Below are 121,896 nucleotides of genomic sequence, written 5' to 3'. Positions count from 1 at the left end.
GTCCTCCTCCAGTGGCTCCCATTTTAATGTACTCCTCCAGTGGCCCCCATTTTAATGTCCTCCTCCAGTTACCCCCTGGTCTAATGTCCCCTTCCAGTTACCCCTAGTTTAATGCCCTCTCGATCTGCCCCCAGTTTAATACCCCTTCCATCTTCCCCCAGATTAGTTGCCCCCAGTTTAATGTCCTCCTCCAGTGGCCCCCATTTTATGTCCTCCTCCAGTTACCCCCCACTCTAATGTCCCCCTCCAGTTGCCCCCAGTTTAATGTCACTCTTCATCTGCCAAAGTTTAACATAAAAAACACTGATACTCGCCTCTCCTCGCTTCCCTGATGCACAGTCTTAGGTCTCTGCTTCCGGAGTGTTCAGGGAGCTGCAAGTGCGATGTGAGTGACGTCAGTACATCACGTCTACAGCTATCAGAGGCAGATACAGATGAGTTGAAGCCAGGATATACCTCCTGCTGACCGTGGGGAAGGACCCAGAATCCGGGACTGTCCCGCTGAATCCAGGATGGTAGGGAGGTATGTAGTTACGATGCTGTACCATGAGTATTTGATTGAAATGAGTGTACTGAGCCATACCAAAGTGATCTGGGGTCCTACCTGGCTCAGGGTCCCAGTGGAGGATTCCCCTGCGGGCCTGTCTGAGCATGTGGCAGACCATGCTAACCCCTGATAAACTGACCTGTGGTTACCCCTGCTACACTGACCTGTAGGCAGCACTTTCTGTTTTGCTACAGGCAGATGTGACTTCCAGTTTCCTCCAAACTAGGGATGAGCAAACCAATGCAGACCCCAGGGCCCATGATGTCAGCCAGAGGTTGGAAGAGGCCTGAAGAAGACATTGGGGGATCACTGGATGCTACCACGATGCCCAGGAGAGGTGAGGCAAGATTAGTATGATTATAATTTTTATTCCCCTCCCCTGGACCTTCACTTATTATACTCTGGGGTGGGTTTGAACCTCATGAATATTCATCAATAAGAACCCTGTGAGGTTCACCCATCTCTGTTACCAACACTGACATTACAGCAGGGAAGTCCCTCCTCTGTTGCAGAAGCAGCACATAAGTGGCCTTGGAGCTCCAAAGTATACTTAGGAGGCCTGGAGCAGAGGAGGGATTTCCCATAGAGGCCCCTCTACACAGTATTATGTCCCTTAGCGGCTCCTGCACACAGTATTATGTCCCTTAGCGGCCCCTACACACAGTATTATGTCCCTTAGCAGCTCTTGCACACAGTATTATTCCCCATAGTGGCCCCTCCACACAGTATTATGTCCCTTAGCGGCTCCTGCACACAGTATTATGTCCCTTAGCAGCTCCTGCACACAGTATTATGTCCCATAGTGGCCCCTCCACACAGTATTATGTCCCTTAGCAGCTCCTGCACACAGTATTATGTCCCATAGTGGCCCCTCCACACAGTATTATGTCCCTTAGCAGCTCCTGCACACAGTATTATGTCCCTTAGCAGCTCCTGCACACAGTATTATGTCCCATAGTGGCCCCTCCACACAGTATTATGTCCCTTAGCAGCTCCTGCACACAGTATTATGCCCCAAAGTGGCCCCTCCACACAGTTTTATATCCCATTAGTGGCCCCCAGCGCCGCACCTCTAATGAGGCGACGTGAGGCACTCGCTTTGGGCGGCAGCCCGGGGGATTTTTTTTTTATTTTTCCCTCAGAACCAGCGCAAGGAGAGCTGCTGCTCTCCTTGCGCTGGTTCAGACATCTACATATCGGCGTAGGCGGCATCATCACGCCGCCTAAGCTGATACACAGACGTCCCGTAAGAGAAGAGAATGCGGCAGCGGGAGCAGCAGCACGCGGTCGGTCGGTAAGTATAATAACTCTTTTTTTGTTTTATAATAGGCCGCTGCCTGCTGGAGTATCTACTAGCAGGCAGCAGCCTATTTACCAACCCGGACCTGCTCACTGCCACCTCCGCTTCCCCTTGTACTTTAGGCTGCCGTGGGCGGTAGTGAATAGGCCCGGGCAAGGCCGCGATCCCACTGCCGCTGATATTATACTAGACCCCCGAGTATAATAATCGGAGCCCCAGGGAGGTAAGAGAACATAATAAACAATGTTACTTACCTCTCCGGGATCCGGTGTTAATCCAAGCAGGCTTTAGCAGGGTCGGACTGGCCCACCGGGGAATCCCCCGGTAGGCCCCGAGCCCCGACTGTTAAGTCCTCATTTTACATGATACATTGGTCGGGGCCCCCAATCGAGCACCTGATCCAATGCATCTGCATTTGCCTCAACACACACGGGCCCCCATTCTACATGGTGTCCTCCCGATATATAGGGAAAGTATATATCGGAGGACAGCATGTGCAGCTTCAGCATCAGATATAATGGCTGCTCGTAATCCTCTCACTGACCTGCTGCTCTCCTGTGAGGACCTGCTGTGCTGCCCGGACTTCCCTCCTCCCTCCCCCTCCTCCTCACAGTGAGTCGTCTCTCACATCGGAGCGTGTGGGGAAGACAGGAGCCGTCTGCTGCAATGCTGTACTCTTCTGGAAAATGTAAGTATATTATTTTGGTAAAATCTGTCTATTTAATATGTATATATGTGTACATTTGTTTACTGTATGTGTCTTGTATATTGTGTGAGCACTGTATGTTTGTATACAGGTATGTATACAGTATACTATAATAATGTATATGGGTGAGTCTATGTATATATGTGAGTATATATAGTATTCATATAAGTATATATATGACGTATATGATATATGAATGTATATAAATATATATTTGTGTATATATATGCTATAATAATGTATATATGGTATATGTATAAGGCCTGGTTCACATCTGCATTTGGTAATCCGTTCGGGGAGTCCACATGGGCTCCCCGCCCAGGACATGAGTTGCTCCAATTCCTGGACAACCACTTTAAAGGCTAGTTCACACGGGGAAGTTGGCAGCGGATTTTAAGGTGGAATGCGCCTCAAAATCTGTTGCCAAAAATGGCTCCCAATGACTTCAATGGGAGCCGCTCGCTTCTTTTTTCCACTAGCTAGTAGCGGAAAAAAGAAGCGAGCTGCCCTATCTTGCCGCGTCTTTTGATTGTCCGCCTCAGGCAGCAGAGAGGCTAGGTTCACCACTGGCCCCTCCACACAATAGGTCTATTAGCGGCTCCTGCACACAATATTATGTCCATTAGCGGCTCCTGCACACAGTATAATATCCCATAGTGGCCCCTCCACACAGTTTTATGTCCCATTGTGGCTCCAACGGTGTTTGTTGCAAATATTGAAACATGAAAACCAGTGTTACTTACATCTCCTGGGATCCACAACGGTCCTCTTCAATGACGTCACAGACAGTGGCGTAACTACCGCCGTAGCAGCAGAGGCAGCTGCCACAGGGCCCGGGACATTAGGGGCCCGGTGACAGCCGCTACCGCTACTATCATTATACTCGGGGGCCTATTGGACCCCCGAGTGTAATGATCTGCGGCCTGGGAGAGGTAAGAAACATAAAAAACACTGTTACTTACCTCTCCACGATCCGGCAGGGTTCGGCCTAGTCGTCTGACGTCTCATGACGTCTCACGTAATTGAAGATGGACTACTTCAGAGGCCGACAGTGTAGGAGCCGGGAGATAGGTGAGTAACAGAGGTTTTTTTGTTTTTCTCCCCCTGGGTCTCCGATTATACTCTGGGGTCTGAAAAGAGTATAATAATTGTTTATGGGTGTCCACAGTGGGACATAATACTGTGTGCAGGGGCCACTATGGGGTACAATACTGTGTGCAGGGGCCACTATGGGGATAATACTGTGTGCAGGGGCCACTATGGGGTATAATACTGTGTGGAGGAGCCACTATGGGGATAATACTGTGTGCAGGGGACACTATAGGGCATAATAGAGCGAGCAGGAATGCGTAGGAGGGGGTCGGTCGAGGTCTTGAGTGTCGGTCGGGGAGGGCCATGTCAAAAGTTCGCCACGGGGCCCCGCCATTCCTACTTACGCCACTGGTCACAGACATGGGTTACGCCAGTGTAATTATGTGTTGCAACGATGGCCTGACCACTGTCATGCCACTACAGAGTCCGAACACTTCATGTAGTCACGCTGTAGAAGTGAGAAACACTGGTTTTTATGTTCCCTCGCCCTCCCTGAGCCTCCAATTATTATAGCGAAGAGACCCCAGAGTATAATAATAGTAATATTTGTTGGGGTTCACACAACAAATACTCTTGTTGCGGCCCTGCGGCCTTACTTACTGATCCCCGCTCCTGCTCACAGCCACCTCTGCTTTCGCTTCTTCCCCTTCAGGGGGCCCCAGTGACGTTATATATGAGACACATGATACCCCCTGGAGGGCAGAAGTGGAAGCGGCTGTGAGCAGGAGCGGGGATCAGTAAGTAAATAGGGCCGGTTAAATAGATCCAGGGCTCAGTGGCAGCCGCTACAGCTACTACTGCGGTACTTATGTCACTGCCTTCACCTGATGTCTGAATTATATAGTGTCTGTCCCTTTTAGAAGATTCACAAATATTCACACATTGTCATATTAGAGAAAATAAAACTGAATAAAGACTCATGGACAGAAAATTAAATATATTCAAATTTTACAATTTTATTATCACATTTTCAGCAGATTAGTATATGTGGAAGCCAGAATATTTTCTGAAATACTTATGTAAAAATATATATCCTGTACCACAATCTATCTCATTATTTATCATATGAGATAGATAGATAGATAGATAGATAGATAGATAGATAGATAGATAGATATGAGATGGATGGATAGATAGATAGATAGATAGATAGATAGATAGATAGATAGATAGATATCAGTGATAAGGACAATACTCAGCAGCTGACACGCTGCAGAGACATCCACAATGTGTGGACTGGGGGGGGGGTGGAATGACAGGTCCCACTACCAACCTACCTGCCATTCCTAAAAAATCCAGCCCAATACTGAGCATGTACAGTAACAAAATGCTCAGCAGACAAAAGTTATCTGCTGAGAACAAATCATCCTGGACTTTTCCTCATCTCGACAACCTGAGCAGTCTGTGTGAGATGTACACCCCCTCCATCACTTTGCCGGCCATCGGCTTACAATCCTGTATCACAGTCTATCTAATTATTTATCATATGAGATAGATAGACAGACAGACAGACAGACAGACAGACAGACAGACAGATAGATAGATAGATAGTTTTTATAGGCACACAGGGGTGGGTAATTTTTTTTCTGTTTTTTTAGATACTTAGGTAGACAGACAGATATACAGGGGATTTTTTTTTTTTTTTTTAAAGATAGAGAGAGAGATAGGAGGGTACAGAATATATAGAGATACTTAGGTAGACAGACAGATATACAGGTGGGGATTTTTGTGTGTTTTTTTTTTTAGATAGATAGAGAGATAGAGAGATAGATAGATAGATAGATAGATAGATAGATAGATAGATAGATAGGAGAGTACAGAATATATAGAGATATTTAGGTAGACAGACAGATATACAGGTGGGGATTTTTGTGTGTTTTTTTTTTTAGATAGATAGGAGATAGAGAGATAGAGAGATAGATAGATAGATAGATAGATAGATAGATAGATAGATAGATAGGAGAGTACAGAATATATAGAGATATTTAGGTAGACAGACAGATATACAGGTGGGGATTTTTGTGTGTTTTTTTAAAGATAGATAGGAGATAGAGAGAGAGAGAGAGAGATAGGAGGGTACAGAATATATACAATAATATGGCTACTAACGTAGTCCTGGAGATGCACCGACTGCGCAGTCTGGCTAATAGATGTGTCCGGATCATCTTGTGCACCATCAGAAGATGATGAGCTGAAGCCGTCCAGATTCTACACGGAACACTAAGAGTTCTTCAAAGTTCCGAAAAGAAGACGATGTGCTGTTGATTATCCCTTCTCCTTCGAGCCAAGCTGGAACTAAATGGCGAATCTGGCTTCTGCAGAGTGCACAAGTCTGACTCTGTTGGACCCATTGGATTATGCAGGCTGAATGGAATACATGTGAGCAGTTTAAGTGAAGAACCTGTTGACCTCCAAAATAGTTCCCCAGACAAATGGCGCACGATTCTGGCTCCTCAACGTCCTGATGTACTGTAGACGGGACCACGTTGTAATGTGGAGAGCGACTCTGGTATGGATGAGGTCTTCTTCTCCTGTCCTGAGGTCCTGGAGTCCTGCGTCTCCTTTGGCCTGATGTTCGACTCCTCGTGCGGTGCGCAATCGGTGAGTAATCCTGCGTCTGGTCAGCAGGCTGTATGCCACTTGGCGTCAGATCTTCCTGGACGTTTCTGCCGGATCGGCGAGAAAGATGCCGTCTTGGCATATTGTGGCTTGTGGCCACCACTAGGTGTGGCCTTAGGGACACTATATTATAAAGTGTCAATTCAAATCAAGCTAAACAAGCTAATAAGCAAATAATCCAAAGTTTTGGATCAAATCCTGCGCTAGAGATGCTTATGAGAGGGCTTCTCCGTGGCAAGTGACTTCCAACACAGAATTGGAACACTATCTGCATCATTCATAATGGAATTCAGGATACCATCACCTGCTGCCCATGTATTGTGCCATCATCGGGCAATATATGATATTATCACCAACCACTTACCTTACAAGTATGGAGTACAGGTCACAGGAATGATTATAGTCCATCACCTGCTTCTCTATGCTGTGTATTGTGTTACTAGGTGTGAATACTGCTCTATGTATTACTGCAGATGCTCAGCTGGCAGCCATCTTTATTATTGCATCGTCTTCTCTGATGACAACTGTCAATATCATCTCTAATGTTTTTTTGCTTATGCAGATTGTGAGCTCCATATAGGGCACACAATGTACATTGTTTCCCTGTCAGTATGTCTTTGTAGTATGGGAGGAAATCCACGCAAACACGGGGAGAACATACAAGCTCCTTGCAGATGTTGTTCCTGGCAGGATTCGATCCCAGGACTCCAGTAACACAAGGCTGTAGTGCTAACCACTGAGCCACTGTGTTGCCCCTAATATCACCTCTAATGTTTAACAGCCAAATTTACAGGGAAACTAACAACACAATCCCCACTGCCAAAAAAGACATATTGGGCCTTATTTATCAAGACTAACAGGGAGACTGTCTTTCCTATCTATAGCACAGTCAGATCTTGGCCCACAGGAGGGCTAGTATTTTTATATTTTCAAAAACTTTTTTTTTTTAATTTTTCTTTTACTTTGTTTTCAGTCCTCCTAGGGACCATGAACTTTAGGGGGTCTGATCGTTCATACAATACAATACAAATGTATTGAAGTGGATAGTAAAGCCATAGAAGTGTTATTCCTTATGCAAATTAGGAACTTGGATCACTGGGAGCATTACCTTCAATCCTTGAGCAACCCCATATCTTTTGGAAACATGCCCCTGATTCAGTTAATGCTGCCCCCCGGCCCTCCAACATGGCCAAATGGCATGCATGAGTAGTATGTACTTGCGGTCCTTGGTGTGTATGAGCATACTGTGCACACTGAGGACTACAAGCATATACTGCCCACAAATGTCACTAACTGCCCCTAAACAGCATAGAAGAGATGTAGAAGAGATTTTGATAGTGGTAGACTCCCTTTAAATTGATAGGTGTCATAAGTCTAAAGTAGTCCTGAAAAGTTCTAGAATATAGCATGTGCTAGCTATTGTATTTTCTGGATTTCCATAGACTTCAAAAAATCTGAAAAATGTATGTACAAAATTTTAAAAAGTCTGTAATAATACTTCACAAAAAATGACATTAGAACTCTTGAAATGTATGACAGCTTTAATATCTTGTGAGAAGGTGACAGGCAGAGTGCTGGAGTCCCACTAGATCAGCCCCAAGTTTCTCACCTATGTGTGGTCCTGGGCAGGTCTGGAATAGGCTTCAGCTCAAGTGTAGGTCCTGGGCTCATTACTGACCTAGAAAAGGCTGAAGAGCTTGCACTTCAGGTCAGATCCAGGGAGTGAGAGGAGGTGTCTGGGTCTATCCTGATACTCTGATTCTGGTGAGACTGCATTGTGCTCATTTGTAGCAAGCCAAATGTTTAGTTAGTTTATTGTTACTGTTTAGTTAAGGGCTCGGACAAGCAGGATTTTGTTTCATATCGGTTTGTTTTGTTTTTTTGCCTAAAGTTAAGGCTGTATTTTAATTTGCTCATTTTGTGCCTAAAGTGACGGTTTATTTATTCTCCTGTACTTTTCTAAATAAACCTGTTTTCAGCGTATATTGTGTCCCTGTCTTTGACTGGTTGGATCCGCACCATTGCTGCTACTGGGCTACCTTCCCCACAATGTATTTTAACCCCTTACTGCCACAGTAATTTTTTGCTTTTTTCTTTTACTCCCTGCCTTCCAACAACTTTTTGATTTTCCCATTTACAGAGCTGTATGAGGGCTTCATTGTTGCAGGACAAATTGTAGCATTTAATATTCTGTATGATATACTGGGAATCTGAAATACAAATTCAGAATTGGGTGGAATTAGAGAAAAACTGCATTGTGCAATTTTCTTCTGACATGTCTGTACGCTTTGGGTCGGTACGATTACAGTGATACCAAATTTATGTACTTTTTGTTATGTTTTTAACACCTTAAAAAACTCCAAAACGTTGATAAAAAAAAAAGTTCTTGGAGTTGCCATGTTCTGACACCTTTAAGGGAGCATTCACACTACGGTCAGTGTCCGACAGGTAGTGTCCGCTCCTAGTGTCCGTTCAAAATCTCGCACGGACATTAGGAGCGGACACTAGCTGTATCCGTGAAACTTGTCATTCATTTAAATGGCGATCGGGTGCGTTCTTTTGCACTCCGTGCCCTTCCTTCACTGTCCACATGTAAAGATGTCCGACTTTTCAAGCGGACAGAAAAACCCGACATGTAGGTTTTTTCTGTCCACTTGAAAAGTCGGACATCTTTACATGCGGACAGTGAAGGAAGGGCACGGAGTGCAAAAGAACGCACCCGATGCCCATTTAAATGAATGACAAGTGTCACGGACACAGCTAGTGTCCTCTCCTAATGTCCGTGCTAGATTTTGAACGGACACTAGGAGCGGACACTAGCTGTCGGACACAAACGGTAGTGTGAACACCCCCTAACTTTTTCAGATTACTGTATACAGGGCTGAATAAAGCATCTTTAGAGCGGGTTCACACTTGCGCCCACTTTGTTGGTTTCCATCTTCTGCCCGAGAAACTGGACAGGAGATGGAAACGCGGCAGTCAGTGTCCGCCCATGTGCGTCTTCTGGTCTCCTGCATGTCTGACTTTGTATCCGGTTAAAAAAAACAAAAACATTTCACTGCGGAGGACAGAAAATGCTCACAGGCAGACACTCAAGTGAATGGGTTTAATAACTGACTGCCGGGTTTCCATCTCCTGTCCATTTTCTCGGACAGAAGACGGAAACCTGCAAAGCGGAGATCGGGCGCAGGTGGGAACCCGCCCTTATTTAAAAGCCAGATGTACTTTTTATTTCTATCATTTTGGGGAATGTTTGATGTTTTTTTTTTTAATCACTTTTTAGTTATATTTCTATGGGAGGCAAAATGGCAAATAAACGTCGGTTTGGCTCTTTTGATTGTTTTTCCCGCTACGGTGTTCACCATATAGGAAGATTATTTCTAAAATTTTATAGTCATTTTCAAACTCAGGGATACCCAATGACTATGTGTTTTATATTGTTTAGTTATTTTTAGATCTCATCTAGGAAAATGGTGATGATTTGGACAGATATACTAGTGCATCTCAATAAATTAGAAAATCATCAAAAAGTTTTGATTTTTTTTTTTAGTCATTCAATTGAAAAAGTGAACCCCATATATTATATTGAGTCATTACAAACAGAGTGAACTTTTCCAAGTGTTTCTTTCTGTTAATGTTGATGATTATGGCTTATAGCCAAGGAAAACCCAAAAGTCATTATCTCAGAAAATTAGAATTAGAGATGAGCGAGTACTGTTCGGATCAGCCGATCCAAACAGCACGCTCCATAGAAATGAATGGATGCACCTGGTACTTCCGCTTTGACGGCGGCCGGCCGCTTAACCCCCCGCGTGCCGGCTACGTCCATTCATTTCTATGCGAGAGTGCTGTTCGGATCAGCCGAATATCTCTAATTAGAATATTATCTAAGACCAACTGTAAAAAGATTATTTAACACAGAAATATTGACCAAATGAAAAATTTGTCCAGTCAATGCCCTCAATATTTGGCGGGGGCTCCTTTTGCATGAATGACTACATCAGTGTGGCATGGAGGTATCAGCCTAGGTTGTATGATAGTTGCCTTCAGCTTGTCTGCATTGTTGGGTTTCATCTTCCTCTTGACAATACCCCATAGATTCTCTATGGGGTTAAGGTCAGGCAAGTTTTCTGGCCTATAAAGCACAGTGATATTGTGGTTAGTAAACCAGGTCTTAGTATTTTTGGCAGTGTGAACAGGGGCCAAGTCCTATTGGAAAATGAAAATTGCATCCCAAAAAAGTATGTACAAAAAGAAAGATATTGGGCTGTTGCTTACCACATCCACAAGCGTTTTTCGAGGTGCCAAACCAATCCTCCGGACTCAGGAGGATAATTTTTAAGTTTTTTAAACTCACTCTTTATATATTTTTTTCTTTCTGTCACGTTTTCTATTGGTGTGGAAGCTGTATTTTTTTAATGTAATAAATTAAGGTGAAATTTTATACCTGAAGAGTGTTGCAAGCCATCCCTTACTACTTGTCTCATCCCAAAAAAGTTGTGGGCAGAGGGAAGCCTGAAGTGCTCTAGAATTTCCTGGCAGGCGGCTGCGCTAACTTTGGTCTTGATAAAACACAGTAGACCTACACCAGCAGATGACATGGCTCCCCAACCATCACTGATTGTGGAAACTTCACACTAGACCTTAAGCAGCTTGGATTGTGTATAACCTCTTCGCTCTTCCTCCAGACTCGGGGACCTTCCAATTGAAATGCAAAATTTACTTTCAAATGAAAAAAAAACCAACATTTGACCACTGAGCAACAGTATCTAATCTTACAGCATGTGGTACTGTGTGCAGACGCGCGTATCTAATCCTCCCCTGTGTGGTACTGTGTGTTGAGACGCGTATCTAATTCTCTGGCTTGTATTCTCTGGCATGTATCTAATCCTCCAAAGTGTGATACTGTGTGCAGACACACGTATCTAATCCTCCCGTGTGGTATTGTGTGAAGAGGCGCATATCTAATCCTGCGGCGTGTGGAACTGTGTGTAGACGCACGTATCTAATCCTACGGCATGTGGTACTGTGTGCAGACGCGCGTATCTAATCCTCTGGAGTGTGGAACTGTGTGCAGATGCGTGTACCCAATCCTTTGGCATGTGGTACTGTGTGCAGACGTGTGTATCCAATCCCCTGGTGTGTGGTACTGTGTGCAGACGCGTGAATCTAATCCTTCGGCATGTGGAACCATGTGCAGACGCAAGTATCTAATCCTTCAGTGTGTGGAACTGTGTGCAGAAGCGCATATTTAATCCTCTGGTGTGTGGGACTTTGTGCAGACGCGTGTATTTAATCCTCTGGTGTGTGGGACTGTGTGCAGATGCGTGTATCTAATTCTCTGGCGTGTGCTGATCTGTGTATCTAACCCTCTGATGCGTGTATCTCAGTTTGGATATCAGTGTTGTATTGTGCATGTTGAGTGACCGTGTGTATTGCAGTTGGAATATGAGTGAAAGACTTGCAGATTTGTATTGGCTAGAGGGGGGGGGGGCGGCATTGTGTTGGGAATGCTGTATCTCAGCAACGGTACGTCCGAGTGAGTTGGAGTCTCATCTTAAACCTTCCCAGATACCTGAAGTATCTCTGTACCAAATTTGGTGAAGATCGGTCCAGTCGTTTGGTTTCCATTAGAGAACTGACAGACAGACAGACAGACAGACAAGAATTCATTTTTATAATATAGAGAGATATAGATATATACAGTATATATATATATATTTTACCTCATTGCTGCTGGGTCTCTGCTATATAAGCAGTATAGACCTAGAGGATATGGTAGCCGCTGAGCTCCTGAAGTTTCTGGTTTCTGTTCGGGAGTCCACTTAGGGACCCCCCCCGAATGGAAACCTATACGCATTAAAAAGCAGTTACCTGGGAAACCCGCGGAACCCATAGACTGTAATGCGGTCCATGTGGTTTATGCTTGATTTCCGCACAAAACATGTGGAGAAAAAAAATGCTGCTTGCCTAAGAGGCTCCGGCTTCTTAATGATTTTGGAGTATATCATGCCAGCGGGATAATTCATTAGTCATAATAAATGTGTATTTCTAGCCCAAAGCTAATGTCAGACATTTTAGAAAAGCCGTGCAAAACTTTTTCATCCGTGGATTTTGCAATAGAGTCTCCAGGACAAATGTGAACGTAGCCTTACAGAGTCGATTATGTTATATCTTTTCTGAGGTCAAACAATTGAGGAAAACGTAAAACAATGGCCTGTGTCCATACACCATAGATATAAAAATCCAATAACAACAAGAAAATAACAAAGCGACACGTGATTCAGAATGTCTATTTAACTTTGGTTGTGGAGGTAAAATACTGTTACAGCAAAAACGAATTCTTCGTGAAAATACAGTAGTAACACCAAGTAGAAAAAAATAATACTAGTAATACCTTCATAATAAATAATAAAAAAAATAATAAAAACCCTACTATATATAACATATAGCTATGAGTCCTAACAGTATATATATCACAAGAATTCATTTTTATAATATAGAGAGATATAGCACTGAGCCTCTACAGTATGTATGTAACATATAGATCTGAGTCCTACAGTATATATGTAACATATAGCTCTGAGTCCTACAGTATATATGTAACATATAGCTCTGAGTCCTACAGTATATGTGTAACATATAGCTCTGAGTCCTACAGTATATATGTAACATATAGCTCTGAGTCCTACAGTATATATGTAACATATAGCTCTGAGTCCTACAGTATATATGTAACATATAGCTCTGAGCCCTACAGTATATATATATAACATATAGCTCTGAGCCTACAGTATATATGGCATATAGCTCTGAGTCCTACAGTATATATGTAACATATAGCTCTGAGTCCTACAGTATATATGTAACATATAGCTCTGAGTACTACAGTATATATGTAACATATAGCTCTGAGCCTACAGTATATATGGCATATAGCTCTGAGTCCTACAGTATATATGTAACATATAGCTCTGAGTACTACAGTATATATGTAACATATAGCTCTGAGCCCTACAGTATTTATAACATATAGCTCTGAGCCTACAGTATATATGGCATATAGCTCTGAGTTCTACAGTATATATGTAACATATAGCTCTGAGCCCTACAGTATATATGTAACATATAGCTCTGAGTCCTACAGTATATATGTAACATATAGCACTGAGTCCTACAGTATATATGACATCTAGCTCTGAGCCCTACAGTATATATGTAACATATAGCTCTGAGTCCTACAGTATATATAACATCTAGCTCTGAGCCCTACAGTATATATCACATATAACTCTGAGTCCTACAGTATATATGTAACATATAGCTCTGAGTCCTACAGTATATATGTAACATATAGCTCTGCGTCCTACAGTATATATGATATATAGCTCTGAGCCCTACAGTATATATGTAACATGTAGCTCTGAGTCCTACAGTATATATGACATATAGCTCTGAGTCCTACAGTATATATGATATATAGCTCTGAGCCCTACAGTATATATGTAACATATAGCTCTGAGTCCTACAGTATATATGTAACATATAGCTCTGCGTCCTACAGTATATATGATATATAGCTCTGAGCCCTACAGTATATATGTAACATATAGCTCTGAGTCCTACAGTATATATAACATCTAGCTCTGAGCCCTACAGTATATATCACATATAGCTCTGAGTCCTACAGTATATATGTAACATATAAATCAAATCAAATCAAAAAAGCTTTATTGGCACGTCCGAATAGATATTTGGCATTGCCAAAGCTAGTAAAGTGTGGGGGGGGGGGGGAGTTGGACTCGGGTGGGTGAGTGGTGGGGGTGGGGTGGGTGGTTTGGGGTATAACAGTCCATGGAGTTTCATCTTCCTCTTCGTTGGTGACTGCTATATGGGGAGGTGGGGGTGGGAGGGGTGGGGGTGGGGCGGGTGTTGGGATAAATATAACAGTCCGTGGAGTCTCATCTTCCTCTTAGTTGGTGACCGCTATATGGGGGGGGCGGGTGTATTGGGATAAATATAACAGTCCGTGGAGTCTCATCTTCCTCTTGTTTGGTGACAGCTGGACACGTATTGGGCAGCGATCTCCACAGTGGCCTCTTCTTCTCCCAGTAGGATGTAGAGTTTCTATGTAGAGTCCTACAGTATATATATAACATATAGCTCTGAGTCCTACAGTATATATGACATATAGCTCTGAGTCCTACAGTATATATGTAACATATAGCTCTGAGTCCTACAGTATATATGTAACATATAGTTCTGAGTCCTACAGTATATATGTAACATATAGCTCTGAACCCTACAGTATTTATAACATATAGCTCTGAGCACTACAGTATATATGGCATATAGCTCTGAGTTCTACAGTATATATGTAACATATAGCACTGAGTCCTACAGTATATATGACATCTAGCTCTGAGCCCTACAGTATATATGTAACATATAGCTCTGAGTCCTACAGTATATATGTAACATATAGCTCTGAGTCCTACAGTATATATGTAACATATAGCTCTGAGTCTTACAGTATATATATATATATATATATATATATATATATATATATATATAACTTATAGCTCTGAGTCCTACAGTATATATGTAACATATAGCTCTGAGTCCTACAGTATATATATATATATATATATATATATATATAACATATAGCTCTGAGTCCTACAGTATATATGTAACATATAGCTCTGAGTCCTACAGTATATATATATATATATATATATATATAACATATAGCTGAGTCCTACAGTATATATATAACATATAGCTCTGAGTCCTACAGTATATATGACATATAGCTCTGAGCCCTACAGTATATATATAACATATAGCTCTGAGCCCTACAGTATATATGTAACATATAGCTCTGAGTCCTACAGTATATATATAACATATAGCTCTGAGCCCTACAGTATATATGTAACATATAGCTCTGAGTCCTACAGTATATATATATATATATATAACATATAGCTCTGAGTCCTACAGTATATATGTAACATATAGCTCTGAGTCCTACAGTATATATATATATATATATATATATATATATATATATATATAACATATAGCTCTGAGTCCTACAGTATATATGTAACATATAGCTCTGAGTCCTACAGTATATATATATATATATATATATATATATAACATATAGCTGAGTCCTACAGTATATATATAACATATAGCTCTGAGTCCTACAGTATATATATAACATATAGCTCTGAGCCCTACAGTATATATGTAACATATAGCTCTGAGTCCTACAGTATATATATATAACATATAGCTCTGAGTCCTAAAGTATATATGTAACATATAGCTCTGAGTCCTACAGTATATATATAACATCTAGCTCTGAGTCCTACAGTATATAGAGTATATATGTAACATCTAGCTCTGAGTCCTACAGTATATATCACATATAGCTCTGAGTCCTACAGTATATAGAGTATATATGACATCTAGCTCTGAGCCCTACAGTATACAGTATATATACATCTAGCTCTGAGCCTCCACATAATGACTGGGATAGGTAGGATTGCCGTGTGAAGGGCTTTCTAGGGTTAAAATGAATCAGCAGAGAAAGCGCGCGGGCGGCTGACGAGAACCAGAGAAGTGAGCGGGCGCCGAGAGTGTATGCAAATGAGGTGTGTAGTAGGAGCAGGCGCTGTGCATGCTGGGCTGTGATCATGGTGGTGTACGGACAGGAAGGAGGCTGGGAAGCTGCCGGGAGCCACAGATCTCCGTAGGTCTGCTGGAGGACACCACCTGGGATGGCAGCTCGGTGGCGGTGAGGAGGCGGAGGACGAGGTCACCTGGGAGGAGGAGACGCTGCCACATATAAGCCGGAGCAGAGAGCCGCCTGCTTCTCAGCCTCCCTCCCGCCTCAGCACTTTGGATCACACAGGTCCCCGGAGCGCTGACGATCCTGCCCGCTGCTGCGTTGGAGCTTCTCAGGGAAGCCACCAGGAAGGAGAGGACAGTTGCCTGGAAACCCTGGGAGATGGTGACATATGAAGTGTGTTGGAAGGACCATGGTTGAGAGGACCAGCAAATTCTTGCTGATCTTGGCTGGCTCAGTCTTCTTCATGCTGATCTTGTACCAGTATGTGGGGCCAGGGATTAATTTGGGACCTCCAAGCAGATACTACCAGGAGGACATGGACCTTTTCCCTACCCCAGATCCTCACTATGTTAAGAAGTACTTTTTCCCAGTGAGGGATCTGGATCGCTCCTTGACCTTTGATATGAAAGGGGACGATGTGATTGTCTTTCTGCACATCCAGAAGACCGGGGGCACCACTTTTGGGCGACACCTGGTGCAGAACGTCAGGTTGGAGGTGCCCTGTGACTGTAGACCTGGCCAGAAGAAGTGTACCTGCTACAGACCCAACAGGAAGGAGACCTGGTTATTTTCCCGTTTCTCCACTGGTTGGAGCTGTGGACTGCATGCGGACTGGACGGAGCTCACCAACTGCGTGCCAGGGGTACTGGACAAAAAGGAGACCTCTATGAAGAACATAAGGTGGGTACATCGCTAGGCACTCAGGGCTTCTTGTGTTTCGGGCTCTGACGACCTATGGAACTGGAAGTTCTAGCAAGATAACCTACAACGCAGGGCAATCATTCATTGACAGAATATCAACTTGACTTCTTCTGATCTGTTTAGGCCAAAATATAGTGAGACCCCTGCTTTGAGAAGACCACCCTTTCAGCCAAACCGTATTTTTGCAACAGATCTTCAGTTCTCCCATATATTCTGCCCTCTTGGCGCTTTTTTTGAGAAGAGCACCTCCTTAGTAGAATACTTTTTAACGCATTTAGATCTTCTTCCTACATTACTTTAGAGGTGGTCATTTTTTTCGTCCATAGAACGGGGGTGCCCAATCCCCGTCTTGCAGGTTTTGTGAGTAGTAAGTTGTCTATGTGCAGCAACCTCCCCACTCACAGTGGCCGTGAGACTGAGACCAATGGCACCGTTTCTTGAGATTACTGGGTCCCTCACCTATGTAATATTATTGTCTATCCTGTGGATATGCCGTAAATATCTAAGGTGGTTCGATGTCATAGGTAGCTTCTTTTTGGAAATCTTGACTTCTTGGTAGTGTAGACCAAACACGTGAATGAGATGGTTCACGTGTCAAATTGATGTCTATGGAGATGATCTTGGTTTGTTGTACCACAACGACAATACCCGTGTCTCGCACTGTGTCCCTCTCCCCAGTAGTAGACCTATGATGGTCCTACAACATCCACTTTTTAACCCTTTATTTTCACAAAACCTCCCAACAACCATTCTAGAAAATCCAAGACAACATCTGAGAACAGTAAGGTTACCCAAGAGCCACCACGGGCCCCCGATGAGACATCTCCTTATGTACGAACGTCTTTATTCCTATGACGTTACTCTTGGATCGCCCTAGGCCAGATCTCTTAGATATAATGAATTACTCCGGTTATTACGACTGAGATCATGACCATTGTTTAGTTGAATAATAACACATGACCCTGAAGGTCTCGGCTGATGTTTTCTGCTCTGTCAACTTCTTCACAATGTGCAAATTCCTTACCTTGAAATATTTCTGTTATGTGCATCAGAAAAACTCCAGGCTTCAGCTCGGCTCCTCGGCTAAGGTATTCCTACGGCCCCTTGGAGGTCACAAGAAAATGACCCTTCCTTCCTTGCCTTCTCCTGGCTTTGAACGTTCTATGGAAACAATGTTGGACCCTATGTGCTGAATCTATAGGCGCCAGCAAATCCCTTTTTCCCTACACGATTGCAGCCTAGAACTAATTGTCCTCTGTGTCTTTTACGGGGTTAAACTATCCTCTGCGGTTTTATGCAGCATTAGATAATTGGATAAGTATATTTTACAGAGGTTATTCATTCAGGCATATCTGGGACAAAGTGTCTTCCAGATATGGAGCGTTCATTGATTTCTATAGAATGTTCTTTGCTGATGAAAGGTAGAAAGGAAAAAACTTATTAAAGCAAAAGCTTTTAAAGTAGGAGGCCATAAATCACGGAGGGAGAGCCTCTAATGAGAAGTGGGGGAGGGGCGGTCATGGAGTGGTAGGGCTTGGGCCGAAATTTGGCATAGTCTTAAAATGGAGTTATAAGATTGTTGTGGCAAATTTTTATGTCCATAAAATGCTTCCGAATAGTAAAGGGGCCCATGCTCAGTTTTGTAACCCATAGTCTCGTCCCAGTGTACGTATAAATAAATGGGTCCATGTGCTATGTTCCAAAAAACTGTTGGCACATGGGTAAAATAATCTGGTTGTCTGCATGGAGCCGGAGATCTTGAATTGGTCCATGTTGCAGCACCCAAGCCACAAACTTAGAATGGGATACAAGGCTAAACCAGCCCCGTGGCACCCTCATTCTAAGTATCGGTGGGGTCCCAGTCCTCGGATGCAAGTGATATCGTATCCTAGTAGTGGTGTGCTGTAAAGATGTCAGATGGCAGGGTTTTTTTTGACTGTATACGGGGGATATAGCTAGATATATTTTGTTATAGTCAGAAGAGGACCAATAAATGTATACCTGTATAAATGTATAGTGTCGCAGGCTGAAGGTTATGGGATTCTTTGGAGCGTAAAGCGAGTATAACACTGTCGGACGGGTGATAGGATATTCTTTATGGTGGAGTTTCTCATAAAAGGTTATGGATATGTTACAGGATACAATTGTATAGATTTTCTTTTCCTTTTGTACAAACGTATCCTGCTATATGGGTGGGGCGGATGTGAACAGAATCTTACCTGTATCATCATGTGACCTTCAGGAGGAGATATGTATTATACCGTATATAGTCTTCTATTACTATTATATTGATCTTTAGCTATAGACTTTAAAGCTCTTGCCCTAGGGGATAGAGTGACGCTCGCATGTCAGAAAAGTTTAGCAAGGGCTGGGATCCCCACCCGACCCCGTAATAACTTGTTCTTGCTGCTAGAAGATCTGTCATTAAAATACCCTTTAATACCTGTCTAATACGGATGTATTATATTGGGATATAGGGTTGTGGTTGATTATATAATCTATGTATCTATATATAATTACATATATTGTCCCCTGTCTAAGCCTATTGCATGCCAAGGAGAGACTCGGCACCAGGGTTGTTTGTAGCTGCTCCTCTTACCCGAGTTAATAGGGTAATTGGGGCTGACGACTATTGTCTGACAATCCTCCAGCCACGGGTAACGTTTACATCTGGCCCTGAACAAAGCTAATAAATACTGTATATAACGGATCAGAGAAGGATCTACTAGACCCTAGACCGAAGGAATCCTAGGTCCAGGTGATTCTACACCGAAGGGCTCCTACGTCCAGGTGATTCTAGACTGAAGGACTCCTAGGTCCGGGTGATTCTAGACTGAAGGACTCCTAGGTCCGGGTGATTCTAGACTGAAGGACTCCTAGGTCCGGGTGATTCTAGACTGAAGGACTCCTAGGTCCGGGTGATTCTAGACTGAAGGACTCCTAGGTCCGGGTGATTCTAGACCGAAGGACTCCTAGGTCCGGGTGATTCTAGACCGAAGGACTCCTAGGTCCGGGTGATTCTAGACCGAAGGACTCCTAGGTCCGGGTGATTCTAGACCGAAGGACTCCTAGGTCCGGGTGATTCTAGACCGAAGGACTCCTAGGTCCGGGTGATTCTAGACTGAAGGACTCCTAGGTCCGGGTGATTCTAGAATGAAGGACTCCTAGGTCCGGGTGATTCTGGACTGAAGGACTCCTAGGTTTAGGTGTTTCTATGACTTTCCATGTGGCGCTACGCCCTGGAGCCTTGTGTTGGAGGTTGGAGGTCTGAGCTGCCTCTCCCATTCACTTGTAAATTGTAATTAATTCAAATGGAAAACTTCGCCTAATTAAAAGCTAACGATAAACAAACTCCATGTCTGCTGAGCCTTATCACCTCCAATGGAGGAATGTTTAGGTTTCAAAGAGAGAAATGCAAAATTTAGACCCCCCTCCAACTTCTCTATAGACAAGTAAAGGGATTTGTTTTTTTTTGTGTACAGACATGTTTAACCACTTCTTGGCTACCTTGCTAGATAGTTGATGTTTCCCCATACTTTGATGGATTCTCATCTCCGTTGACAGAGTAACCACTTTTTTTTTTCTCCTGATGCAAAAGTTGGACAATGTTTTTGTTAATGCAGCCATGTAAAGTGTTGATCGGTCAGTGTCAGATGGCTGCAATAAAGCCAGATATTACAGTCTGAGTTCTTGCTGCAATATTTGGCCTTGGAGATTCTACAGAATCTAATTTAGACCTTTTTATGGTGGTCTCCGTCCTTTTTCCACCGATGTCTGCATAAGCCTATTAAAATCCATTGGTGCACATGCAGTCCATATCTTAAACCGACATCTCCAAATTTATTTATTTTTTTCCTGTAGATTGTGAGCCCCATATAGGGATCACAATGTGCGTTTTTTTTTCCAATCAGTATGTCTTTGTAGTATGGAAGGAAATCCATGCAAACACGAGGAGAACATACAAACTCCTTGCAGATGTTGTGCTTGGCGGGATTTGAACCCACGACTCCAGCGCTGCAGTGCTAACCACTGAGCCACCATGTTGCCCCGAGACATCTCCAAACTTGGATGTGTGAATAAGGCCATATTAAGATGTCAGTTTTTGATATACATGTGCTGTCCCTGTTTAGCATAGGCACCAGGTGGATCCGTTTTTTATTTCTATTCAGTGGACATTTTATTCAGTTTATTAACTCTATTTTGGGGCGGTTTGCGCATGTTTCACCCGTATGTTGAACCGACATGGCAAAAAATAACAGGCCTGTGCGCTATCTTCGGAAATCCGCGACAGGACATGTCTATAAAAAAGTAGACTTGTGAATGAGGCCTTGGGTTGGCATTATAGATACCAGTGACTTGAATAGGGGCACTGAATTCCCCAAATTTTACTGCCTGGGGCTGAATATAATAACTGAATTTTGCAATAAGTGTATTTTTTCAGTGAACTGGCTAATTCCCAATCCACTTCTCCTCTGGCCGGTGTCCAGCCTGATGTGTTGTGCATTGTGTGTCGAGCAGTCGGTGTGCACATACATATTGCACAGCAGGGCTCCGCTGCGGAGGAAATCTGCAGCAAGCCCTTGGTCGGGCTGATGTATATAGCAGGATGAGAGCCGTCCCCAGTGCTGATTCATTAGCCGGGCTGTAATAACAGAATAAGCGTCTGTCCCTGGAGGATGCAGCACAAAACTGCAAGCATGAAATAGCAGCTTTCTCCAGAGCGGGGAAGGCTAAATATATTACGCCGAAAGAGATCAGCGAGGTATCTGTGAGCGGCAGATAAGTTCCTGCCTACCTCTAATAGTACTGACAAAAGGCCCGTTTATCCCCAGTGATTATTGGTCCTGGGCTAACGATAACGAGCATCGCTTATTATGCTAATGAGATAAGGATGTCGTTTATATTCTGGACCAGCTGCCGCCAGTATGATGCCGCTTGGTTCACATGTTGGCAGTCGCTCTTTGTAGCCGGGCCTTTATCTTTTAATAATCATTTTTATTTCATTGCAAAGTTCTATAAAATACATGTAGGGGTAGGTTACAGGTCAAAAACATGTAGTCGGGGGGTTAGGACCACTGCTGAAATAGGATAGTCCCCTCTATTGGGTGGAAGATAATGGGATATGTCAAAATGTACTATATATGGGGGAACTTTGACCTCTGATGATGGAAATTTCCAAAACGGCGCGGTCTATTAAAGCTGCATTGAAGCGTCACTATGCCTAAAGCCACCGTGCGGCGTCCGATAGGACAACAAATTCACCTAGAGAATGATAATGGCTTTAAAAATGGAACCGTATGATGTCATTCTATAATGTCTATACTTGAAAGTCCAACCTATTCAGAAAAGTTAACAAAGTTTGAGCAGTTATCGCTTCCCTTCATTTTACTCGGCTGAATATGTTATGAATGGGGAGAGGGGAGAAAGCTGCGTCTAGACCCAGGTGAGGGGAAGAGTCTGCAGACCTTCATACATATTTGATGTTTGGCTACTTCCACCTATATCTCCAGTTTTGTCCAATGTCTATCTTTAGTGCTAGTTTGAGTAAAAAAAATTTAAGGGATCTGGGGAGGGAGAAAAGTCTGTCCATTGGCCATACTGATACAATGGCTATGAGCCATGGCCAGTAATAGGGCAAATGAGATTAGTTTTCTGAAATCCCAGAAACCCCTTTAACTTAGGAATGTTTATTGTTGGCTTCTGGCTATCCCATGTGGTTGGAATTCCTCTTTAAGCATTTCCTCCATTTTGATGAAATGTTAAAAAATCTCCAGTCATTTGGAAAACTTTTCCTGAAACTACCTGTGTTTTTCCTTCTCGTTCTTCAGTGAGTTTTCTTACCTATCCTGAGCTGTAAAGACAGGACTGTACATTCAGATTTGTGCGGCGAGGGGTTACCGTATTGTTTTCAGTTCATTCATCATCCGTAGATTGCTGGCGTTGGTCCCAGTAAGCTACTATGTGAGTACCACGTAAATTCCGACTACAGCTACCATAAACTGGCAGCTTTGTACAGACGTCTATGACTCTCCAACATCATTGAGCAATATATATACCAGGACTAGCTCTGACAGGAATTAAGAGGCTGCTAGACATCATTTTACCCACTTTAATGGCGTAATAAAAGCGGAGGGTTTCCAAAGGAATTCGCTATAGAAATGGAATTATTGTACCGGTATCAGAAGTTCTAGTTTTGTCTTGTATGTGGGAGTAGATGGGCAAGTGTCTCGCCGACACCCGAGAGTCTTGACAACCTGATTGTAAACCGACCATAGCATTGAGTAATGGTTGACCACTTCTTGACTACCAATATACTGTATATTGGATTTTACTTGGTGGCCAGTATTTAATATTAGCCCATATGTAGGATTTAATATTTGTTTTACTGGAGGAAAAAAGAATGGGTTTTCCAGGAATTGACCAAGCTTTACCAAATATGGCTGCCATGTTGACCACCACATGAGTTGCTACTTTTTCCCATTATTTATTTATTATGCTTACTTATATAGCGCCATCATATTCCGCAGAACTTTACAGATCTCGTCAGTCACTGTCCCATATAGGGCTCACAATCTACATTCCCTATCAGTATGTCTTTGGTGTGTGGGAGGAAACCCACGCAAACATGGAGTGGGGAGAACATACAAACTCCTTGCAGATGTTGCCCTTGGCAGGATTTGAACCTAGGACTCCAGCGCTGCAAGGCTGCAGTGCTAACCACTGAGCCACCCTGCTGCCCATATTTTTGGATTTCCAATATGACTGTGGTAAAGGCTAGGGCTACATGGCGACTTGTCACATACAGTGGTGTCACCTCGCGACGTACGACAATCACAAATTGCATGAGACTTTTCCACCTTTAGACTTCAATGGAAGTTGCATGTGTCTGAGAATTGTATACGACATGTCTACAGCTTTAAAAAAGTTGCATGAAAATGAGTCATGGACAAGTCGCATGATAGTTTTATTGGCGTGAGGGCTGGTTCACACCTGCGCCCCGGTCTCCGCTTCAGCCAATCTGGCCGGTTTCTGTTTTCTGCCCTGTGACACCTGTGTGTGTCTTCTGCCTGTCCGCAACGAAACTTGTTTTTTTTTCTGGACACAAAGTCCTGCATGTCCGACTTTGTGTCAGGTTAAAAAAAAAATGGTTTGGCTGCAGAGAGGCAGAAGACGTTCACGGGCAGTCACTTTGCAAACCCATTCTAGCAAATGGGTTTGAAAACTGACCGCCGGGTTTCTGGTCCCTTGTCCAGTTTCTCGGGCAGAAGACGGAAACCCGCCGGAAGCCGGATTGGCTGAAGCGGAGACCGGGCGCAGGTGTGAACCCACCCTGACTTGTGTAGCCGTAGCCTAACTGAAGAAGCCGTAATGGCGACCCTAATTTTTGTCCTGCAGCTTTTCTAGAAAGTAATAGGACTAAAAAAAAAAAATACTTTCTAATTTTTGAAAAATTATTCTGGGTAAAAATTCTAACTGGTCTGTAGAAGGTAAAATGCATATTTCATATAAAACCGACACTCTGTATGTATAATGACACCGGTTGACAGCTGGAGCACACGCGTAACAATCCTGTTAATAAAGCGACATTGTGCGCCGTCTACAAAATTAACATTTCAAAGAGAAAATCCAGAATTGCAAAAACTTTTCAAGGGAAAGTCTGGTGATTATTCTGGTCTGGTGAAGACGGCTGCTAAAATCCTACAAGGTTCACGACTAGACCTTGCCATTTATTTACCGTAGAGGAGAAGCCACATTATGTCCCATTAAGCGATGTAATCATCATTTGCGACCGATCGTATTTTCGTGTTTTTTGGGATTGCAATTGTACTCTTTATCCGCGGTCTGTTGACTCGGCCTCCCTATAGTGCCGCCTTCATTATGTGCAGAATTGTTCTTTGTCTGTGATTACCGCGATACCACCTCACAGCGTGCCGGTCGTTGTGAGCTCATCTATTGTAAACTCCTAATGGATTGTTTACATTTACATACAAGAGCCACCTAGCGTGTGCGTCGTTTTGAGATGGCGCTCTCCTTCTCTCTCTGTTAGTACTCCACTACAATACAATTCCATTTATTTTGTTTCCACTTGTCGACTCGCCTGCCTATATGCGCGTCATGTAAATGTCAAGACTCGTAAGAATTGTGTAATCTCCATTCAGTCGTTGACACTTTAATGTCAGGCTACGCCTACCCCGTGCGTTTCCCCCCCCTCGCCTTTTCAGCTGACTTTATTATTCCTTATTATGATTGATTTACTGCATTTTCTTCTCTGTACAAATAAGAATTGTAGGTTTGTGGGGTTTTTGTGTTTTTACATTGTTTCTTTTAACTGGTTTTAGATGATCTGTTCATAGGTTTTCCCGTTGCTATGATTTCTATAGTATCCTGGTAGGCTGTTAGAAAACACGTTTTTTTATACTGGGCGACTTCCCTCATAAATCAAGGCTTAAAGCAGCAAATGCCAGACACATATCTATAAGTGTGGTTGAATCCGCTGTGACCTCCTGCAGCGGGCCGACACATGGGGTCTTGCACTAGGTTCACGATACCAATGGCTCTTTATTGTAGAGCAATGGAGAGGCAAAACGCTAAAATAGCATTAACCTCAGTGGACCCCATTGGGGTCTGTTGGGTGTCCATCATTTTTAAAACTGAAAACAGCGCAGAAAAGTCCTCCATGCAGGACTTTTGCTCTACCGATTTTCGGCAAACACTGCGACAGTCTCCAACCTGCCGCAGTTGTGAATGCAGCCTTTACCTTAAAGAGGACCTTTCATTATCTCCACCAACTTGAGTTCATTTCATCCTGTGAGAGGCGCCTCTCCACTGCATTTTTCTCCTTATTTTGTGTCGTCCCCCCCCACACACACACACACCGTTCCTGGGCAATTGGTACAGTTAGTTTTGGTATCTGATAAGCCAACCAGACTCTCTAATGTCAGGAGGACGGTGTCAGGCAGGAACAGGCTAGGGGTGTGAATTTGAGCTCTGACATTGGCTGCCTCTGTTTGGAGTTTAGCCACTCCCCTTTGCCTCCTCCTGCCTGACGCCACCCACTTGACATTAGAGAATCTAGTTAGCATATCGGACATCAAAACTAACTGCTCGGGAAAAGGTGGTGAAAGGTCCCCCTTAAAGAATATTCTCTTTCCGAATTGTAAATATATTGCCCTCTATCATCTGGGTTCCCCTACATATAGCGTAAGGTTACAGTGTGATAGACTTCTCATGGCAACATTAATTTCAATGTTGGTGAATGGAGGCTATTCACATGATCATGTTGTCACGGATTGTCAAAATATAGGTCATGTCCCATTTTTGTCGGTGTACGGTTTGCACTTCTTTTGTGAGAATCCAGCTTCACTCTGCCGCAAGAATAAGAACCAAGTTTATGAATTACTGCATTTTTTTTTTTTTTTTTTTTTTTTTAAATTATTTTGCGAAGCCACAAGGCCATAAAAATCCTAAATAAGAATGTGATACTTGGTAAAACTGCAGGCAAAGGTTCAGCCATCTTTGCATTCGGGTCCTAACCTCAGATCGTTTCCATCATGGATTTTGCAAATCCGTGACACGTGACCATGTTGCGTGTGGATTTTGCTGCACATTTCACTGTGTGACTGAAATGACCAGTTCAGACAGATTGAAATTTACCACATTGTCACAAAGAATTGAGGACTTGTCTCCGCGTCTCGTAGACGTGACCGATTACACTCACAGTCATGGTGATTAAACCGTAATTGTGCGAGGAATATACACGTACCCTGTTTGCATATTGTGTCCATTGTACCATGTATGACAGGAACCAATGGCCAGGAACTAATGCCTTTATGTCCTGACCACAAAATTGTTACCATTTCCATGGAACGTTCATATTAGTTTTTGAGTGACTGGTTTTCTGCTTATTACGCACCACAGGCCGGATGTTAATATGGCTGCTCCCTTAGGACACCAGTAAAGGTCTATGATCACTACCTACAGCAGAGGAGCTTCTCTGGGGATCCCTTTTGCGTGAGAAAAGCACCAAAAACAAATGTTTTGCTCCAGACGTGAACACCTGAGTACACCAAATAATAGTAATTGAGTTGATAATGAATCCTACTCCACTCGAGGGTGCTTAATCACATAATGGCGTAATGTGCCGCGCAGAGAGCACAATGCGAGCGGAACAATCCATGGCCTCAATTTGGGGATAATTTGGGATTCAGCTGTTGCTTTCGAACAAGATATTTGGTAGATGCGTCTACATTGTCTGATCTGTAGCTATTGAATTTTTTTGACTTTTTAATGTCGCTTCATAGGTTGAAACAAATCTCTTCATAATGTACCATTTTTGATGGTATGATGTCCTGTGTAAATTAAGGTAAAATTGCAGAAATTTAGTATTGATTAAAAAATTGCTTGCAGCCATTATGGTGGACAGGTGAAGCTTCCTCAATATTGTCGTGTTACTGGATGATGTTACATTGCCGGTGATCCTTAGGGTAAGCTCACACAGGGTTTTTTGGACCGGAACCTGAGGCGGAGGCCACCTCAGGTTCTGGTCCAAAATACAGGTAGCTGTGACTGGATGCTGGTGCAGTGCACTCCACTCCGGATTAGGCCCAAATGAATGGGCCTAGTGGGCAAGGAGTGTCTTCAGGCAGATGTCGCGAGGCGAATCCTCCTGAAAGAATGAGCATCTCGCTTCTTTTTATTCGGGGCATCTCGCTTCGGTTTATTCCGGCTCCCTGAGAAAAGAACTGACCGGTTCCCATTGATTTCAGTGGTAGCCGTCTTTTTGGTCAGGATTTTGAGGCGGATACGGCTGACCAGAAAAACCCCTTGTGAACTTACCCTTAAAGGGATGTTCCAGGACACTGATACCGATGTCCTAGTCTTAGGATCGGTCATCACTATTCGATCCATGGCAGATCCAGTCTGTACGTTGCCAACAATGAAATAGAACTGAGCTGCAAACAAGCCATGTGACTACTGGGAGTGGAAGAGGTGTATACCCATGCCACAGCGACTGCAAACAGCTGATCAATAGTTGTCAGTTGTCAGTGAAGGATCTCCATTGACCTGATATTGATGACAGATGTCCTGGGAAAACCTTTTAAGACTCGGCCTCCTTCTCTGACTCCTTCATAAATGGCGGACTGCCATGGTCAGACAGAAGCAGAAAAGATCCTCTATAAAAGTCCTATAAAAGTAAATATGCGACAAACTATACCTCAAATTAATTCTACAATAACGATAATTGTAGAATATAATTACGGTAAAAATGTTTTTGATTTTGATTTCTCAGTAACTCCCCCCCCCCCCCCAACTCTGACTACGACTACATCTCCACAGTCCTGCTTTTAACTGGTATCTTCCAATGTAATGGGTAGTTCTGTCCGCTCTATTATATTCTCCCAAAATAGTTTATTGAATGATTGTAACATGATCGATTGTTACTAGCTATAACCTTGAGGTCTTTGCTGACCAGCGCCCGCACAATAGCTCAGCTGACTTGAAGCTTAGAAATGTATGTGAATGAGGATCGTGTATGTTCAAGTGCACTAAACATGGAAATCCACAATCCAGCACATTACTCATATCCATGTACATTGCACTTGAGTTTATACAATCCAGCACCAGATTACTCAGACCGGTGCACCGCGTGATATTTATTGCCACTTGTAACTCTGATTCATACTCCTTGACATCCGGCTGCCTTAGAAGTGCATTGATTTTGCATATAAGAAAGTGAAGTGTCGCAACACATGGTGTACATTTGCATTGTCTCCTGCTGTAGCTAGTAGAGGGACGTTTAGCAATTACCGGCACGGCCTATAGACAGCGCTATCCTGTTTTTACACCATTGCTAGCCCTTATTATAGGGCGAATTCGGTGTTAGTCTTGATGGGAGATTTACTGATCTGAATGCTCTACTTTTATAAAGAGATTTAGATATTTTGGAGCAAACTTTCTAAATACTGTTGAAGTTTACTGGGTTTTCTGGCCCCAAATTGAATTTATTAATCTACGTCAATATTTAGATTCTGTTATCAAATGTCTTGGACGTTTCTCTCTGGGAATCTGCCGAATCATCGCTGTCATTGTGCGTTGTCCTCCCATAAACAAGCTACTTCATGTTCAGGGACACTCGGTGCTGCCAAAATTCCCAATGACTACGGTAACTTTAGGTAGATATTTAGAGCGTGTACTACGTGTGTTGTCTTTATTGATATGTACGAGTGTATTATCTGGACGCCAATCTAATTCTATGTCCCCGTTCCATTAATCCCAACTACCATCATGGCAGATTTGGAGGCTATATGATGTAATTTCATGCCTGGCTATTACTATGTATTGTTTGACATGCAGTAGATTATCATTGGCTCTATTATTAATCTTATACGAGGCAGACTGGATTATCTGATTTCGTAATGGTGCATTTTCTTGGCGTAGACATCCTGGATAGTGTGTGTATTTCCTAAACAGTAACTTGTCCTTGATGGAATAAATACAAGGACATCAGATTAGTTAATATGAAGCCGACGTGGAATGTAATGGGTAGGGCTACACTTTACCACTGTGTTGCTGAGAATTTATGGGCGCCTGGGATTGCTTAATAACATTTGAGAGTAGTTTAAAAAAAAAAACTGCAAAAAAACATTTGCTTTAAAAAAAAAAAAAAAAAAAAAAAAAAAAAAGGGCAATTTCATCAGGTCTTCTCCATATATCGTTATAAAAAGATATTTTTATGGGGGGGGGGGGGGAGTAAAGTTAGTGACCCTGTTTGGGTGCTCCCTCTATTAGCCATAGCAGAGAGGTGCTGTAGATAGTGGCGGCCTCTTTTCAGGACACTTTTCTGCTGCAGCTGGTGGTTGTCACTGGGGGAAGGGGTTTGCCTGCTCTACCAGATGGGAATACCCTTATAATGATGGTTTTATACATTCTGTCTGTCATCTTGCCAAATAAAATAAAGTATATTAGCAGACTGTAGTACTAATAAAAATAAATAAATAAAAAAAATTATATATATATAATCTAATATATATATATATATATATATATATATATATATAGTGCATAGTACTTTCTCCTACTTTTACACTTTTTTAATGACATGTTTTTCTTCATTACCAACCTAATGCATACGTTTGCTTCCATTTTACGCCGCTGACAGATCCGCCACAAAAACTGAGTATCTTGGGGCAACACGGTGGCTCAGTGGTTAGCCTTGCAGCCCTGGAGTCCTGGGTTCGAATCCTGCCAGGAACAACATCTGCAAGGAGTTTGTATGTTCTCCCCATGTTTGTGTGGATTTCCTCTCATTCTACAAAGACATACTGAAAGGAAAAAAAATTATTTACGTTGTGATTCCTGTATGGGGCTCACAATCTACATAAAAAAAACCTCAGTATCTTAATGGGATTGTCCAAGATTTGGAACAACCGCTGAGGTTTGTGTAAAGGATTTGGTGAAGCGGGAAGAGAGACCCACCAAAAAATGTGTGAGGCACTCCTAACCTGAGACCTACACCCGCCAATACCCACATGTCCATCGTCCACCTGCCACCGAACGAGGTGACCCCAAGCACTATTGTACCCACAAACCATCCACCCACTTCACTCCACGACTGCCCCCACCCCCTCCCTCACCCCTAACTACTCTCTTTGCTTTGGCAATGCCAAATGTATATTCGGACGTGTCAATAAAGCTTTTTTTTAATTTGATTTGATTTGACCTCAGTGGTAAGGAGTCACTAATGTGAGTGATGTCATCGTTCCATCTCCAGTGATTGGTCATGTGATCCTTGCAGCCCTGGCATGTGACAATGGGATTGGATAGGCTTGGACAATGGAGCGCCAGGGTTAGGAGTATAATCTACATAAGAATTTGGCTGCCAAAGGTTACTCTAAATCCTGGACAATTCCATTTTCTTTTCGTATTCGCCCTAGATGCATCTTGGGGACATCCTCTATTGGGTATCTGAAGATACTGTAGCTCAAAAAATGTGTCTGCCAGTTTCTGCTGGTGGTCTATAATTTAAAAATAAAAATAAAATAAAAAATACTCGGGCCAGACTTTCTCCACTATTGTCTTAACTTCTTGGATTAGAAGTCTGTCCCACATCGCTTATTTCCTGCAGGTGGCTTCAGGATAATTTCTTGAAGCACGCATTGGCTCTGCATCTCCGTCCCATTAGGTCTCTGGTAACAATTGAATAGGATTTTTTTTTTTTTTTTCCTCTATTGATCATTAACCTTGTCTAAGATATGAGGCCAATTGTATACATATAGGTCTTGTAAATAATTCATCGTCTACCGTTATGGTCTATGATCCCTTTGTATAAGACATATGGGTTTATCTTCTCATCTTCATATAATTGCCTATGAATAATTCACAGCGTTCCTGTCATCGTTCATGGCAGAAGATTGTCATCTTGTCACCCAAAACTCTTGAGATGGTCCCAGGTCCTAACCTTCGTTGACTCTTGATCTACTGGTGTCTTGTGTTTTTGAGATCAAGTCAAAAATATTTGCGGTGCCGTCTCTTTTTGGACTTGCTATGAAGGTTTTTTTTCTCTTTATTGTGCCTAGAAAGTTGTGGAGTTATTTTATTTGTTTCTGTATTGTTATTACTATATCTAAAAAGATGGGAACTGTAAGTTTTTCGATCCGGTAGATCCTGATATACCTGGCAGAATTGTCTTGCTTTGGTTTTCTTGCAATATGCCTTGTCTTTCATCTCGAGATGAAGTAGTCAGGCTCACGCTATCATCTCCGCACAGCAGTTCTTGTCTTTTTGTTTAGGAGTCTAGGGGGTTCTCTTAACACCCCATTGTTTGATTCAATAATTTGCAATGCGTAACCGTCAGCATGGTTAATTCCATTTTTTTCAATACAATTTCCTTCGCTCCATCAAGGCTCCTGAGGTTGGACAGATGCAGCTTTACCAGCTGTGCAAGAAAACGTCAATTAGGATCATCTTGTTACGGGGTGTTTCTGGATCTCTATGCCATGGAAACTGGTTTATCACAGTGCTTACCAGATGGCTCCCGGTCTGCAGGGACGGCTCAGGAAGGGCTGCTAAGATTTCAACTCCCTTAGCATTACATTTCGCCCTCCTTAAGGGGAATTTAATGCACAGGACCTAACATGTCCTAAGACAAAGCCGTCCTGCCTAGGTCTCATTGAGCTATGAGCTCCTATATGATAGCTGTTAAGGGAAAAAAAGATGTAGTCACAACAAAGGAACCTGTTCAGATTTCACCCACTGTGGTATGGGAGCCTGCATGCACGGGTTATTGTACTCTGTGCTGCTCAGGTTCCAGATATTAAATATTAGTTCTGGCTCCTATAATAGGAACACTGGGTCTTGTATATTGTAATGGCGCAGCTGAATCTCCCACGAGTCTACAGAATTCTGCTACATTGGTGTCTTCTATAACAATAAGCTTTTGCAATTTGCAAAACAATTTAGCAAATTTTGAGATTGTCCATTATTCGTTTTGGTCTTGTCTAGAGGTGGTTCAGGTCATATGCTTAACTTTTTTCTTTACGCTCAAGTACCCACCAATCTCTGTGTCTGGCATTGCCGAGTTTCTTAAAGCACAGCGGGCTGTACATATTAGGCCCTGTTCACATCTGCATTCTGGCCATTCCGTTCCCCTAGCCGCATGAAATGTGCGGGGGGAAAAAAGTCCTGCAAGCAACACTTTTCAGTCCGCATTTTTCATGCGGAAACCACACGGACCCCATTATAGTCTATGGAGTCCGTGGGTTTCCTTAGGTAACTGCTTTTTTTTTTTTATGCGGCTAGGTTTCCGTTTTGGGGGGCTCCAAGTGCACCCAAACGCAGATGTAAACCGGGCCTGAGATGGATGATCCTGCCAGATTTTTTTATTTATTTTTTCCCTATCAGTATGTCTTTGTAGAATGGGGACACGGGGAGAACATATAAACTCCTTGCAGATGTCGTTCCTGGCGGGACTCGAACCCTGGACTCCAGCGCTGCAAGGGTACAGTGCTAACTACTGAGCCACCGTGTTGCTCCAATCCTGCCAGTTTTGTCATGGGGTTTGTTAATTTCTGCATTTTGCCCTTTACCAACTGATATTTTTATATATTCCACATCAGTACCCGCATGATCGCCAAATACCATTTTGTATGGGATACCCTGCTCCTTGTTTTGTGTATGCATGTACACACTGGGGGTCTGGACGCATTGAGATGCAAGTGTGCACACCCCTTAACAACATAATATATTTATTTTTATCACCCTCTTACATTGGATTCAAAGTGGATTAGTGACAATGGCGATTAAGAATTTGCAAGTTGTTAGTAAATACCCCCCACCGACATTGTCAGCTCAGGCTCCCCTGGTGCAGTTTGTGTGTTTTGGCAGGTCATTGTGTGTTTGTGTTAGTGGAGGTGTTTGTGTTCTAGGTTTATGATAAGCCACTCTCATTTCTCTCCTATTTTATCTGTAGTCCCACAGATATGCAAACACCGGCTGACCTGACCTAGAAGCTGAACAACTGAGCACTTCTATTTCATTTTTACTCCAACTTTCACCCAAATCTGGCCAGGCTTAAAGGGAATGTGTCATTGGAAAAATGTCCATCTCACTATCTACTTATGTAATAAAAGTACTACATCTTGCAATATTCAGCCTAGCCGCTAAGCCTAATAATAGAATGACACTTGCCAATTCTGTATGGTCTTTATTTGCAGCAGTCTCCTCATTTAGATCAGAGAGGATTACAATAGAAGGTAACGCCTCTGATCTATCATTGTATCCACTACTGACAACAGATGATATCACAGCTTATCTACTCCACTCCCTGTACTGAGCATGTCTAGGAAACTCCGCCATAGACCTCAATGTGACAACTCCAGTCTGTTGCTGCCGATAGCCATGAGACTGCTGTAAAGCATATCACTAAACGTTAACCGAAAAGAGAAGGCCATACAAGCTGGCAGCCCCCGTATCATACATCTAACAAAACATATAGTATGAAAATAAAAACAAATGAGAAAAAAAGTGATATTTCACTGTCTAGATAAAATGAAAATAAATAAAAATAGTAATCTATTCCTTTTTATGGCCCTTTTACATGGCTTGATAGTCCCAGGCCCAAATTGATGAGCAAGATATATTAATATGTAAGGCTAATTTTAGGCTGCACATACCCATTACATGATGGTTGGTCAGTTTTGGCAAGACTGTCCAACCCTATATTGTAAGCACTGGTATCTTGGCTCTCCATCAGGGCAGATGCCAAGGGAGGAAGAGTATGACATGAGTTTCAGCCTGCCGGATCCTTTTTAAGGGTCTGGGGGCTGAAGGTGCGTATGTATGGGAGTAAGAAGAAATAGCTGTTGTATTGGGGTGCTTGCCGAGATTTTTGCTTAATGTACAAGTATGTTTCTTACTACCCATCTTTATCCTTCAGTTCTCCATGGTAGTCCTATTGATCACATAGGAGAAGTCACCCTTTGTTGTATATGGCATTTTTGTAGCAGCCTTTTGAACTCTTTGTGTTCCTCCACCATTGTTCTCACTCTTTTTAGATAATGTTAACATTTTCTTAGGGGTCTGACATGGCAGGCTTTGAAATCTTGTATCTCCGTGAGCCTGGAGCATTTTGCCACTGTGACCCTTATGTTTTAGATAAGCTGCCTGTAATGATAGGTTAGACAAACAAGTATGCCTGCCTAGAAGCCATTGACCTGCCAAAAATCCTTTCAGATATATTAAAGGAGATATGTAGCTCCACTAATGTTTGCTATGTATCAAGTAACTTTTAAGGAAAGTCATGGGGACATTGTCTGCCCCGCCTGTCTGTCCTCTACCGTCTCCTATACCGCTGTCAGAACAAAGAACAACTATGAGGCCTGGAGGCCAGTGCTCTTCTTTACCTGCAGAAGGTGGTGGGCTAGCTTTATTGGTACGTCACTATTAGGTCTTTGTGCCTTCACCTTTCTTATCCAAGTTTGGAGATCCAATGTGGTCCCCTCCCATGGTGGTACCTGTTTCTGAATCCTCACCCAGAAATATTTAGCCCCGATCACCTATCATTGATGTTTGGCTGAATATTATCACTGACTGGGTACCACCTATGCCAGCAATGTGACTGGCGCACAATGTGTCCAATAGAGAGTTGCTAGGGATCGGAGACCTTTCAGCTATTCTAGGGTTCCGGGAAGTCTCTTCTTTTTTCTGGAGCCTCCCAGACTGTTTTGGAGAATTGGCAAGTATGGTTTAAAGTGAAGGCTTGTTTGGGTCACAACCTTATTGTACTATGGAAAGAATATGCAAATCTGCCTTCCATGATGTAATTAGGAAGACAGTTGCTGCCTCAGTATTGCAAACCAATAGAGGGCGCTCACTGGAATGTGCAAGCCTGTCTTATGACAGGATTCCAGTGAAATAACCCAATAATGGCTGCTCCCTTTAGCATCATGCCCGACCTTCCAAGAGGCCTTTGTTTCGCAATGACGCTGGGATTATTACCAGGTATAGTCTCTCAATCGAGGACAGCTGTTTCGATCTACTTGGATCTCTTCAGCTCGATGTAGAGAGGACTATAACCTGGTAGAGGTGAGAGGCTTAGACAGGGTTAAGGGGATATTGTCACTCCTTAGGGAGAGACCACCATATAGGTGTGTGTGGAGTGCTAAAGGCTTAACAAGTCTCCACACACCTATATGGTGGTCTCTCCCTAAGGAGTGACAATATCCCCTTAACCTTATAGTAGGCATACATAATTGGCTTGGGGAATCCTATATGTTTTTGCTATAATCTAGGTTCTGAGGATAATGTCACTCCCTAAGGAGAGACCGCCTTCTTACAAAAAGCCATTTTAGCTTCACTGGGGGGATTATGGGAAAAATATGCAAATCTTTTTCCCAAGATGTAAATAGGGAATCAGTGCCTCTGTTTGCTACCCTCTAGGGGTACCTCCTGTGAACCTCATGCCAAACTTTCCAACAAGCCTTTGCTGCTATGATGCAGGATTTTGCCAAGTCAGTATCCCAGTTGTGGACAGCGCTGTTTCGATCTGGTTGGATCTCTTCAGCACAGCGTAGGGAAAAGTGACTTGGCAGAGGTGAGAGACTTCTGCTATAATCTAATAAACCACCAGCAACAAAAGATGGAGCACGTTGAATTCATAGTCAGAAGACTGTCTTAAGACCCATATCCATCGTCCTATAGATAAAATACTATATCACCATGTTCACGGTCAGTAGTTTCCGTCTCTTATTATTATAGGTTCCTTTTGGGTGAAAAATGTCCGATTTGTGGGAAATCAAAGTAGATGTTCACCAGCTGGTGTCGGTCTGTAAGTGACCTATGGTTAAGACGAAAAACAGCTGGAAACAAAAAAGGATTCTTGGTATAAAAGGCATGAATTGGCGCTCACATAGAAAGTCCTGGTTGTGAACAGATGCGTGTACTACTGACCCAGCTGTTCTGCTACAAATCTATGGAAAACCTTCTCCGTTTGACACCTTGATAACAAATTGACGCAGCTGTCAGTGGCGTGATGATGATGATGCCGACTGTTATAAATCAGCTGCCGTGAGCGACTATAAAATCTTCCATCGTGCCAACTTTTTTTTTTTTTTCCCCAGATCCTTTTTTTGAATGTCAGACAAGAGAAACTTGTTTTAGCATTTGTCATGGCTTTCTAAACAGCTCTACTAAATGTCCTAGAGAGATATGACAGTATGGCTTCTATCCGGGATCACTCAGAGTAAAGGAGAGATACTTCTAAGATATCCTTAAAGGCGTTCAGGGTGAAGAACATCGAAATATAGAAGTCCGTTTTGTTAACTCTAAATATATTTTAATATTTTCCTTGCAGATATCGTTACTCGAATTCTATGCCAAAAATCTAGATAGAACACTAAACATTGAGAATACGCAAAAATATCCAAGTCCTTTCCCCTATTCTTTTCCATGGATAGTAGTTTGTGTCTTGTTACAATTAAAACTGACAATTGTATAAAGAAATCTGTGACCTGCATCTTTCCCCGTCCTGTGTCGGAAGGTAAGACGACTGGCTGGAGCAATAATTGAAAAAATTCTGAAGTTCGGCCCCTTGGCTAAACTGATCCCCACAGGCTTTTTTTTTTTGTGAGATCCTGAAGAGATCAAAGGTTTCCAGGTAACAATCTTCTAAAATAATTTTGTCGGTGGTGGTCAGACCCATGAGATAAGTATGCCATGTGTATGACCAGATTCTACAGGGAAATATTTGGTAGACTTTCAAAATGTAAGATTACGCTCATCAATTTATTTTTGGGATAATCTATTCCTTAAAGGGGCTCTATCAGCAAAATCATGCTGATAGAGCCCCACATATGCGCGAATAGCCTTTAAAAAGGTTATTCAGGCACCGTAAATGTTATATTAAACTACCCCCCCCCCCCCCCCCCCGTTTTAAAATAATACCCTAAAAAAGAATATCTACTTACGGATCGTGCACGCTGGGCGGGCATTCAGGGTGCGCTGTCTTCTTCATCCACGCCTCTTCTTCCTCCGACGTCCTCCGGTCCCGTCCTCCTCCGGCGCTCGCGAGCGGACACTGATATAAAAAAAATGTCCTGGGCGCCTGCGCAGTAGCCGTAGTAGAAGCCGCATGCTACTGCGCATGCTCCCAGGCCATTTTTTTTATATCAGTGTCTGCTCGCGAGCGCCAGAGGAAGACGGGACCCGAGGACATTGGAGCAAGAAGAGGCGTTGATGAAAAAGAAGAGACACCCTGAATGCCCGACCACCGTGCACGATCCGTAGTTTAACTTTTACGGTGCCTGAATTCACGCATATGTGGGGCTCTAGCAGCATGATTTTGCTGATAGAGCCCCTTTAAGATCTTCTGATGACGTGTTCTTCTGTCTGGTACCATACGGTCATATATTGATATTGCCAACTATTATCTATGGTGTTTCCTACCAGGCTCTATTGTAGGGTTGCACAGTTTTTTTTTTTTTTTTACTCCTTATCATTTGTTTGGCTTTTTTCTGGTTTCATGAATGACCGGTTTATATTGCAAATGATCTCTTGCACTTTCTAGGAACTGAGAGCGGTTTTCCAGTAACTGTGCATAAACTGGATGTACACAAAACCGTATAAAGGTCATATATGCCTGGTTTACTTCTCTGCCATTACTGCTGTGATGCTACAATTGCTTGATTTTAGTTGATGGGTCTGATATCTCTACCAATGACGGCTGTTCCAGCGAGTGTCGACCCTTTTGGTACACAAACAGATTAAATTGTTGTGTAATAAATACGGGAAGGCCGGCGTTGTACGGGGAACTTGTCCTAGTTTATCTCAAGGCCATTTCTGTTTCTAAATGTTCTGTATTGGACGGCTGTGAGACAGTGGACTGAAGGGCGCCCGTCTGACTACGTGGGAGGCTTCAGGATTGTTCCTGTTGTGGTATCAAAATATGACAAAGATACAAAACATACTTTCCATTTTATGCGTTTTCTCAATTAGCAAAACAATCTTGAATCTTGCCAAAAATTAAGAAATGTCTATTCTTATCACATAGCAACTAATATTTACCGGAATGAGGAGGAGAGGTTCTTAGGGTAAGTTCACACGGAGGAAAGTGGAGCGCAATCTGGCACGTATACACGTGCCCGCAGATGACGCGCTGAAAATGCTCCCATTCATTTCAATGGGAGTTAGGAGCGTATACGCCACGTTATTTGGCGGGCGTGATTTTGAAGCCGCAAAATAATGTGGCGTATTCGCTCCTAACGCCCATTGAAATGAATGGGAGCATTTTGAGCGTCATCTGCCGGCACGTGTATACGTGCCAGATTGCGCTCCACTTTCCTCCGTGTGAACTTACCCTTACAGTGCCTTAAGGGTTTACTTGGACCCGTTGCCCTAATAATCCTTGTAAACATTCTGGAAACAAACACTAAGGCAGAAGTGGATCCCCTTTTTTTTTTTTTTTTTTTTTTTTTTTTTTTTTAGGAACCTATAGGTTGGTGCCATGTATTTCAGTGGACATGATCTCGCGCATTGCATCAAACATTTTAGTTTCCTTTCCAGATATATTGGTAGGGACTGATCCTAGAATGAAGTTATGGTATTAGCAAATCACACTACATTGGACAGTATAAGGGCGCATTCACATGGTGCAGTTAGAACTGCATCTGAAAACTCTGCATGCAACTTTGTTCCGTTTTTGATTCAGTTTGCATCAAAACTACATGCATTTATTTCCCAAATGGTCACTAAAAACCCTTTAAAGGAGCCCCAACCAAATTATTCTATAATGGATCGATGTGCAGTAGTTATGGGCCAAAAACCTTCCTTTGTAAAGCAACTCTTACTCCTTGGCTCAAAAATGGCTGGCTTCTATATATATATAAAGATAGATATTGCATTATTTGCAGCATATTTCATATTGATCTCCATAAGCGGTGATCTATTGATACCAGTTTGTCTCTGAAATGCCTGCACTTTTTGTTCTCCCTTTGGAATGTAAGTAGGTTTCTGTTTTTCTGCACTTTTGCCTCATTCGGAGATAAGCTTATCTGATCAGTTCTCCTGTACTATTCCCAAGGTGCCTTTAGTGTGTAACATCACCTAGAGACAAGACATTTACAGCTTGCTCCCAGAATCCCGCATTCCTTGGCAGTTCCTCCTCTCTCCCTCCCGTTGGCCGTGCTTGAAGCTTTCCAGATATACTGTATAACGTAATTTCCAGTGTAACCGACTTAGAATTGGTGCTGGATAAGACACACGAAACGCACGAAAAATTACTGCTTAATTGCTCGTCGAGTCGCCTCTTAAGTGGTAGTAATGTGCTGCGTACACTTGTCAATCTCCCCATTGTCTCATTGTCACCACTTGTGAGTCCTTGAGCCTGTTACTTTCCCTTTCCAGATAATCTTCTATTGTGTTCTTGCTGCAGGTCATGAAAGGAGCAGGGGTAACAATGTCCTCTCAACAGCTCGGGTGATAGAGGCAGCATCCTCCTCAAAGACGCGCTTGTTACGCTTTATGTTTAACTTTTTGCAGAAAAGGATCATCTTTTAATTAAAAAAAACAAAAAAACAAAAACTAAATAAACAACTAAATATAAAATAATAAAAAAATATATGTATGTGTGTAAAGAAAAAATAAAATAAAAAAAACCACATATATATATATATATATATATATATATATTTATTTATTTATACAATATACTTTCTATATTAATTCCTCACCATTTTCTAGATCTCTGCTTGCTGTCATTCATTTAGTTTATGTCCAGTGGATAAAAAAGCAGTCCATGGTCATGTGATCTGCAGTCCATGGTCATGTGATCTGCAGTCCATGGTCATGTGATCTGCAGTCTATGGTCATGTGATCATGGTCATGTGATCATGGTCATGTGATCACGGTCATGTGATCTTCAGTCCACGGTCATGTGATCTTCAGTCCACGGTCATGTCATCTGCAGTCCACGGTCATGTGATCTGCAGTCCACGGTCATGTCATCTGCAGTCCATGGTCAACTGGCCTATTTCCCTGAGAACAAAGGAATTGGCCTATGGAAATTTTAATGTCTGACCCTTCATCCCCAGAAATTTATCCGATTAAGAAATCTCTAGATAGCTTTAAACTTAAAGGGGTTTTCTCTTTGATTGAGCTAGGCCATATCTACATCTGACCAGACAGCCAACAGACAGACCCTCCAGAGATCATCTGCTTCTGACAACCGTACTGTACACAACATGGGGGTGGTAGCAGATGAGTCCATGTCCTGTATAGTGGCTCAGTTGCAGTACTGCAGCTCAGCCCCCATTGTTCTCAGTCGGAGCTGAGCTGTAGTACCAGTGACTGCCACTGTGCATTGAACGGCGCTAACAACTTCCGGCTCCGTGCTTTGTGTAATACAGGCACTTAAGGCAGCCCATACAGCCCGTCCATATGGGAGGCTGCCTGTTTGCTCCCACAATACTAATGATAGCACATAAATCCCAAATTCTTGGATGACCCCATTGTTTCTGGTTTAGTGATGGGATAAACTTTTTGCCCGCCGGGCTCTTCATTTCCAGGTCATATTTTATTGGGGAGGGGTATTTCTTCATTACTGGAAAATCTTCCCAACAGAGAACAAATGACAAATTATAACATATTTTCCCTTTCGCATCTGACGATCCTTGGACGTCTCAAGTCTATTGATTGATGTGCGGCTAAGAAACGTTAGGGCAGAGGAAGGAAAGATCATCCTAATGCATTGACCAATATCTGCGTGCCCCCCATGTGAATTGGCTCTGATAATTGCCTAGCTAGATTTAATTTCTGCAAGCACTTAGATGCCGGGAGACGCTTCTATGGGCGTGATGGATACTTTTAGGACAGCGCTGCAGTTACTTCATTATGTGCACTATTGTTTGGCCATTACAGACTCAGCAATGTACTTGTATGCAGGCCTAGGCACCAAAAAGATGACGGCCATTCATATGAGAGTGGACAGTTCTACAGTCCTTAGAACGAATCCTTAAAGGAGAATGCAGTGTATGGAAATTGGGGTCATAGGCTGCAAATTGGTGATTATTCATTCATTCATTCATTCCCTTTGCCGTTCATGATTACCCAGTCCATGGTGTGCTCCACTTCCTGTCCCATGGCGATCACCATGTCATTGCTGTGATTGGCTGAACAGCCACTTCCTGCTGCGCCAGAACCGGAAGTTGAATGCAGTATGGACTTGAGCGCCCTATTTTTTTACCCCATTTGTGGCCCACTGACTCCATATTTTATAACTGAGGGGGAAAAAATGCAGGAAAATGCATTGGGATTTGTTCTCTCCTCCCCTCTCATTAATAAATCTATAGGATGCAATATGTGGATAAGATGATATGGGAAAGGGGGGTGGGATTCACTTTGCTGGGACTATAAGGGTCAGTGGACACAGAGTTTTTTGGTGCTGATTTTGACGCTGAATCCGCCTCGAAATGAGCCTCCAAAAAAAAAGCCTCCCAATAGAGTTCTATTGGGAGGCTTTTTTTGGAGGCTCATTTTGAGGCGAGTTCAGCGTCAAAATCCGCGCCAAAAAACTCCATGTGCACTGACCCTAAAACAGCTTTTTTCCTGCTGCATATCCACAACATGGGGCTTTAGCCCGAGGGGCCAAGGTCAAGGACAAATTAATTTTTTTCTGCATTTTTTTCTTCCCTTATTAAATGTAAAGGAAAAAACACACAAAGGGGTTCCCCAAGATTTATAACAGTGCCACACCTGACCATGGGTTGTGTGTGGTACTGCAGCTCATCCCCATTGGCTTCAGTGGAGCTCAGCTACTATACCACACACAACCTATAGACAGGTGGGGCCCTGTATCTGGAAGCAGCTATAGTTCTCTAAATCTCGGAGAGCCCCTTTAAGTGTATACACTCTGAGAGCCCCTGTAAGAGTAAAGGACCATTTAATGACTTTTGTGTAGTGGTCATCTTTTATTTTAAAGGGCCATGCTCTTAAATCTTGAGTATTTAGCAGCGGCCATAAATCTTGCTGTATACCAGACTAAATACGGCTATAAATGTTTATCCCCTTGATTATTTTGATAGATGCCACTGGCACATTACATCAGTAAGGAAGCATAACATGTTCACTGATTCATTAGGAGCCCTGGGTATAAATCTTGTGTATCCAGTGTAATTCTACAAATGACCAATCCTCTCCCTTCCCTGAATGACAGGAAGATCAATGGAGCCGTTAAGGCAGAGAATTAATTAGTCATTTACATTTTTTCCATCCCTTGTTGCCTTGAATTGAATTTTCTCTCTGTGTAATTCTGACTTTACGCAGTTTATTGGAAAGAGAATTTAGAGCGGCTTCCTAATCTGTCAATCGCTAATGGGCTGAGCTCTCATGATCCCCTTAGTAATTGATTTTGTCATTTTTTTTTTTTTTCCCTTTTCGTTTCTTCATCAATTTTTTTTTCTTTTCGTCTTTTTCCAATAATGAGAAAAATAATCTAGAAACCTCTATTTTACATTGTATGTGCTCCTCGACTAGACGGGTGTATTGTATCCATGTTTGGAGGGGTTCTATAGGGATAGTGTAAAAACTTACTTCCATTGGGGTTCTGTTGCAGGCAAACCTCAGGTTTCTGGGTAGGTTCAGGTTGTGGGTCATGTGATTGAATCGAGGACAGGTGCCGGCCTCCTTCTCTCTCCTGTGTTAAAAGGTAAGGCCTTGTTCACATCTGCGTTTCGAGTTTCTGTTCGGAAAGTCTGCTTGGAGCCCCCCTAACGGAAGCCTATCTGCATATACTAAAGGAAACCGGCGGTTCCCATTCACTATAATGTGCTCCATGTGGTTTCCAAACAAAAAATGCAGAGAGAAGTGCTGCTTGCAGGACTTTTCTCTCCACATATTTTTTTGTGGATAGGAGATCGGAATGGGCCGAACGTAGATGTGAACTGGGCCGAAGTAATTTCTTAAAGTATTGGGCGCTGGCAGACTAGATTGTTACAGTAGTAAAATCAGTCCCCATATTGGGGTCAGTGGACACAGAGTTTTTGGCATTGATTTTGACGCTGAATCCACCTCAAAATCGGCCTCCAAAAAAAAGCCTCCCAATAGAGTTCTATTGGGAGGCTTTTTTGGAGGCAGATTCAGTGTCAAAAATCAACGCCAAAAAACTCTGTGTGCACTGACTCTTAAAGGGAGTAGACTGAGCGGCTCGGGGGAAGCTTGGGTGTAGAGTTTAGCTGCAGAAGAACCCCCAGAAGAAGTACATTTTAACCAGTTTTGATAATCCACAATTGGCCAGTCAGTTAAACCCACCAATTTTGACAGAGCCAGACACAATCTAATGTGTATGTTGGGGGATTATCCCAACTTTTGCAAGGTGCTGAGTGTGCTCGTATAATTTATAATGAAGGTTAGCTCTTAGCCAACTGGTATGTAAAGCTTAATGCTGGAGCCCCACGTTGCAGATACGCAGCTTTTTTTAGTTTCAGATTTTGTTGCAGTTTTTTGAGCCAAAGCCAGGAGTGAACTGAGCAGAAGGGAGAAGTATAAGAACTTCCTATATATCTCCCATTCCTTTTGTAGCCATTCTTGGCTTTGACTCAAAAAACCGCAGCGAAATCTTCAACAAAAGAAGCTGCGTTTCTGCAATGTGGGACCTCAGCCTAATGGGGTTTTCCAGGCAGAAAACTTTTTTTTTTTTTTTTTTTTTTAAATTGAAGTAAATTAGAAGTTAGGCAGGGTGTGTGTGTGTTTGTGTGTGTTAGTTTAAAGGTTAATTCTTAGTTTATCCTGGACAACGCCTTTAAGCTTATGACCACCTAAAACCCAGTTCTACTGAACCAAGGTTAAAGCACTGCAGTTACTTTCTCTGGCTAACTAATGGACATGTCACTGGCCTGAGAAGAATACAATAGTCCTGGACAACCCCTTTAAGTACTTGTCTCTGTAAAGATATGTTGTTCCTGAGCATAATGTGATCAGAACCTATACTTATAAAATCGGAACCCTACTGTGTGTGCCATTCGTAGTTGTTGCATGTAATATCCGCGAATTTATGGCACTTTTTTTTACTCCTGCAGGAGACACAGATTAGGATTAAGCATCTGTCACTTTTCGTTAATTCGCCCATGCGATCCGAGCCCTAGATTTAATTACTTTTGTGACAAGCTTGTGTAGGTGAACACGTCTCAATGGAGCGCCATGGCTGCTTACACATTCATAGACAATGGAGACATTTTCGCTTTCCTGGAACAATTAAGAATAAACCTTTTCAGTTTGTGAATTCAATTAGGCGACTATTAAATGTATATGACCCTGCGTACCGCGGGAGGGTTTGTATCCGTTTAAGGAAATCAGAATATCAAAGAGAGTTTGATGTTTTTGCAGGTAGCAGACGGCACATTCACTTGGATCAAATGCTTTTTATCTGTTGTCAAAACCGTTTTCTCCAGTACATATCCTGGAGATGAGGTCCCTGTAGTACTTGCTCAGTGATCCGTGCATCAGAGATTTTTTTTTCCACTTTCTTCTGCATTAATAAGACCCCCGAGGTGGCAGCGACTGTCTTGGGAACATCTGAGACGTGTTGACACCTGTATGCCCTTAAGATGCCTCTTGGGCGGCAGTCTCTTGCCAATTCCCTCATTACCCAAATGTTGCTGATTGGTTTTAAGTGTATCAGTAAGGGCCAGCAATTGTAAGAACTTTTTATTTTTATTTTATTTTTTTAACCCCAGTATAAATTTTGTAAGCTTGTCTGCTTTTTTTGCAGCAGGATACCTATCGCTTGCTCAAAGACGTTGTCTGGGATTTCAAAAAAGAAGAAAATAGAAAATTTAAGTATAAAATGATTCAAAAAATATATATTTTACAAAAAAAAAGTAATGAAATGCATATGTAGCTGTTTTCAATCTCTACACAGCCTACGTAGCTGTTTTTTCCACTTCGCTCCAATGTGGGTGGAAATTGCATACAGTTCTTAATGGAGTTGCTAAGCTGGAAGCTGGTTTCTCTAAACCTTGTAAATCCACTCTTACCCCTGGCAATTTGTCCTGCCATTCAAAGGACTGGCCATGAATGTAATCCATGGATGGCTCACCAGAACCAAATTTGCTCATTCAGAGTGGTTCGATGTGCAGACACCTAGATGGGGTCCTGAGCAGAATATCAACTGTTTTTTGCCCCCATTAAAGGGATCCTATTATTGGATACCTTTTTTTTTTCTCCCTAACATGTAGGAATAGCTTTAAGAAAGTCTATTCTTCTCCTACCTTTAGATGTCTTATCCGCACCTACGTTTGGAATAAATCCCATTTTTGGTCGGTATGCAAATGAGTTCTCTCGCAGCACTGGGGGCGGGCTCCAATGCTGCGAGAGAACTCTCAAGCGCCGCCTCCATCTTCTTCAGGAATGGCCTGTGTCTTCTTCCAGCTCTGGGGGTCAAACTTCTAGTCTTCGGTCAGAGCCGACTGCATGCCCGTGGCCACAAGAAAAATGGCCGCTTACACAGTAAGCTGGTGTAAGCGGCCATTTTCTTGTCACTCGGGCATGCGCAGTCGGCTCTGCTTGAGGCCCGAGGCCTAAAAAATCGAAACTCCGGACGGAAGAAGACACAGGGAGAGGGCGTTCCAGAAGAAAGATAGAGGCGACGCTGGAGAGTTCTCTTGCAGAATAGAGGATGCTCCTAGTGCTGTTGGAGCGCTGGGGACCGCCCCCAGTGCTGCGAGAGAACTCATTTGCATACCAAAGAAAACCCAGATTTCTACCGAACGGCGGCGCGGGGAAGATTTCTAAAGGTAGGAGAAGAATAGCCTTTCTTAAGGCTATTCCTACATGTTAGTCAGTAAAAAAGGGTATCCAATGATGGGATCCCTTAAAAGAAGACTTATTACCAGCGCTGAAAAGCCCAATGGTGAGCATCACGTTTTTGGCACTGTCTCCCTGAGCATTTTGGTGTTTTGTTTATCCAAGTCTATTCAGCCATTCCAAAGATATAAGCTCTTTTAGTGTTCTTTGTATACTAGTCAAGTGGGTGGCAAAACTGTGGAGTTTCTGTGCATTGTTACCACCCACTTGACTAGTGTACTCTAATCTGCTTCATCACTAAAAGGGCTTATATCTTTGGAATAGCTGAACGGCTTTGGGTAAACAGACTGCCAATATACTCAGGATGACCGTGCCTATCAGATGATGGATGTCATTGGGCTTTTCAGACCTTGCGACATGATGTTATTAAGCCTCACCACATATAGTGGGCTCTGTGAATAATGCCTCCAGGTTACAGCATTATTCACTACCGTGGGCCCGCTGCTGCTTCACTTGTCAAGGTATCCGGTGCTTATATAGAGGAAGCCTAACAAGTGCGGTTATTTGCTTATCTTCGATGCTCAAGGTAATACTACCATTTTCTGCCGGGATGTCTTTATATGCTGTTTGGCGTAATGTAATCTATTAGGTGTGCATTAGTGTACTCCGTCTGTGCGCACTATTATCAGTTTATATACACAACCTGTAACCTGTATCCGCAGTAATTGTCTGTCTGACAGCTCTCCAGCTTATTATATAGCGGCATCTGTTGCTGTGAATGAGTCACACAGACAGGAGGGAAGGGTCTATCATCACAGACGACTGGAGGATGCCTAATCCCACGTCAGGTGATGTGCCTAAAAATAGGCCTATATATTCTGTATCCATGACTGAGCTCGAGCCCAGCACTTGTTTTGGACTTGGAGCCCATGCGGGAAGAATTGGTGATCGGTGATACATTGTTCACGGCATCATGCTGGCTCTGCTATACACTAGCATAAAATGAAGTCCGGGCTTGTAGAGACATTAATAATTTAATATTCAATCCGTAATTAGCAATACCTAGGTAATCACTTCCCTTACATGTGGGAGGGATCTAATAATAACCCTAGTATCATTGGCGCAGTGTACCATAATATCACAATGGAATTGTTACTTGGGCAAATCTCCCAGGACTTGGCATGTGCCTTGACATGTTTTATTAAATACTTGAATTCCCCATGAGAAAACTATTCTGCAGCATCTTTATTGCAGTGTTTTACATAGTGCGGTGGCTCAGTGGTTAGCACTGCAGTATGGGAACTGGAGAACTGTTCGAAACTGAGCCAGGACGACCAGGTCGCCCCTGTGTTCTCTCCTTGTTCCTCAGAATTTCCTCCCACACTCCAAAGACAAACTGATAGGGATTTTAGAATGTGACAATTTTTGTAAAGCACTGCAGAATTTGTTGGTGCTATACAAGTCAGCAAAATAAAGAATTCACTGGTGACGTCATTCAGAACAACTTCACATGGGCTAACTGAGCTGAAACCACTAGGCCCAGGGAGAGGTGAGTAAAGATTGTTTATGGACCCATTAACAGCAGTATTAAATAATAATAAATGTGTCAGACCACCCCTTTAAGGCTGGGTTCACACGATGTCTTTTGGCTCGTAATTTGGCACGTAGACGCCGTGGGAGCTTTTGCGGGCCGTATACGCTCCCATTGATTTCAATGGGAGCGTGGATCGTACACGCAGCGCTATTTTGCGGCCGCCGCAAAATCCCGGCCGCAAAATAGCGCCGCGTATACGGTCCACGCTCCCATTGAAATCAATGGGAGCGTATACGGCCCGCAAAAGCTCCCGCGGCGTCTGTGCCAAATTATGAGCCAAAAGACATCGTGTGAACCCACCCTAAGATAGGTCAGCAATATTAAAGTCCTGAAAACTCCTTTTATAGTTTTACAGGGTCTGTATTAACCATCCCACTATAGCTTGGAATACATTTGTTAGGTCAGGTTAGATTGTGTGAGCTTAGGGTGTTGTGCCAAGTCCTACTAAATGCTGAGGCCCGGTTCACATCTGCGCATGGGTTTCCATTTGGGGAGTCTGCTTGGGGACCCCTGAATGGGAACCTAATCCGCATAAAAAAGCGGTTACCTCAGGAAACCCATGGACCCCATAGACTATAATAGAGTCCGTGTGGTTTCCGCATGTAAAATGCGGAGAGAGAGAAGTGCTACTTTCTCCGTGTTTTTCATGTTCAGAGGGGAATGGAATGGCCCGAATGCAGGCCTAACCCTTTTACAACAATGATGGTCAATTTGTGGCCACTTTTCTTTTGGTTTTTAATTATTTTCTTCTCTAATTTGTACCTGGCTCGGTATTCAGCAGGCCTACATATAACTTAGTCATGTAAATGACCCATGCCATCAGAGAAGGGGTGGCTTCCTCTTTGGCGCCAACCTTGGACCCTGCCGTCCTTGTTTTTTTTAATCCCTTTATCCTTTACACTTATTTATGCCTCCTTTTTATTATTTGCATTATTTTGTTACCATTTGCTATTTATACACTTTATTTTCTCGAAGCTTTTTCCTTTACGAGCTTTATAGCGATGGCTTTGTCCTTGGGTGTCAGTTCATATAAGATCAGCTTGCATTTCATGTGGATGAAATCAGGAATGCTTTTGAGATTCATTGAAATGAACTGGCCCTTCGTTCTTCTAGTATTATAACAAGATTCAGCATGGAGACCTGGGAGAGTATTGTTCCTATAGAGGACAAAGGGCATTGTCACATGTTATTTATAACCTAGGTTTTATATGCGGTGAAGTCTCCACAGGGGATTGAGGGATCTATTGTATTCTTACAAGAATTAAAGGTCCCGAGCCCGCATTTCATTTGGAAGTCATGGGGCTTGGACTGCAGGATGGTGGCATATTCAGCAAGGAAATATGGTACCTCATGGATTTCTAAGATGCATGGAAATAATTCATATGTTCAGCTAGGTACAGATCTGATTGTATCATCCTTATGGATTCACAGGTGGCCATGGCCTGCTGCTACAAGAGTCAATGAATCAGAGGAGCTTTACTGCTTCTCACTGACCATGGCTGTCGGACATTTATGAAGTAGTTGAACTGCGGAAAAATAAGAGTCTGACTTGGTGGTTTTGCTGTGTACACTTGGCTTGGCAAAACTTGCTTGTATTTGAATGGAAAGATGGGAGAAAGCCACTGCGTCAAGAGACCTTTTGGTACTGACTTATCTCCCCGAGGTGGAAGGAAAAAAGATTGGGTTATGGAGACTGGGTCAATGAGCTCAAACTTTTATCACCCTCAAGGTCTACAACATCGGAGAGAGAATGGAGGCCTCTATACACATTAGTTGGTTGGCCCCTTCTCTGTGATATACATCCCTTGTTCTTCCAGCTTAATGGTTGATGATCAGTCCTTAGGATTAGGGGTCCAGCTCCCAGGCACCTGGCCGTTCAGCTGTTTATAGAGGTCAATGAAAACCGTCAAAAATGGGACGTGTGTGGGGAACGGGGGGCAAAGGTGGTCATCTCACATCTCCTCTTGGGATAAATTGAGGAACTTACCTGTACTATTATTTTGCTCAGTTTTCTAAATTGTTTGCTTGCAGAGAGTCTACTGTGGTGATCCATACAGGCCTAGCATATACATCACACAGCACTCCTTAAAGAAGACGCATGCTGTCACAACACATTGCGACCATTTATTGACACCAAGGAAATAAGGTTAAGTCAATTTCTAAATGGCCGTTGTCTTAATTTCCTATCTTTCTCATTAATAATATTGGCCTTTAATAAAGGGCTGTGTACACCGTCTACTCTGCACAGCAAACAAATATATTCATCCATTATCCGTTCCCGTGTGATTGTTCAATAGGCAGGCTGTGGGTTAAGCACCGGGCTCTTATCTCTAGAAATGAGTTTCCACTTAAGCGCATGGGTCGGGGCTGAGTGCTGAACACTCCTCACAAAGTAATCTGTGAAGTACTCTCACACCGATAAGAGGATGAGCCGGGCTGGCATGTGTAGTCACTTGGCATAGAAATGTACTCCAAATAAGAAAAGGAAGGGTATGGCAAGAAGGGTTGTGTGGTGGTTCACAGGTGCGATTTTACTTTAAGATTAGGAATTTTAGGCTGTAAAGGGACTCTTGGGGGGAAAAACTTATCAGGAAAAGCACTTGAGACACTACTTGTACATCAAGCTCTTAACTCCATATACTGGATCATTTTGGTAAATTTCCTTGTTGGATTGGTCAAGGAAATCTTTGCTATGTTTCCTTACAACACAATTTACCGGTAACTTGTTGGTGGTGGTCCTGTACCATTTAAATGTTGGGGAATTGTATATGTAGCAATTTATTGTTTTTTGTGAATTGACCCCTTAAACGGTTTTAGTAACACAGACCACAGCTGGTAGTCTATATCAATGGGATCGGGTGAGGCTTGATCAGGTTTTAGGAGTCCTTTCTAGAGGTAGTGAAGAGTCTCGCCTCTTGGACCTGCACCTATTGGAGCATTTATGTCATATCCTATGGATATGCTAAAATTGTCTTCGATGGGCAACCCCTTTTGGGAAATCCGCCTGGCTGCCTTATGATCCTATTCACATTGCAACAACTGCCTGCAATGCTCTTTTGGCCTACGTCCAGTTATTGGAAACCCATGGATTTGATTTTCTCACCGTACATACAGTGTACCATATAAGCAGAGGCCATTAACCTCTTCTCAATGTGGTCTAACTTTGTGATTGTGCCTGGTGAGTCTGCCCCTACTTCTCTTGAGATGGCACCACTCCTGTCCGTGGGCTGTGTATGACATTACCGGTTCTTCCACTGTATGGGTCATATGTCTTACACTTCCCGCTAAGGCTAATGCCAAAAATTTTAGAAACCGTGTTTTTAGCTGTGTTGTGTTTTATAGTCCCAGCAAAGTGAATGAAATTTCATTTAATCTCCTCCCCTCATTCCAGAAAATGCATTGGTGTGTATTGTTGAAAATCAACTTGTTTAGTTTGGGTACTGATATGGTACAAGTCTATGGAGGAAAAAACTTTTTGAAGTGGTTAATGACAAAACACAAGTACGGATTGTTTTTCTTTTTGTTTTTTTTTGTTGGCGCTACATTTCTTGGATGGGTGGCCTTAGCCTAAAGGTCACGTTCTTTTTATTGTTCCATCGGTGGTCGCACCTTCTGTAGGGTCTGTTCCTGGGCTATCAGACTAAGTTCTGGCCTATGTATAACACTTTAAATATTCTTCTCCCTTCGGTCTAGGAGGCCCCTGGTTGACATCTCTCTTCACGAGTCCTCTAGTACTTCCTCTTATGTTTGCTCAGCATACTCATATTCTTTGTATGCCGGGAACGCAGCGATTTACACTTGGGAACGTGTGCGTACTGTATTTCTTTTCACATGTGACAGACAGCCGAGATGTTTGTTGCTTTCACACTGCTGAGTGCTGTTGAACTTTTTACCCTCGTAATATTTTTTTTTTGTTTTATTCCTTATGGGCTATGAAAACGCCTCCGTCTTGTGTTTCATTTTCTGCTTGTGATTTTCGACCGTCCTTGTGCCTGTAATAACTCACATTTTTGGATTATGGGTTACTATTCATATGTTACAGACAGTGGATAAATCCTTCCAGGTAAGGCCTGGTTCACATCTGCGCTGAAGACTCCGTTGCAATGTGTATCGAAAAACGCCGGATGAAAAAGTGCTTCAAGTCAAAGTGGTACAAGTCAAAGGCTGACTCTTTCATCCTATGGAATTTCAAAGAAGGGACACTCTAGGTCAATAGAGTTTTGGTTCTGCAAAAGACCACAACAGACACCACAACGCTGATGTGAACGTGGCGTAATCGAGAAGATAACCAATATGGACTTGACATTGTAAGTCATGTTCCATTGTAGGCCACAAATATCAGATTGGTGTGCTCTGAATCCCAGCACCCCCATCATTCAGCTGTTCTGAGCTACTGATACACAGAGAATGGAGCAGGAAGCAGACAGCGCTGTTCTTTTTGTATTGGCTAAATTGAGTTACTGCATTTTAGTTCCCATTCAAGTGAATAAGAGCTGATTTTCCATAGCCCGTTCCGGCACCTACACAGGAAGCAGATCAGTGACCACAATTTATCTAGTTGTAACATGTAAAAATTATACTTAAGGTTGAGTCCATGTGTGTTCACTAATTTAAAAAAACAAAAAGGGCACCCCCCACGATCTGATGTTATGACCTAGGATAGGTCATCGGTATCGATAACCCATTGAGGCATGGAAAACTCCCTTTTAATGTAAATCTGGCCATACACTTTAAGTAGCTGTCAGCAGCACCTGACAGCCCCATCAATATATTGATTACAGAAGCTGTGGCTGCCGGGCAAGTGGTCTCTTTAATTGTATGCCAGGCACAGTGCCGTATATTTTGTAGTGGCTGTGCCTGGTATTGCAGGGGATGTTTTATCTATAAAGGGTGGGAGATACATTCTTGCCAAACACCTGGTACTCGTTAATCTTGGTAGGGGGATTGAACAGGTAAAAACAGAAAAATGCTTTCCCCTAAAAAAATTTTTTATTTTATTGTTTAGACCCATGTGGTTCCAGATGAACTGTTCTGTGCTATCAGATGTTCTATATTATTAACTACCATATTAAAGGACTTTTACAGTATTACCACCCCCGCCCTCCATCTTTATTTTTGGACAATGACTCTAGACCCGTTACAGTATTTTGTCTGCCAAGTATCTCACTTGCTGATATTAGTGGACTTCAAAGACCCTTCCTAGAAGAGCTCAAAATAAAGACCATGGGCCCTTTCGGAGGTGTAGAATCCTGTCCTAAATTTCAGGATTATTCCTCTTGGCTTGCTGTTTGGTGAACCATAAATATATTCCTTTCTCCCTCCAAAATTCACAGCCAGCGGGTTAAGTGATATAATGAATCACCCGTCTCAGCTCTCAGCCTCCAGGGCTTGTAAATGCAGATTAGGAACCTCTGTAGGGGAATCGCCGCTAAGAAGGAGCGAGACAGTGGGAACAGAATAGGCCGGGCCTCCTCCATTCACCAGCAGAGCGGCTACAGTTCTTTAGAATGCAGATGAGCTTGCCCTGAATAATGCAGTATGCTACACATGTCAGTTTTCTTGATGGCCTCTTTCGTGATACCTCATTACACACCGCTTTCAAAAAAAAAAAAGAGGAAATTTTTTAAAATATTTTTATTTATTTTTTTATCTCTATCGACACAGAAATTGACTAGTTCGGCATTAAGTTATGTAGTTTTTTTATTTTTTATTTCTATAACTGGAGAAAAATCATTATACTGTATTCTTATACTGTATACTTTATACTCTATAGCTAAATGTCCTCTAGATTTGATTAGATTGTTTTGTGAAATTTGGCTTAAACTCATCTAAAAATGAATAAATAAAAAATATATAAGTTTTCATACAATCTAAGACTGGTTAATAATTAATGGTTACTATCTATAGCCACGTGCCGCATCAGTTATTTATATCCCATTTCTTATATGGCACCGACCTATGCAGCGACGCGTTCACACAGATTATATCTTACATGTCATTTCTTGTACACGCTAAAAATTTCATAGGACCGCGTCTTTGGAGTATGGAAGGGAACCACACTAGCATGGGGACAAGATAGAAACTCCATGCAGATGTTATGCCAGGGATGCGTTTATCAAGGCGGGTGGGCTAAACCAACTAGGAGGGGAAAGCAGCAAAAACATAGATTGGAAATAAATTTCAAAATATGAAAAAAAATATCAAAAAGTTTAAGTTGTCTTCACTGCATTTCTTTTTTTTCATGTGAACTGGATTTTCTGGCATAACCACCAACCATATCCATAGGATTAAATTAGTCCGAAAGTTTCCTATATGGCGTTATTCACAGGCCTTATTGGACAGATATGTTGGAAACTTTTACCAACGTATGTGGAGTCAATGACCTCATGTGTACAGGACTGTATTTGTCATATTTTCTTTATAATTTAAGGTTTCTATCTAGTTTCAAGCAATCTGTACTATGGAAACCAGTTGACCAGAGAGTCTACAACAACCATGTGTCGTGGCCACTTAATCCCCTGCAGCATATGGGGATAAATTTAAGGGACTCTCCAGGACTTGCCTATCGATGAACTCTCCTTAGGATGGGTCATCTGTATTTGATCCAACACGCAAGTCCCGCAAACAGTTGTGATCAGGCACTCCCATTTCGTAGGCCATTGACTTCACATTCATTCGTCACGTGGCCTGTTTGCATCTCAGCCCTATTCGTGTGACTGGGGATAAACTGCAGTATTGTACCCTTACGCAACGTATAGCACTGTGTTTGGTAGTCAGCAAAGAGGCGGATACGCTTACCAAATACTGCAGCCTCATCAAGCTGTTGATCTATGGGGGTCCTGATAAAATATGGATGACCCAAGTCCTGGAAAACCCATTAAGATAATTGGGATTAAGTATCAATGGTGTCTCTTGTATCATTCGGAGACTAGTTTAAAGGACCCACCTCATTTTTGGGAGAAAGCCTGGATAGGAATGCTCATTCCTGGTAACTGGCCTGTAAACTGTCCTCCTGATCAGCCATTTTGTCTCAATCTGTTCCTATTTTTTTGGCTTATTTATATCTTTTATGCAGCATAGACCTGATAGGTGAGGGGCCCATTTGGGATATCCTACCTAATGCGGCCTTCATATCTCTGAGACTTCACTGTAGAGGGTGGCACACTTGGGTAAGATTATATATATATATATATATATATATATATATATATATATATATATATATATATATATCCATATATATATATATATAATCTCTCTATATATAATTTATATAGTTTGTGTACATACAGGGTAATCAATCAATTCACACAATAGGGAGTGAGGGCCTTGTTCACGGGAGCTTACAATCTATGAGACGCGTTGCACCTAATAATAACAACATATTCCGAGCTAATTGGTGGCCATTAGTCGGGTAACTTAATCTAATTTGTCTTCCAGAGCTGTGCCATATACAATGAGTTACCTGAGCCAGAGAAGGTGTTGCATCGCTGGGGCTTTCAGTTTGCGGCTTGTGTGATACGGGATTATTAATTCAACAGGACCATCTGGCTCTATTCAGCACAGTCAGCACATGCAGTTTATTAATGTAGATTGCAGGATGAACAATAGCACTAAATCGAATCACTTTAATGGGTAGAACATATCAGCTAGTAAGGTTAGGACCCGCGGGGCATCATTTCCATGAACCCATGAGAGCCCTTTAATTCAATTTGTGCTCCTGCTATAACTGGTGCTCTGCCGCTCGACATCCTAGAAGACAAGTGTATAACCCGCTTCTGTGAGATGTTCTGGGATATTGAGGTCACGTTTCATAGAGTGGGTTACATTGGGTGGAATGGAGGTCTTACATGGTATTTCTTGTGCCCTGTATTTGTGTGAGGTCTTTCTATATACCATTCAGCCCTTTCTGATTTTATCCTGGAATATAGGGTGTAAAAGTGACCAGAGCTCTAGCCATTGTAGGGGCTTCTTTTTTCCTATTTAAAGGGGTCTATCGGGAGTAAATATTCATAGCGTGCCTTTAAGACTGTGTGCGTTGAGGGTAATATCCCCATGTGATGGATGCATTTTCTGGACCATCTGTGGTTTAGCGGAACCAAAATCATTGCATATTGATCTAGACTTTTGTGAATTCCTTTCAGACTGGGATACTCCTGTCCCATACTGATATGATGCTGTAAGTATATGACATTAAGGGTGTTAAATTTACCTTCTTCATGCTTGACCCAGTAGTTTCAGGCTTCTTTCAACTCCATGTTCCTCCATCCCTTTCCTGTTACCAGTGCTATGGGGGTTGGCTTCACTACAATCTGCCAGCGGTTTTTGCGGATATTACTGCAAAAAACCTCCAAAGTATATGAGACCAGTTTGACTGACACTAGTCTATGTATAGACCTTTTTTCTTAAAAGGGTTGTCCAGACTGCCATATTGATTGCTGTCACCTCTTCGCTACCTACCGAGCACAGTGCCATACATCGTATAGTGGCTGATCTTGGTATTGCAGCTCATCCCATTCATTTCAGTAGGACTGGCCCTGTGACTAATGGACGAGGTCAATATCACAATCCCACACCACTCTTAAGGCTAGGTTCACATGGTGTCATTTACAGCAGAATACAGTATAAAAATTCTAATGGGAGTCAAAAAGCTTATTTTCCTCTAGCTGAAAAAATCAAGAAGCGCCTTACTCAAAATTTGGACACTTTCTGCCTGAACCAACCATAGAAGTGATTGGGAGCCAACAATCTTCCTGCTGCAAGGAAGATTTCTGTAGTGGATTTTGCATGGCTGGGTCCCACCACAAAAGAAAAAGTTGAGATGCGTATGGGATTCTTAGACTATGTTTAGTAGAAACTTCCGACTGAAGTTGAAACTGAACAAGATTATGCCATTCTTCCTCGAGCCAATTTCTGTTTTTTCCAATACGCAGTACCAGTCTCTTTCTGATGCCTGCAAAAGACCCTGAAGACTGACATAGGCAAGCACTTGCTTTTTAGAATTTTTCTCCTTAATTTAGGTTTAGTTTTCCTTTTAACCCCTTCCCAACATCCACCGTACTAGTATGGCGCATGCCCGGGTGTTTAACTGTAGCGGCTGCCCGGGAGCCGGGCGGCCGCCATAGCCACCGGGTGTCTACTGTTTTATAGAGCTCCAGTGCGGGCGGTGTCTGTATGCGGAGGCAGATGGTTACGTGACTGGGGACATAAAAAGCATCTTATGGATCCAGAAGTGATCCCAAATAAACAAGCCGTGTGGCCACCGATTATTTCAGGACTCCTCCTCCATGAGCATTGGGTTATACATATAGGAAAACACTATCTCCATTGGTGGTAATGATTTCCAGAAATGATGTATTGTTTTTATGACCTCGCCCTGGGGTGTTGTCCAGTCATGCGTTAATAAAACATACAGGAAATAATCCACTGATGGTTTTGATGCTCTTTCTACATAAACTCACATTAATATTTTAAATGTGTGCAAAAAAAAAAAAAAAAAAAGGTCTTTTATATTTAACCCTTTCCCCGCAACAGCGTCGTTTCATTTCCATTCCACGGACTCCAAAGTTTTGCGGAAATTGAGTTTCTGTGTCTGTTTTATTAAGGATTTTTTATTTTTTTATTTATCCACGCTGAAACGTCACATGACTTCAGCTGGACTGTTGACACCCAACTCTAGTGAATCCTGTCAGTCCCGTTCCATTACCTCTGATTGTCATTGATCTAGTTGCTAAAATATTGACTTTCAGCTGTTTATTGGCAGGAGGACATCTTGTGCAGTACTATATAATGTGCCAAACATTCTGATAAACCGCTGACCATGTCATCCATGGATGGTCAAAGTCTTCTAGAGTAGGAACTGCTCCCTATTTTAAGGTGCTTGTACACATTAGATAACAGGACTGTGGAAACAGAGTTGGAAAAGTTACTCCGGCTCATAAAATAATTATTTTTGGTTGTATTATACAGTTATTCATATTGTATAAGAAAAATGTTATCTTTGTACCTTATTAGCCAGTGGATATGAAATGTAAAAATTGAGAGTCCAGCCTGATGAAGGGACCTTAGCAGTCCTGAAAGCTTGCAATATGTCATTATTTTTGTTATCCATTAAAAAAGGTATCAACTACTGAGGACTCTCAATCTTTACATTTAATATGTAATTACTTTCATAGTAATTCAGTTTAATCTTTACTGCTTCGGACTGACCATGGATGACAGGCAAAGTTCAAAATGGCTGAGAGAAAAGTCCCGCACAGTCTCCGCCACTTTACGGCGGACCCCATTATAGTCCATAGGACCCACAGGTCTCTGGGTGTATCCGCTGTTTCAGCAAACTAGCTCCTTGTCATTCAGGACCCTCACAGGGACTAGTCTATGAAGTCTTGCACTACAGTCAACCCTTCTACAAAATCCTATACTTACCAGATTGCGGTGTCGGGCAGTGGGTGACCGCTCTACCACTTTAAAGGCCAAAATAATTGGATTTCATAGGCTTAAAGGTCTAACTTTGCACTATGAAGTTTCTCTCTCCATTACTGTATATAACTAATGTATGTGCAGGGAGGGGGAGGTGGAAGAACACTGGTAAGACATCAATTATGGACGTGAAAGGTGCACGGAGCTAAAAAATAAATGGATTTAGTGGTGATGAGTAGGCTGTGATACATCCCCTATTATACAAGTCAGGGTGTTATGCCGGAAAGCGGTCAGAATTAAAACAAGAAGGGTTCATATCTTGGTCATGACCCACTTAGCTGGGAGGCGTGATACTGTCCTGGGAGCAATTACTGGAGTGAACCACAGGCCGGCCTCAAGATGTGTTGCTGAAGATGAATCTCTCGTGTCCTCGCCTCTACTTTGGTAGACACACATTTGTATAGGACGTCTTTGTCGTGTAATTTCTGTGAAGGCTCGTAGGAAATGATAGGACAGTCGCAGACATCTCAGGAGGGTTCATGGAGACTTTTCTCTTGTAAGGTCTTTCTTGAAGACGTGCCATGCTGACTCATTTTGTAGTAGAAGCGTGTTAGTCTACAAGCTCCCTTTCTGCACATACGTCTTCAATAGCTGAGCTTGTTTGGCTGACAGTTATTCCTCCCAACGTCCTCATAAACCTGCACACTTGTTTTGGTGTGCGTATATGCTCACAATGAAAAGTGGGGAATAGGGTGATCTCCCTTGAAATAAAATACAATATGAAAAAAAAAAATGAACTGCCCGTCTAGATACTCTTTTTACATTATTACCATATTTACTAATGAGGGTATTGGATTATTCTGCACAATTAGCAGTAGGACGTAAGAGATGTCTCCGATACATATAGTGATCTGTATGGGATGGTTCTAATTTCCCTAGAAGCCAAATATGAAAGTCACTCTATTTATACCACAATGTTCCAAAAGGTGGTTCAACTATCTATTTCTATATATCTATCTGAGGGCGGGAACCGAATGTGGTTTACTTACTATCATACACCGATGTAATCCTTATCAGCGAGTATCTGTTGTATGTCGTCCTCTGAGAGTGACAACGCCTAGAGGAATGGAAGTGATGGTTGATGGCATGTGTGATAAGTATAATGGTGTAATAAACAAACCTATGTGATCACACATCCTACATATTCAGCCCATCATGGCGCATTCACTAATATACGGGCAATTTCCAAAATTAGGGGAACTATATATTCCCTATTTGATGGCTATATATTGTTGGCATCGCCTTTACGGTGGCCTGAGTGAGCCACTTCTGGTTGTGTGAGTGACTGGTCTAAGCCCTGTTTTAATACTGAAGAAGTGAAGTTATGTTTTATAATGTCTACTCAGGCAGTTGTAGACTACCACCCTGATATCGCCCACTATATAAGGGGGTCTTTTTTCCTTTGATTACCTCCCTTGAAACAAAGGATCGGGCATGTTGAAACATATCCTACCTGAATATTTTACACCTGCCTGTATTTTCTGAACAAAGGTCAACTAAACCTCTTGTACATCTTAGCTGAGTTAGTCAACCTCATCTTCTCAACAGCCAACCTTAAGGCACATAAGAGACAAGTTGTCCGAACCCTCCAACCTTGGCAAAACCAGTCAACTAAGGGTGTGTTCACATCTGCGTCATTTGGTCCGTTGTAAGGCCAGAAGAAGGGATTAAACAATAAGGACGGTCTGTCCAACGACTCACCAATCCTGTCCTGACAGACCCAGTGGACTACATTGGGGTCAGGCGGGTATCTGTTTCCTCACCGACTAGAAAGTTGCGCTTGCATGGTTGTTTTGCCTTTAGATTTCATATGGCGTCTGTGCCGGAATAGTAAGAGCGCGGATGTGATTGTAGCCTTGTGTGTATGAAGGCAGGAGGACTCTCCTGATGGATGATGTTTGTAAGGAAGGATTGGCCATGTGGAATGTTATCATGTCCAGTCCCTTAGAGATATCTAGCAGAGAGTTTCTCTCCCCCTCTCTACTGAAAAAACATGGACCCTCAACCAAGCTGTTTCCATATGATAGTCAGGAGGAACAGGTTTGTTCTCAGGCTATGGAAGGTGTATGTGCACCAGATGTGGAGCCAGATCAGTCAGGAGGAGACAGGAGAAGCCTTTTGTTTTCCATAGTTCTGTGATGGCCTGGGCTGTATATAGTCTTGGGTGCCTTACTATAAAATATTAGGTGTCTTATCATAACCTTTCTGTTGTATTCATATCTATAGGGAATGGGAGTGAGGCCCAGTTGGCTTTTCCTCTGCCCAGTTGGCTTTTCCTCTGCCGCTCTTTGAATGTGGAAATCTTTTTTAGGGTACTTTGCATAATAGACTTGTTGTCTATACAATAAAAAATATTACCAAAAGTTTAGGTCTGGGGTCTATAATGTATGTAGGTATACATGTGCGTCCATACAAAGGTCTGGTCGGTTGGTGCCAGAGCACCACAAAACCCGTTTCTGGGGCCCTGACCGACAAGGCCGGCACCTGGTAGTCCTTTTGTAGTTTCATTTTTCTGAAGCTTAAAGCAATGTAATTGAATGTTCATGTAAATCCAGGTCTGTACTTGTCTAGTCTGAAAGCGCTGCCAGGCTGTGCTTTATGCAAATGGTGAAGGACTTTATCTAGAAAAGCATCTTATCGCTGTCCTCTCAGATAGTCGCTTTGTGTTCTTCCTGTCACAGCGGCCTTTGATGGGTACAGTCTAGCTTATGCTGTTTTGTAATTCAAAGTTTTATTTATTTTTTTTTCCATTCAACTTAGATGCTGTATACTGTATATAGATTGGTTTAGCTTCACTAAGACTGGTACTGCGTACATACGAAAGTTTATAAAAGGGAATACTTGGAGTGGGTTGCACCAATTGTATTAAGTGTCTACTGGTTAATGTGTACTATAATATAGAATTATTGTATGTGTATACATTTTAAAAATTTATATATAAATATATATATATATATATATATATATATATATATATATATATATATATATTATATTTTTTTTTTTTTTAATTTTTCTTCTCCGTGTCACACTTTGACCTTGGCGTCCCCCGGGGGGCGCTATGTCAAGGTCAGATGATCCATGATCATTTTAATTACAGCATCCTGCAGACAACCTGTCTCTCGCTTTTAACCCTTCTCTTGTGTTTCACATCTTCATCGCGTGTTTATTGATGGAAGCCATTGATCCATGTCAGACAGGAAAGCCTGAAACTGTGATAAGTCTTTCTTCTGGTATAATAAGGCCGGGGAATGTGTTTCTCCTCCTCCCGTATTGTGCTCTACTTTATATGATCTCCGTTTCATTGCCATAACTTTGCAGTCTGCCTGTCCAGTTCGTCTATTGACTTTTTTTTAATTACCTCATTATTGTATGAATGATTTAGATCCGATTTTTCTCATTTATTGTCTTTCTCTTTTCTCTTTTATGGTCTCTGCTGCTGGGTCATTTTTCTGTTGACTTGATGAATTTCTACACCAATAGGTAAGTGAACCATTGATGCCGTCACCCAAAAAGAATCATATTGTCGAACTCGAGTATCTCTTGTTCTGTTAGTTCAGACAGAAAATCCATATTGTAGTAATTGATCCTTTCTATGTGACAACACATTGATGACCTTCCCTCAGATAGTCCATTAATGTATGATGGGACGTCTATTTCTATAGCAAAGATTGGAGACCCTTTGAGGACCTTTCACCACCTCCACCAAATCCAACTCTTTGCATCCTTCACTAGGCCCTACCCCAGTGATTCGGGCACAGTTGGAATTTTTTCTGTAGCCTGCACCGTTTTTTAGCGATGGCTGCTGCTCGTTTCCTATTATACGATTTACGCTCTCTGCTGTCAAGTGGGCGTACAAGGTTTTGGAAGGAGTACAAGATCTTGGAAGGAGTAGAAGGTCTTGGACCGCCCATTGCAGAATTGTGCTGAAATTAATTTCACGAGCAATGGGGACTAGAGAAGAGATAGGAGTAGAAATACACAAATCTGGCCAAAACTGATGAACCAACTTGGAGAGAATCCTCTTTATACAACTATGCAAATCAGCCTTCAAGTGCACTTGGGGCGGAGACTGGTTTACTAGAGTTGCCTACTGATGACTGTGATGTAGCTGGAGCCTGAAAATCTCAACCACAGCTAGAGGTGACCCTGGGCACAGATACCTGTAGAGAGCTGAAGCGCACACACAACTGCCTGTAGGAAAAATTGGCAAATCGGGTCCCACGTTGAAGCTTATTTTATATCCATAAAAAGATTCTATTAAAAATCCTTTCAAGACACAATTATTGCTTTTGGACTTGGTTCACTTTTTAAAGACTATTCCCATCTTGGTAACGGTGCAATAGTTGGGACCTGCATCCAACACGAGGGTCCTGCAAGCTTCATTCGAGAATGCAAGAAACCACTTTTTTCCCCCCTTTTTTTGAACATTAAGAGGTCTATTGGAAATGTCAGGAATTTCCAAAGCTCCTACCCCTTTAAACCCTGTTACAGTTCAGCTCCGCTTTTTATGGTAATGTTGATGGCTAATGCTTCTCCATAGATGACTACTCCATTTATGTAGCCCTGCCTGTATATCGCTGTATAACTAGTTACTGTTGCTGTTGAGCACTGTAGAAAAGCTGAATGGCCGTCCCTGTGGGAGATGTTATAATGGCCTTTATTTTCAACTTGGGTAGGAAATGCTAACCTTCGTGTCACTCATTACTTTCCAGCTACCTGCAAAAAAATATGATGTGAATTCATCTTGCGATGGCCATTCTTTCCTATCTGTGTCAGCGTATCCTCCGTAACTTGACAGAGTGAAAAAAATATCACAGAGAATAGTCACACATAGAACAGCTACAGATAGTGGTTCGGTATATCTCTCGGGGTGTATATTTGTTGTATTTGTGGTAGATTTTTGGATTTTTTTAATTTTTTTTTTTTAAAAGGATGGCTACAATGGTTATTGGTTTTAGTACGGGAACATTCAACTATTGTTATTTAATGTCCACTGCTCTCATCCAGCATAGGATAAGAATAACAGACATTAACAGGAATAGAGTGGCAGATGCGGATGGCGCCCCCTCTGTCTGGTGGCTGTTCACGTTCACTCTGATGTGAAAAAAAAAACAAACAAAAAAACTAAAGTTTGCATGTACAACTTTCTTCTGTTGGAAAAGTAGCAAGCGTGGTGGAAGAAGTCTTCCAGGTGCATCAGTCACTTGATCACCATCAATGTTGGATGAGGTAGATGATGGCAACAGACATTAATAATGATAGTATGAACTTACCTTAACATTTCCTGACCATACAGCTATAGCTCCTGTGGTCAGGGTGACATGCACGGTCTTGGACAGTCATTTGTGGTTGGGTTCTTTATCTTCTTGGCAAGAACCTTCTGAGGATCTAGAAGTTGACTTAAGACATATGGGTTTTGGCAATATATTGGGTTTCTAGCTGTACTTTTGTAACCCCTCAAGTTATGTTCTGGTACATTGCCTCCCTGGTTCCTAGGATTTCTATTTTCTATTTTTTCTGCAGGTCGATCCATGAGGCAACATCTAATTTAGGATGAATGTCTCTTCATGGGATGTCCCCATGATATTCTGGTACCACAAAGCCAATAAAACCTAGATTATATAGTGTTTATGTCCAGGGATTTCCTGGAGTATATCTGGGAATCCCTCACATTTCTTTTGCACATGTGGAAAATATTTTAGGAATTCAGACTTCTTCATCCAGGGATTTAGTGTTTTTGTGCAGTGCTGTAGTCTATCCATGGCCTTTGATCTGGATGGTGACAGGTGCCTTAATAGCGGCTGCTAAATGAACTTTCTATATTTAGATGTGAAAGGAGCCGTCTAATACCAGAACCATCTCTTTAGTCTTTAGTTGACAGGAAGCCCTAATCGTATTTCCAAAACAAGGACCACATCTGAACACTGTAAAGATATTCCGCCAGCGTTCTTGTTTAACACACATCGATATCGGATGACCGGGTGCATCTAGAGGACATGAAAACCCTTTGCGAGCGTTGCAGTGATTCACTCTGCTCTTTAAAGCACAACTTAGAAAGCATGGACCTTCAGATTTGAGGACTATTCATCTTCTTCCTCTACGTGCGGGTGGTCGTCTTTGTATCATCACCCTGTTTTTTGGTTAAAACATCTTGGTCACTTTCCCATGGCTAGAACGTGAACGAAACAGAGAATGCTAAGAGTAACAGGATAATAGAGCGTAGAATTAACCCACAATGCACAGCAGGCTACCCATCCTTCCCTTGACAAGTTAAATGGACGAAGGACCAGATCCAAATGAGGTCTTCTGAAAAATGTATGTTGCCCTCGTGATGCATAGAGTATTAAACTAAGGGATGTGGATTGCAGCATTTTTCAGCATTAAGGCCGGGTCCACGTGGGACATCCTTGCAGTGGATTAGCCGCTGCGGACTTGGCGACGAGTAATCGACTGCAATGTACAGTAGCAGCACAGTGGATGAGAGTTAAAAAAATGTCATCCTCATGCTGTGCTGGAAAATTCCTGCAGCGCAATATGTATATATATATTTCAGCCAACCTGCAGGCTATATTGTCATGACCGTGGATAAAAGCAACATTGAAAAACGGATGAAATGATTAAATTTTTGCATGGTCATTTTGCATCCATTTGCAACGCATTTTCACAGATTCCCTATGGAATTGACTGAATGGCCTATAGTTTGACGGTCTAGGCAGGTTTATTAAGACTGGCATATCGTATACCGGTCTTAATAAAGGGAATGAGCAATTTATAAAGAGGCTCTGGCCTCTTCATAAATCTGCCTCATGTCTCTGTACCAGAACGGAAAGCTGTATCAGTGAGGAACTGGCAGAATATTTTGCCCCAGGTGTCCTCGGCTTGCCCAACTCCCGTCCACATTTGGACAATGTGGCGAGAGCGTTGCAGGATGAGACTTATGGCGCATGTTTGGTGAAAGATGCGACATAATATCATCCATAAGTTTCCCCCAGTGTGTTCTAAAAATGACTGTCCAAGACATGACCTTAATGGTGATCATGTGATTAATTTTGTGGGTTTTGGGTCATAGGAAAAATCAGCCATATTTTTTTTAATTTTTTTTTTAAAGAATTTTGCCTCTAAGAAAAATTTATCTTTGCATCGTTTTAGCCAGTGGATATGAAATGTAAAGATTGAGATAGTTGATACCTTTTTTTAATGGCTAACAAAAAATGAGAGATTGCAAGCTTTCGGGACTGCTAAGGTCCCTTCATCAGTCTATGGCAGACCCAACTTAAATCAGATCTCTCTGAACACGTGATGCCTTATGCAAATTGGTTTGAAAAGATAAAAACAAAAAAGTATCTCCTTCTAGCCAAACCAGAAATTCCTCCAGAAACGAAACCCTTCTTGAGAAGTTTGTGGTTTGGCATAAAGCTGAGTTGCATACTTTTCCCCGTGGAACATTGCCTGAAAATAAGTCTCCATATACCAGTGTTATTTCTTCAATTAGAAGCTTACCCCCCCCAACGCTTTCCCATGACCCAAAAAGAGTTAATAGTAGCACAAAGGCAGCGTCTTGGAAATCTAAGGATCAATAGAAAAATAACATAAAACATATGTCTCCTGCACACGGCAGCTCTATCCAAGTATCGATCATTTGATTGGTTTGTGTGAAGGATCGGTTTTGTAGAAGCACGATGAACATCAGGGACAAGCGTGGCATATGTGCAGTCTATACGAATCCTACTAATCCTCCTACACTATACTACTATTATAAATGTGAAAGTTTGGATGTTTGTTCCTCAATCACTCAAAAAACGCTGAACGAATTAGCCACATAGATTGGAACCCCGATTAAAACATAGGCTACTTTTTATCCCGGTAAATGACGTCACTTCACGAACGCTGTGACCGAAATTATGTTCAGACTACACTAAAGGACCCTTGATGATGTCGTCACAGGTCATTGAGTCATTCTCTGATAGGATCACGCTATTGTGTGGGCGGAGCTATATAGGATGCCACCAGACACTGTGTAAAAGCTGCAGAAAATGGAGTGGAATGAAAGGTCAGGAGAGTAGAGAACATACAGGCTGTGTGTGGCCAAGAGGACTATGTCGGATGTAGACTTTATGTGAGTACTACGGGGGAATGCGCTGTTCAGCCTTTGATGGGGGAGAACTGTGGCACATTTCAGCCCTTTGTAACACAGAAGCTGCTCACACACTCACATAACCAAACCCCTGTAATCAAAATTGCTGGATGTAGCAGAGCTTAGGCAATGCTGTGGCACAGCTCAGTAGGCTCTCCATATGCAAAGGTGTACACACAGCTGGGTATCCTGCGCATGTGCAGCGATGTAGGCGGATCAGCGACAACAGCAATTAGCTAAATATAAGGGTATCATCGCCGACAACAAAACGCGGGCAGATGCTATTTATTGGATAAATTAAATCTAAATTTCTCCTCCATATTGTTTTAATTCCTGTGAAATGCTTAAAGGGTTAACAAACATCCCAAATGCTGTTTTGAATTATTTGAGGGGTGCAGTTTTAAAAACTTGGTGATGTATGGGGGTTAATAATAATAATAATAATAATAATATATAGGCCTTTATAATCCTCTTCAGAACTGAAGTGGTCCCTAAAAATGAGTTTGGGAAATTTTCTTGTGAATCTGGAAAATCACTGTTACACCTGTAAGCCTTGTAACGTCCAAAATAAATTAAAGGACCATTAAAAGATGTTGCCGATATAAAGCAGAGACATAGTAGATAATATTTATCAATGTATTTGGGTGGTATGGCTATCTGCCTGAAAAGCAGAGCATTTCACATTTTGAAAATTGAAATTTTTTCCCAAATTTCCATCAAATTTCCAATATTTTTTTTTTATAATTAAATACAAAAATTTTGATCAATGTTTACCTCTAACATGAAGTATAATGTGTCATGCAAAAACAATCTCAAAATCACTTGTGTAAGTTATAGCGTCTCAAAGTTATTGCCATATAAAGTGACACATGTCAGTTTGGAAAAATGACGTCTGGTCCTTAAGGCACTTTTAGACCTGGTCTTTAAACAGTTAAGGTTTTATCAATAAGGAAGGAAGTATGAAGACATCCATCAGGAAATAAGAGAGAGAAGTCATTACAAACATCCCATCATGTGGCAAGAAACAATCAAGTTTATTTTGTTTTTTTCTTCCCTCTGTTCTTAATTCTCCTTCTTCCACCACAACCACAGCCTACACTGCAGGTCTTCCACAGTCTTCTCCAACGAGCACGCTTCTTCTTTTTTTGTATTTTGGCTGGTGTTGGTTGTGGTAGAATTGTAATTCGTTTTGTTGGATTTGTCGTCTTTGTACCCATTTTGGGTGTTGTCCTGGCCTTATAAGGTACAGCCATTCGTTGGCGTCGTTGTCTACAAATGGAGAATCCATAATGAGAATAGTTTCAGATATTCGGTGTTCTTCACAGCAGATCACTTGATGGTTTTGGATTATTTTGGACATTTGAGGTGGGTTCAGTTTCTGCTCTTCATATTGACTATTGTCAGGAGGAGCCTTACAGGTCATATATGACAGGGACAGTCTGCTATAGATTGGGGTCACACACAACCGTCTCAGCTGGGGCTGCTGCGCAAATCCACAGATGTAGCAGAGCCGACAGGCGGACGCAGGTGCATCACCGCCAACCACATTTGCCTAATTATAAGCGGCTCATTGCCAACAACAACCCACAGACGAAGTCGCAGGCAGAAGCTGAGATATATATATATATATATATATATATATATATATATATATATATATATATATATATATATATATATGGGCTCAGGAGTTATGACCGTGGCGTGTATTCACTTCCATAAATTCACAAACTGTCACCGGCTTATGACTGGTGTGAGCACTGGAGTATTGCTCGTATATATGGTGGATGACATCTGTCATCACTAGTCACTCTATAGGAAGACTGGTGAATATTAGACTGTAGGTGTCATGTACAGTGAGAAGTCTCATCAACACCTCCTGTCAAGGAGCCTTTTTTTTTTTCTTGGCGCACTTAAAGGGCATACTAGAACCCATCACACCAACCCAGCCCTGTAGATTAATTCAGGTGACCCAAACCTATCGAGCAGTGTTCTTCTTGTGAATTGATGAAACAAAAAAAATGAGAGAGCCACACCGAGCGGATCCTGGTGCATTAACCAAAATACCAGGCTAGTAAGAGATAAGACAAATGCCTTCTCACCTGGTGGGGTTGTGTAATGGCACAACTCCCTAGATGCGTATAATGGCCTGGTGATACAAGCCAAGGCAGCAGCTGTAAACGTCACATAGACGTAAAGGTACTGGGAAACCACGGACCAGCCTCCTCATAGGATTAGGCCAAAGACAGACAGCGCTCGCCCATAGAGATGGTAGAATCCTTCTTTATTGAAAATACACACACAACGCGTTTCTGGCTGGGACGCCCTTTATCAAGTGTATAGATTTCTTAAACAAAACATACAAATACCAAAAATTCACATTTTGCCTATGGGCTCACTAATAATAATAATAATTAATAATAATGAGTTCAAAATAATGTGATCTTCTAACTATAGACATGTTCATAGGGATTACATTATAATATACTGGTGGTCTCATATTCAGGTCTACCTACCCTACATGTTGGTTCTATCAGCTTTATCATTTTTATATTTCTGTTATATTCTCAAATTGGGCTTATTGCAATACTTTTGGCCCATCCTTGGATTTTATGTTATGTGAATTTTTGGTATTTATATGTTTTGTTTAAGAAATCCATACACTTGAGACAGGGCTTCCCAGCTAGAAACGCGTTGTGTGTATTTTCAAAAAAGAAGGATTCTACCATCTCTATGGGCGAGCGCTGTCTGTCTTTGGCCTAATCCCGTGAGGAGGCTTCTCCGTTGTTTCCCAGTATCTTGTGAATTGATGTCTCTGTTGCTGAGATGTTGCTGTTTTTGTCACTGTGCAGATGAGCTCTTTGGAGTAGACATGAGCGAACACTATTCGGAACAGCCGTTCCGAATAACACGCTCCCATAGAAATGAGTGGAAGCAGCTGGCACGTAGACCTTGCCGGCGGCCGGTCGCTTAACCCCCCGCGTGTCGGCTACGTCCATTAATTTCTATGGGAGCATGCTATTCTAAATGACTGTTTCGAATAGTGTTCGCTCATCTCTACTTTGCAATGAGGGTGAGCAATGAGGGTGTGGCCGCTCTCCTCTTTGGAGCAATCTCAAGACCCTCATTGCTCCAAAAAGTTTTTTCATATTGACAAAAACACGGCTATCTTGGCGATAGCGCCATAGATTCCATATGGGAAAACGTTTGATTCGGGTGTCCCTAACTAATAGAAGAGAGGTGCTCATTCTACAGGCTGAGTCGCCTCGCAATTCGGCCTGAAGACACTCCCTCCTCCGGACTAGGCTCACTCATTGGGCCTAATCCGGAGCAGAGTGCGCAGCTGAATGCTGGTGCAGTGCACTGGCTTTCAGCCGCGATTACCCGCTTTTTGGTCCGGAACCTGAGGCGGCCTCTGCCTCAGGGTCCGGACCAAAAGCTCCATATGAAGTTACCCTAATTGATACCAATTATCTATTCACAGGATGTGTCATCAGTGTCAGTTTGGTCTGGGTCCGACACCCGGACCTTGTTCTGATCTTCAGTTTTTGCTGTTGGAAGCCATGTGCTAGGTATTCAGCTGAAAGCAGGTGAATGGGCGTGGGCCACAATTCCAGACGCTTCTGCTATAATATATGGACCATATGCTCCATACACTGTAGTGGTGTGGTGCTAGGAACTGCAGGCCCACTCCCATTCACTTGAACAGGACTATTTCTGGCCATGCACCGAATATTTGTCTTCCCGGGATATATATATTTTTTTTTTTTTGGGGGGGGGTATAAAGTTATCAGAAACCCACTACGGGTAAATTATACTGACTTGTCCGAAGTCTCAAGGAGAGCTTTGAGAAGGAACTACTGGTCTTTTCCACTGAGCGAGGTCCCTCAGGGAATCCTTGGAGTTGCTGATTGTATTTGTTTATAGTTGGACTGACTGCAAATGTGAACTGCTTGGAGCCAGACAGGTATAAAATGCTCCTGGCTCCAGCATAGGGACAAACACCATTCTGTTACATTGCAAAAAAAAATAAAAAATCTCTTAAAGGGGGCTTTCTTCAAAATAGCACAAATATATATATAGACAGATTTCCAAGGAGATTTCCCCCCCCCACACACACATTTCCTGTTTTTTGCTTTGGACATCTTTTGTAAATGTCTTGCAGATATAAAGCTTTTTAATATCAATATTTGCATGGTGAGGAGGATCGCTCAGGATAACACAGCTGCCTGGGATTTACTCCGGACGCCGCAATATCACAGCAGGGTCTTCTCACCTGACACTGAATGTATGAAGAAAAGAGTAATCTGGGAGGGAGGAAATCTGCAAAGGTATATTTAGTATAGTCCAGTAATGGCAGAGGAGCTGAGTGGCCATGCTAGGCGCGGGCCGCTTTATGAGTGATGTTGGTCGTCTTAAGGTAGTCACCGCTATGGGTAGTCCCACCATGGTCTTCTTTTCTGGTTGTGACTTGGTCATCCCATTTGCACATTTGTTCACCGCATATGTAAAGCGATCAGAGTTTATTTGGTAGTAAATTTTTACAGCGATTCCACATGACCTGGTTTTATGGATTCCAAACATCTAAAATGGGAAAACTGTAGTCACATAAATACTGTGTAACCCCAGCTGTAAATGGACCTTATTTACTTACCGATCCCCGCTCCTGCTCACGGCCGCCTGTGCTTCTCCTTTGGCGGATGCAGCTATGATCTGGAGCAGGTACGTGAGGTTGCGGGTCCACGAACCCCACAAACACTGATATCCTTATACTCTGGGGTCATTTCAGACCCCCCCGAGTATACTGGTTGGAGGCCCAGAAGAGGTGAGGGAACAAAACAACACTGTTACTTACCTCTCCTGTGCTCCGGCTGTCTGTGGGCCTGTTTAGTGATGTCCTAGATGTCACATGGGCCAGGCCTGCATAACTATGCTTCACCTTGGGGCCCAGCCATTCCTAGTTACTCCACTGACTATAAAGTAAAATTCCTGATTATCATTTGGACCAGAACATTGGACGGGCGGACCATAAAATAGTAGCTATAGATGGAACCCAATGGACCGTATGGACTACAATGGGGTCCATTGTTTGTAAACATGTAAAAGTTGTGCGCGCAGGACTATTTTGGTTCCCAATTTTAGCTAGAACTTGTGACTTCTACGCAAATGTGAACATATCCTTAGCTATCCACACTTTGTGTATTTTACACCGACCACACACAAAAGACGAAGAAAATAGGCTTTAATATTTAACTCTATGCTGACGTGATGTACACATTTATTTTGTTCTAAATAATACATGGTGCTCTTTTTCCATAGCCTTTATACCTTTGACATAAAGCGGGAAGTTTTGCTTCCATGTTGTTGTTGTTGTTTTGTTTTTTTGTTTCACAACTTTCTCTTTCCACTTTCTATCCACTAACCGTAAGTCTTTTTATTACATCGCAATCCATGGTCGAATATTCCAGCCAGTTAAACAGACGCAACCCCTGACTTCAGCCTCTTAATAATGTATCTGCTCAAGCACCTCTGGAACTTGGCCCGACATTTTTAAGAGCTGCAGGAAGAGACGCCTCCTCCGAGAGGTGAAGAATTTACCTCTTTCTATAAAATGTGAGGTCTTGTGGCCCCGGGATTTGCATGATTTCCTATTTATGTATATAATGGTGTATATCTGAGGTGCTGTACATTACGTTACTAGTTTGCTATGCGCTCATCTGTCGTGAGTCAGTCTCCCGAGTTGGCGTTTCGGATACCCTGCTGGGACTACGGCATTAAATTGGTACAGCTCTGAGAAGAAAGATCACTGGCGGCTCTGTGCATGGCTTAGCCGAGCTTTTGAATGAATGAATGTGAGAATTAAAGAGAGTTTGTCACCGATAGCACACGACCTTCAGTTTGCCCTTCACAGCGTGAGGCTGAGCTATGAAAGGAGCAACCGTGAGTAAGTTTCTCTCGCATTCTTTTCTATAGCTCAGTGCTTTATCCTGACATATTGTTTACCTCTTCCCTCCTGTACGGTTTGATGGGGGAGCTGAAAAGACAGTGCTCTGTTCCTGAAAAATCTCTGCTGCGTGACCATATTGTTAACTCTGCAATGGACGTTATTTAATGCACGACGGATGGTGATGTATGGGGGAACGGAATGGGGTAACTTCTACAAAGTGTCTTTTCAGGTCAAGTTTAGAAAGTTTGTATCCATTTGTTTCGGACGTGTGATGTAGGCAGTCGAATTGCGCGAAGGCTAAGGCCACACGTAGCGAAACGTTGCTAAACCATGTGTTTTTCATTTTTGCTTTTTCATAACCCGTGTAAGGGTAAATTCACATGGGCTGCCTCAGGTTCCGGACCAAAATATGGGTAGCTGCGACTGGATGTCGTTGCAGTGCATCAGCATCCAGTCACGCACTCCGCTCCGGGTTAGACCCAAATGAATGAGCCTAGTTGGCAGGGAGTGTCTTCAGGCGGATGTCGCAAGGAAAATCTGCCTGAAGAATGAGCATGTAGCTTCTTTTTTCCAGGAGCCGTTTGATTTCAATGGGAGCCGTCTTTTTGGTCAGGATTTTGAGGCGGATGCGGCCTCAAAATCCTGACCAAAATATCCCGTGTGAACTTAACCTATGGGCAAAGTTCAGTGTTTCTGCAGGTAAAATTAAAGTGATAAGCCATAAATACGTGACTGGTGAGGGGCCAGCAGCCAGTCCCTGGACAGATCTGTTGTACCAAACCACTTCTGATTGTGCTAAACACTATACAGGGGAGGAAGCAGTCCCCTATATAACAGCCATACTCTCACTGCAGCTCAGCTCTCATTGAAGTCAGTGGGTGCTGAGCTGCAGTGATGGCACCAGGACCTTATATAGGAGGGTGCAACTTTCTGCTTCTGGACCTGTTTAGTTTTTAGGACAGGCACCCTAAGCAGCTCTGTATAGCTGTTTAGTCTGATCAGCCCTCTACAATCTGGTATACCCCCCGAACCCACCACCCCCTTTCGCTATACTGAGGAATATTTAGGATACGGAGTATTCTTCCCATGTTGTAGTAGTAAAACAGATTCAGTGCCAACACTTACTCCTTAAAAACTGACTACAGACTTGGGGTATTCCAGTTATAGGGGTAACTGCTGAAGTGGTGGGGATCTGAATACAGTGACCTCTACCAGTCCCTTTTCTTCTGCATTCCCTTAAAGACATCAAAACTGGATGGCTCCAACCTGTGGGGTCCCAATGGTTAGATCATACTGATCTAGTAGTCATGTCCTATCCATTCACGGCTGAAGTGGTGGAGATCCGATTGCAGGTACACTCTGCCAGTCAGTGGACCAGGGGTCGGAGTCCCCCATGTTTGACTGAAATGGCGGTCACACATGCTGCAGCTCCATAGCGTTCTATGGGACCGCTGTAGGTGGCAGAGTGCCCCTCTCTGCTTTTCTTCTGCCGTCACTTAGAGACTTTCAGACTGGATGGCTCAGACCCTTGTTCTGATGACTGTCGGGGCCCCAATGGTCAGATCCTATGAATCTAGCAGCTAGGCCTCATCCAGTGGATAAGGGATGGTTTAATATTACCAGAATACCCTTTTAAGCTACGTTCACACGTCAAATATGTGGAAGATATTTCTGTGTTTTCTGAGACCGTTCCAGTCCTCTGGATGGGCCTTAGAGAAATCAATGTTCAGGCCAGAGAAACAACCCGATTTAGATGCATGAACTGGGCGCAGTAATCCTGGTGTGTTCACATGTGGCAGATTGATAGCACATTTTTTTTCTTGTATTCTGCCAATTTTTGATGTTTTCCCATTCATTTAATTGGAGAAGTGACTATAAATGTGCCGGCACCTCTGAACAGCAAATGTGAATCTTTAAGATCGATAGGCAAGGTCCCAGCCTCTCCATTCTGGCATGTTTTTTTTTGGAGGGTGTAATGTATAAGGCCTTTAAAGTAGGTCAGAGCCGGATATATTCTGCAGTGAGGAACAGACAAAGAATTTTCATATTTATTACTCTCTGAATGATCTCATGTTATCAGGCGGCTACACCAGTGGGGGCTGCATCTAAATATGTCCGCTGTGGGCCTCTGAACCCTAAGCCGAAATTCCACACTTTGTATACAGCTGTCATATAAAGCCGGGACCCCTGGGAGTCTGACTCTCTTTTATTGAACCGTCTGCACTGTGTTCCCCGCCGCAGATTAAGCTGCTTTTATTTTTAGGAGGGTGTGTCCTGGAATTCTCGCCTAATGAAAAGTGACACCCTCAGCGTGGAGGTCTGTCTGATATTTCCCAGAATCCCCGGCTTCAGCTGAGGCACGTGGGCCTTCTAGGACAGGTGCGGCGAGGCTCCAGCTGACAAAACATACAGGCTCAAGTCCTAGATTTGAGGATTTTGGAGGAATAATGGCATTTACATTCTTTCCCTGCAGTGTTTGGTTATTACGTGGTTGATATATCTGAATTAATGGGGTCATGTAGTAAAAATATTTGGAGAAATTTATTAGAGGGAGTCTACAGCCGCCTTCTCCGAGCACATTCAGCTGCCCCCACCACATTACAGTGATAAACAACATACCACTGTTATGTATGTAACTTCTGTAGATTTGGAGAAAAACTACTTTGAAGTCTTGTGCAAATGAGGCAGTGGGTGCACTGAGGGCGGGGATTCAGTCCTGGGAGCACTGGTCTTGATTCTCAAGTAGAATGGGTAGGGTCATATTAGTAGGGGGCGTTCTCCTTGTGCTCAAAAAAGACGCTCTTCCGAAGATCCAGCGCCTCCTCTCTCTTCTTGTGTCTTCGTGGCATCAGCACCCGCTGAGTCTCTGTTCGTGATTAAAATCTTGCGCATGTGCAGACGGCGCTGCCATTTTGGGTTGGACAGAGCCGACTGCGCATGTCCAGTCAGCCATTTTCATGTGGCCTCATGTAAGAGTGATAGTAAGTGTTAGTGCTCGTTCACACGGGGGGCGGATTTTGACCATATTTTGACTTGGGGAGCAAAGTCAAAATATGGTCAAAACCCACCTGCCACTATGTCGCAGTCGCGGTTTCTCCCACCCCGAAGCCGGCTCAAATGTATGGGCCGACGCCGGAGGTTGCGGCTGCCAGCGAGCCACGGAATCCTCCTGAAGAAAGGGCAGCTCGCTTCTTCTTTTTTTTTTTTTTTTTTTTCCCGCTATCGGCAGCTGCCGATAGCAGAAAATAGAACGCTAGTGGTCTCCATAGACCACCATTGTAAAGGGGCGGATTATGACGTGGATTCCGCCCCTTTGGTCCCGTGTGAACTAGCCCTGAGTGAAAAATGGGTTTCTCAATGATAGAATCTCTTTAGCTAACCCCTCTAGGCCAGTTTTCTGTCATAGATGGTTGATCGTTTCCCCTCTTTCTTTTGGAAGTGGCTCAAACCTATAGGCCGACTTACACCATATTCCACTTGTTTCCCCCCTCCCCTCCCACTAATACTTGATATTTGACCTAACGTCCTTCGCGGCCTTGACGTCTCACCAGTTGGTTGTGTTCTCTTGGTCTTTGTGATGCTGTGTATCGTGGAGAAGCGGCAGTGAATTAGCGGCAGGTTAATTACTATGGCTGTGTTTAGAGGAAACCATCTGTTTGGTCATTAGTCCCGATCAGCAGTCATTAATTGAGTCATGTCTCATTAAGGATTCTGTATTATCTCGTCGAGGCCGTGATGGAAGATTATTTCACTACCACAGTTGTCGTATTTCCGCTGGAGATCTGCAGATGTTTGGTAAACACGTTGCCGTCCAAATAGTTTCAGTATTTCCTGCTGTGTGCTGCAGGAAAGAATAGATGGCGGTAATAAAGGGTCTGTCAATTAGGAATTCATCCCACCATCGCCCATCCTCTACCTCATTCCCTTTCCTCCAGAGGCAGAAAAATACTCTGTAACTGAAAGCTGTTAAAGGGGTTTTACAGTACTTGTATGTGAGTGGTGGGCGTCTGAATTTTTTTTTTTTTTTTTTGAACACTCATTAGCCTCTACTGCTCATCAATCACAGCTCTTTACATTGTATAGTGGCTGTGGTTGGTATTGCAGCTCAGCCCCATTCACCTGAGCAGCAAATAGGCAGCATGACTGCACTGGCCTGTGAAGTGGAAGCGACTTTGCAACTTTGGGCAGATGATGTGTAGGGGTCCTGGATGTCGGACACCCGACCTATCCTAAGGACTGGTCATCTATATCTGAAGTCCTGAAAACCCCTTTTTAGAGGAGGCCTATCATCTGTAAATTGGTTGTAAATCTAATCCCTGTACCTTGTAGTGATTATTCAAAATTTTTTCCAAATGTGCCTCTGTTGTTTATCCATGGAGCCCTATTTATGTGTAAATTTTTGACTTATTTATATGCAAATGTACGGAACAGGTTCACGCTGAGTTTTCTTTGCAGGATGATTTTAACAAGAGATCAGCCTTCATAAAGGCCTACCTTTTCAGCAGTTTTAGGGTATGTTCACACGGCGGAATTTGTATTCTGCGTGTGAACATTCTGCGCGGCTAGCCTCAACGGGATGCCGGAACAGTGCATCGCCAACCCGTTGTGGTATTCCGCTCCAGATTATTCCCAAATGAATGGGCCTAATCGGGAGGGACAAAACTGAAAAACGGGGAGGAATACTCAGTAAGCATTAGGTAATATTTTGCAATAAATTGCAATAAACTCATTCCTGCTGCGATTACATAGGCCCGTGGTGCAGCATGTGATATATGTGCAGGAATGTATGCATTCTCCATCTGACCTCTGCACTAACCCTATGTATGGATGACTTCTCTCCAGGGTCACCTGTGAAGGTCACCAGTTCAGGACTGGTAATGACTGGAAATCCAGCCTGTGATCTGCAATTAATTAGCTCGGGCTTAATTGCAGAGGAAATAAGAGGATGTAAAGCAGAGCCCTGTGAATGGTGATCCTCCAGAGTACCAGGATATAGTCTGTGGTGGTGATCACAGGGGTTATACATCTTATAAACCACTTCTTCCCATTTCCTTCCATTAACGTCGTCCCTGCACGTCCTGGCAGTTCTCTATGACTAGTACACAGCCTTATTCTGTTAGTTGTGAGCATGCACATACAGGTCTCTTGTGTAAGCCGCCATGCTAAATGATATTGCTGTTATAATTGTTCACCGGATGTCACAATATAGTGGTTGTTCTATAGGATTGCATCACAGTTTCATAATGTAACATTGTGCAAGGTTTATTTTCCAGTGTGAGTCAATAGAAAGTTACTATAACATTCATCATAAAGTCACTTTGTATTGACATGCATCCTGTGTGTTTTACTGCAGCGCTTGCACACCGGGCATTATGTATGTATAGGACTGTTTGTGCATCACACTTATTGAACCTATCCTGAAGGTATGTACAGTATGTCTTCTATATGCACAGGCGTAATAAGTAACTATAGGACCCTATCGCTAAACCTGTAGTGGTTCACGTTAGTGTTAGTCTCTCCATCCCAGATTCCACTTAAAATGGTCAAGGAGGACAATAATGGTCCAGAGGAAGACTCCCACATGTGAAGGGTCCTATGGTCACTTTCCTAAAGGTTATTGGACAGCAGGTCCCCCAGAACCATTTTATATGGAACCTCAGTCCGATACGGAGTCCACCATTCATCCCCCTGCTCCTCAGGTGCTACAGTATAGATTTGCCATTCCGGACTCCAGAAAAGCATGGTGGCAGCTTATATTTGCCACTTCCTCAGTAACATATTCTACTTGTTTTATGTAATAGGTCACATACAATGTGAACACAAGCCTGTAATATGTATTTGTCCCCACGGGTTAAGATGAAACTATGTCTGTGAACAACTTCCTTTATTGTGTGGGTTGTAGTTTCGCAACGTTGTGCGGTTTCCTAGTTCTGCATGAATGAGGAGAAAGTTTAGTTACACAATAATAAAGGTTGGTAGTTTGACCCCCCGGACCAGCCCTCTTCCCCCGTCACGCTCTTTGCTCTGATCATCTTGTTGCTTTGTTTCCTTGCCTAATACATGGAGTTGTTCTGAAAGGCCTACAGTCCATTAACCATTAGCCGGGCCTGTCACACCTCAGAGCCAGGAAGAAGGCACAATGCAGTGCTCGCCATTCACCGGCCTCGGCCATTATCCCGACAGACTGAATGGTCCTGGAACGCCAGGTCTCGTATTAAAATGCCATACATTTTAATAAATGGGCAGAGACCTATTTAGTAGCGATTAGACCTCATTATATTCAGTGAGGCGTCTGCTGGAAGCTTAGCTGGGGTTTCTAAAATATTCAGGTTACTGGAATGAGAATATTTCACAACTTGAGTAGAAATGTTAAGACAGGATTCTGTTCTCGTTGACACGGTGCATATATTACAGGCACCCCTACTGCGTAATGGCGTTAACCCTCTGAAGACGCAGGAAGACTAAAATACAAGATGGGCTTAGGAAAGCTCTGTGGTGACAAATTTCCTAGAACGCAAGAAACCTAAAATAATGCAGATTTATCAAGTGTCGAAGCGGAAAGTGGTTTTGCCCATGTTACAGAGATATATTCGTGACCTCAAACGGTGTCGCAGTAGCCAGTGGTGTTACTATAGGAGGTGCAGAGATGGCAGTCGCTCCTGGACTCTGAGGGGGCACCAAAGGTTGTGAGGGGGCGGATTTTGAGGAGGATTCAGCACCAAAATCCACCCCCTCTTGCCCCGTGTTAACGAGCCCTAAAAATACCCACTGATTATAGGGGGTGCAGAGATTACAAAGGCACCAGGTTGGGTTTAGGTGGGTGACCCTAGATGCCAATGTCAGCATGCCTACCCTAAACAGAGTATCGTCATGCTTCATTCATTTCTATGAGGGTTCTGTCCTTTTCCGATATCATGAAGCAGGATAAGACCCCTATATTTATCTGAATAGAGCGTTGGAGTGTAGAGGGTAACATCATCTGTGAGAACGGGGGTGATGAACGTCACTTCATGGAAACTCTAAAGTTGTGTATGTTAAAGGTATTTCAACATAGTGTAAGCTGCGCCTGGTTCTGTATAATACAGTCAAGTCCAGTGAATTTTATTTTTTGGCATTACTGCATGAAAAAAATGTCTAGTACACAAGGAGTGCGTTCTTTAAAAAAAAAAAAAAAAAAAAAAAAAATCTGTCACCGACTTAAGTGCATGAGTGAACGCACCCTTCACCGTGTTACTCGCAGCAGCACGTTTATGGCTGTGAATTTTATCTGGGTGACATTTGCATGAATTTTGCATATTCTCAAATGAAGTCAACTGTTCTGCCGCTTCTATAGTTAGGTTTGTGGTAGTTGCACACCAGATAGCCACTCCAGTGTGTGTGTGTGTGTATGTGTATATATATATATATATATATATATATATATATATATATATATATATATATATATATATATAAGTCACCAGTAGTTGTTAAGCCTTTGTTCAGCCCATCTTTAAAGGCTACAAAAATTGTTGCTTGCTCCGTAGTCTAATGGGTTAAGAAAGTGAGCTGGGACTAAGTGTGTTGTGTGTGTTTGGCGGGCAGCTGTCCGTCACCGCCGCCTGCATTATGATGAACAGGCCCATGTCATTAGTACAGGCCGGTACTAGAGGGGGTTGTGTTCCTCATAAAACAATTTGTGCACTTGATGGAATATTGAAGCCTAATGGCTTTAACACTGACAATAAAACCTCTCAGGAAGGTCTTTTATGACTGTCCTATTGTTTATTGCGGAATAATTGATTGTTTATAGAGGCGAGCTCTCATGAATCGCTTGTACTGTATGTGGAAAGCTCTTTGTGGGCGAGGTTCTCAAATGGGTACGTGAACCCTAGGCGAGGAAACCTCAGACACAGCGGTGCTACTGGCGCCTGTAAACAAAACACCATTGGGCTCCATGTATGGGTCTATGACAAGAGTGCAGGGTGTTGGGAAAAGGCTTGCAATGTGCAGCTTATCGATAAAGGTTTGTACCCCAAAATATTTTATATCCTATTATTATATGTCTTCTAAGGATGAATATGACTTGGCCTTGGTAGTATCCCAACATGTAATCCGCCAGTATAGGCTTTATACCTCTGGTACCAGTGTAGGTACAGATTGGCGTGCAGCATGTAGCGCCCTCTTCAGCAGAGTTGTGGCGTTTTTGCCAATTTTAGGTGGATTTGGTGGTCTGGCCTACTAATTCTGCAGCCTTCCTATTGTCGTGTCTTGTGTGTCGTCCTCTTATTCCTACTGAGTAATGATTACCAAGTTGAAGGGTTTTTTTTTTTAGATCATTAAAAAAGGCAATAAGGGTACATGCCATAAATTAAGCTGCCATGATGACATGCCTGACTACCCACATGATTGCCACAACCAATCACTGGTCTCTGTTGTCACGGGGGTAGTCTTGCATGTCATTGCTGCATTGACTGGTGTGGCGTACTGGAGCTGAACAATAGGGTATTAATCAGGTGACTTTGGTGCTTTTATTTAGGGCTCCCCATCTTGGACCCAATTGTTGATCTTCTCAGAAAACTCCTTATATATACAATTTAGAGAATAATATTCTCTTCACATGGCTTCTACCTACAGAGGCATCTTAAAGGGGTTTCTGGGCAGAAAATAGATTGATGATCTTTCCTAAGAATACTGACACTCAGTACCCCCACCGATCAGCTGAATGGAGCAGGAAGCAGACAGCTCCATTCACATTGTAGTGGCCAGATAAGGTACTGCAGATCAGCTCCCATTTATCTGAAACTGCAATGACTCGGTTCCACCACTGCACAGAGAATGGCGCTGTCTGCTTCCTGCTTTATTCTGTGTAGAACAGCTAATCGATAGGGGTGCTGGGTGTGAGGCCCCCACACATCTGATATTCATGAACTATCTTTAGGATAGGTCATCAATATCTTTAGCTTTAACAAAACGGAACATGGTGTAGAGATATAAAAACGAATCGTCGCATTTAAGGCGTCTTGTTTCTCCATTATTAATGATTTAAGGGATTGCTTTCTGCACAGCTTTTATATAGACTATGGGTAAATGTCAGATTTTATTGACAGGTTTATTATTCCATGCCTGGAGCTGTCATACGGATGAGGTGATCGTGATCTATAATACAAATCTCCGATTATTTCACCGATTGCTGCAATAAAGAGTTAACAATCACAGTCGATGTGTCACATAGGTGTATAACAATGTCAGAATCCTTCAATAGCCTGGATGATCCCGAGGTCCACATTGTGAATCACTCTGCGATGTGTGAGGGTCTCCCACGTAGCGGGGTCACCGGCGCATTAGTGAGTGGGTTGCAGGAATGCTGTTAAATAAAACCAGCAGGTTATTTAGAGAAGAGTTATGTAGGCTTTAAAATGAAATGTCTGAACAAACTCCATTGCCTACCCCGTGGATTTCTGAACTGCTTGGCTTGTTGTTTTTCTTTGTCCAGAGAATGCTCCATTGAAAATATGGCCATAATTCATTTTTATGTGCAAGCAAAGCGACTAGGTTTCCATTGAAGTCTGCCACTCGCATGAAAAATACATAGACTGCCACCCTCCAGGTTAAAAGCAAATTACAACTAATACGGGCGACTGGTGCCAGCGTTTCATTGTGAATATATAGAGTTTAATTTTTAGGATTGCACCATTGTTTGTCACTGCCGGTATCATTCGTGGTAAACTATAGTACGCCATTTTTTTAATACTACATAGCACTGTTTCTCCTGCAAAGGCGTGTTCACATTTGTCAAATTTTGACACTGATTTCAACATAGATTTCTATCTGATATGATGACTGGTCCAGGGCTGTTAATGGTGTTTTCTGCATGCAATAAAAATTTTCATGTTGATTTTTGGCACAGATGTGGGGAATAAGTCAACTGCGCAAATAAGTAGCATGTTGCTGATTTTGGACACGTTCAGCACAGCAAAGCTAAGGATTGGTCCAATTGACAATGGAGCATCCTTGTACTTTATCGAAGACCGCCTGTTAAAGTGGAGCAAATCCTACCCCAGGACCAGTCACTTTAGGGGAATGGAGCAAGCTGAATTTGTTGGGGTTGTTAATTTGGGAGAGTCCTGGCAAATTCGGTACTGTCGGCTGGTGTCTGCAGTAGCTGACATTACACATCTATGGTGGAAATCCTAGGGTCACGCAACAATTTCTGCTGCAAACATACACGTTGGACCTTAAAAGGGAGTCTGTCACCAGAACCATGCATATGATCCCAGCCCCGCAGATAGGTTAGGGTCACCTGAATCAAATGATGTTTCCCCCTTGTAAGTCGCCACCTTCATTGCTAAGATATTGCTGTTTTTGTCAGTGTGAATGAGCTCTTTGGAGCAATGGGTGTAATGCCGTTTCTCCAAATGGCTCATTTGTATGTTGACTAAAACGGAGATATTTTTTGGCAATGGAGGCACCAATTCACAAAGTAGATGACCCTAATGTGACTGGTTTTCCCTTGTGAATCGGTTTCTCTATTGTCAAAATATATTGGGTTTAGTCAATCTGCAAATGATCCATTTGGAGCAATGTCAGCGCACCCATTGCTTCAAAGAACTTATTCAGACATTGACAAAAACAGTGATCTCTTTGCAGGACTTAAAAGTGGGAAACACCATTTGTGGTGGTCTGCGAGGTGCTAGATTCTCTTTACTGTAAAATCCTTAGCTGCTGCCTTCTACCACTAGAGGTCCTACTTGTCTACAAATGTGTACGGCTTCTATTGCCCTAAACATGAGCGACAGTCACTCCTGCCCTTGTGGTGCCGGCGGACAGCTAAGTCTCCTGCCCTTGTGGTTCCAGCGGACAGCTAAGACTCCTGCCCCTGTGGTGCCGGTAGACAGCGGAGACTCCTGCCCTTGTGGTGCCGGCGGACAGCTAAGACTCCTGCCCCTGTGGTGCTGGCGGACAGCTAAGACCCCTGCCCTTGTGGTGCTGGCGGACAGCTAAGACCCCTGCCCTTGTGGTGCTGGCGGACAGCTAAGACTCCTGCCCTTGTGGTGCCGGCGGACAGCTAAGACTCCTGCCCTTGTGGTGCCGGCGGACAGCTAAGACTCCTGTCCTTGTGGTGCCGGCGGACAGCTAAGACTCCTGCCCTTGTGGTGCCGGCGGACAGCTAAGTCTCCTGCCCTTGTGGTTCCAGCGGACAGCTAAGACTCCTGCCCCTGTGGTGCCGGTAGACAGCGGAGACTCCTGCCCTTGTGGTGCCGGCGGACAGCTAAGACTCCTGCCCCTGTGGTGCTGGCGGACAGCTAAGACCCCTGCCCTTGTGGTGCTGGCGGACAGCTAAGACCCCTGCCCTTGTGGTGCTGGCGGACAGCTAAGACCCCTGCCCTTGTGGTGCTGGCGGACAGCTAAGACCCCTGCCCTTGTGGTGCTGGCGGACAGCTAAGACTCCTGCCCTTGTGGTGCCGGCGGACAGCTAAGACCCCTGCCCTTGTGGTGCCGGCGGACAGCTAAGACTCCTGCCCTTGTGGTGCCGGCGGACAGCTAAGACTCCTGCCCTTGTGGTGCCGGCGGACAGCTAAGACTCCTGCCCTTGTGGTGCCGGCGGACAGCTAAGACTCCTGCCCTTGTGGTGCCGGCGGACAGCTAAGACTCCTGCCCTTGTGGTGCCGGCGGACAGCTAAGACTCCTGCCCTTGTGGTGCCGGCGGACAGCTAAGACTCCTGCCCTTGTGGTGCCGGCGGACAGCTAAGACCCCTGCCCTTGTGGTGCCGGCGGACAGCTAAGACTCCTGCCCTTGTGGTGCCGGCGGACAGCTAAGACTCCTGCCCTTGTGGTGCCGGCGGACAGCTAAGACCCCTGCCCTTGTGGTGCCGGCGGACAGCTAAGACTCCTGCCCTTGTGGTGCCGGCGGACAGCTAAGACTCCTGCCCTTGTGGTGCCGGCGGACAGCTAAGACTCCTGCCCTTGTGGTGCCGGCGGACAGCTAAGACTCCTGCCCTTGTGGTGCCGGCGGACAGCTAAGACTCCTGCCCTTGTGGTGCCGGCGGACAGCTAAGACTCCTGCCCTTGTGGTGCCGGCGGACAGCTAAGACTCCTGCCCTTGTGGTGCCGGCGGACAGCTAAGACTCCTGCCCTTGTGGTGCCGGCGGACAGCTAAGACTCCTGCCCTTGTGGTGCCGGCGGACAGCTAAGACTCCTGCCCTTGTGGTGCCGGCGGACAGCTAAGACTCCTGCCCTTGTGGTGCCGGCGGACAGCTAAGACTCCTGCCCTTGTGGTGCCGGCGGACAGCTAAGACTCCTGCCCTTGTGGTGCCGGCGGACAGCTAAGACCCCTGCCCTTGTGGTGCCGGCGGACAGCTAAGACTCCTGCCCTTGTGGTGCCGGCGGACAGCTAAGACTCCTGTCCTTGTGGTGCCGGCGGACAGCTAAGCTTTTTAAGCGATTTTATGTCTGGTAGAAAAATGGAACATATGGAAATTTGAGGGGGAAAATAAGGATTTGCTACCCATAGCCACTTGCTGAAATTATTTGCACTTAAATGTCTCTAGACGGCCCTAGAGGTCCACTTCTATGTGCTGAGAACTTGTAGGTTTGGATATTTCTAGCCTTCAGGTTGACCTAAAGATATTTTCTATGGGTTTCTATAGTTACAAGGTAAAAATATACGTATAAGTAAATCCGCCACTTTTGCCGTGACCTTATTGTTTATTTCTAAACAACCATATAAAATCCAGGGGAGGAAAGATGGCCACAGCGGGCAGTCCGATTCTAAGATTTTCAGTATTTTATGATTTTCTATGAGGTGAAGCAGAAACCCCCACATACATTGACAGGTAATATGGCCGCCTGCCAATAAACAAATGTCAGATGTACAAGTAAAGTTGGTTCTACTGGTTTTTGTCGTACTCTGTCCTAGTGCTTTCTGGTTTGCGCAAGTTCACATGGGGTAATGTTCCGGGGGGTTTTGTAACTGTAGTTCCTTCTGGAAAATAGAGACAATTGTAATAGAATACATAAGCATTGTCTACAAAATGTAGAAGTTAAAAGAAAAAAAACCCAAAAACCAGGTCACATTAGAGTTCAGGTTTCCGTCCTTCAGGTCTGCTTGGAGACTCGAGATAGGGAAACTCTATCTACTTAAAAAGCGGTTACGTGCCTATACCGGCGGACCCCATAGACTGTAACGGAGTCCACTGGGTTTCCGACAAAAATTGTGGAGAGTAAAAGTCGTCCTTGCAGAATGGGGGACGGAATCTCATATTGAGACTCAAATACTAGTGTGAACCTAGCGTAAGCCTATCCTACCCTAAAGGGGAAACTGTATTTTACTGTAGTTTAGTAGTTTTTTCCACTTTTAAAAGGGTTGTGTGTTTAGATGGAAGGAAGCCCCTAATTCAGTGACTACAAAGAGGATCTGTAAGTATACTTGACTCTTTGTTATCTATGGGGTGTTTTTTGTTTGTTTAACTTCTACATTTGTTAGACAATGCTTATGTATTCTATTACCTCTGTCTCTGTAGTTCCTTCTGGAAAATAATCACAAAACTCCCCAGAACATTACCCCATGTGAACTTACTCAAACCAGAGACCACTAGGACAGAGTACGACAAAAACCAGTAGAACCAACTTTACTTGTACATGTGACATTTGTTAATTGGCAGGCGGCCATATTAACTGTCAATGTATGTGGGGGTTTCTGCGTCACATCATAGAAAATCCTAAAACGGAGAAGACCTGTGTGCAGATGCAAACCTGTAAGTTTTAGTGAAGTTAACCTCTTACCAGTGGCGGTATTTCTGCGTTTTCCCTTTTGGTCCTCAGCTGTGTCATGTGACCAGCAATAAGATTCTCCAGCTAACACAGTGAAGAGAATCTGCTCATTGTGGGAGGAAAAGCCGTTGTCTGCAGGAGTGGTACCACATTTTGGTGCACAGTTATACGCACTACTTTCTCAGTTTTCCAATTAGCTCGATAGTTTTTAGAAAAGGAGCCATGCAGAGATCTAGCAGATGGAGGCGACATGCACACGACTGTAGTTTTTATCTGCAATCACATTCATTTCTATGGGCCCACACACAGCTGTAGTTTTTGGGCCACAGTGAAGAGCTGCCAAATATGGATCTGGTCCTATAACTAACGGTATTTACACCTCAGTCCATTAACATCAATGTATGGGTCAGTGATAACACGGATGACTTAGGGATACCAATCTGTGTGCCGTATTTACTGACCCGTACGCTGAACATGGTCATGTGTATGAGGCCTTACTATAACTCGCGCTGGAAAACTGATGTGAGTTAAGGTTGTCCAGGATCAACAATGGTTTTTTAAAAATTAGGCTGAGGAATTTGAACATATTTATCAGACGCCCGATGATCTTTTGCCGGAAGATTTTGCCAACTGTGATGCCCGTGTCCCTTTCCTTAGGCTGCTGATTGGCATCAGTGATCACGTGTGGCCGGACTTGCGCCAGAAGAAAACAGTGACCAGACAGCACTGTGAGGCATCGGGAATAGGTGATGGGTTTTGTGAGTGTGAGTCTGAAATCCTTGACTGGAATAGATTTAAATTTTGGTGCATGGGATGTTGCAAGATGTACCAGAACCAAGAGGTCAAGACCTCTTAATTCCCCACGCTGCAAAAAGATGCACCCCTGAATTTTTATGACTGGCCCAGGAAACGCTCCCCTCATCTTCCCACCCTAAAATCCCTACCCTTGTCTCATGTGTAGGTAGTTGGTTTCTCCATGTATTCTTACATTGGATTCATACCTGCATTCAGGTTACTTTCAGAAACCCACAGACCCCATAATGGGGTCTGCCGGGTACAGGTGTGAACCTAGCCTTAATCGAGTCTCCCAGGAATGAACAGAGAAACTGACTTCACATATCAGGGATGGCGTCAGTCACATGACACCGCTGAGGACCAGAAGGGAGGGAATATCTCACAAACAATGTTATGGAGATTACCTTACTACAATTTACTTCATGTACCTTTCTAAAAGGCCAGACAAACTTTTTTTTGTGTGTGAGCTTCTTTAAAGCATCTGTCCAGTCTTGAGTGGATTTTTTCCTACAAATGACCTTTCCACAAGATGGGTTCAGTACGTGATCTGTTCAAGTCAGTATGTATTCTAGCAAGCTCTGAAAGCTGTTAATGGACAGAGTATGTCCCGTACGACTCCTATTCAAGTAATAGGAGAATCGCAGAAGTCCCGTACACAGTACGAAGGGGGACCCAAAAGTTTCCAGATTGAGGCTGCTGCTGCGCGCGTAGTTTTCGTAGTACGCGATTCTGCAGCTAGTTATTTGTTCAACCACGCCTTCTCAGTCAGTGTGCCAAGCGGCGTTGATGCGGAAGGTTTCGTCTACCCGCAGTGAATTTTCTTGCAAGAGCTGTTTTGTCCAGCCGTCGCTTGTCAAGTGAAGTCCAATGTGAAGACAATGGTCATTTGTTTTTTTCGATGCAAAAGGGATTGTGCACTCGGAATTCGTTCCAACAGGTCAGACCGTCAACCAGGTTTTCTGCTTGGGGTTCTCAAGAGGTTGCGCAACAGTATGCGGCGAAAAAGGCCCAAAATGTGGCAGTCTGGTTATTGGTTTCTCCACCCTGACAATGCCCCAGCCTGCACCGGCATCTCGGTGACTACTTTCATGGCAAGAAACGGCATGGCTGTCTTGCCCCACCCACCCTATTCACCTGATATGGCTCCCAGCGACTTTTTTTATTCCCACAAATGAAGAGGAACCTCAAGGGGAAGCGTTTCGCCGACGTGGAGGAGGTGAAGAGGAAGACGATGGAGGCGCTTGCACACATCAAAGTAGATGAGTTTAAAAAATGTTTTGAACAATGGCAGACGAGATTTGACAAGTGTATTGCCACTAAAGGAGAGGACTTTGAATGAATTTTGTACAAAAAAAATAAATACACACTTCATAAACAACTTTTCTGGAAACTTTTGGGTACCCCCTCGTATAGCGGTGGTTCTGGGGAATTGCCGCACTGCTCCTACTATTACTTGAATAGGAGCAGTGCTGCATGGGCTCCCCATCCACTAGCGGCACCCTGTGGCTACTGGACCAGCTGATCTGTTGGGGTCCAAGTAGTGGACTTCAACAGATCGCATACTGATAACCTGTCCACTGTAGTGGTCATCGGTATGAAAAATAAGTTTGGGAAAGAAAAATCCCTTTAAGTAAATTCAGTAATTCAAAAGCTGTATCCTTAAGGTCATGCAAAAAAAAATTTTTTTAAAGGGTGACAAATATGTAATAACACAGGAAATTTGTCATACTTTTGCCATATCACAATAAAGTGGGCCCCGCACATAATCTAAGGACATGTTTTGGAATTGAAAAAAATAAAATGTGAGGCATGCGGAGGCCTTTGTAGGACCTCACATTTCACAAAGGGCTGACTATAAGGTGCTGTATAAGAAAAATACATAATTCTTTACATTCCACCCCGAGAACCATGTTTCCATACTTGAAATAGCACTTTCTTTAGAAATATGTGCAATTTCCATTCTGGTAGTGATCATTACGGGCAAAATGACATACACGCCGTCTCACTTTTTATTACAAGAATCAAGAAATGTTTCGGCTTTTCTATGTGGGTAATCTAAGAGCAAGGCATGTGGCACCTACATGAAAAGAAATATACATTATCCTTTGAATGTAAAGCCCAAGAACTTGTATTAAAATCACTGTAATTTGGTCTTTTTATACGTGTAATGGTACAGTTTGCCTAAGGTAATGCCAGTCATAGGAGGCTTAGTACCATAGTACAATAGGTGATAGACTAAAATGGGAACAATGTGGCCTCACTCCTTTTTTATTTTTTGGGAATAATACGGTGTATGTGCCAAATTTTAAGTTAAAAATGCACAAACCAAATGAACCCTTGTGACAATGAAATTCCTTTGTAGAAACTGATTGGTGCCAGATTATCAAATATTCTGAATTACCAGATAATCATAGAGCCCATCAGTGTCTTGGAAAAGGTAGAGAACTTTTAGGAATAAGGTACGTAATACAATTTTAACACAAACTGCTGCTTTTGCCTCTGGTTTTTATAATACAGTTCTGTGCAGTAGATAAGTCCTGGTTATTCGGCTTTTTTTTTATATTGGATGGTGGATTAAAGAAATCTTACTGTATGTATGAGAATACAGTTTTGGGGCGAGGGCTATTTAAAATATGCACCCACTTTAACTTAAATTTAAAGAGGCCATCCCCAGATTCAGGCTAGGACTACACAGCGACTTTGGTGATGACCAAAGATCACCAAGTTGCCTCGCGAATCCTTCACTAGTGTTGGTGAATAGACCAGTGCCGTGACCCCCACTTCTAGTTGAACAATGCTTGACCATTGGTTTCAGTATAAAACGGTAGGAACCTAATGGACACCAGGCAGACCCTGCTATAGTGTATGGGGTCCTCTGGTAACCTCTGTTTTATGGAATAGGCTCTCTGTCATTTAGGTTCCCCAGCGAACACAAATGATTGTGGGTCCGGTGCAAGTGTGAACCTAATCCTACAAAGACATACCCGTACGTCATTGCAGTGTTAAGTAGCTATGCGATTTTCGGCAGCTGCTTAACACTTCCACATGCGGGTATGTCCAGAAAAGCCGATTGTTAACACAGCCAGAGCTACTGTAGGGAAGGCAGGGACGGTTTATTACCTTCCTAAGTGTTGTGTACTTATCTATTGGAACCGCCATGATGTGGCTCCACCACTTCTTCTCCCACAGTCATATGACTGCCTGTGTCGCAGTCCTGCAAGCAGCATTTTTCGTGCAGAAACTGTGCAGAACCACACGGACCCCATCAAAGTCTATGGTTTCCTAAGGTAATCGGGTTTTTTATACATATTTGGTTTCCGTTTGGGGTAGGTCCTCAAGCAGACCCCCGAACAGAAATGCAGATGTGAACCGGGCCTTAGAAATGTTGTCCTGTTTCTGTCTACCTAGATCAGGGGTCAGCAGCTTTCAGAACTCAGCTGCTGTGAAACTACAACTCCCAGCATGCCCCATTCACTTCCATGGGAGTTCCAAGAACAGTAAGTATGCATGCTGGGAGTTGTAGTTTTACAACAGCTGGAGTGCCGACAGTTGCATAGCCCTGCTCTAGACTATCTGGCTCCTGTATACTTTATGCATGCCCTGTAGTATACAGATATAGAGTAGGCTTTGTAATGCACGAACAATTCATCTTTTCCACCGTCCTCGCTTTCCGCCCTTGTGTACCGGGGGTGACTGTATCCACAACTCCTATATTTAGTTGGTGCAATTTCTTTTAATACCTAAGTGTTGGTAATTAGTCAAAATATTTTATTTTAATTAGCAGCAAATCATGTAGTAACGACTTTAATCTTTTTGGTGCCAGCGCTGGGCTAGTCTGGCTTCCCCTGTAAACACAGCTGTACTTGGTAGAAGGTAGCTGCAGGGGATGGAGGATGCTAATTACAGCCATCCCTAATTTTATCTCCTCTGCTCAGTAACCCCTCGCCTCCCAGCAGGGCAACACTGGGACATTTTGCCACAGGGCTTTCATGTTCTCTTCTAGTGGCAAGTGGTTATCCTATATCAGAGGTGTCGACAGAACTGAAATATATGCAGAAAATTCAGTTTTGTGCAGTGTTTGATCGTCCAGACTTATCATTCTGTTTGCTTTTCCCAATTTGGATGGGACCAGACGACCCTCATGCGTATGGAGGACACTCCCCTGGCTGTGGAGGATATAGGAGATAAGGATCAGGCAGCTGGATGTCAAGTACCCAATCCTGTATGATGGAGGTTTTCTTGCATTGCAGTCAGTGAACCATCGGTCAACTATATGTATTTTTATGCAGTTATTACTGTAATAAGATCATTACTTTTTGTGGGTATTTTACCCTGCACTGATCTGCTATTTCCCCCCCCCCCCCCCCCCATACATCTCGCCATTCAACATAGATGTCAAACCTTCTCTGTCAGATTCATTGTCAGCCATTTTGTAGGCCCTTCATGCCAAAGGCTTGATCTACATTTTGTAATCTGACTGCTGAGATATTTGGCCTTGACTTGTAAACCCATCAACACTTTGTCATTCTTCTTCTGACTGGTTAGGCCTTAGCGCTATATTATATGGCGAGATAATGATTTTACCAGAGCTCACCACAGTCTTGGTTCATTCCTTAACCTGTTTGTCCTGTGCTGATAGATATGTAGGGTGTTTAGAGAGCGTTCCCCTTGACATAGTGAATGTGTCTCTGAGTTCTTAAAGGGATTATACACTGTATTATTACATGGTAAATATGTATACCCTATACATATACTAAAAATATAATTTATTATGACCGACACCAATTTTAGTAATGACCCTCAAGTGGCGTGGGATGCGTCAGAATTGAAGTCTATACCAGTCAGGGACTTCCACAATGTCTTTCCTTAGTCTGTGTGTGTTCACACAGTGAAAATTTTCCTATTTGAAAAATTCAGCTTCAGGAATTTGAATTCTGAATTTTTCCATTCTGCCAAATTCTGCTTCAAATTTTGCACCTGCCAAGCTGTATTTATCGTTTTCCCTTGCACTACAGTGGGAGTTAGGCTCCGTTTACACAGGGGGCGGATTGGTATATTTTGGTCCTGATTATGATGCGTGAAGCCACATCAGAATTGCACCAAAATGCGCCTGCCACGACTGTCGCAGTCGCGGCTTCCTCCTCCGGTGTAGGCTCACATGAATGGGCCTAGTCCGGAGGGTGCTGCCGCGAGGAGGATGCTGGAGCTGAATCAGCCATGGAATCCACCTGAAGAAAGGGCAGCTCGCTTCTTTTTTTCCGTGAGCGTGAATATGCCGGAAAAAAAGTAAGCTAGCGGTCTACATAGACCTCTATTGTGAGGGGGCGGATTTTGAGGAGGATTCAGCGCCAAAATCCGCCCCCTCTTGCCCCGTGTGAATGAGCCCTAAGTGGACAAAATAAGCCTTGTGCCCCATCGTCCTGATTACTGAACAAACGCCTACCTCATATTGAAAAAAATGGAGGCGGTATTTAGTCCAAATTTGGAGCTTTGAGGTAGAATCCTCCTCAAATTCAGTGCCAAATTCTGCCTTGTGAACATTAAGTTCACAAACCCATATGTCTCAAAATGAGGTTATTTTGGCGCAGTTAGTGTCTATGGTGCAGTCTAGTTGAAGGCCTGGCAGCTGGTAGGGATGGCCACTAAAAGGGATGCTTTTACGGCATCCCTTTTAGTGGCCATTTTCTTTTTGTTGACAAGTGTAAGTTTGCGCCAATACAATGTGTGAGGTACCCCGAGAGCGTTTTAATAAGAACGACTGCGGAAAGATTGTAACTAATATCAGGCGAGGAGGATGATGGGGCCTCTTATGGATACGTAGTTATGGCCCTTATTGGATTTCATTAAATAAATTACACCCATTAGAGATCAGACTGTCGGCCTGCTGCCGATATTATGGATGGGGGCCCGGTCCTTGTATGCGGCTCACGTGGGCAAGGTGATTCCATATAATCTGATTGCAGGGCCTGAGATCCTATGATGGATGACTTGCTCATACTTGGAATTCCTCAGACTGCTAATTGATGGTCTGCATGCTGGGACAGATTTAGACAGCTACCTCCGCTCATGGCCGTGCCAGGAATTATGCTTTCCCTTTTGTCTGTTTTTGTGAGTGAATGTCATGATATGTTTGTTTAGTCTTAAGATGCCCATTTGTCCGGAGACGTTTTAAATATTTAAGACGGCGACCATGTTGTGAGCATTAGTGGAGACTCGCTGTCTTGCTTGGGCGTCTCTGATATAAATACTTGTGATACAGAGCACTCTATGCCAGGAGCGGCCGCACTTTATGGAATATCCATAGCTACCTTATCTATGTTATATACCACTATAGCATGTCTAATCCACTGTCGGGAATATTTCTGCATTTACATTTTGTCTACCATCATATGTAAGCAGCTGTAGGACAGTTTAAAGGGAGTCGACGCTTCCGAAAATCTCTTATATACTGTTGTAGGGGCGCCTGGTAAACCTTTCTTGTATCAAACTGCAAACTTGCTGCCCATTGGTCACCCGTTGGTTGACAAAATAAGGACTTGTCTATCTTTGTTAGCAGACAACAGGCAGAAACAGGTGCTGTGGCAGATGCGGCCACGTCCAGGGTGCACCAAACAGCTCAATGACAAGCCTTTGTAATGCACTTTTCTCGCCAATGAATTTAAAGGGGTATTCCCATAACCCTTGTTCACCAACCTGCAGACTCTGTGCTCTGTTTACTTCCTGTTTTTCTCAGCACAGTGGTGGGCAGAATTTCACTTGCTCTGCTATGTTTGCGGTTAGTAATGAGGGATTGGTTGTAAATGCATTACCACAGTATGAAGCTGATTTAGCAGAGCTGGATTTGAGTCAGCTTGCATTACATACAGAGGTAATGGACTCCTTATCTCAGCCCTTATCAGCCAAATTCAATTAAACCAGAATCGGAAATGCCGGAGCTCTCGCCTCCCCCCTCCCCTATCTGAGGAGCTCCGTTACTTGTCAGACATACACAGCTCAGAGCTGCTTCTGAGCACTCATTTCTCCTGACCTCCCATGGAGGTGAATGGGAGTAGGAGATGTTTCTGCTGCTTGAAGGATGATTTCTAAGGTGGATCTTACAAGGTGGGTCCTGCCATAAAATCCACCATGTAAGACACCGCTTCCTTCCCCTACAACAGCATATAAGTGGTGTAGAGGTGATTTTGGTGGTGGTAGATTTACTGTACGTAGAGACCACATAGTGCATACAGTAAACCACATATCCTTGTATAAAAAAAATGGGCTTGTGTGCTCCTAGTTTTGGCAAGTTCTATTAAACAGGACCTGTCCTCGCTCCTGACTTGTCAATTTCATTAAATTCCCAATAAATAATGATAATGGGATTCACATTACTTGTAACACTACATTGTGCTATTATTCCTCCTAACAATTTATGGAAAAGTTGATGACTGAATTTTACTATTCCCTTTGTTGCCCTTGGTTGTCGGTTATTTGCAGGAGGAATAACAGAGGAACAGTAAAACGTAGTCATGAAAAAGATGCTTCTGCATTATTATTTTATAGATTTTTTGTAATGCAATTTTTTTTTTTTTTCCTACCATTTCTTATTTTTGTAGTTCAACATAATTTCCTATGTCATATGTCAGTGGATTAACACTGTAGGGATTGTAGGGTTATAGGTTGGACTTGATGGACTCATGTCTTCATCCAATCTCATCTACTATGTAATGGCAGCTTGTATGTAAATGCAAACAGGCCGGTGCTCAATGGGTGACTGTGACAGTGTAATATTATACACATACTATTGTCCACAGATATGTAATAAGGTAATGGCTGACCCTAGGAACAAGGATGTGTCAGGACTTATTGTCCCTGTCTGTTTCATTTGTTTCCTCAGGAGATGAGCACCATCAGAGATGTCAGGCAGGGTCCCCGGCCAGAAATGATCATGTCGCATTGTTCCAGAATCCACATGTAGAGAGATTCAGCAGCTTTTCCTCCACACCTGTCAGTGTCTATTGATAGAAGGGGCCGGGAGATGTGCGTGGAATAGCAGCTCCATGACTTATAACGTCTGATCTCCCAGTCTACTTTCGATAACAAGCTTGTGGAGAACATTGTGTTTCTTCAGCTCGTCTTCCCGTGCCTTCAAGTCCCCAAATATTAAGTACAAGCGCCTTTTTACTCTGCAATGAGATAGGTACAGAGAGAGCCAAGCAGTGTTATGGTGCGATCATTGAGGAGGAAGGTCCTGATATCCCTTACTACAAGGTCTACAGAAGGCAGTATAGTCTGAAACCTGGAACAAAAATTGAATTTTTGAGTTTGTTCCCTCTCTGCTGAATGAAATGGGGCATTCAGTAACTTTTAGAAGAATGCTCATTCAGCCCATGGGTGACGTATGTGATAATAGTCAGATGTCTTTGTATATACACAGTTATATATGCAAATCCTGGGTGACGTGTTCATCCCTTTGCTCACTAGTGGATATATTTGCCTGTCATTTCTTGTAAATAGTCTTCTACAGATTAGACAAGACTGTGTCATATGTTTATCAACAGTTTGGCGGCGGTGTTATCTTTTTGCATGCTCTATTCCCATCATCTAGCTTCTACGCTTTGCTATAACTTGGAATGAGAGGTCACTGTTGTTCTCTGTTGTCTCTACGCTCAGCCTTGTATATCTCGCCAATTTCCATAGTATCCTGAATCACTTCATTCTAATTTGTATTATCGCCGCTTGTTATGTTCCGTGTTGGATCTTCAGCGCTGTCATCTCATGCAAATCTCCACTGAGCTCTTGGCCAGGACTGTGTATTGTCATGTTCCACACCCGGCTCGTCTCATCCCGGGCCGTCCAGCCAACTGGCTCTGAATTCCCTTGTTTTTTGGACACAGTTTCTTCCCAGAAATAATCTAATCTCACAACTATGTTTGACATCTGGCTTTTGCTAAATCCATAATTAGGACTACGGGTGTGAACGTCTCCATGGGACTTTTCTTCCAAATCTCTCAAAACATTGCACTTTCGATTTGACTTGTATGAATTGGATTTTTACTTAGAGGTTTAATGCATAGGCTGTGAAATTTTTTTTTTGCCTGTCTTTTAGTTTTCAAGGAGGCATCCGTAGAATGACAGACGGTATAACAATTAATGGAAGGTTGACTTTGTGGGAAAGCACAACAAATAGTCCATCAAGTGCTCACCAGAAGCGAGTCGACCTAGTGAAATGCGTGTGGGGTCGGAAACCAGATTTATGGATTTTTGAATAAAGTGAATAATTCAAGATATATATAGATAGATAGATATATTTTTTAAATTTACACATGCATACGTAGGCACATGTATTAAGGGGGAAATGCATATAAGAAGTATGTTGGCCGAACACGACGATTCTGGTGGGTTCACCAAACTGAACATTTTTAGGCAAAATTTCCCAGCTCAGTAATAACTGACCAGACACACAGATATAGGTTGATGATTGATCAATGAATGGATGATATTCTGGTGAAAGATACCCCCATTTTCATTGTAGTCCATATTGGCCGTTAGACTGGCCAAACCTACTTAACAACTGCAGAGAGAAGACAAACCATCTGGGAATGAGCTCTAAGAAAAAATCCTATAAAATTTTCCCCCTATAGTCTGTAGCAGTGGCATAACTACCGGAGTAGCGGCTGCCACAGGGCCCGAGACATTAGGGGCCCCGCGACAGATGCTACCGCTGCATTTTTATTCTTTTCTTTATAGGCTGTTACCGGCTGGCATTACTCCAGCCGGTAACTGGCCCTATTTACTTAGCAATCCTGGCAGGGGCCGGGATCGGTAAGTGACACCACGGGCCCCACAAACATCATTATTATACTGCGGGTTCTTTTCGGACCCCCAAGTAGAATGATCGGAGGTCCAGGGGAGGTAAGAGAATATAAAAAATTGTGTTACTTACCTCTCCGGGCAGGCTTTGGCCTACTTCTGTGATTCTCCCTGACATCACATGACCGTGGCCTGCGTCCCGGGTCATGTGACGTCCCGGGAAGATGGCTGACACCACCGAGGGCTGCAGCGGAGCTGGAGATAGGTGAGTAACAGTGTTTTTTATGGTAGTATAGAGGGATGCAGTAGGAGATTCCTGGTGTGTGGACGTAGGGTCCTGGCCCGTAGAATACTTGAAGGCATGAACGTCACACTTGAGTTGTGCAAAATAGATTACTTGTTTATTCACACAGAGAGGTAGAGTAAAACGTTTTTCGGTACAGCAATACCTTCTTCAGACTCTACATCAACAGGAAAAATGAACAATAACAGAAAAACAAATAGATTTACCCTCTACCTACTCTACCTCTCTGTGTGAATAAACAAGTAATGTATTCTGCACAACTCAAGTGTGCCGTTCATTCCTTCCAGTGTTTTTATGTTGGTACCCCCCTTCGGTCTCCAATTATTATACTTCGGGGTCAAAAGTTCGCCACGGGGCCCCGCCGTTCCTAGTTACGCCACCAGTCTATAGTCTGCATCTATATGTGGTCGACTTCTTTTCAGAGGATCATCAATGTGGTTAAAATGCTCATTTAATGGTTCCCTTTTTTCCTGGTGAACGATCCTATTCGTTAAATATCTATGGACTTTTTCAGGCATAGGCCATGATGTTCACTTTCGTAAAATTCATCCAAGTATTTTTCGATTGCATGTTGGGACGTATGGTTTTCAGAGGAGACGTTGCGTAAATTCGAACAGGTAACTATTAAACCACCCATACGTGATCCAATGGAAATTAACTTGAGATACAGTAGTAATTATTTTTATGGGCTGTGTAGTAGGTTTTTTTCTCCATAAGTTGTGGCATGTCAGGTCAACTGGCTGCACGAGATTGATGGGTTTTAACAATGACTTTCTTAAGGACTGGTGGTATTCAGGAATCTTCCACACAAGGTCATATATTCTGACACTTGTGGGGTAATTAACTTTAGAGGGTTGACCTCTTACCCCACCATTTGTTTATTTCTAAAGATGGCTACACACCTAGTAGGCTTAAACATTTCCCTCTTCCATCTGTTCTTACTTATTGTTGGACGCCAATGAAGTCTGCAGAGCCGAAGAAGATAATTATCGCCTACTGTGAAGGCAACTTCTGAACTATTCCCATATTACATTCTGTCGTCCTGCTAGACATGGGAGACATGATACAGCTGGAATTTAGTGTCAATGAGAAAGTGAGGTTTGCACCAAATCTTTACTAGCGGAAAACCTTTTAATTACTTTGGACTTTCCAGTAAATCAATACGACGATGATCCCACGTCCTTAAATCATCTCTACAGACCGTTTACTTAGGACATCTACATGAGGACCCATTACGTTTCTACAGATGGTTGCAATTACACCCACTTAATGGTTAAATATTGAACAAAATTCAATTTTATGATTTTATTTAGCATTTTCGCTTCTTATAATGATCCTTCTCAGGCAGCAGAGCTTTGAGGGGTCAAAGATGAGAGAGGATTTTTTGATGTCATGGCAAGCTCTGAGTGTACTGCTTGTACTCATTATGATTTCTTAATTTTAGCCCTTATTGACACTTTGATGGTATTAAACACACTAGTATAGTGTTATGGTGCATCATTCAAGGGAACCTGTTGGGACCTTTCAAATCTCCACCCTCCCCAAACTGCCCCCCCTCTAGCCTTCTTCTGTCATAATGTTTTACTTTTCTGGCGGAAGAAAAAGTACACGGTGGACAGCGTCCGTCATGTTTGTTTAGCTTAGAGTCATTGTGAATGGACACAGATGGAGTGAGCCCATTACTCTACTACTGTTAAAGGGATCCTATCATCCAAACTAATTTTTTTTCTCACTAACACGTTGGAATAGCCTTAAGGAAGGCTACTCTTCTCCTACCTTTAGATGTCTTCTCCGCGCCGCCGTTCACTTAAAATCCCGGTTTTTGTCGGTATGCAAATGAGTTCTCTCGCAGCACTCGGGGCATCCCCAATAATGCAAGGGAACTCTCTCCAGTGCCGCCTCCATTTTCTTCAGCAATGGCCTCTTCATGCGTCTTCCGGCGTGAGCAGGGTCAAAATTCAAGGCATGCGCAAGTCGGCTCTACCAGCAGGCCTCACAGAGCAGACTTCACATTTTTTTTTGTGGCTGCATACGCGAGCATGCGCAGTGCACTCCTGTAGTTCTATGTGAGTGAGAAAAAAAATGAGTTTGAATGATAGTATCCCTTTAAACTTGTTGCTCTCATCGTATGAAGGATGACAGCAACAGTATGAACATATCCTTTTTCTTTTTTTTTTTTTTTAGTGGGGAGTTTGAAGTCCTTTTTTTTTTTTTTTTATGTAGATAGTGAGTCCCATTTTTTTTTTTTTTCCCTATCAGTATGTTTTTGTAGAATGGGAGGAAACTTGCAGATGTTGTTCCTGGCGGGATTCGAACCCAGGACTCCAGCGCTGCAAGGCTGCAGTACTAACCATTGAGCCACCGTGTTGCCCCTTGGGTTTGAAGTCTTGTCACTTGTTATTTAAAAAAAAAACAAAAAAAAAAACCATAGTCAACACCATATGCAGATTACCCTGCAAAGCATTAAAGTTGGTGGCGCTCTCCCAAACAACTAGGCCCTTTCTTAAAGGGAGTCGGTCACCAGAATCCTGGACATGACCCAGGCCCTTCAGATGCCCGTAATAAATCTGTGAATCACTGCCTCCATTATCCAGATAGCACAATTTTTGTTAATGTGCACATGAGCAGTTTGGAGCAACGAGGATGTTGTCACTTACTTCATTGGAGCAATACCCTCATTGCTATAAAGAGATGATTTGTATATGGACATACGCAGTGATATGTCTTCAGCATTGGCAGCCATTCATACCTGAATCCGTCAGTCTGCAGGGCTGGGCTGATATGTTGGGTTCTGGTGACGCCCTTTTAATAAGGACAGATTAACCGTCTCTCTATGGCATCCATGGTTGTTAGGGATGTCTGCGTGACATAGGGGGAAATAGCGCACCCTAGTGGTTATCATTATTTTTTTAAAAGACTGGTGAGCAAAAGAAGTTGGGTCGTTGCGTCTACTTCTTTTCCAGCTGAGCAAATTGATTCAGATGGTTGCAAATAGTCTGAACTTGGCAGAGACATTTCTATCAGCGGGAGCCCCGTCACTACCATGACCTTGAGTCGCTCCGGGTCACCTTGCAGCTGTTGTCTGGCATGTGTAGAACAGTTTGCGGTTTTTCTTTTTTATCACTGGAGGTGGACAGGTGTTCACTAGGAGAACTTCCAACTGGCACCAAAATCCTGGGAAAATGTGGGCACTATTAATTGGCTGTAGCAGTGGCATGCTTAGCAGTGCCTGTAATATAGTCTGGATTTCTCAAGATCTAAGGTCTGGGTTTATGACAAAATCTTGCATTTTATTTTTTAGCTTTTGAATGAGTCTGTTGGAAAAATGGGAGCAACGCTGATCCTGCAATGACATGACCAAGTGACTATATAACCTTAACCTGTCCAGCTGTCTGTACACCAGATTTATCAAAAGCGACTCTTTTTAAAAAAAAAAAAAAAAAAAACTTGCAAAAATTGTCGCAATTTCTCTCCATTATGGGGAGGCAAATAAAGTGCAGTAACCTGTTAGGACAGATGTGTTAGACTGGCGCCAAATTTATCAACCATCATGTGAAACGCGATGAAATTGCTGCTGCTATACATAGTGCTGGCTGCTCACTCACCATAAAAACTATAGTGGCGAATGTAGGTACTGCAGCGTCGCCCCATTAAACTCTATAGAGCAGCACTGCAGTACTCTTCCGCCACTGCAGCTTGTATGGCGAGTGAGCAGCACGGCTTGTCTTGGTACTAGTGACCAGTTGTTGGACTCCGCAGATCTAACATTGATAGGCCTTCAATCTTAAAAACTGGACAACCCCTTTAAGATATTTAATTGGCTTTTAAAATTCATTATCTGTTTCTAGGAAAGCTGGGTGACTTCACTGCAATCCCTCGAACACTCGTGTAATAGTAAAACCTCCCTCATGGGATATATATCACTGTATTAAGAGTCTGAGAAATGTATAATAGTGGCCACAGCTGTTCCTCAGAGCGGCTTCCAAAAAGCTGGCAACCAGTTTGACCTAACAGACTTGTGCCGTATGGGTGCATTTTTTTTTAGATGATTTAGTATAGGGGTATGAAGTCTCCGGCTGAAATATATCTCCTGAAATATGAATCAAGATTAGTCGGCCGCAGCAGATGACATTCAGCTCTATCGGCCTCCTAAACCAGGCAACTGAGGCCTCTGGCATCAATAATAAATGGCTGCTAAGCTGATCTGCTGGAGCTGATGAGTGGGAACTACATGAAACTGAACGCAGACCAAGCACATACTTGTGGTCGGAGGACGGAGGCCGATAACGAGACTGAAACCTGGAACCAGTCATCTGAGCAATAACTTTACAAACCTCAGATGAGCGACACAACCTCATTGTGGTCCTGGTAAACTGTCTGACTACTGGCTCAGGTTATCGCTCCTCTGGACTCGGGTTAGTCATTGTGGATATATTGGCGCTCACACCAATGACCCCGAGAACCAATGTTGTGGACTGTGCAGTCACTTGGGCCGGTGGTTTTTGTAATAAGACAACTTTATCTTTTTACTATGTGTTTATGGGAGCAGGTACACTAAGGGCTAGTTCACACGGGGACAAAGGGGCGGATTTTGACAGCGGAATACATATCATAATCCGCCCCTTTACAATGGTGGTCTATGGAGACCACTAGTGTTCTTTTTTACGCTATCAGCAACTGCAACCTCCGGCGTCGGCCCATTCATGTGAGCCGACTTTGGGGTGGGGGAAGCCGTGACATCGTGGCAGGCGGGTTTTGGCTCCCCAAGTCAAAATCTGCCCCCTGTGTGAACGAGCCCTAAGGGTAAGTTCACACTGAGCCATTTGTCAAGCAGAAAAAGTTGGCTTAGTTTACGATAGTTTTGGCACAAAAATGTGAAACACCTGAAGTTTTGTGAAGATCCAAAATTTCGGCACAATTTTTGGCTTGTAAGCCACACACCCTTTTCAACAAGCCCCACCCACATGTCATATGAGGCTCACAAACTATTAGAAACACACAAAAAATGAGGCGTACATATTCGTTTTTGGCGCAAATTACAACAGAATTCTGGTACATGTTTTAGTTACTCTGCCCCGCTGTGTATTTTTTCCACAATGTAATGGACAACTCCTGTTTCTAGGACACAGGTAGTATACGTGATATATAGCTGCCTTTTCTGCCACTAGGGGGCACTTCATACATTCTTTCTGTTTTTCTGAAGTTGTCACATATAGATCAGCGCCATAGTGGTGGCAGCAGGACGACAATGGAGGAGATCTATTCGTGTCTAAAAGATAAACTGCCTTTGGTTCCTATCGCAACCAATCACTGCACAGCTTTCATGTTGTATTTTGCCTTTGAAAAATGAAAGCTGTGCTGTGATTGGTTGCTATAGGCAACAACAACCTCCATTTTGTCAGTTCTTGCTCCCATTTGTCTAATACTGGTAGAATGGGCTTTATTAGAACATTCCCCCAATAAATGATTCACTATAACCCGCTGGCTGTCAGTATTGTATATTTATCAGGTCACTGGGTCCCAGATCCTTTATGTAGATGTCAGGCCACTAATTCCAGGTTGTAACGGTTGAGCAGACAGAAGGGACTTGACTGATAAGTGGAATTGACAGAACCCCAAGAGAAGTGACATGTCTGCTATGGAGTCCTCGCCTCGGCTGCTGACTTCACTCTTAGCATGGGCTGTAATTGATGTATAGAAACCATTCAGCTGTTGAATAGCTCAGAAAAGCTGATCCTGACCAATTATACGCCATGATATGGACCGTCCCATCGTATGCCATAGGTGGAACGAAACGCATCGACTCACTGGGGGGTGCCTACCTAGGAACCTGATGATGTAAAAGGTCAATAGATGACCTTCTCTATGAATATAATTTTCATGGTACCAGAGAAACTTCATGCATGGCGAATTCTGAAAAGGCTGAATAGTAAAATACAGTATATATGGTAATATCAGCAGGACAATACAATGAGTGAGGACATAGTGTATGAAAGCTTATATGTCAGGAAAATGGCGTCTAAAACATGTACCATATATATTATCGAGCTGACAGCTGTGACTGATTGGCGGTGACCATAATACAACATATATATATATATATATATATATATATATATATATATATATATATATATATATATAGACATTTAGTGATCTTATGACAGTGTAAACTTAGGCAAAGCCTGATCTATAAGAGTGGCCAATGCTGGATGATAAATCTGGTGTCTCTGACTGACTAGTCTTCATACCATCTATTAGTTGGCTTATCTTGTACCAGATTTTATGCCAAAATTTTGGTGTGATATTAAGTCATGCCTCCTTGTCAATGTAGGTTGAAAAAAAAGGCCTAAAATGGATGCAACATTGTGCACCTAAAAATCATAATGCCTGGGTAGCCCCTGAAAAAATGGGTGACCTCCTGGACCCTTGGAAGAGCCAGCAAATCTCCCGGGACATTGGGTTAGCAGTCATTTTATATATGAATTGATTGATCACTTTGGGCTGGTAATGTATGAAAAGGGGGCATAGCCAGAACATTTAGTGCCCAAATGGGCCATAAGCGATGTCCCGATGAGCTGTGGTCACTTTCATGGGGGTTGTGATTGCAAGTGAAAATTTTTGCACGTTCTTACAGAATTTCCCAAATGTTGGCAAGCATACCTAAAATAATCGAATGTCAGGCCAGAATTCAGGCACAGCCACCATAGTAAGTCAATGACGTAGTGCATGACGCACCAAAGATGATCTCAGTATAGTATAGCCTGTATTATATTACATCACTAGCCTCTGCCCGCAAATTCATCTGCGGGTTGTTGGCGTTGATGATCCACCTATTTTCAGCAAATTGCTGCCGTCAATGGTTTGCCTACTCTGTCGTTTTGGCAGCTCTTAAGCTGTCCTGCTACTGAACTTGTTCCTCGCGCTGTGCCTGTGATTGTTTCGTCATCTCAGTAGCTCGCTGGGGCGCCATATAGTGAGCGTGTTGTTGGCATTGATGATCCCCCTCCGCTCCGATTGAGGAGAGCTCTGTGATTTCTGGCTAACTTCATAGCTCTCGTTGTTTGCAACAAATTAGATTTTCTTTTTCCAGGCATGTTTAAAATTGACAAACTGCCAATTTGGATTAAAGGTGTTTGCCCATGTCAGTTTGTCTGCACTGCCTGGAGCAGATCAGATAATATGCAAATGTATGTACATTGAGGTTTAGCAAAGTGTTTATATAGAGAGATAAGAGCCCTGGCAGAGATAAGCTGCTGCAGGAGTAGTGTAATATAGTATGTGAAAATAAATTCATAACCGTCGTGAAGCCATGTCATTTACTGGGATAAAAAGTAGCCTATATGTTAATCGAGGTTACAATCTATCTATGTGCCAAATTTCATTCAAATACGTTCAGCCGTTTTTGCGTGATTGAGGAACAAACATCCAAACACACAAACTTTCACATTTCTAATATTATTAGTAGATAGGATAGGATAGTCTAAGTATTTATAGTCCGTTTTAGGTTATGTTCACACAGCGGATTTAGAAATTTGAGGTTGGCCTAAGTTTCCAATTCCTCCGCAATGAGATTGAGCGGGACGTTTGTTTCGGTGTCTGGCTTTGATCTTTAACTTTATTGAAAACAATAGGTGGATACTGCTCCAAATTTCAGCAGGAATCTGCCTCTTGTTGGTTTCAGTGGGAGTCGGTGACAGTCGCTTCTTCTTTCCACCGTGAGGGCCTGGATTTTGAGAGGAATTTGAGGTGGAAGACCGCCTTAAATTCCTTTCCAAATTGCTCCGCGTGAACCTACTCTTATAGTTAATTAAAGGGGTCTACCAATAACAAATTGTAGCGTAAGATTTTGGTGATCGCTGGGGGTCCCAGTTGTTGGACCGACAATGTTCATGGAAACGGGGGTCCCTGAATCCCATTTGGAAATGGGCAGTGGTGGCACGCATGCGTCTCCACGGCTTCATTCACTTTAGTCACAGAAGTTGGCGGTAGGTAGGTGATAAATGTTTATGGGAATCCGGGCCATAGTGTTGTCACCGGTGATTGTGAGCTATGGTCGTGATACCGTGCCAGACGTTATTGCGCAGTTGTGATAACCAGAGCTGGCAGCGTATACAGTGACTTGCAGCACTTAATCATATAGGCAAGAATATGATAAATCATGTACGCTGCTATTCCTTCCAAGACCTTGCAGAGAGGCCCCAGTAAGCAAGTCAAAATGTTCCTCCTAAACTTAGAGGTGAATAAACTTGCAATGTAGATTGCGGATCCACGATGAGAATTTGTGGTCAACGACACCACGAACAAGTCTCGCGTTGCTGCTTTCTTTCTGATATCATATATCATCATTTTTAGGTCTTATTCATATGTTGTAGTTGAGTCGTGGTTTTTTTGCATTTTTGCAAACCGCAGAAGGCAAATAAGTCCTTAGGGATCACAATTATGATGGATTTCCTCCTAAATCTTCTCACTGCGTTGGTTGTATCTGGCGTTCTTGTTGAACACAGTTTGGGCTAAGAATATAGAATCTGATATTTGAGTGTTATGTATATGTGGTATGTACTTGTACCTTGTTATATGGACTTGTACTATATAGGCGTCCTGTATGTAGCAGCCAGTATGGTTAATATTGAACGCGCCTGTTAATTTCCTCTGTGTCTCCTCTGTATACCCCCCTCCTCCTCCTCTTCCACTTCCTCTGCTGGATGCTGATAAATGAGCTGTTTCAGCCGCCCGGGTTCTGCACACCTTCCTGCATTCATCAAGCTGAGTGCATGCACAATAAACCACACTCCACTACTTAAGACTGTTGTATAACTGTGTTAGTTCTGCAAAATCCAGTGTAAAATGCACCTCCTCACCTTCCCACTTCAAAGGCAGAAGAGTATCATGGCTCATTTAATCACAGCTACACACAAGCCTTAGAAACTGGGAGACCAACCAAGATTTAATTGTATGTTGGGAAAGAACAGTGCCAGCGAAAGAGACAATGGCTCCGAGCAACATATGGGGGGTGTCGTGTGTTCACACAAAGCATCCTGGGAGTGTGCACAAGTTTACCAATTATAACTAGCATACTACAAAGGGGAGCACATACAGGAATTGGGACAAAACTCTCATTAGAAAGATGCAATATGCCTGCTTCTAGCTGGTTGTCCTGTTGAAATTTTAGATTTTTAGGAAATTCCATAGCTACAGCATGTTTAGAACACTTTGAACCGTTAACAAAATTTAGTGAAAGAAGAAAAGAAAAATCTAAATCACACCATTCTTTGGTGCGACCGCCTATTTTCCTTACATCGGTTCTTCTAGGTCCATGATGGCGAACCTATGGCATGCGTGCCAGAGGTGGCACTTAGAGTCCTCTCTGTGGGCACCCATTTGTGGAACAGATTATACTGTGTGGGGCCAGTTTGCAGCAGATTACACTGTGTGGGGCTCACTGTGGAGCAAATTATACTGTGTATCGGCCACTGTGGAGCAGATTGTACTATGTGGGGGGCCTTTCACTATTTTTATCACATAGTATCCGTTTTATAGCAGACAAGTGATATTATTATAATTGTCCACAATGGTGAATCCGCACAGTATTAAGGTTAAATTGCCATGTTGGCACTTTGTGATAAATTAGTGGGTTTTGGGTTGCAGTTTGGGCACTTGGTCTCTAAAAGGTTCGCCATCACTGTTCTAGGTAGACTTGAAGACAGTTTTTGCAGGAGCTTTGCACAAAAAGTTTTTCCAAATGTCTTGAAGAACTAAGCATTTTTCTATCTTCTGCAGATGTAGGCTTGCTCCAATCCTTCTGTCTCTTCATGTAATCCTAGACAGACTGGATGATGATGAGATCAGGGCTCCGTGGAGAGCATATCATCAATTTCAGTATTCCTCCACCAAAGGGCGGTCACACCAAATTTTGATGGGATTTAGACTTCTCTTTTGGTTCATTCACTTAATTTTGTTAATTGACAGAAATAAATTAACACTTGCATTTTTTTTTAGTCCTACCTAAAACTTTTGCGCAATACTATTTATAATCGTAGCAATTGTAAGGTTGTGTAACGGGATTTGCTAATAGTCTGAATCTTTCTTTTTCAGGAAATTTTACTATATTACCTTGTTGAGAGATCCCGTCTCAAGGTACCTTAGTGAGTGGAGACATGTGCAACGAGGAGCCACCTGGAAAACGTCACTCCACATGTGTGATGGAAGGACACCAACGCCAGAAGAACTGCCATCTTGCTACGAAGGCACAGACTGGTCAGGGTGTACTTTGCAGGAATTTATGGACTGTCCCTATAATTTGGCCAACAACCGCCAGGTGAGAATGTTGGCAGACCTCAGCCTTGTAGGATGCTATAATATGTCCTTCATTCCTGAGAAGAAGCGAGCTCAGCTTCTCCTGGAAAGCGCCAAAAAGAACTTGAAGGATATGGCTTTTTTTGGCCTTACGGAGTTCCAGCGAAAGACTCAGTATCTCTTTGAGAGAACTTTTAATCTGAAGTTCATCAGACCTTTCATGCAATACAATAACACTCGGGCAGGTGGAGTTGACTTGGACAATGGCACTATCCAAAGGATCGAGGAGCTCAACGATCTAGACATGCAACTGTACGACTATGCAAAGGACCTCTTCCAACAGCGCTATCAGTTCAAGAGGCAGGTAGAGCGCATGGAGCAGCGCAAGAAGAATCGTGAGGAAAGACTTCTCCAGCGGTCCAACGAGGCTTTTGCCAAGGAAGAGGCAGAGGACCAAGTTCGCTGGCCTACGGAAGACTATATGAGCCATATAATTGAGAAGTGGTAGCTGGGCATGGACTTTTATACTACTGGAGAAACTGGTCTCACGTTTGTTATTCTGTCTTGTATAAAATACTGAACATTATAAATGAGAACACTTTTTATTTAATGTTTGTAGCACACGGCTCAAAGCTTCAGTAAGTGTTCATCCTTGCGTAGGAGAGCGTCTCTTCTTTTAATGTAGTGAGAATGTGACCGCACAATGTCAACAATGCTATACGTTTTATTCACACTAGGGAGTCATTAAAGCATTGTTAACTGTGTGATTTTTTTTTTTTTTTTTTTTTTTTTTTTCTTCTCCTATCTTCTCAAATTCTCCAGGGCAACTAATGAACTAATAACAGTGGTATGTTTAATAGCCCAAAACACATTCTTGCTTTTACAACCCTTAAAGAAACCCACATGTTGGCCAAAGACAGCAATTAGCAGTGAGAAAAGTTCCTCGTATGTGACTTATTATAAAGTTTCCGAAGACAGATGTCCACGTAAATGCTTATACAATGGGGGGATGGTATTCTAAAATATTCATATGGTTTGACGTACAGCGCATCAACGTTCCCATCAATGAGGTTGTCCATTGTGTACGCACCTTCCTATCCTAGATTGTCTATGCAAAATGGCTTGATGGGAGTCGACCCATTCTCACCTAAACGCCAAACAGTCTTTGGAAGGAGACTGTAATCTTTTGTTGGACCCAAGGAACATATCAAGATCGGACCAACAGATCTGACTTTACAACAAACATACTGAGAGAGAAATATCAATGAGCCAGGAGTTTGTAGGACATCTCCTTGTTCTTATACAATGGGGCACTAGGCCTTTCTTCTACTTAAAGAGGACCTTTCATGTCCTCGTTGACGATATTATATACCGCTAGAAAGCTGACTTCTCTGAATTCAGCACACTGCCAGCTTACCCAGCCCGGGTGCCAGAGATATCAGTGGCGTTAGTTTCAGCTCTGCGTCATTGCTGGGCAGTGAGGGCCGACCCCCTGACAGTACAAGGCTATGGAAGAGTTGAGGGATAGAAACAAAGTGCACCAACCTCTCTGGCACTCGGATACATTCTGGCAAACGTGAAATTCAGCTCACTGTCCGCTTTCTAGCGGTATATCAGACTGCCGATTTCCAAGGACATGAAAGGTCCTCGGTTAAGGATGGGTTCACACCTGCGCCCCGGTCTCAGTTTTCAGGTTTCCATCTTCTGCCTGAGAAACTGGACAGAAGACGGAAACCGGCAGTCAGTTTTCATGCCCATTTGTTTGAATGGGTGTGCAAAGTGTCCACCTGTGAGCGTCTTCTGGTCTACACGGCGAAACTGGACACAAAGTTGGACATGCAGGACTTTGTGTCCGGTTAAAAAAAAAAAAAAACTTTTGCCGCGGAGATCACAAAACGCTCACAGGTGGACACTGTCTGTCGGGTCTCCGTCTCCTGTCGGCAGAAGACAGAAACTGAAAGCGGAGACCGGGGCGCAGATGTGAACCCTCCCTTAGTAGAAGAGGAACGGCCTAGTACCCCATTATATAAGAAGAAGGAGATGTCCTTCAAACACCCGGGTCATTGAGACTTCTTTCTCAGCATAGGTTTGGCGATTTTGTACATGGTGTATACAATACAATGTAATAAGCTCTGAGGCTATTATCCTCCTCTTGTAATCTGTTTCAGGGCTAGAAAAAGATCCAGAATAGAAAAAAAAAAGTCCAAAAATAGTTGGCAAAGTCGTCTGAAGAATTTCTGCCTCGGAGCAAAACTTTCACAAGAAGCTTATTTATAACTGTATCTGCCCGAATATCATCTAGTGATCCACACCGGATACAAGTAATGGCCTTCACTATTTGTTAGGAAAATGACACAGTAATTTTGGTTGTGTGTTCATAAATCTCCAATGTCAATGGTTTCATGTCTCCAGGTCCTGCTGGAAATATGATCAGTCTTTCTGGATTTCTTCTGTGCCTTTTAGTCAAGTGTACATATGACCTGGTACTCTGCCTGTACCGTCATGTCTGCTTAGGTAGCGAAGCTTTACAAAAATATGTGAAGGCCAGTTCAAGTAACCGGAATATTTGAGATAGAGGGCCTTTACAAGGGGGTTTATTCCTGATCATTGTCCTTGTAGACATGTCCAGTGATCGATCTAGAGAACTGTTCTGTATGACATTGTCTTACACCAAAGCATAAGGCTAGGTTCACACGATGGAATTTGAATCTGCCTCAGATTCTTCCCTAAATCTGTGGATCCCTCGGTGGAAAACCAATGCAGAGTCTGCGGCATGGATCTCAGTGACAGAATATCATGTGAAGATCGAGCGGGATGTCTTGGAAAAAAAATATTTCCATTGCTGCTTCCAAAAGGAATTTGGAGACGATTTCGATCTGCTGTAAATTCCATGGTGTGAACCTAGCCTTACACTTACCAGACAAGAGAAGATCTTACGGAAAGTTCACACAGAGTTTTTTTGGTCAGGATTTTGAGGCCGTATCCGACTCTAAATCCTGACCAAAAAGACGGCTCCCGGAAAAAGAAGCGAGGTGCTCATTCTTCAGGCTGTTTCGCCTCGCGATTCTGCCTGAAGACACTCCCTCCTCCTGACTAGGCCCATTCATTGGGCCTAATATGGAGCGGAGTGTGCGGCTGGATGTCGGTGTAGTGCATCGGCTTTCATTCGTGGCTACCCGTCTTTTGGACCGGAACCTGAGGCGGCCTCCACTTCAGGTTCCGGTCCAAAAAACCCTGTCTCAACTTACCCTTAAGGATCCTGGTTCCAGTTATCTTTTGGGTTAAAAGATATTAGACATGGGCTAGTCTCCTGCCATATGCGTCCTGGTGTGGTAGGGTCAATATATGGGACTCTCCCAGTTACTTCTGCTGACTGCCATGTGTCACAAGTTGCTGAAAGATGCTGTATGAGCAAAGTCGGAAGCACTGCCATGTTTTATTTTTTCAATGTAACACAACGGTTGACGTACCTCCCCCAACCCTTATTAAACATATCACTGTTCCTAGTATGTGAAGACACAATAAGCTGAACTTAAAGCTGTAAATTTTCGTCCTGTTTAAGGACACAGCCCCACTTAGTGGTGTAGGTTGGAACTGCAGGTAAAGCACTCAACGTTCATGGGAATTGTAATTGTGTGTATAGCATTTTTCAGCGGCGAGCGTCTAGAATCGCAGCATTACGATGGACTCGTGCTAACGTAACAGGTTTTCTTTTTTTTGTATGGAGAACAATGGCATTTGTTTCATTTCTATTCCTAAGCAATGTGAGAGGGTCGCTCATTGTAATAAATTATAATTTATATTGATGGGCATGTCTGAATATCAGTCTATTTAATTTCCCATGACTCCTTTTTAAGAAGGGTTTAATAAGAATGCATTCATGCTCGGCAGATTTGCTGTGGATCTCTATCCGGATGGGCCTTGCAGAAATCCATGTGCTTGCAGATACATCGGCCCCGTGGAAGGGATTTCCAGTGGCCGAAATTTCTGCATCAAATCCGCCATGTGTGAATATCTTCCTCTTTCTTACTGTATCCCCTCCCCGCCACCATTTCTAATGTTGCATACAGTACATTTTTAAGCCATTTATATCACTGTGAATCACACTTGTCATGTTCCTTTAATAAAGATTTATGCATAATTCTGTTTGTGTGAAGATTTCACGCTTGTCTTGTACGTGTTACATGTCGGGGTAGAGATTTTGGATGCTCGTGTTGGTTTGATATCTGGAATTACGAAATCCTAATTACATTAGTTCAGAACTAAATGGGTTATTTATACAAAAAAAATTAGGGATTTGCAAGTAAAACAAGTATAGCATTACATAGACATGCTTAATATGTGTTTGCACTGGCATACCGGGCTCCATAAACAACAATTTTAGGTTCCGTTCCCACAGAGTAACGCAACGCACATTCAGACACATATACATGTGTCAGAGTGCGAGCGCTCAAAACAGAACCCATTCACTTTAATTTGTGCCGGAGCATGCGCGCTACACATTGAAATCAATGGGAGGCTTTTTAACCCATTGATTTCAATGTGTAGCGCGCGTGAGCCGGCACCCATTGAAGTGAATGGGATCTGTTGTGAGCGCTCGTACTCTGACACGTGTTTACATGTCTGAAAGCGCGGCGCATTAGGAGTCTTACATTGCAAACCTAGTTCGGACTTATTCACACAGTCGGCTTGGTCCCAGCTGTCAGCCATTTAAAAAGCAATGAGAGTCAATGAGTCCAAAAAAAAAAACAAAAACACATTTCTACATGTCTACATTTGTCAGTTTTGACTGACACACGGACCAATAGAAATCAATGAGTCTGTTTTTTCATGGACGTAAAGAGGGATTGATGTCTGAGTCGTGTACGGTAAAAACTGATCAATTAAGTTGGGTCAAAAAACAAACAAACTGAAATTCATCCATATAAAAAAAAAAGTGGATGACAGCCATAAAAAAATGGGCAAATGGTCACAGATGTGAGGCTAAGGCTCCATGGGCCAGAAACACAGCGCTAAAGCACTGCGGGAACAACCACGGTGTGAACGCATCGCAGTTCATCCCGCAGCTCTTTGAACAGAAAGTTCACAGAGTTTTCCTCCGCGGACTTTGTTACAATTATGGGGAAGCTGCCGGCGTTTCTGTAGATATGATTGACATGCTGCGATTTTCAAAACCGCAACGGTTTTAGAAATCACAGCGTGTCCGCGCGATTTTTCCTGCGAAGTGGGCATGGGATTCGCCAGAATCCCATTCACTTTGCAAGTACTGTAAAACACTGCAATTTTTCCTGTGGCGTTTCCGCCGCAGGTAAATCGTATCATTTCCGGCCCTCGGGGCCCCGGCCTAAAATAGCTTTATTTGTCAGGGGGGGGTTATGTGAATATACCCTTACTCTGCCCTCTGCTGATAATCCTGGAAAGGTAGAAATAAGTTCACATATGGCCAAGGTCCTATTTAAGACTGAAGTGAGACTTTGACTTAATAAACTAGCCATATAAATTACACTTAAGGGAATTTTCACTCTGGCCACTAAGCTTATTATTTCAGTGGTAGTTTTCTTAGCAGTATATACATCACAGGATTACAATAGAAGATAACACCACTGACCCATCATTGTATCCCCTACTGACAAAACCTGATGTAACATCCCATATACTCCCACACCATGCACAGAGTATGTCTAGAAAACTCTCACATATACTGTCTATGGTCATAACTATACTATAAAACTTATCGCTAAATACAGTTAACAGAGCAGAGAATAAACTCAAGCAAGATGGTCGCCAATATAATAATGGATAGAAAATTTAAAAAAAAAAAATCTACAGTCAGGGAATTAAAATAAATTGGATGGAAAAAAAAGCTCAGTTAAAAGGGTTTTGTAATTAATGACAACCACTGATCTCTAATGAATGACTTTAGGTCATTAGCTGTGATTCTTGGACGACCCCTTTAATTTCCTCGTTCCAATCCAAGCATTAAATATCAGGTTGGTTATACAGATGTAAACAATTAAGACTGTTTGGCAATGACGTGCTTTAAAAGAAAGGCAAAACACAGTATAGCGCCACCTGTTGTTCAAAGCATAGAGCACGGTGCTGATAAACATAATAATAATACATTCTATTCATATAGCAGCAACATATTCCACAGCGTTGTACAATTTGTAGGGTTCAGATACAGACAAAAAAAAAAGATCCATTACAAAGAAATAGTCACTGCACACAATGTCACTGAGGGCCCTGCTCGCAAGAGCCTACAATCTATGATAAACATAAGCCCGATGTCTCTCCTTATAGCCGGGTCTTTGGGCATAAGAAGGAGCCACTGGACAGAGCAGTCAGGTAATAGAGGAAGCTTTCTGCCCTGGTTGTTGGGAAAGGACCAAAACACCTACAGTAGCATGAGACGGTCGCATTACACCTCATCTGTCTGGGGCCACATTAAGGCCCCCTCTGCTGATCTGACGGTCCCTGATTTCAGGTGCTGCCCTGCTGTCCCGGGCAGCAGGAAGTGACTTCAACTATATCTGTGTCCTTAGGATGCAGAGAAAAGTTGAATAGAAAGGTGGAGCAGGGAGCGGATCGCACTATTCAGGCTTCGGGATGATGGAGTCCGGGGCAGAGAGACATCACTACAGCTAGAGTCTGCAGGCAACTCCTTGGGATCAGAACATGTATGTAATATATTGATTAAATGGTCAGTGGGGGGCCTTATGTGGGGGTTACTTTAGGGAATATTAAATTATATAGAGGGGCATTAATATACAGTCCTGTCACTTTAATGTGACCACCTGTCAAAATACAGAATAACCACCTTTGGCAGAGCGGACCCCTGCGAGAAGTGCAGGAAGAGAGGGGATGTTATGATGATGTTCACTGGGATGTTGAGCCATGCCGACTCCAGGGCTGTGGCCAGCTGCGCTAGTTACGCATTTGAGCATCCATGGCGCGAACTACCTGATCTAGGTGGTCCCACAGATTCTCAATTGGGTTCAAGTCCGGGGAATTTGCTGGCCAAGGGAGTACGGTAAACTCATCCTGGTGCTCCTCAAACCATGCACGTACACTGCGATCTTTATGACACATTGCATTGTCCTGCTGGTAGATGCCATCATCCTGAGGAAAAACAATTCGCATGTAGGGGTGAACATGGTCGGCAAGGATAGATGCATATTTGTGTTGATCCATCGTGCCTTCCACAATGATGAGTGCACCCAGATGGCTGATGACACGTGCCTTCTGCGATTGGTTATTTAATGTTGACGTCAAAATTAGGCGGTGGTCACATTAATATGACTGGACTGTGTATATTAAAACAAGGCTTTAGGCTAAGCGCTACATGATGACTTTGCTCTCCACTCCCGTTGTGGTATCGCCATGTTGTCCTGTGACTTCTTCACCAATGTAAGTGAATGTCCTTGTGCTGCGACTTCTAGACACTATAAAGCAATGCTCTATTGCAGTTACAGCATCTTCAGAGTCCCAATGCGACTCCATTCGCTTACATTGAGGAGTTGCAGGATGACATGGCAGTCATTGGATGCACGATGAAAGTTGTGGTTTTAGTTGCCATGTAGCTCTAGTCTTAGGATCACAGTCCGCACCGCACACACACGCTCCATAATACACAGCTACCTGTCACTACAGTATAATTCTTCTAAGACAAAGGTGGGGAAATTTCCTTTTGATATGACAATGTATATCTCATGTGTGGTGTTACATGGCTGACCTGGCAACACTAACACGTAATGCCCTACCCTATAATATTGTTCCATAAATACATGAGCTTGCAGGCGTGAGCACACAACATGGTGGCCTTACTTAGCCTTGTCATATGTCAATGGATTGGACTTTGCCTTTGACTGCAGCGGCCTTTCATGTCCTGCACCGTTTTGACACCTGATGCAGGATGGGTAGATACGGCCTATCAAAAGACTTAGCCGCTCCTCATATTACAGGATGGGATAGGCTTATTCTAATCTTTCCACCATCTAGCAGCTACTATCTGAATCAACATGGCCTCAATAAATCATATTTTCAATGGTATATACATATAGGGAGGAATGGCGGCAGATCATTGTGAACTGGTTTCACCACAAATCTAAATTTTTCAGTTTAAGAATTGTTTTATAGGTTAAAGGGTTTTCCTATTAGCAGTGCTTAAATTGGGGAAAAAAAACTTTAAGGGGAACTCTGGAATAATTAAGCCCCATCGTGGCTTCTCCACACAGTATTATCCCCCATAGTGGCCCCTGTACACAGTAGTATTCCCCATAGTGGTCCCTGCACACAGTATTATCCCCCATAGTGGCCCCTACACACAGTATTATCCCCCATAGTGGCCCCTACACACAGTATTATGCCCCATAGTGGTCCCTACACACAGTATTATGCCCCATAGTGGCCCAAGCACACAGTATTATCCCCCATAGTGGCCCCTGCACACAGTATTATCCCCCATAGTTGCCCCTACACACAGTATTATGCCCCATAGTGGCCCCTACACACAGTATTATGCCCCATAGTGGTCCCTACACACAGTATTATGCCCCATAGTGGCCCAAGCACACAGTATTATCCCCCATAGTGGCCCCTGCACACAGTATTATCCCCCATAGTGGCCCCTACACACAGTATTATACCCCATAGTGGCCCCTACACACAATATTATCCCCCATAGTGGCTCCTACACACAGTATTATCCCCCATAGTGGCCCATGCACACATAATTATTCCCCATAGTGGCCCCTACACACACTATTATGCCCCATAGTGGCCCCTACACACAGTATTATGAACCATAGTGGTCCCTACACACAGTATTATGCCCCATAGTGGCCCAAGCACACAGTATTATCCCCCATAGTGGCTCCTACACACAGTATTATCCCCCATAGTGGCCCATGCACACAGTATTATACCCCATAGTGGCCCCTACACACAGTATTATGCCCCATAGTGGCCCCTGCATACAGTATTATGCCCCATAGTGACCCCTGCACACAGTATTATGCCCCATAGTGGCCCCTGCACACACTATTATGCCCCATAGTGGTCCCTGCACACAGTATTATGCCCCATAGTGGTCCCTACACACAGTATTATGCTGCATAGTGGTCCCTGCACACAGTATTATGCCGCATAGTGGCCTCTGCACACAGTATTATGCCCCATAGTGGCCCCTGCACACAGTATTATGTCCCATAGTGGTTCCTGCACACAGTATTATGCCCCATAGTGGTCCCTGCACACAGTATTATGTCCCATAGTGGTTCCTGCACACAGTATTATGCCCCATAGTGGTCCCTACACACAGTATTATCCCCCATAGTGGCCCCTGCACACAGTAGTATTCCCCATAGTGGTTCCTGCACACAGTATTATGCCCCATAGTGGCCCCTGCACACAGTATTATGTCCCATAGTGGTTCCTGCACACAGTATTATGCCCCATAGTGGTCCCTGCACACAGTATTATGTCCCATAGTGGTCCCTGCACACAGTATTATGTCCCATAGTGGTTCCTGCACACAGTATTATGCCGCATAGTGGCCTCTGCACACAGTATTATGTCCCATAGTGGCCCCTGCACCCAGTATTATGCCACATAGTGGCCCCTGCACACAGTATTATACCGCATAGTGGCCCCTGCACACAGTATCATGCCCCATAGTGGCCACTGCACAGAGTATTATGCCACATTTTGGACTACGCATGTACAATTATTATACTATGGGGTCTTTTCAGCTGATGTCGGCCATCTTCAATGATGGACTCCACAGAACACTTTTATTTCCGAGTCTAGTAATGGCGCGCTTTACACTACTCCAGCCAACACTTAGCATGTAGCTGCTCATCCATGGAAATCCATGTCATGAAGCTCCTATCATACAATTTTTGTGCTGATGTTTGTAGTAGAGGAAGTTTGGTGTTCTGCAGTTATAGAGTTGGTGACTTTTATGCGCTGTGTGTCTCAGGACTTGGCGACACCTATTACAGGACCATGTTGGAATTCACTGAACCCTTTACAATTAGACATTGTTTTCAGAAATGTGTACAACACAACGTCAAGCTATAAAGTAACGCAAATCGTGGAAGTAGCCGGGGTCACCACGAGCTGCAGATGGTCACAATTTCAAGCACGTAACTTTATTCTGTGACATGAATCCCAGATTGAAAGCAATATTTTTTAGCCACATGAAACCTCAGATCTAGTGGTTGTGGGATGTTTGTGTGACATCTCCTGTTTGTCAACGTGCCAGTTTTGACCACAAACTGGGAGGATAAAATCTTTGAACGGAGAACTCGGTTTATCACTCTGGCAGATCACTATGTGCCTAGACTGTCAAACGTTGCGATCCTGGTGGTTGGGAGAACAACAGCAAGCGGGAATGACAGCAAGAGGTGTGTAGAGGTTAACCTCTGCATGGACAGATGGTCTGAATGGAAGAATGGGGCCTAGTGATGCTATATTGTACTGCCAGTGACATTAGATGTCACATCCCGAGCCTTAGACAGTGTCACACAAATCATCAGGAGGCGTCTATATGACATTAGGCTGCAGGCCAACAGCCCGGCGGCACATGTTTCATTGACCTGACACCATTGCTCTCAAAGGCTATCATGGTGCACAGCAAGACAGTAATGGAGGCTGGAATGGAGGTCTTTTATTTTTCTTTAGTGATGAGTCCCACTTTGTCTCAGATGCAAGGATAGCCAGAGATTGGTCTGTACATCATGTGGACAATGGCATGAACGTCACACTGGTCCTACTCCCGGGATTATGGCGTGGGACAATGTACGGCAGCCGGAGATCTCTAGTTTTCACTTCAAGTAAACCAAGAGCTTGGCATTACATTGACTTGGTTGTGGAACCAGTGGTACGGCCATTTCTCCAAAGTGTCCCAGGAGCTGTTTATCTGCAGGCCGCATGTTGCTTGTGCTACTGTGAGAAGCCTGCGTGGCCTGAACGTGCTACCACGGCCTGCGGCGTCCCATCAAGCACATCTGGAACGTCGTTACTTGGTAATTGCAAAATGAGCTGCCGGCGACCAATCTTGATGATTTGTGTGCCCAAATGTATTCAGTGTGGTATAACAGACAAAGACAACCATTAATAACCTTATTGATAACATGCAAAAGCGTGTAAGAGCGTGTGTTTCTGCGTGTGGCGCTCGTACTGGATACTCAATAATCGAGATGCTTTGATTATTTTGTTTCCATTTTTTTATCATTTGCATATCATTAACATGTATATTGATTTAGTAATTTCCATAATTACAAGACTTTTCCTTCCTGGTGCAATAATTTCAGAGTGGAGGAATGTAAATCTAATAATATGCAATGTTCTGGGTAACATTACAATGTGCACACAGTCATCAGACGGCGTAGTTGGTGCTGGAGGCCCTGTAGTTTATTAAGACATCTCGGTTTACTGATGGTGATCACTTGGCTTATGCACATATTTTGTTCCATTCTCTATCTCTCTGCCTTACACAGTATCACACACTCCTAATCTTAATGGTTTATAGGACTGACGCATTGCAGACATCCTCCTTGTTCCCTATTCACTTACCTTTCACTGCCCGTGTGTCCTTTTACTCACAAAGGGTATGTTCATATGGTGCAAAATGGTTTCTGCTATGTAAACTTCTGCGCGACTAGCCGTGACAAGACAAGCGTCGCGGCATCCTGCTCCTGATTAGGCCTGAATGAATGGACCTAAGCAGGAGTATGTCTCGAGCCACGGACGCCGCGTCTGACTCAGCTGCAGAATCCGCGGCAAGATAAGTCATGTCGCTACTAGGTAGTGGAAAAAAAAGCGAGCAGCTCCCACTGAAGTCAATGGGAGCCATTTATGCAGGTGGATTTTGAGGCTTCCCCTGTGCTCCCCAAAGACTCTCTGGCGACGCCTATGTCTTGTTTCGCTGATGCCTCTCCGCCATGTCATTACGCGCGTCATCAGTTGGCAGAGCCTTGGGGTACATTTACACATTCAGGTTCTTATATGCTGTTTTTGGAGCCTAACTGGGAGTGGATTGAAAAAATAGAGTAGCACATGTCACATATACGTTCTATCCTATTATGATCATAGGAGACTCAATGGCAGAACATTGTGCACTTCTCTGAGAAATAGATACTGAACAATTATTGTATGCCCCAAAGTGAAGAAAATGTGTTTTTCAAACTTCAGGCTGTAACGTAAGTCCGCAAATGGTCCACAATTGAGGGACCATATGCGGACATAGTATATTCAATGTGGCCTCTTACACCACTGGTTATTTTATCCGTGGTGTGGCCGGGCCGCAACCGTGGTCCACAATTTATAGAGCATGTCCGTAATGGCCATGAATTGCGGCACTGCACAGACTCGCTCATAGAACTCTATGGGCGAGTGCAGCAGGACACGGACATCTGCGGAGTCTATGTTGCCGATCAGCAACTAATGTTGCTGATCAGCAACTTGCAGACCGTACATTCAATACGGTCGTGTAAGACCAGCCTCAATCCTTTGATAATATCATAAACTTTAAATTATGACTGACAGCGGTAACAAAACTATGGCCGGTTTTACGTAAATCTATTAAAAGTAGAATGTGCGGGTCCAGGTATTAGAGCAATATTATGGCTACATAAAACCAACCTACCCCATGCAGAATATTAAGTCTGGCATCACACTGTGTACCAGGAATACATCTTCCTATACAGATGGAGTAATCACCTTACACCCCAAGCATAAGAGTTGTTTTCAGTAAATCATCTGCAATTGCGGATCCTCAATTCAGTTTTATGGCCCATACACACTGATCAGTGTTCAGGTCATAGAAACTATCCACAAATTATGGAACTTGTCTTACTCTTGTCTGTATTTGCGGCACAGACTCACAGATACAAGTAGGGGATCATATAAGTCATTTTGCAGATTCTCAATTGTGGATGACATACTGATGCAATGTGGACATGTTTGTTGCAGATTGTGGATCAGTTTTTGGAGACAGTAAAAGCCACTACGGTCGTCTGCTTGTAACCTAAATTCTCCCATATATATTACCATACGCTTATGGTAAATCCACAGAAGCAAGCAGTTATGGGTTGACATCAAACTTTGCACAAATGCGCAAACAACAGACATAAGACAAGGACTTTAATGTCAAAGCAGCTGAACCAAATGTAGTACCCCGGGAGAACAATCACATGTAAGGCGGTCACCTGTCACAGCTGTCTGGTTATATAGGCTGGATGGGAACAGACACATGTCCATCAAGATCAAACTGGACACAAAAGTTGACCCTGGTCCACACCAAATGCATTCTGACAAAACATGCCGACTGCATACCTCCCAACTTTTGAAGAACCGAAAGAGGGACAATTACGTGTAGTCACCTGTAAATTATATGTCCCCCCTCTATCTCTCCCGCAGTTTCATATACACCCTTCATCTTCCCCCAGTTTCATGTCCCCCCCCTCCATCTCTGCCCCCAGATTCATGTCCTCACATCTCTGCCCCCAGATTCATGTCCTCTCCATCTCTGCCCCCAGATTCATGTCTCCCATCTCTGCCCCCAGATTCATGTCTCCCATCTCTACCCCCAGTGTCATGCCGTCCTCTCCTTCATCTGCCCCCAGTTTCACGTTCCACCTCAGTTTACAACTTACACTTACCTTCTCCTCGCTCCCCCGCCGCTCTCTCTCTCTCTCACACATACACAGTTGTAGACGTGATGTGACGTCATCACATCGCATCTACACAGCCAGTAGGCGGCGTGCAGCGGTGAAGCGAGGAGCTGAACTGTGACAGCTCCTTGCTTTAGCCGCGTATGTGTTCAACTCAGATCTGCGTCCTCTAGACGCAGATCTGAGTTGAAATCGGGACATACCTCCCTCCAACCGGGACCGCGGGACACGTCACCGAAATCGTGTATGTCCCTCGGAAATCGGGACGGTTGGGAGGTATACTGTAGGACTCAGAGCTATATGTTATATATACTGTAGGACTCAGAGCTATCCTATTAATATTATAAATGTGAAAGTTTGTGAGTTTGGATATTTGTGTGTTTGGATGTTCGGATGTTTGTTCCTCAATCACGCAAAACCCGCTCGACTGATTTGGCTGAAAGTTTCCACAAACATAGTTAATACACCCGATTGCGCAATAGGCTACTTTTTGTCACAATAGCGCACATACGTTTGTGCCAGGACCCTCACAAAACCCAAACTCACACCACCATCTCTGCAATCTCACACACTTTGGACCATAGCAAGCCACAAAATTCCTATTGCCCTCTACAGCCTAGCCCCTAACCCCACACAATCTCATACACATATACTTTACCACTTTCACCCTCACCTTAACGATACTCCAGGAGGCTCTCTTTATCGCTCCGGAGCAGCCATGTTTGCCGACCCCCACCGCTCTGACAATCCGTGACACCGCCCACCCATGTTAATAACCCTAGGAGGTCTAATAAATGCAAAAAAAAAATTTTTAAAAAAGGAAAAAAAATATAAAAACAAATAAAAAGGATTAAAAATTCAAATCACCCCTCTTTCCCTAGAACACATATAAAAGTAGTAAAAACTGTGAAACACATACATGTTAGGTATCCCCGCGTCCAAAATCGCCCACTCTACAAAGCTATACAAATATTTTTCCTGTTCGGTAAACGCTGTAGCGG

General features: G+C 43.2%; 1 protein-coding gene across 1 annotated transcript; it reads left to right on the top strand.

Moving 5' to 3' along the window:
* The first annotated feature begins 15,947 nt into the window (after positions 1–15,947).
* HS6ST1 (heparan sulfate 6-O-sulfotransferase 1) lies at positions 15,948–111,353 on the top strand. Its single transcript, XM_075269077.1, has 2 exons — positions 15,948–16,813; positions 107,019–111,353. The coding sequence occupies exons 1-2, from the start codon at positions 16,302–16,304 to the stop codon at positions 107,725–107,727; spliced, it is 1,221 nt and encodes a 406-aa protein (XP_075125178.1). The 5' UTR covers positions 15,948–16,301; the 3' UTR covers positions 107,728–111,353.
* Positions 111,354–121,896: the final 10,543 nt, after the last annotated feature.

Source organism: Leptodactylus fuscus, chromosome 3 (assembly GCF_031893055.1).
Source record: "Leptodactylus fuscus isolate aLepFus1 chromosome 3, aLepFus1.hap2, whole genome shotgun sequence".
Taxonomy (NCBI): domain Eukaryota; kingdom Metazoa; phylum Chordata; class Amphibia; order Anura; family Leptodactylidae; genus Leptodactylus; species Leptodactylus fuscus.
Note: the sequence above shows the minus strand (reverse complement) of the source record. Positions and strands in the feature narration are given on the sequence as shown.

Excerpts from the sequence above, each read along its gene's own strand:
- HS6ST1 (XM_075269077.1), top strand. The coding sequence starts at position 16,302 with ATGAAGTGTGTTGGAAGGACCATGGTTGAGAGGACCAGCAAATTCTTG. Across the intron at positions 16,814-107,018 it reads ACCTCTATGAAGAACATAAG|GAAATTTTACTATATTACCT; the intron begins GTGGGTACATCG and ends TTTCTTTTTCAG.